The sequence below is a fragment of the Triturus cristatus genome, chromosome 4_2 (genome assembly GCF_964204655.1).
Source record: "Triturus cristatus chromosome 4_2, aTriCri1.1, whole genome shotgun sequence".
Classification (NCBI taxonomy): domain Eukaryota; kingdom Metazoa; phylum Chordata; class Amphibia; order Caudata; family Salamandridae; genus Triturus; species Triturus cristatus.
This window is the reverse complement of record NC_140586.1, coordinates 140,113,609-140,257,787: the sequence shown is the minus strand read 5'-3', so window position 1 is coordinate 140,257,787 and position 144,179 is coordinate 140,113,609.

The following is a 144,179-nucleotide window of genomic DNA, read 5'->3' as shown; positions in this document are numbered from 1 at the left end:
ACTTTTTAAAGCCTTAATTTGATCAAAATTGCAATTTTTACAGCCTTTTTCGCCTACTCAGAAGCTTCTATTTCGACCAATTTCAGGCATTAAAATGACTCTAAACACACTTATTTTAGTTCCAAAAGTGATAATTCACATGCAGTAGTCATTTACAGTCAAAAAATAAAACATTAAAAAATTACCATTTCTGACCATCTGGAGAAAGTTCGACAGGTCACGGGACATCGTTTTTCATCAGAAAATTGATTTTTTGGACTGTAGAAAAATTGATTCAAAATGTCATTTGGATTGGGCCTCGTGTTGAATAACTACTTTTTAAAGCCTCAATGTGACCAAAATTGCCATTTTTACAGCCTTTTTCTTCTACTCAGAAGCTTCTATTTCGACCAATTTCAGGCATTAAAATGACTCTAAACACACTTATTTTAGTTCCAAAAGTGATAATTCACATGCAGTAGTCATTTACAGTCAAAAAAATAAAACATTAAAAAATTACCATTTCGGACCATCTGGAGAAAGTTCGACAGGTCACGGGTCATCGTTTTTCATCAGAAAATTGATTTTTTGGACTGTAGAAAAATTGATTCAAAATGTCAATTGGATTGGGCCTCGTGTTGAATAACTACTTTTTAAAGCCCCAATGTGACCAAAATTGCCATTTTTACAGCCTTTTTCTCCTACTCAGAAGCTTCTATTTCGACCAATTTCAGGCATTAAAATGACTCTAAACACACTTATTTTAGTTCCAAAAGTGATAATTCACATGCAGTAGTCATTTACAGTCAAAAAATAAAACATTAAAAAATTACCATTTCTGACCATCTGGAGAAAGTTCGACAGGTCACGGGACATCGTTTTTCATCAGAAAATTGATTTTTTGGACTGTAGAAAAATTGATTCAAAATGTCATTTGGATTGGGCCTCGTGTTGAATAACTACTTTTTAAAGCCTCAATGTGACCAAAATTGCCATTTTTACAGCCTTTTTCTTCTACTCAGAAGCTTCTATTTCGACCAATTTCAGGCATTAAAATGACTCTAAACACACTTATTTGAGTTCCAAAAGTGATAATTCACATGCAGTAGTCATTTACAGTCAAAAAATAAAAGATTAAAAAATTACCATTTCGGACCATCTGGAGAAAGTTCGACAGGTCACGGGTCATCGTTTTTCATCAGAAAATTTATTTTTTAGACTGTAGAAAAATTGATTCAAAATGTCAATTGGATTGGGCCTCGTGTTGAATAACTACTTTTTAAAGCCCCAATGTGACCAAAATTGCCATTTTTACAGCCTTTTTCTCCTACTCAGAAGCTTCTATTTCGACCAATTTCAGGCATTAAAATGACTCTAAACACACTTATTTTAGTTCCAAAAGTGATAATTCACATGCAGTAGTCATTTACAGTCAAAAAATAAAACATTAAAAAATTACCATTTCTGACCATCTGGAGAAAGTTCGACAGGTCACGGGACATCGTTTTTCATCAGAAAATTGATTTTTTGGACTGTAGAAAAATTGATTCAAAATGTCATTTGGATTGGGCCTCGTGTTGAATAACTACTTTTTAAAGCCTCAATGTGACCAAAATTGCCATTTTTACAGCCTTTTTCTTCTACTCAGAAGCTTCTATTTCGACCAATTTCAGGCATTAAAATGACTCTAAACACACTTATTTGAGTTCCAAAAGTGATAATTCACATGCAGTAGTGATTTACAGTAAAAAAATAAGACATTCAAAAATTACCATTTCTGACCATCTGGAGAAAGTTCGACAGGTCACGGGTCATCGTTTTTCATCAGAAAATAGTTTTTTTGGACTGTAGAAAAATTGATTCAAAATGTCATTTGGATTGGGCCTCGTGTTGAATAACTACTTTTTAAATCCTCAATGTGACCAAAATTGCCATTTTTACAGTCTTTTTCTCCTACTCAGAAGCTTCTATTTCGACCAATTTCAGGCATAAAAATGACTCTAAACACAATTAGTTTTAGTTCCAAAAGTGATAATTCACATGCAGTAGTGATTTACAGTCAAAAAATAAGACATTCAAAAATTACCATTTCTGACCATCTGGAGAAAGTTCGACAGGTCACGGGTCATCGTTTTTCATCAGAAAATAGTTTTTTTGGACTGTAGAAAAATTGATTCAAAATGTCATTTGGATTGGGCCTCGTGTTGAATAACTACTTTTAAATCCTCCATGTGACCAAAATTGCCATTTTTACAGCCTTTTTCTCCTACTCAGAAGCTTCTATTTCGACCAATTTCAGGCATTAAAATGACTCTAAACACACTTATTTTAGTTCCAAAAGTGATAATTCACATGCAATAGTCATTTACAGTAAAAAAATTAAACATCAAAAAATTACCATTTCTGACCATCTGGAGAAAGTTCGACAGGTCACGGGTCATCGTTTTTCATCAGAAAATTGATTTTTTGGACTGTAGAAAAATTTATTCAAAATGTCATTTTGACTGTGCCTCATGTTGAATAACTACTTTTTAAAGCCTCAATATGACCAAAATTGCCATTTTTACAGCCTCTTTCTCCTACTCAGAAGCTTCTATTTCAACGAATTTCAGGCATTAAAATGACTCTAAACACACTTATTTTAGTTCCAAAAGTGATAATTCACATGCAGTAGTCATTTACAGTGAAAAAATAAAACATTAAAAAATTACCATTTCTGACCATCTGGAGAAAGTTCGACAGGTCACGGGTCATCGTTTTTCATCAGAAAATTGATTTCTTGGACTGTAGAAAAACTGATTCAAAATGTCATTTTGATTGTGCCTCATGTTGAATAACTACCTTTTAAAGCCTCAATGTGACCAAAATTGCCATTTTTACAGCCTTTTTCTCTTACTCAGAAGCTTCTATTTCGACCAATTTCAGGCATTAAAATGACTCTAAACACACTTATTTTAGTTCCAAAAGTGACAATTCACATGCAGTAGTCATTTACAGTCAAAAATTAAACATTAAAAAATTACCATTTCTAACCATGTGGAGAAAGTTCAACAGGTCACGGGTCATCGTTTTTCATCAGAAAATTGATTTTTTGGACTGTGGAAAAATTGATTCAAAATATCATTTCGATTGGGCCTCATGTTTAATAACTACTTTTTAAAGCCTTAATTTGATCAAAATTGCAATTTTTACAGCCTTTTTCGCCTACTCAGAAGCTTCTATTTCGACCAATTTCAGGCATTAAAATGACTCTAAACACACTTATTTTAGTTCCAAAAGTGATAATTCACATGCAGTAGTCATTTACAGTCAAAAAATAAAACATTAAAAAATTACCATTTCTGACCATCTGGAGAAAGTTCGACAGGTCACGGGACATCGTTTTTCATCAGAAAATTGATTTTTTGGACTGTAGAAAAATTGATTCAAAATGTCATTTGGATTGGGCCTCGTGTTGAATAACTACTTTTTAAAGCCTCAATGTGACCAAAATTGCCATTTTTACAGCCTTTTTCTTCTACTCAGAAGCTTCTATTTCGACCAATTTCAGGCATTAAAATGACTCTAAACACACTTATTTTAGTTCCAAAAGTGATAATTCACATGCAGTAGTCATTTACAGTCAAAAAAATAAAACATTAAAAAATTACCATTTCGGACCATCTGGAGAAAGTTCGACAGGTCACGGGTCATCGTTTTTCATCAGAAAATTGATTTTTTGGACTGTAGAAAAATTGATTCAAAATGTCAATTGGATTGGGCCTCGTGTTGAATAACTACTTTTTAAAGCCCCAATGTGACCAAAATTGCCATTTTTACAGCCTTTTTCTCCTACTCAGAAGCTTCTATTTCGACCAATTTCAGGCATTAAAATGACTCTAAACACACTTATTTTAGTTCCAAAAGTGATAATTCACATGCAGTAGTCATTTACAGTCAAAAAATAAAACATTAAAAAATTACCATTTCTGACCATCTGGAGAAAGTTCGACAGGTCACGGGACATCGTTTTTCATCAGAAAATTGATTTTTTGGACTGTAGAAAAATTGATTCAAAATGTCATTTGGATTGGGCCTCGTGTTGAATAACTACTTTTTAAAGCCTCAATGTGACCAAAATTGCCATTTTTACAGCCTTTTTCTTCTACTCAGAAGCTTCTATTTCGACCAATTTCAGGCATTAAAATGACTCTAAACACACTTATTTGAGTTCCAAAAGTGATAATTCACATGCAGTAGTCATTTACAGTCAAAAAATAAAAGATTAAAAAATTACCATTTCGGACCATCTGGAGAAAGTTCGACAGGTCACGGGTCATCGTTTTTCATCAGAAAATTTATTTTTTAGACTGTAGAAAAATTGATTCAAAATGTCAATTGGATTGGGCCTCGTGTTGAATAACTACTTTTTAAAGCCCCAATGTGACCAAAATTGCCATTTTTACAGCCTTTTTCTCCTACTCAGAAGCTTCTATTTCGACCAATTTCAGGCATTAAAATGACTCTAAACACACTTATTTTAGTTCCAAAAGTGATAATTCACATGCAGTAGTCATTTACAGTAAAAAAATAAGACATTCAAAAATTACCATTTCTGACCATCTGGAGAAAGTTCGACAGGTCACGGATCGTTGTTTTTCATCAGAAAATTGATTTTTTGGACCGTAGAAAAATTTATTCAAAATGTCATTTTGACTGTGCCTCATGTTGAATAACTACTTTTTAAAGCCTCAATGTGACCAAAATTGCCATTTTTACAGCCTTTTTCTCCTACTCAGAAGCTTCTATTTCGACCAATTTCAGGCATTAAAATGACTCTAAACACACTTATTTTAGTTCCAAAAGTGATAATTCACATGCAGTAGTCATTTACAGTAAAAAAATAAGACATTCAAAAATTACCATTTCTGACCATCTGGAGAAAGTTCGACAGGTCACGGGTCATCGTTTTTCATCAGAAAATAGTTTTTTTGGACTGTAGAAAAATTGATTCAAAATGTCATTTGGATTGGGCCTCGTGTTGAATAACTACTTTTAAATCCTCCATGTGACCAAAATTGCCATTTTTACAGCCTTTTTCTCCTACTCAGAAGCTTCTATTTCGACCAATTTCAGGCATTAAAATGACTCTAAACACACTTATTTTAGTTCCAAAAGTGATAATTCACATGCAATAGTCATTTACAGTAAAAAAACTTAAACATCAAAAAATTACCATTTCTGACCATCTGGAGAAAGTTCGACAGGTCACGGGTCATCGTTTTTCATCAGAAAATTGATTTTTTGGACTGTAGAAAAATTTATTCAAAATGTCATTTTGACTGTGCCTCATGTTGAATAACTACTTTTTAAAGCCTCAATATGACCAAAATTGCCATTTTTACAGCCTCTTTCTCCTACTCAGAAGCTTCTATTTCAACGAATTTCAGGCATTAAAATGACTCTAAACACACTTATTTTAGTTCCAAAAGTGATAATTCACATGCAGTAGTCATTTACAGTGAAAAAATAAAACATTAAAAAATTACCATTTCTGACCATCTGGAGAAAGTTCGACAGGTCACGGGTCATCGTTTTTCATCAGAAAATTGATTTCTTGGACTGTAGAAAAACTGATTCAAAATGTCATTTTGATTGTGCCTCATGTTGAATAACTACCTTTTAAAGCCTCAATGTGACCAAAATTGCCATTTTTACAGCCTTTTTCTCTTACTCAGAAGCTTCTATTTCGACCAATTTCAGGCATTAAAATGACTCTAAACACACTTATTTTAGTTCCAAAAGTGACAATTCACATGCAGTAGTCATTTACAGTCAAAAATTAAACATTAAAAAATTACCATTTCTAACCATGTGGAGAAAGTTCAACAGGTCACGGGTCATCGTTTTTCATCAGAAAATTGATTTTTTGGACTGTGGAAAAATTGATTCAAAATATCATTTCGATTGGGCCTCATGTTTAATAACTACTTTTTAAAGCCTTAATTTGATCAAAATTGCAATTTTTACAGCCTTTTTCGCCTACTCAGAAGCTTCTATTTCGACCAATTTCAGGCATTAAAATGACTCTAAACACACTTATTTTAGTTCCAAAAGTGATAATTCACATGCAGTAGTCATTTACAGTCAAAAAATAAAACATTAAAAAATTACCATTTCTGACCATCTGGAGAAAGTTCGACAGGTCACGGGACATCGTTTTTCATCAGAAAATTGATTTTTTGGACTGTAGAAAAATTGATTCAAAATGTCATTTGGATTGGGCCTCGTGTTGAATAACTACTTTTTAAAGCCTCAATGTGACCAAAATTGCCATTTTTACAGCCTTTTTCTTCTACTCAGAAGCTTCTATTTCGACCAATTTCAGGCATTAAAATGACTCTAAACACACTTATTTTAGTTCCAAAAGTGATAATTCACATGCAGTAGTCATTTACAGTCAAAAAAATAAAACATTAAAAAATTACCATTTCGGACCATCTGGAGAAAGTTCGACAGGTCACGGGTCATCGTTTTTCATCAGAAAATTGATTTTTTGGACTGTAGAAAAATTGATTCAAAATGTCAATTGGATTGGGCCTCGTGTTGAATAACTACTTTTTAAAGCCCCAATGTGACCAAAATTGCCATTTTTACAGCCTTTTTCTCCTACTCAGAAGCTTCTATTTCGACCAATTTCAGGCATTAAAATGACTCTAAACACACTTATTTTAGTTCCAAAAGTGATAATTCACATGCAGTAGTCATTTACAGTCAAAAAATAAAACATTAAAAAATTACCATTTCTGACCATCTGGAGAAAGTTCGACAGGTCACGGGACATCGTTTTTCATCAGAAAATTGATTTTTTGGACTGTAGAAAAATTGATTCAAAATGTCATTTGGATTGGGCCTCGTGTTGAATAACTACTTTTTAAAGCCTCAATGTGACCAAAATTGCCATTTTTACAGCCTTTTTCTTCTACTCAGAAGCTTCTATTTCGACCAATTTCAGGCATTAAAATGACTCTAAACACACTTATTTGAGTTCCAAAAGTGATAATTCACATGCAGTAGTCATTTACAGTCAAAAAATAAAAGATTAAAAAATTACCATTTCGGACCATCTGGAGAAAGTTCGACAGGTCACGGGTCATCGTTTTTCATCAGAAAATTTATTTTTTAGACTGTAGAAAAATTGATTCAAAATGTCAATTGGATTGGGCCTCGTGTTGAATAACTACTTTTTAAAGCCCCAATGTGACCAAAATTGCCATTTTTACAGCCTTTTTCTCCTACTCAGAAGCTTCTATTTCGACCAATTTCAGGCATTAAAATGACTCTAAACACACTTATTTTAGTTCCAAAAGTGATAATTCACATGCAGTAGTCATTTACAGTCAAAAAATAAAACATTAAAAAATTACCATTTCTGACCATCTGGAGAAAGTTCGACAGGTCACGGGACATCGTTTTTCATCAGAAAATTGATTTTTTGGACTGTAGAAAAATTGATTCAAAATGTCATTTGGATTGGGCCTCGTGTTGAATAACTACTTTTTAAAGCCTCAATGTGACCAAAATTGCCATTTTTACAGCCTTTTTCTTCTACTCAGAAGCTTCTATTTCGACCAATTTCAGGCATTAAAATGACTCTAAACACACTTATTTGAGTTCCAAAAGTGATAATTCACATGCAGTAGTGATATACAGTAAAAAAATAAGACATTCAAAAATTACCATTTCTGACCATCTGGAGAAAGTTCGACAGGTCACGGGTCATCGTTTTTCATCAGAAAATAGTTTTTTTGGACTGTAGAAAAATTGATTCAAAATGTCATTTGGATTGGGCCTCGTGTTGAATAACTACTTTTTAAATCCTCAATGTGACCAAAATTGCCATTTTTACAGTCTTTTTCTCCTACTCAGAAGCTTCTATTTCGACCAATTTCAGGCATAAAAATGACTCTAAACACAATTAGTTTTAGTTCCAAAAGTGATAATTCACATGCAGTAGTGATTTACAGTCAAAAAATAAGACATTCAAAAATTACCATTTCTGACCATCTGGAGAAAGTTCGACAGGTCACGGGTCATCGTTTTTCATCAGAAAATAGTTTTTTTGGACTGTAGAAAAATTGATTCAAAATGTCATTTGGATTGGGCCTCGTGTTGAATAACTACTTTTAAATCCTCCATGTGACCAAAATTGCCATTTTTACAGCCTTTTTCTCCTACTCAGAAGCTTCTATTTCGACCAATTTCAGGCATTAAAATGACTCTAAACACACTTATTTTAGTTCCAAAAGTGATAATTCACATGCAATAGTCATTTACAGTAAAAAAATTAAACATCAAAAAATTACCATTTCTGACCATCTGGAGAAAGTTCGACAGGTCACGGGTCATCGTTTTTCATCAGAAAATTGATTTTTTGGACTGTAGAAAAATTTATTCAAAATGTCATTTTGACTGTGCCTCATGTTGAATAACTACTTTTTAAAGCCTCAATATGACCAAAATTGCCATTTTTACAGCCTCTTTCTCCTACTCAGAAGCTTCTATTTCAACGAATTTCAGGCATTAAAATGACTCTAAACACACTTATTTTAGTTCCAAAAGTGATAATTCACATGCAGTAGTCATTTACAGTGAAAAAATAAAACATTAAAAAATTACCATTTCTGACCATCTGGAGAAAGTTCGACAGGTCACGGGTCATCGTTTTTCATCAGAAAATTGATTTCTTGGACTGTAGAAAAACTGATTCAAAATGTCATTTTGATTGTGCCTCATGTTGAATAACTACCTTTTAAAGCCTCAATGTGACCAAAATTGCCATTTTTACAGCCTTTTTCTCTTACTCAGAAGCTTCTATTTCGACCAATTTCAGGCATTAAAATGACTCTAAACACACTTATTTTAGTTCCAAAAGTGACAATTCACATGCAGTAGTCATTTACAGTCAAAAATTAAACATTAAAAAATTACCATTTCTAACCATGTGGAGAAAGTTCAACAGGTCACGGGTCATCGTTTTTCATCAGAAAATTGATTTTTTGGACTGTGGAAAAATTGATTCAAAATATCATTTCGATTGGGCCTCATGTTTAATAACTACTTTTTAAAGCCTTAATTTGATCAAAATTGCAATTTTTACAGCCTTTTTCGCCTACTCAGAAGCTTCTATTTCGACCAATTTCAGGCATTAAAATGACTCTAAACACACTTATTTTAGTTCCAAAAGTGATAATTCACATGCAGTAGTCATTTACAGTCAAAAAATAAAACATTAAAAAATTACCATTTCTGACCATCTGGAGAAAGTTCGACAGGTCACGGGACATCGTTTTTCATCAGAAAATTGATTTTTTGGACTGTAGAAAAATTGATTCAAAATGTCATTTGGATTGGGCCTCGTGTTGAATAACTACTTTTTAAAGCCTCAATGTGACCAAAATTGCCATTTTTACAGCCTTTTTCTTCTACTCAGAAGCTTCTATTTCGACCAATTTCAGGCATTAAAATGACTCTAAACACACTTATTTTAGTTCCAAAAGTGATAATTCACATGCAGTAGTCATTTACAGTCAAAAAAATAAAACATTAAAAAATTACCATTTCGGACCATCTGGAGAAAGTTCGACAGGTCACGGGTCATCGTTTTTCATCAGAAAATTGATTTTTTGGACTGTAGAAAAATTGATTCAAAATGTCAATTGGATTGGGCCTCGTGTTGAATAACTACTTTTTAAAGCCCCAATGTGACCAAAATTGCCATTTTTACAGCCTTTTTCTCCTACTCAGAAGCTTCTATTTCGACCAATTTCAGGCATTAAAATGACTCTAAACACACTTATTTTAGTTCCAAAAGTGATAATTCACATGCAGTAGTCATTTACAGTCAAAAAATAAAACATTAAAAAATTACCATTTCTGACCATCTGGAGAAAGTTCGACAGGTCACGGGACATCGTTTTTCATCAGAAAATTGATTTTTTGGACTGTAGAAAAATTGATTCAAAATGTCATTTGGATTGGGCCTCGTGTTGAATAACTACTTTTTAAAGCCTCAATGTGACCAAAATTGCCATTTTTACAGCCTTTTTCTTCTACTCAGAAGCTTCTATTTCGACCAATTTCAGGCATTAAAATGACTCTAAACACACTTATTTGAGTTCCAAAAGTGATAATTCACATGCAGTAGTCATTTACAGTCAAAAAATAAAAGATTAAAAAATTACCATTTCGGACCATCTGGAGAAAGTTCGACAGGTCACGGGTCATCGTTTTTCATCAGAAAATTTATTTTTTAGACTGTAGAAAAATTGATTCAAAATGTCAATTGGATTGGGCCTCGTGTTGAATAATTACTTTTTAAAGCCCCAATGTGACCAAAATTGCCATTTTTACAGCCTTTTTCTCCTACTCAGAAGCTTCTATTTCGACCAATTTCAGGCATTAAAATGACTCTAAACACACTTATTTTAGTTCCAAAAGTGATAATTCACATGCAGTAGTCATTTACAGTAAAAAAATAAGACATTCAAAAATTACCATTTCTGACCATCTGGAGAAAGTTCGACAGGTCACGGATCGTTGTTTTTCATCAGAAAATTGATTTTTTGGACCGTAGAAAAATTTATTCAAAATGTCATTTTGACTGTGCCTCATGTTGAATAACTACTTTTTAAAGCCTCAATGTGACCAAAATTGCCATTTTTACAGCCTTTTTCTCCTACTCAGAAGCTTCTATTTCGACCAATTTCAGGCATTAAAATGACTCTAAACACACTTATTTTAGTTCCAAAAGTGATAATTCACATGCAGTAGTCATTTACAGTAAAAAAATAAGACATTCAAAAATTACCATTTCTGACCATCTGGAGAAAGTTCGACAGGTCACGGGTCATCGTTTTTCATCAGAAAATAGTTTTTTTGGACTGTAGAAAAATTGATTCAAAATGTCGTTTGGATTGGGCCTCGTGTTGAATAACTACTTTTTAAATCCTCAATGTGACCAAAATTGCCATTTTTACAGCCTTTTTCTCCTACTCAGAAGCTTCTATTTTGACCAATTTCAGGCAATAAAATGACTCTAAACACACTTATTTTAGTTCCAAAAGTGATAATTCACATGCAATAGTCATTTACAGTAAAAAAATTAAACATAAAAAAATTACCATTTCTGACCATCTGGAGAAAGTTCGACAGGTCACGGATCATCATTTTTCATCAGAAAATTGATTTTTTGGACTGTAGAAAAATTGATTCAAAATGTCATTTTGGGGGAGGAGCCAAGATGGCGACCGGGACGGCAGCGTAGATTCCCGGCTCCGTGAACCTCCGCATCCCGCACGGATATCCTGCATTAGATCCTTATTCTGCGCTATGAGATCGTGTTTGTAAACGAAAGTGGCAACCGATCGTGTGACTCCGAGGTTTCTGGCTGCCGTACCGCCGGAGAAATCAGCGGTTGAACTTTGCGGCCCGTGCGGCCCCGAACCGGGACCTCGAGTGGACGCCTTGGCCGGGTGGCAGTTTAACAACAGCGGCCTGTGGTGATTGGGTGGAGTCGGTCCGCCGGAGTGGTGCTGCCCTCGGCCTGCATTTTGCTGTAGTCGCTCCCCCTGCTGAGCGTTGCGGACCGAGGACACGCCCGAGGGTGCAATTCTCGGATCCTGTGGTGTTTGCCCCTGCCTTTGACGGTGAGCTGCCCGGACGCCGTCCCTAGCTCGCCCTGATCCTTGCGGGCTGCTCCCGGCTTTACGCGGGAGCTGGTCCGTGGCGGAGACGACTGTTGCCCGTGACCGCGCAACGGCTGAATTTGTGCCTGCCCCAGGATCCCTGTCTTCAGCGACGTGGACCTCGAGGCGCTTGTCCCGGGGTCCTGGCCCCAATACGAGTCGGGCCTTCCCAGCGGCCATTTTGTTGCTATGCAGCCTACCATCCTGTCCACTGGGTCGCAGCAGGATTGGGGGTGTGTGACTTTTGGGAGTGTGGCAGAGCGATCGGAGAGAGCTGCTCTGGGGTACGGTGACCTCCTGGAGGCCCTTGGTGCCCTTCATTTCTCCTTGGCTCATGGCGCCGGGGTCCTGGGGAGGAAGCTAAATGGGGTGGCATCAGCGTTGGGACAGTGGCGGCATGCTGGTCCACAGGTACACAGTGGCTTCCCACACTGCACACAGGAGGAAGATGTTGTGGCCCCCCCTGCGATTAGTGCACAGCAGGACACTCCGGACAGTATGCTACCGTGTGGTCGGCTAACTGTGGGCTTGATCTGTTCCGGAGGTATTGGACCTGAGTGGAAGATGGTGGTCTTGTCCCGTGCACGATCTCCGTAGACCCAGGGACAATTCCAGCAACGTGTGTCTCCTTTGGCTGATTCAGCCTGTCTGGACCTTGTGTGCAGTGCAGATCTTGGGGCGGCACTGGAAAAGACGCCCCTCCATGATGCGGTCTGTGCTGGTACTCAGAGACTTCCACCCCACCTGTGTGCGTCGCTTCCCGGTTGTTTTTGGACACTCCTGTACCTTGGAATATCGGACATGGTGCTGGGTCGAGGGGCAGGCATGGGCAGAATCGTAAAGAGTGGTCAAGGCTGAGGCTGATCCTTCAGGGGTAGTCACCTAGTAGACGGGCGGACTCATGGTTGCGTGCTCTCATGGTTATTCGCATAGTTGGTGCATAATGTTCCCCATTCCCCCCCCTATTTTGATATGATCGACTTGGTGCTGCTTATTGTTTGCTGTGGGGAGACTTCACCGTGCGGGAGGGAGACGCCGGGGGTATGTTTTGAAGGCCCTCCTCCAGTTTATTATACTCTCTCCGCCCCCCCGTCTGGTGGGGTTCTTTCTTACTCCTTTTTCCCTGTTTCTTCTATATTTCGGGTCTAGTTCCAGGGCGACAGGCACACTGCTGGGGGGTGGGGCCATACTCATTCGCAGAGGTGCAGGGTGGGGGGTTGGGGGAGGGGACTCTTTAGTCTTTATTTCTTTTTCCATGGCCTCCTTTTTCTTCTCTGTTCTTCTTGTTTTCCTTTTTCTGGGATCAGCGCGGTACAGTTCCCTTATTGTGAATCGTTGCCTCTTCATGTGTGCCACAGTTTCCGGGGTGTTCGCTGGGCGTTAGATATTGGGGTCTGCAGGCGCAACTGTTTTTGATATTCTTCCCCATCCGGACTTTCCCGTGTCTGCGCCATTGATTCAATATATTGCTGCTTATTGCTTACGTCTCTTATCCTTGCCCCTTATCGCTGTTGGGAAATTGTTTGGCACCTGATCCTACTGTTTTGTCTTATCATAAAATGAAAAACCCTTTTTCTCCTGGTGTCCTACCGGTGCGGCTCATTGGCCGGACTATATTGGATTGAAGATTTTGCTCTCCGAGGTGCCGCCTGTGTTTACGTTTGCTTTTATTGTTCTGATTACTTAGCGGCCGGCCCCGGGGGGTTGTAGGCCCATACGTGTAAATGATTGAAACGTCAATAAAGGTTTTTCAAAAAAAAAAAAATAAATAAAAAAAAAAAATGTCATTTTGACTGTGCCTCATGTTGAATAACTACTTTTTAAAGCCTCAATGTGATCAAAATTGCCATTTTTACAGTCTTTATCGCCTACTCAGAAGCTTATATTTCGACCAATTTCAGGCATTAAAATGACTCTAAACACACTTATTTTAGTTCCAAAAGTGATAATTCACATGCAGTAGTCATTTACAGTCAAAAAATAAAACATTAAAAAATTACCATTTCTGACCATCTGGAGAAAGTTCGACAGGTCACGGGACATCGTTTTTCATCAGAAAATTGATTTTTTGGACTGTAGAAAAATTGATTCAAAATGTCATTTGGATTGGGCCTCGTGTTGAATAACTACTTTTTAAAGCCTCAATGTGACCAAAATTGCCATTTTTACAGCCTTTTTCTTCTACTCAGAAGCTTCTATTTCGACCAATTTCAGGCATTAAAATGACTCTAAACACACTTATTTTAGTTCCAAAAGTGATAATTCACATGCAGTAGTCATTTACAGTCAAAAAATAAAACATTAAAAAATTACCATTTCGGACCATCTGGAGAAAGTTCGACAGGTCACGGGTCATCGTTTTTCATCAGAAAATTAATTTTTTGGACTGTAGAAAAATTGATTCAAAATGTCAATTGGATTGGGCCTCGTGTTGAATAACTACTTTTTAAAGCCCCAATGTGACCAAAATTGCCATTTTTACAGCCTTTTTCTCCTACTCAGAAGCTTCTATTTCGACCAATTTCAGGCATTAAAATGACTCTAAACACACTTATTTTAGTTCCAAAAGTGATAATTCACATGCAATAGTCATTTACAGTAAAAAAATTAAACATCAAAAAATTACTATTTCTGACCATCTGGAGAAAGTTCGACAGGTCACGGATCATCGTTTTTCATCAGAAAATTGATTTTTTGGACCGTAGAAAAATTTATTCAAAATGTCAATTGGATTGGGCCTCGTGTTGAATAACTACTTTTTAAATCCTCAATGTGACCAAAATTGCCATTTTTACAGCCTTTTTCTCCTGCTCAGAAGCTTCTATTTCGACCAATTTCAGGCATTAAAATGACTCTAAACACACTTATTTTTGTTCCAAAAGTGATAATTCACATGCAATAGTCATTTACAGTAAAAAAATTAAACACAAAAAAATTACCATTTCTGACCATCTGGAGAAAGTTCGACAGGTCACGGATCATCATTTTTCATCAGAAAATTGATTTTTTGGACTGTAGAAAAATTGATTCAAAATGTCATTTTGACTGTGCCTCATGTTGAATAACTACTTTTTAAAGCCTCAATGTGATCAAAATTGCCATTTTTACAGCCTTTTTCGCATACTCAGAAGCTTCTATTTCGACCAATTTCAGGCATTAAAATGACTCTAAACACACTTATTTTAGTTCCAAAAGTGATAATTCGCATGCAGTAGTCATTTACAGTCAAAAAATAAAACATTAAAAAATTACCATTTCGGACCATCTGGAGAAAGTTCGACAGGTCACGGGACATCGTTTTTCATCAGAAAATTGATTTTTTGGACTGTAGAAAAATGTATTCAAAATGTCATTTGGATTGGGCCTCGTGTTGAATAACTACTTTTTAAAGCCTCAATGTGACCAAAATTGCCATTTTTACAGCCTTTTTCTTCTACTCAGAAGCTTCTATTTCGACCAATTTCAGGCATTAAAATGACTCTAAACACACTTATTTTAGTTCCAAAAGTGATAATTCACATGCAGTAGTCATTTACAGTCAAAAAATAAAACATTAAAAAATTACCATTTCGGACCATCTGGAGAAAGTTCGACAGGTCACGGGTCATCGTTTTTCATCAGAAAATTGATTTTTTGGACTGTAGAAAAATTGATTCAAAATGTCAATTGGATTGGGCCTCGTGTTAAATAACTACTTTTTAAAGCCCCAATGTGACCAAAATTGCCATTTTTACAGCCTTTTTCTCCTACTCAGAAGCTTCTATTTCGACCAATTTCAGGCATTAAAATGACTCTAAACACACTTATTTTAGTTCCAAAAGTGATAATTCACATGCAATCGTCATTTACAGTAAAAAAATTAAACATAAAAAAATTACCATTTCTGACCATCTGGAGAAAGTTCGACAGGTCACGGATCATCATTTTTCATCAGAAAATTGATTTTTTGGACTGTAGAAAAATTGATTCAAAATGTCATTTTGACTGTGCCTCATGTTGAATAACTACTTTTTAAAGCCTCAATGTGACCAAAATTGCCATTTTTACAGCCTTTTTCTTCTACTCAGAAGCTTCTATTTCGACCAATTTCAGGCATTAAAATGACTCTAAACACACGTATTTTAGTTCCAAAAGTGATAATTCACATGCAGTAGTCATTTACAGTAAAAAAATTAAACATAAAAAAATTACCATTTCTGACCATCTGGAGAAAGTTCGACAGGTCACGGCTCATCGTTTTTCATCAGAAAATTGATTTTTTGGACCGTAGAAAAATTTATTCAAAATGTCATTTTGACTGTGCCTCATGTTGAATAACTACTTTTTAAAGCCTCAATGTGACCAAAATTGCCATTTTTATAGCCTTTTTCTCCTACTCAGAAGCTTCTATTTCGACCAATTTCAGGCATTAAAATGACTCTAAACACACTTATTTTAGTTCCAAAAGTGATAATTCACATGCAATAGTCATTTACAGTAAAAAAACTTAAACATCAAAAAATTACCATTTCTGACCATCTGGAGAAAGTTCGACAGGTCACGGGTCATCGTTTTTCATCAGAAAATTGATTTTTTGGACTGTAGAAAAATTGATTCAAAATGTCAATTGGATTGGGCCTCGTGTTGAATAACTACTTTTTAAAACCCTAATGTGACCAAAATTGCCATTTTTACAGCCTTTTTCTCCTACTCAGAAGCTTCTATTTTGACCAATTTCAGGCATTAAAATGACTCTAAACACAATTATTTTAGTTCCAAAAGTGATAATTCACATGCAGTAGTGATTTACAGTAAAAAAATAAGACATTCAAAAATTACCATTTCTGACCATCTGGAGAAAGTTCGACAGGTCACGGGTCATCGTTTTTCATCAGAAAATAGTTTTTTTGGACTGTAGAAAAATTGATTCAAAATGTCATTTGGATTGGGCCTCGTGTTGAATAACTACTTTTTAAATCCTCAATGTGACCAAAATTGCCATTTTTACAGCCTTTTTCTCCTACTCAGAAGCTTCTATTTCGACCAATTTCAGGCATAAAAATGACTCTAAACACAATTAGTTTTAGTTCCAAAAGTGATAATTCACATGCAGTAGTCATTTACAGTAAAAAAAAAAAAAACATTAAAAAATTACCATTTCTAACCATCTGGAGAAAGTTCAACAGGTCACGGGTCATCGTTATTCATCAGAAAATTGATTTTTTGGACTGTAGAAAAATTGATTCAAAATATCATTTTGATTGGGCCTTGTGTTGAATAACTACTTTTTAAAGCCTCAATGTGATCAAAATTGCCATTTTTACAGCCTTTTTCGCCTACTCAGAAGCTTCTATTTCGACCAATTTCAGGCATTAAAATGACTCTAAACACACTTATTTTAGTTCCAAAAGTGATAATTCACATGCAGTAGTCATTTACAGTCAAAAAATAAAACATTAAAAAATTACCATTTCTGACCATCTGGAGAAAGTTCGACAGGTCACGGGACATCGTTTTTCATCAGAAAATTGATTTTTTGGACTGTAGAAAAATTGATTCAAAATGTCATTTGGATTGGGCCTCGTGTTGAATAACTACTTTTTAAAGCCTCAATGTGACCAAAATTGCCATTTTTACAGCCTTTTTCTTCTACTCAGAAGCTTCTATTTCGACCAATTTCAGGCATTAAAATGTTTCTAAACACACTTATTTTAGTTCCAAAAGTGATAATTCACATGCAGTAGTCATTTACAGTCAAAAAATAAAACATTAAAAAATTACCATTTCGGACCATCTGGAGAAAGTTCGACAGGTCACGGGTCATCGTTTTTCATCAGAAAATTGATTTTTTGGACTGTAGAAAAATTGATTCAAAATGTCAATTGGATTGGGCCTCGTGTTGAATAACTACTTTTTAAAGCCCCAATGTGACCAAAATTGCCATTTTTACAGCCTTTTTCTCCTACTCAGAAGCTTCTATTTCTACCAATTTCAGGCATTAAAATGACTCTAAACACAATTATTTTAGTTCCAAAAGTGATAATTCACATGCAGTAGTCATTTACAGTCAAAAAAATAAAACATTAAAAAATTACCATTTCGGACCATCTGGAGAAAGTTCGACAGGTCACGGGTCATCGTTTTTCATCAGAAAATTGATTTTTTGGACTGTAGAAAAATTGATTCAAAATGTCAATTGGATTGGGCCTCGTGTTGATTAACTACTTTTTAAAGCCCCAATGTGACCAAAATTGCCATTTTTACAGCCTTTTTCTCCTACTCAGAAGCTTCTATTTCGACCAATTTCAGGCATTAAAATGACTCTAAACACAATTATTTTAGTTCCAAAAGTGATAATTCACATGCAGTAGTCATTTACAGTCAAAAAATAAAACATTAAAAAATTACCATTTCTGACCATCTGGAGAAAGTTCGACAGGTCACGGGACATCGTTTTTCATCAGAAAATTGATTTTTTGGACTGTAGAAAAATTGATTCAAAATGTCATTTGGATTGGGCCTCGTGTTGAATAACTACTTTTTAAAGCCTCAATGTGACCAAAATTGCCATTTTTACAGCCTTTTTCTTCTACTCAGAAGCTCCTATTTCGACCAATTTCAGGCATTAAAATGACTCTAAACACACTTATTTGAGTTCCAAAAGTGATAATTCACATGCAGTAGTCATTTACAGTCAAAAAATAAAACATTAAAAAATTACCATTTCGGACCATCTGGAGAAAGTTCGACAGGTCACGGGTCATCGTTTTTCATCAGAAAATTGATTTTTTGGACTGTAGAAAAATTGATTCAAAATGTCAATTGGATTGGGCCTCGTGTTGAATAACTACTTTTTAAAGCCCCAATGTGACCAAAATTGCCATTTTTACAGCCTTTTTCTCCTACTCAGAAGCTTCTATTTCGACCAATTTCAGGCATTAAAATGACTCTAAACACACTTATTTTAGTTCCAAAAGTGATAATTCACATGCAATAGTCATTTACAGTAAAAAAATTAAACATCAAAAAATTACCATCTCTGACCATCTGGAGAAAGTTCGACAGGTCACGGATCATCGTTTTTCATCAGAAAATTGATTTTTCGGACCGTAGAAAAATTTATTCAAAATGTCATTTTGACTGTGCCTCATGTTGAATAACTACTTTTTAAAGCCTCAATGTGACCAAAATTGCCATTTTTACAGCCTTTTTCTCCTACTCAGAAGCTTCTATTTCAACCAATTTCAGGCATTAAAATGACTCTAAACACACTTATTTTAGTTCCAAAAGTGATAATTCACATGCAGTAGTCATTTACAGTCAAAAAATAAGACATTCAAAAATTACCATTTCTGACCATCTGGAGAAAGTTTGACAGGTCACGGGTCATCGTTTTTCATCAGAAAATAGTTTTTTTGGACTGTAGAAAAATTGATTCAAAATGTCGTTTGGATTGGGCCTCGTGTTGAATAACTACTTTTTAAATCCTCAATGTGACCAAAATTGCCATTTTTACAGCCTTTTTCTCCTACTCAGAAGCTTCTATTTCGACCAATTTCAGGCAATAAAATGACTCTAAACACACTTATTTTAGTTCCAAAAGTGATAATTCACATGCAATAGTCATTTACAGTAAAAAAAATTAAACATCAAAAAATTACAATTTCTGACCATCTGGAGAAAGTTCGACTGGTCACGGGTCATCGTTTTTCATCAGAAAATTGATTTTTTGGACTGTAGAAAAATTGATTCAAAATGTCAATTGGATTGGGCCTCGTGTTGAATAACTACTTTTTAAATCCTCAATGTGACCAAAATTGCCATTTTTACAGCCTTTTTCTCTTACTCAGAAGCTTCTATTTCGACCAATTTCAGGCATTAAAATGACTCTAAACACACTTATTTGAGTTCCAAAAGTGATAATTCACATGCAATAGTCATTTACAGTAAAAAAATTAAACATAAAAAAATTACCATTTCTGACCATCTGGAGAAAGTTCGACAGGTCACGGATCATCATTTTTCATCAGAAAATTGATTTTTTGGACTGTAGAAAAATTGATTCAAAATGTCATTTGGATTGGGCCTCGTGTTGAATAACTACTTTTTAAAGCCTCAATGTGACCAAAATTGCCATTTTTACAGCCTTTTTCTTCTACTCAGAAGCTTCTATTTCGACCAATTTCAGGCATTAAAATGACTCTAAACACACTTATTTTAGTTCCAAAAGTGATAATTCACATGCAGTAGTCATTTACAGTCAAAAAATAAAACATTAAAAAATTACCATTTCGGACCATCTGGAGAAAGTTCGACAGGTCACGGGACATTGTTTTTCATCAGAAAATTGATTTTTTGGACTGTAGAAAAATTGATTCAAAATGTCATTTGGATTGGGCCTCGTGTTGAATAACTACTTTTTAAAGCCTCAATGTGACCAAAATTGCCATTTTTACAGCCTTTTTCTTCTACTCAGAAGCTTCTATTTCGACCAATTTCAGGCATTAAAATGACTCTAAACACACTTATTTTAGTTCCAAAAGTGATAATTCACATGCAGTAGTCATTTACAGTCAAAAAATAAAACATTAAAAAATTACCATTTCGGACCATCTGGAGAAAGTTCGACAGGTCACGGGACATCGTTTTTCATCAGAAAATTGATTTTTTGGACTGTAGAAAAATTGATTCAAAATGTCATTTGGATTGGGCCTCGTGTTGAATAACTACTTTTTAAAGCCTCAATGTGACCAAAATTGCCATTTTTACAGCCTTTTTCTTCTACTCAGAAGCTTCTATTTCGACCAATTTCAGGCATTAAAATGACTCTAAACACACTTATTTTAGTTCCAAAAGTGATAATTCACATGCAGTAGTCATTTACAGTCAAAAAATAAAACATTAAAAAATTACCATTTCGGACCATCTGGAGAAAGTTCGACAGGTCACGGGTCATCGTTTTTCATCAGAAAATTGATTTTTTGGACTGTAGAAAAATTGATTCAAAATGTCAATTGGATTGGGCCTCGTGTTGAATAACTACTTTTTAAAGCCCCAATGTGACCAAAATTGCCATTTTTACAGCCTTTTTCTCCTACTCAGAAGCTTCTATTTCTACCAATTTCAGGCATTAAAATGACTCTAAACACAATTATTTTAGTTCCAAAAGTGATAATTCACATGCAGTAGTCATTTACAGTCAAAAAAATAAAACATTAAAAAATTACCATTTCGGACCATCTGGAGAAAGTTCGACAGGTCACGGGTCATCGTTTTTCATCAGAAAATTGATTTTTTGGACTGTAGAAAAATTGATTCAAAATGTCAATTGGATTGGGCCTCGTGTTGATTAACTACTTTTTAAAGCCCCAATGTGACCAAAATTGCCATTTTTACAGCCTTTTTCTCCTACTCAGAAGCTTCTATTTCGACCAATTTCAGGCATTAAAATGACTCTAAACACAATTATTTTAGTTCCAAAAGTGATAATTCACATGCAGTAGTCATTTACAGTCAAAAAATAAAACATTAAAAAATTACCATTTCTGACCATCTGGAGAAAGTTCGACAGGTCACGGGACATCGTTTTTCATCAGAAAATTGATTTTTTGGACTGTAGAAAAATTGATTCAAAATGTCATTTGGATTGGGCCTCGTGTTGAATAACTACTTTTTAAAGCCTCAATGTGACCAAAATTGCCATTTTTACAGCCTTTTTCTTCTACTCAGAAGCTCCTATTTCGACCAATTTCAGGCATTAAAATGACTCTAAACACACTTATTTTAGTTCCAAAAGTGATAATTCACATGCAGTAGTCATTTACAGTCAAAAAATAAGACATTCAAAAATTACCATTTCTGACCATCTGGAGAAAGTTTGACAGGTCACGGGTCATCGTTTTTCATCAGAAAATAGTTTTTTTGGACTGTAGAAAAATTGATTCAAAATGTCGTTTGGATTGGGCCTCGTGTTGAATAACTACTTTTTAAATCCTCAATGTGACCAAAATTGCCATTTTTACAGCCTTTTTCTCCTACTCAGAAGCTTCTATTTCGACCAATTTCAGGCAATAAAATGACTCTAAACACACTTATTTTAGTTCCAAAAGTGATAATTCACATGCAATAGTCATTTACAGTAAAAAAAATTAAACATCAAAAAATTACAATTTCTGACCATCTGGAGAAAGTTCGACTGGTCACGGGTCATCGTTTTTCATCAGAAAATTGATTTTTTGGACTGTAGAAAAATTGATTCAAAATGTCAATTGGATTGGGCCTCGTGTTGAATAACTACTTTTTAAATCCTCAATGTGACCAAAATTGCCATTTTTACAGCCTTTTTCTCTTACTCAGAAGCTTCTATTTCGACCAATTTCAGGCATTAAAATGACTCTAAACACACTTATTTTAGTTCCAAAAGTGATAATTCACATGCAATAGTCATTTACAGTAAAAAAATTAAACATAAAAAAATTACCATTTCTGACCATCTGGAGAAAGTTCGACAGGTCACGGATCATCATTTTTCATCAGAAAATTGATTTTTTGGACTGTAGAAAAATTGATTCAAAATGTCATTTTGACTGTGCCTCATGTTGAATAACTACTTTTTAAAGCCTCAATGTGATCAAAATTGCCATTTTTACAGCCTTTTTCGCCTACTCAGAAGCTTCTATTTCGACCAATTTCAGGCATTAAAATGACTCTAAACACACTTATTTTAGTTCCAAAAGTGATAATTCACATGCAGTAGTCATTTACAGTCAAAAAATAAAACATTAAAAAATTACCATTTCTGACCATCTGGAGAAAGTTCGACAGGTCACGGGACATCGTTTTTCATCAGAAAATTGATTTTTTGGACTGTAGAAAAATTGATTCAAAATGTCATTTGGATTGGGCCTCGTGTTGAATAACTACTTTTTAAAGCCTCAATGTGACCAAAATTGCCATTTTTACAGCCTTTTTCTTCTACTCAGAAGCTTCTATTTCGACCAATTTCAGGCATTAAAATGACTCTAAACACACTTATTTTAGTTCCAAAAGTGATAATTCACATGCAGTAGTCATTTACAGTCAAAAAATAAAACATTAAAAAATTACCATTTCGGACCATCTGGAGAAAGTTCGACAGGTCACGGGTCATCGTTTTTCATCAGAAAATTGATTTTTTGGACTGTAGAAAAATTGATTCAAAATGTCAATTGGATTGGGCCTCGTGTTGAATAACTACTTTTTAAAGCCCCAATTTGACCAAAATTGCCATTTTTACAGCCTTTTTCTCCTACTCAGAAGCTTCTATTTCTACCAATTTCAGGCATTAAAATGACTCTAAACACAATTATTTTAGTTCCAAAAGTGATAATTCACATGCAGTAGTCATTTACAGTCAAAAAAATAAAACATTAAAAAATTACCATTTCGGACCATCTGGAGAAAGTTCGACAGGTCACGGGTCATCGTTTTTCATCAGAAAATTGATTTTTTGGACTGTAGAAAAATTGATTCAAAATGTCAATTGGATTGGGCCTCGTGTTGATTAACTACTTTTTAAAGCCCCAATGTGACCAAAATTGCCATTTTTACAGCCTTTTTCTCCTACTCAGAAGCTTCTATTTCGACCAATTTCAGGCATTAAAATGACTCTAAACACAATTATTTTAGTTCCAAAAGTGATAATTCACATGCAGTAGTCATTTACAGTCAAAAAATAAAACATTAAAAAATTACCATTTCTGACCATCTGGAGAAAGTTCGACAGGTCACGGGACATCGTTTTTCATCAGAAAATTGATTTTTTGGACTGTAGAAAAATTGATTCAAAATGTCATTTGGATTGGGCCTCGTGTTGAATAACTACTTTTTAAAGCCTCAATGTGACCAAAATTGCCATTTTTACAGCCTTTTTCTTCTACTCAGAAGCTCCTATTTCGACCAATTTCAGGCATTAAAATGACTCTAAACACACTTATTTGAGTTCCAAAAGTGATAATTCACATGCAGTAGTCATTTACAGTCAAAAAATAAAACATTAAAAAATTACCATTTCGGACCATCTGGAGAAAGTTCGACAGGTCACGGGTCATCGTTTTTCATCAGAAAATTGATTTTTTGGACTGTAGAAAAATTGATTCAAAATGTCAATTGGATTGGGCCTCGTGTTGAATAACTACTTTTTAAAGCCCCAATGTGACCAAAATTGCCATTTTTACAGCCTTTTTCTCCTACTCAGAAGCTTCTATTTCGACCAATTTCAGGCATTAAAATGACTCTAAACACACTTATTTTAGTTCCAAAAGTGATAATTCACATGCAATAGTCATTTACAGTAAAAAAATTAAACATCAAAAAATTACCATCTCTGACCATCTGGAGAAAGTTCGACAGGTCACGGATCATCGTTTTTCATCAGAAAATTGATTTTTCGGACCGTAGAAAAATTTATTCAAAATGTCATTTTGACTGTGCCTCATGTTGAATAACTACTTTTTAAAGCCTCAATGTGACCAAAATTGCCATTTTTACAGCCTTTTTCTCCTACTCAGAAGCTTCTATTTCGACCAATTTCAGGCATTAAAATGACTCTAAACACACTTATTTTAGTTCCAAAAGTGATAATTCACATGCAGTAGTCATTTACAGTCAAAAAATAAGACATTCAAAAATTACCATTTCTGACCATCTGGAGAAAGTTTGACAGGTCACGGGTCATCGTTTTTCATCAGAAAATAGTTTTTTTGGACTGTAGAAAAATTGATTCAAAATGTCGTTTGGATTGGGCCTCGTGTTGAATAACTACTTTTTAAATCCTCAATGTGACCAAAATTGCCATTTTTACAGCCTTTTTCTCCTACTCAGAAGCTTCTATTTCGACCAATTTCAGGCAATAAAATGACTCTAAACACACTTATTTTAGTTCCAAAAGTGATAATTCACATGCAATACTCATATACAGTAAAAAAAATTAAACATCAAAAAATTACAATTTCTGACCATCTGGAGAAAGTTCGACTGGTCACGGGTCATCGTTTTTCATCAGAAAATTGATTTTTTGGACTGTAGAAAAATTGATTCAAAATGTCAATTGGATTGGGCCTCGTGTTGAATAACTACTTTTTAAATCCTCAATGTGACCAAAATTGCCATTTTTACAGCCTTTTTCTCTTACTCAGAAGCTTCTATTTCGACCAATTTCAGGCATTAAAATGACTCTAAACACACTTATTTTAGTTCCAAAAGTGATAATTCACATGCAATAGTCATTTACAGTAAAAAAATTAAACATAAAAAAATTACCATTTCTGACCATCTGGAGAAAGTTCGACAGGTCACGGATCATCATTTTTCATCAGAAAATTGATTTTTTGGACTGTAGAAAAATTGATTCAAAATGTCATTTTGACTGTGCCTCATGTTGAATAACTACTTTTTAAAGCCTCAATGTGATCAAAATTGCCATTTTTACAGCCTTTTTCGCCTACTCAGAAGCTTCTATTTCGACCAATTTCAGGCATTAAAATGACTCTAAACACACTTATTTTAGTTCCAAAAGTGATAATTCACATGCAGTAGTCATTTACAGTCAAAAAATAAAACATTAAAAAATTACCATTTCTGACCATCTGGAGAAAGTTCGACAGGTCACGGGACATCGTTTTTCATCAGAAAATTGATTTTTTGGACTGTAGAAAAATTGATTCAAAATGTCATTTGGATTGGGCCTCGTGTTGAATAACTACTTTTTAAAGCCTCAATGTGACCAAAATTGCCATTTTTACAGACTTTTTCTTCTACTCAGAAGCTTCTATTTCGACCAATTTCAGGCATTAAAATGACTCTAAACACACTTATTTTAGTTCCAAAAGTGATAATTCACATGCAGTAGTCATTTACAGTCAAAAAATAAAACATTAAAAAATTACCATTTCGGACCATCTGGAGAAAGTTCGACAGGTCACGGGTCATCGTTTTTCATCAGAAAATTGATTTTTTGGACTGTAGAAAAATTGATTCAAAATGTCAATTGGATTGGGCCTCGTGTTGAATAACTACTTTTTAAAGCCCCAATTTGACCAAAATTGCCATTTTTACAGCCTTTTTCTCCTACTCAGAAGCTTCTATTTCTACCAATTTCAGGCATTAAAATGACTCTAAACACAATTATTTTAGTTCCAAAAGTGATAATTCACATGCAGTAGTCATTTACAGTCAAAAAAATAAAACATTAAAAAATTACCATTTCGGACCATCTGGAGAAAGTTCGACAGGTCACGGGTCATCGTTTTTCATCAGAAAATTGATTTTTTGGACTGTAGAAAAATTGATTCAAAATGTCAATTGGATTGGGCCTCGTGTTAAATAACTACTTTTTAAAGCCCCAATGTGACCAAAATTGCCATTTTTACAGCCTTTTTCTCCTACTCAGAAGCTTCTATTTCGACCAATTTCAGGCATTAAAATGACTCTAAACACAATTATTTTAGTTCCAAAAGTGATAATTCACATGCAGTAGTCATTTACAGAAAAAAAATAAGACATTCAAAAATTACCATTTCTGACCATCTGGAGAAAGTTCGACAGGTCTCGTTTTTCATCAGAAAATTAATTTTTTGGACTGTAGAAAAATTGATTCAAAATGTCAATTGGATTGGGCCTCGTGTTGAATAACTACTTTTTAAAGCCCCAATGTGACCAAAATTGCCATTTTTACAGCCTTTTTCTCCTACTCAGAAGCTTCTATTTCGACCAATTTCAGGCATTAAAATGACTCTAAACACACTTATTTTAGTTCCAAAAGTGATAATTCACATGCAATAGTCATTTACAGTAAAAAAATTAAACATCAAAAAATTACTATTTCTGACCATCTGGAGAAAGTTCGACAGGTCACGGATCATCGTTTTTCATCAGAAAATTGATTTTTTGGACCGTAGAAAAATTTATTCAAAATGTCAATTGGATTGGGCCTCGTGTTGAATAACTACTTTTTAAATCCTCAATGTGACCAAAATTGCCATTTTTACAGCCTTTTTCTCCTGCTCAGAAGCTTCTATTTCGACCAATTTCAGGCATTAAAATGACTCTAAACACACTTATTTTAGTTCCAAAAGTGATAATTCACATGCAATAGTCATTTACAGTAAAAAAATTAAACATAAAAAAATTACCATTTCTGACCATCTGGAGAAAGTTCGACAGGTCACGGATCATCATTTTTCATCAGAAAATTGATTTTTTGGACTGTAGAAAAATTGATTCAAAATGTCATTTTGACTGTGCCTCATGTTGAATAACTACTTTTTAAAGCCTCAATGTGATCAAAATTGCCATTTTTACAGCCTTTTTCGCCTACTCAGAAGCTTCTATTTCGACCAATTTCAGGCATTAAAATGACTCTAAACACACTTATTTTAGTTCCAAAAGTGATAATTCGCATGCAGTAGTCATTTACAGTCAAAAAATAAAACATTAAAAAATTACCATTTCTGACCATCTGGAGAAAGTTCGACAGGTCACGGGACATTGTTTTTCATCAGAAAATTGATTTTTTGGACTGTAGAAAAATTGATTCAAAATGTCATTTGGATTGGGCCTCGTGTTGAATAACTACTTTTTAAAGCCTCAATGTGACCAAAATTGCCATTTTTACAGCCTTTTTCTTCTACTCAGAAGCTTCTATTTCGACCAATTTCAGGCATTAAAATGACTCTAAACACACTTATTTTAGTTCCAAAAGTGATAATTCACATGCAGTAGTCATTTAGAGTCAAAAAATAAAACATTAAAAAATCACCATTTCGGACCATCTGGAGAAAGTTCGACAGGTCACGGGTCATCGTTTTTCATCAGAAAATTGATTTTTTGGACTGTAGAAAAATTGATTCAAAATGTCAATTGGATTGGGCCTCGTGTTAAATAACTACTTTTTAAAGCCCCAATGTGACCAAAATTGCCATTTTTACAGCCTTTTTCTTCTACTCAGAAGCTTCTATTTCGACCAATTTCAGGCATTAAAATGACTCTAAACACACTTATTTTAGTTCCAAAAGTGATAATTCACATGCAGTAGTCATTTACAGTCAAAAAATAAAACATTAAAAAATTACCATTTCGGACCATCTGGAGAAAGTTCGACAGGTCACGGGTCATCGTTTTTCATCAGAAAATTGATTTTTTGGACTGTAGAAAAATTGATTCAAAATGTCAATTGGATTGGGCCTCGTGTTAAATAACTACTTTTTAAAGCCCCAATGTGACCAAAATTGCCATTTTTACAGCCTTTTTCTCCTACTCAGAAGCTTCTATTTCGACCAATTTCAGGCATTAAAATGACTCTAAACACAATTATTTTAGTTCCAAAAGTGATAATTCACATGCAGTAGTCATTTACAGAAAAAAAATAAGACATTCAAAAAATTACTATTTCTGACCATCTGGAGAAAGTTCGACAGGTCACGGATCATCGTTTTTCATCAGAAAATTGATTTTTTGGACCGTAGAAAAATTTATTCAAAATGTCAATTGGATTGGGCCTCGTGTTGAATAACTACTTTTTAAATCCTCAATGTGACCAAAATTGCCATTTTTACAGCCTTTTTCTCCTGCTCAGAAGCTTCTATTTCGACCAATTTCAGGCATTAAAATGACTCTAAACACACTTATTTGAGTTCCAAAAGTGATAATTCGCATGCAGTAGTCATTTACAGTCAAAAAATAAAACATTAAAAAATTACCATTTCTGACCATCTGGAGAAAGTTCGACAGGTCACGGGACATTGTTTTTCATCAGAAAATTGATTTTTTGGACTGTAGAAAAATTGATTCAAAATGTCATTTGGATTGGGCCTCGTGTTGAATAACTACTTTTTAAAGCCTCAATGTGACCAAAATTGCCATTTTTACAGCCTTTTTCTTCTACTCAGAAGCTTCTATTTCGACCAATTTCAGGCATTAAAATGACTCTAAACACACTTATTTTAGTTCCAAAAGTGATAATTCACATGCAGTAGTCATTTACAGTCAAAAAATAAAACATTAAAAAATTACCATTTCGGACCATCTGGAGAAAGTTCGACAGGTCACGGGTCATCGTTTTTCATCAGAAAATTGATTTTTTGGACTGTAGAAAAATTGATTCAAAATGTCAATTGGATTGGGCCTCGTGTTAAATAACTACTTTTTAAAGCCCCAATGTGACCAAAATTGCCATTTTTACAGCCTTTTTCTCCTACTCAGAAGCTTCTATTTCGACCAATTTCAGGCATTAAAATGACTCTAAACACAATTATTTTAGTTCCAAAAGTGATAATTCACATGCAGTAGTCATTTACAGAAAAAAAATAAGACATTCAAAAATTACCATTTCTGACCATCTGGAGAAAGTTCGACAGGTCACGGGTCATCGTTTTTCATTAGAAAATTGATTTTTTGGACCGTAGAAAAATTTATTCAAAATGTCATTTTGACTGTGCCTCATGTTGAATAACTACTTTTTAAAGCCTCAATGTGACCAAAATTGCCATTTTTACAGCCTTTTTCTCCTACTCAGAAGCTTCTATTTCGACCAATTTCAGGCATTAAAATGACTCTAAACACAATTATTTTAGTTCCAAAAGTGATAATTCACATGCAGTAGTCATTTACAGAAAAAAAATAAGACATTCAAAAATTACCATTTCTGACCATCTGGAGAAAGTTCGACAGGTCACGGGTCATCGTTTTTCATCAGAAAATTAATTTTTTGGACTGTAGAAAAATTGATTCAAAATGTCAATTGGATTGGGCCTCGTGTTGAATAACTACTTTTTAAAGCCCCAATGTGACCAAAATTGCCATTTTTACAGCCTTTTTCTCCTACTCAGAAGCTTCTATTTCGACCAATTTCAGGCATTAAAATGACTCTAAACACACTTATTTTAGTTCCAAAAGTGATAATTCACATGCAATAGTCATTTACAGTAAAAAAATTAAACATCAAAAAATTACTATTTCTGACCATCTGGAGAAAGTTCGACAGGTCACGGATCATCGTTTTTCATCAGAAAATTGATTTTTTGGACCGTAGAAAAATTTATTCAAAATGTCAATTGGATTGGGCCTCGTGTTGAATAACTACTTTTTAAATCCTCAATGTGACCAAAATTGCCATTTTTACAGCCTTTTTCTCCTGCTCAGAAGCTTCTATTTCGACCAATTTCAGGCATTAAAATGACTCTAAACACACTTATTTGAGTTCCAAAAGTGATAATTCGCATGCAGTAGTCATTTACAGTCAAAAAATAAAACATTAAAAAATTACCATTTCTGACCATCTGGAGAAAGTTCGACAGGTCACGGGACATTGTTTTTCATCAGAAAATTGATTTTTTGGACTGTAGAAAAATTGATTCAAAATGTCATTTGGATTGGGCCTCGTGTTGAATAACTACTTTTTAAAGCCTCAATGTGACCAAAATTGCCATTTTTACAGCCTTTTTCTTCTACTCAGAAGCTTCTATTTCGACCAATTTCAGGCATTAAAATGACTCTAAACACACTTATTTTAGTTCCAAAAGTGATAATTCACATGCAGTAGTCATTTACAGTCAAAAAATAAAACATTAAAAAATTACCATTTCGGACCATCTGGAGAAAGTTCGACAGGTCACGGGTCATCGTTTTTCATCAGAAAATTGATTTTTTGGACTGTAGAAAAATTGATTCAAAATGTCAATTGGATTGGGCCTCGTGTTAAATAACTACTTTTTAAAGCCCCAATGTGACCAAAATTGCCATTTTTACAGCCTTTTTCTCCTACTCAGAAGCTTCTATTTCAACCAATTTCAGGCATTAAAATGACTCTAAACACAATTATTTTAGTTCCAAAAGTGATAATTCACATGCAGTAGTCATTTACAGAAAAAAAATAAGACATTCAAAAATTACCATTTCTGACCATCTGGAGAAAGTTCGACAGGTCACGGGTCATCGTTTTTCATCAGAAAATTGATTTTTTGGACCGTAGAAAAATTTATTCAAAATGTCATTTTGACTGTGCCTCATGTTGAATAACTACTTTTTAAAGCCTCAATGTGACCAAAATTGCCATTTTTACAGCCTTTTTCTCCTACTCAGAAGCTTCTATTTCGACCAATTTCAGGCATTAAAATGACTCTAAACACACTTATTTTAGTTCCAAAAGTGATAATTCACATGCAGTAGTCATTTACAGTCAAAGAATAAGACATTCAAAAATTACCATTTCTGACCATCTGGAGAAAGTTCGACAGGTCACGGGTCATCGTTTTTCATCAGAAAATAGTTTTTTTGGACTGTAGAAAAATTTATTCAAAATGTCGTTTGGATTGGGCCTCGTGTTGAATAACTACTTTTTAAATCCTCAATGTGACCAAAATTGCCATTTTTACAGCCTTTTTCTCCTACTCAGAAGCTTCTATTTCGACCAATTTCAGGCAATAAAATGACTCTAAACACACTTATTTTAGTTCCAAAAGTGATAATTCACATGCAATAGTCATTTACAGTAAAAAAAATTAAACATCAGAAAATTACAATTTCTGACCATCTGGAGAAATTTCGACTGGTCACGGGTCATCGTTTTTCATCAGAAAATTGATTTTTTGGAGTGTAGAAAAATTGATTCAAAATGTCAATTGGATTGGTCCTCGTGTTGAATAACTACTTTTTAAATCCTCAATGTGACCAAAATTGCCATTTTTACAGCCTTTTTCTCCTACTCAGAAGCTTCTATTTCGACCAATTTCAGACATTAAAATGACTCTAAACACACTTATTTTAGTTCCAAAAGTGATAATTCACATGCAATCGTCATTTACAGTAAAAAAATTAAACATAAAAAAATTACCATTTCTGACCATCTGGAGAAAGTTCGACAGGTCACGGATCATCATTTTTCATCAGAAAATTGATTTTTTGGACTGTAGAAAAATTGATTCAAAATGTCATTTTGACTGTGCCTCATGTTGAATAACTACTTTTTAAAGCCTCAATGTGATCAAAATTGCCATTTTTACAGCCTTTTTCGCCTACTCAGAAGCTTCTATTTCGACCAATTTCAGGCATTAAAATTACTCTAAACACACTTATTTTAGTTCCAAAAGTGATAATTCACATGCAGTAATCATTTACAGTCAAAAAATAAAACATTAAAAAATTACCATTTCTGACCATCTGGAGAAAGTTCGACAGGTCACGGGACATCGTTTTTCATCAGAAAATTGATTTTTTGGACTGTAGAAAAATTGATTCAAAATGTCATTTGGATTGGGCCTCGTGTTGAATAACTACTTTTTAAAGCCTCAATGTGACCAAAATTGCCATTTTTACAGCCTTTTTCTTCTACTCAGAAGCTTCTATTTCGACCAATTTCAGGCATTAAAATGACTCTAAACACACTTATTTTAGTTCCAAAAGTGATAATTCACATGCAGTAGTCATTTACAGTAAAAAAATTAAACATAAAAAAATTACCATTTCTGACCATCTGGAGAAAGTTCGACAGGTCACGGCTCATCGTTTTTCATCAGAAAATTGATTTTTTGGACCGTAGAAAAATTTATTCAAAATGTCATTTTGACTGTGCCTCATGTTGAATAACTACTTTTTAAAGCCTCAATGTGACCAAAATATGCCATTTTTACAGCCTTTTTCTCCTACTCAGAAGCTTCTATTTCGACCAATTTCAGGCATTAAAATGACTCTAAACACACTTATTTTAGTTCCAAAAGTGATAATTCACATGCAATAGTCATTTACAGTAAAAAAATTAAACATCAAAAAATTACCATTTCTGACCATCTGGAGAAAGTTCGACAGGTCACGGGTCATCGTTTTTCATCAGAAAATTGATTTTTTGGACTGTAGAAAAATTTATACAAAATGTCATTTTGACTGTGCCTCATGTTGAATAACTACTTTTTAAAGCCTCAATATGACCAAAATTGCCATTTTTACAGCCTTTTTCTCCTACTCAGAAGCTTCTATTTCGACGAATTTCAGGCATTAAAATGAGTCTAAACACACTTATTTTAGTTCCAAAAGTGATAATTCACATGCAGTAGTCATTTACAGTCAAAAAATAAAACATTAAAAAATTACCATTTCTGACCATCTGGAGAAAGTTCGACAGGTCACGGGTCATCGTTTTTCATCAGAAAATTGATTTTTTGGACTGTAGAAAAATTGATTCAAAATGTCATTTGGATTGGGCCTCGTGTTGAAAAACTACTTTTTAAAGCCTCAATGTGATCAAAATTGCCATTTTTACAGCCTTTTTCTCCAACTCAGAAGCTTCTATTTCGACCAATTTCAGGCAATAAAATGACTCTAAACACACTTATTTTACTTCCAAAAGTGATAACTCACATGCAGTAGTCATTTACAGTAAAAAAATAAAACATTAAAAAATTACCATTTCTGACCATCTGGAGAAAGTTCGACAGGTCACGGGTCATCGTTTTTCGTCAGAAAATTGATTTTTTGGACTGTAGAAAAACTGATTCAAAATGTCATTTTGATTGTGCCTCATGTTGAATAACTACCTTTTAAAGCCTCAATGTGACCACAATTGCCATTTTTACAGCCTTTTTCTCTTACTCAGAAGCTTCTATTTTGACCAATTTCAGGCATTAAAATGACTCTAAACACACTTATTTTAGTTCTAAAAGTGACAATTCACATGCAGTAGTCATTTACAGTCAAAAAATAAAACATTAAAAAATTACCATTTCTAACCATCTGGAGAAAGTTCATCAGACAAAGAGCATAAAAAGTAAGATACAGGCACAATATGATCATGGGGTGCGTCTGGCGACTAGAAATAGGTATTCCCTAAAATGGGATAAAATAGAACCTGATGCTTTTTTGCACAGCTTAATTATTAAAACTCAGGATGAATGGGATATGCCTTACACAGGGGAGTGCCGCTATAGATATCTATTCTGCATTCTTAAAGATATCAGAAGAAGCTCACAGTTTACTTAGAAGGGAAAATAACTGTGAGAGATTAAAAGCTAAGAGTTGATTTGATGGTGATTGTTCTAGAGCGCATGCCCACCTTAAGAGGACCCTATATATAGCACCCAAATGTAAAGAGAGTATAAGAAAGGCGAGGAATGCTTATCACCTAGCACGGAAAAAGCGTAAAAGCCAGCTAAAGAAAGAAAGAAGCCTGGGAAGAACTACATCAGGCCAGTTTAAGGAGGGACAATACTAGCTTTTGGAAGTCTGTTAACGCCCCTTTCTATCAAGCTAAAGAGCAAGATGCTATAGAGGTGGCAATCACAGGTGAAAGGTGGGTGGAATTCTTTGGGGACTTTTATAAATCTACGGGAGCTGACTTGGATAACAATTAAAAATCAAAAAATTACCATTTCTGACAGTCTGGAGAAAGTTCAACGGGTCATCGTTTTTCACCAGAAAAGTGATTTTTTGGACTGTAGAAAAATCGATTCAAAATGTCATTTGGATTGTGCCTCGTGTTGAATAACTAATTTTTAAGGCTCCAATGTGACCAAAATTGCCATTTTTACAGCCTTTTTCTCCTACTCAGAAGCTTCTATTTTGACCAATTTCAGGCATTAAAACGACTCTAAACACACTTATTTAAGTTCCAAAAGTGATAATTCACATGCAGTAGTCATTTACAGTCAAAAAATTAAACATTAAAAAATTACCATTTCTGACCATCTGGAGAAAGTTCGACAGGTCACGGGTCATCGTTTTTCATCAGAAAATTGATTTTTTGGACTGTAGAAAAATTGATTCAAAATGTCAATTGGATTGGGCCTCGTGTTGAATAACTACTTTTTAAAACCCTAATGTGACCAAAATTGCCATTTTTACAGCCTTTTTCTCCTACTCAGAAGCTTCTATTTTGACCAATTTCAGGCATTAAAATGACTCTAAACACAATTATTTTAGTTCCAAAAGTGATAATTCACATGCAGTAGTGATTTACAGTAAAAAAATAAGACATTCAAAAATTACCATTTCTGACCATCTGGAGAAAGTTCGACAGGTCACGGGTCATCGTTTTTCATCAAAAATAGTTTTTTTGGACTGTAGAAAAATTGATTCAAAATGTCATTTGGATTGGGCCTCGTGTTGAATAACTACTTTTTAAATCCTCAATGTGACCAAAATTGCCATTTTTACAGCCTTTTTCTCCTACTCAGAAGCTTCTATTTTTTCGACCAATTTCAGGCATTAAAATGACTCTAAACACACTTATTTAAGTTCCAAAAGTGATAATTCACATGCAGTAGTCATTTACAGTCAAAAAATTAAACATTAAAAAATTACCATTTCTGACCATCTGGAGAAAGTTCGACAGGTCACGGGTCATCGTTTTTCATCAGAAAATTGATTTTTTGGACTGTAGAAAAATTGATTCAAAATGTCAATTGGATTGGGCCTCGTGTTGAATAACTACTTTTTAAAACCCTAATGTGACCAAAATTGCCATTTTTACAGCCTTTTTCTCCTACTCAGAAGCTTCTATTTTGACCAATTTCAGGCATTAAAATGACTCTAAACACAATTATTTTAGTTCCAAAAGTGATAATTCACATGCAGTAGTGATTTACAGTCAAAAAATAAGACATTCAAAAATTACCATTTCTGACCATCTGGAGAAAGTTCGACAGGTCACGGGTCATCGTTTTTCATCAAAAATAGTTTTTTTGGACTGTAGAAAAATTGATTCAAAATGTCATTTGGATTGGGCCTCGTGTTGAATAACTACTTTTTAAATCCTCAATGTGACCAAAATTGCCATTTTTACAGCCTTTTTCTCCTACTCAGAAGCTTCTATTTCGACCAATTTCAGGCATTAAAATGACTCTAAACACACTTATTTAAGTTCCAAAAGTGATAATTCACATGCAGTAGTCATTTACAGTCAAAAAATTAAACATTAAAAAATTACCATTTCTGACCATCTGGAGAAAGTTCGACAGGTCACGGGTCATCGTTTTTCATCAGAAAATTGATTTTTTGGACTGTAGAAAAATTGATTCAAAATGTCAATTGGATTGGGCCTCGTGTTGAATAACTACTTTTTAAAACCCTAATGTGACCAAAATTGCCATTTTTACAGCCTTTTTCTCCTACTCAGAAGCTTCTATTTCGACCAATTTCAGGCATAAAAATGACTCTAAACACAATTATTTTAGTTCCAAAAGTGATAATTCACATGCAGTAGTGATTTACAGTCAAAAAATAAGACATTCAAAAATTACCATTTCTGACCATCTGGAGAAAGTTCGACAGGTCACGGGTCATCGTTTTTCATCAGAAAATAGTTTTTTTGGACTGTAGAAAAATTGATTCAAAATGTCATTTGGATTGGGCCTCGTGTTGAATAACTACTTTTTAAATCCTCCATGTGACCAAAATTGCCATTTTTACAGCCTTTTTCTCCTACTCAGAAGCTTCTATTTCGACCAATTTCAGGCATTAAAATGACTCTAAACACACTTATTTTAGTTCCAAAAGTGATAATTCACATGCAATAGTCATTTACAGTAAAAAAATTTAAACATCAAAAAATTACCATTTCTGACCATCTGGAGAAAGTTCGACAGGTCACGGGTCATCGTTTTTCATCAGAAAATTGATTTTTTGGACTGTAGAAAAATTTATTCAAAATGTCATTTTGACTGTGCCTCATGTTGAATAACTACTTTTTAAAGCCTCAATATGACCAAAATTACCATTTTTACAGCCTCTTTCTCCTACTCAGAAGCTTCTATTTCGACGAATTTCAGGCATTAAAATGACTCTAAACACACTTATTTTAGTTCCAAAAGTGATGATTCACATGCAGTAGTCATTTACAGTAAAAAAATCAAACATTAAAAAATTACCATTTCTGACCATCTGGAGAAAGTTCGACAGGTCACGGGTCATCGTTTTTCATCAGAAAATTGATTTCTTGGACTGTAGAAAAACTGATTCAAAATGTCATTTTGATTGTGCCTCATGTTGAATAACTAATTTTTAAGGCTCCAATGTGACCAAAATTGCCATTTTTACAGCCTTTTTCTCCTACTCAGAAGCTTCTATTTTGACCAATTTCAGGCATTAAAATTACTCTAAACACACTTATTTTAGTGCTAAAAGTGATAATTCACATGCAGTAGTCATTTACAGTCAAAAAATAAGACATTCAAAAATTACCATTTCTGACCATCTGGAGTAAGTTCGACAGGTCACAGGTCATCGTTTTTCATCAGAAAATTGTTTTTTTGGACTATAGAAAAATGGATTCAAAATGTAATTTGGATTGGGCCTCGTGTTGAATAACTACTTTTTAAAGCCTCAATGTGACCAAAATTGCCATTTTTACAGCCTTTTTCTCCTACTCAGAAGCTTCTATTTCGACCAATTTCAGGCATTAAAATGACTCTAAACACACTTATTTAAGTTCCAAAAGTGATAATTCACATGCAGTAGTCATTTACAGTCAAAAAATTAAACATTAAAAAATTACCATTTCTGACCATCTGGAGAAAGTTCGACAGGTCACGGGGTCATCGTTTTTCATCAGAAAATTGATGTTTTGGACTGTAGAAAAATTGATTCAAAATGTCAATTGGATTGGGCCTCGTGTTGAATAACTACTTTTTAAAACCCTAATGTGACCAAAATTGCCATTTTTACAGCCTTTTTCTCCTACTCAGAAGCTTCTATTTTGACCAATTTCAGGCATTAAAATGACTCTAAACACAATTATTTTAGTTCCAAAAGTGATAATTCACATGCAGTAGTGATTTACAGTAAAAAAATAAGACATTCAAAAATTACCATTTCTGACCATCTGGAGAAAGTTCGACAGGTCACGGGTCATCGTTTTTCATCAGAAAATAGTTTTTTTGGACTGTAGAAAAATTGATTCAAAATGTCATTTGGATTGGGCCTCGTGTTGAATAACTACTTTTAAATCCTCCATGTGACCAAAATTGCCATTTTTACAGCCTTTTTCTCCTACTCAGAAGCTTCTATTTCGACCAATTTCAGGCATTAAAATGACTCTAAACACACTTATTTTAGTTCCAAAAGTGATAATTCACATGCAATAGTCATTTACAGTAAAAAAATTAAACATCAAAAAATTACCATTTCTGACCATCTGGAGAAAGTTTGACAGGTCACGGGTCATCGTTTTTCATCAGAAAATTGATTTTTTGGACTGTAGAAAAATTTATTCAAAATGTCATTTTGACTGTGCCTCATGTTGAATAACTACTTTTTAAAGCCTCAATATGACCAAAATTGCCATTTTTACAGCCTCTTTCTCCTACTCAGAAGCTTCTATTTCAACGAATTTCAGGCATTAAAATGACTCTAAACACACTTATTTTAGTTCCAAAAGTGATAATTCACATGCAGTAGTCATTTACAGTGAAAAAATAAAACATTAAAAAATTACCATTTCTGACCATCTGGAGAAAGTTCGACAGGTCACGGGTCATCGTTTTTCATCAGAAAATTGATTTCTTGGACTGTAGAAAAACTGATTCAAAATGTCATTTTGATTGTGCCTCATGTTGAATAACTACCTTTTAAAGCCTCAATGTGACCAAAATTGCCATTTTTACAGCCTTTTTCTCTTACTCAGAAGCTTCTATTTCGACCAATTTCAGGCATTAAAATGACTCTAAACACACTTATTTTAGTTCCAAAAGTGACAATTCACATGCAGTAGTCATTTACAGTGAAAAAATAAAACATTAAAAAATTACCATTTCTGACCATCTGGAGAAAGTTCGACAGGTCACGGGTCATCGTTTTTCATCAGAAAATTGATTTCTTGGACTGTAGAAAAACTGATTCAAAATGTCATTTTGATTGTGCCTCATGTTGAATAACTAATTTTTAAGGCTCCAATGTGACCAAAATTGCCATTTTTACAGCCTTTTTCTCCTACTCAGAAGCTTCTATTTTGACCAATTTCAGGCATTAAAATTACTCTAAACACACTTATTTTAGTGCTAAAAGTGATAATTCACATGCAGTAGTCATTTACAGTCAAAAAATAAGACATTCAAAAATTACCATTTCTGACCATCTGGAGTAAGTTCGACAGGTCACAGGTCATCGTTTTTCATCAGAAAATTGTTTTTTTGGACTATAGAAAAATGGATTCAAAATGTAATTTTGATTGGGCCTCGTGTTGAATAACTACTTTTTAAAGCCTCAATGTGACCAAAATTGCCATTTTTACAGCCTTTTTCTCCTACTCAGAAGCTTCTATTTCGACCAATTTCAGGCATTAAAATGACTCTAAACACACTTATTTAAGTTCCAAAAGTGATAATTCACATGCAGTAGTCATTTACAGTCAAAAAATTAAACATTAAAAAATTACCATTTCTGACCATCTGGAGAAAGTTCGACAGGTCACGGGGTCATCGTTTTTCATCAGAAAATTGATGTTTTGGACTGTAGAAAAATTGATTCAAAATGTCAATTGGATTGGGCCTCGTGTTGAATAACTACTTTTTAAAACCCTAATGTGACCAAAATTGCCATTTTTACAGCCTTTTTCTCCTACTCAGAAGCTTCTATTTTGACCAATTTCAGGCATTAAAATGACTCTAAACACAATTATTTTAGTTCCAAAAGTGATAATTCACATGCAGTAGTGATTTACAGTAAAAAAATAAGACATTCAAAAATTACCATTTCTGACCATCTGGAGAAAGTTCGACAGGTCACGGGTCATCGTTTTTCATCAGAAAATAGTTTTTTTGGACTGTAGAAAAATTGATTCAAAATGTCATTTGGATTGGGCCTCGTGTTGAATAACTACTTTTAAATCCTCCATGTGACCAAAATTGCCATTTTTACAGCCTTTTTCTCCTACTCAGAAGCTTCTATTTCGACCAATTTCAGGCATTAAAATGACTCTAAACACACTTATTTTAGTTCCAAAAGTGATAATTCACATGCAATAGTCATTTACAGTAAAAAAATTAAACATCAAAAAATTACCATTTCTGACCATCTGGAGAAAGTTTGACAGGTCACGGGTCATCGTTTTTCATCAGAAAATTGATTTTTTGGACTGTAGAAAAATTTATTCAAAATGTCATTTTGACTGTGCCTCATGTTGAATAACTACTTTTTAATGCCTCAATATGACCAAAATTGCCATTTTTACAGCCTCTTTCTCCTACTCAGAAGCTTCTATTTCAACGAATTTCAGGCATTAAAATGACTCTAAACACACTTATTTTAGTTCCAAAAGTGATAATTCACATGCAGTAGTCATTTACAGTGAAAAAATAAAACATTAAAAAATTACCATTTCTGACCATCTGGAGAAAGTTCGACAGGTCACGGGTCATCGTTTTTCATCAGAAAATTGATTTCTTGGACTGTAGAAAAACTGATTCAAAATGTCATTTTGATTGTGCCTCATGTTGAATAACTACCTTTTAAAGCCTCAATGTGACCAAAATTGCCATTTTTACAGCCTTTTTCTCTTACTCAGAAGCTTCTATTTCGACCAATTTCAGGCATTAAAATGACTCTAAACACACTTATTTTAGTTCCAAAAGTGACAATTCACATGCAGTAGTCATTTACAGTCAAAAATTAAACATTAAAAAATTACCATTTCTAACCATGTGGAGAAAGTTCAACAGGTCACGGGTCATCGTTTTTCATCAGAAAATTGATTTTTTGGACTGTGGAAAAATTGATTCAAAATATCATTTCGATTGGGCCTCATGTTTAATAACTACTTTTTAAAGCCTTCATTTGATCAAAATTGCAATTTTTACAGCCTTTTTCGCCTACTCAGAAGCTTCTATTTCGACCAATTTCAGGCATTAAAATGACTCTAAACACACTTATTTTAGTTCCAAAAGTGATAATTCACATGCAGTAGTCATTTACAGTCAAAAAATAAAACATTAAAAAATTACCATTTCTGACCATCTGGAGAAAGTTCGACAGGTCACGGGACATCGTTTTTCATCAGAAAATTGATTTTTTGGACTGTAGAAAAATTGATTCAAAATGTCATTTGGATTGGGCCTCGTGTTGAATAACTACTTTTTAAAGCCTCAATGTGACCAAAATTGCCATTTTTACAGCCTTTTTCTTCTACTCAGAAGCTTCTATTTCGACCAATTTCAGGCATTAAAATGACTCTAAACACACTTATTTTAGTTCCAAAAGTGATAATTCACATGCAGTAGTCATTTACAGTCAAAAAAATAAAACATTAAAAAATTACCATTTCGGACCATCTGGAGAAAGTTCGACAGGTCACGGGTCATCGTTTTTCATCAGAAAATTGATTTTTTGGACTGTAGAAAAATTGATTCAAAATGTCAATTGGATTGGGCCTCGTGTTGAATAACTACTTTTTAAAGCCCCAATGTGACCAAAATTGCCATTTTTACAGCCTTTTTTCCTACTCAGAAGCTTCTATTTCGACCAATTTCAGGCATTAAAATGACTCTAAACACACTTATTTTAGTTCCAAAAGTGATAATTCACATGCAGTAGTCATTTACAGTCAAAAAATAAAACATTAAAAAATTACCATTTCTGACCATCCTGGAGAAAGTTCGACAGGTCACGGGACATCGTTTTTCATCAGAAAATTGATTTTTTGGACTGTAGAAAAATTGATTCAAAATGTCATTTGGATTGGGCCTCGTGTTGAATAACTACTTTTTAAAGCCTCAATGTGACCAAAATTGCCATTTTTACAGCCTTTTTCTTCTACTCAGAAGCTTCTATTTCGACCAATTTCAGGCATTAAAATGACTCTAAACACACTTATTTTAGTTCCAAAAGTGATAATTCACATGCAATAGTCATTTACAGTAAAAAAATTAAACATCAAAAAATTACTATTTCTGACCATCTGGAGAAAGTTCGACAGGTCACGGATCATCGATTTTCATCAGAAAATTGATTTTTTGGACCGTAGAAAAATTTATTCAAAATGTCAATTGGATTGGGCCTCGTGTTGAATAACTACTTTTTAAATCCTCAATGTGACCAAAATTGCCATTTTTACAGCCTTTTTCTCCTGCTCAGAAGCTTCTATTTCGACCAATTTCAGGCATTAAAATGACTCTAAACACACTTATTTTAGTTCCAAAAGTGATAATTCACATGCAATAGTCATTTACAGTAAAAAAATTAAACATAAAAAAATTACCATTTCTGACCATCTGGAGAAAGTTCGACAGGTCACGGATCATCATTTTTCATCAGAAAATTGATTTTTTGGACTGTAGAAAAATTGATTCAAAATGTCATTTTGACTGTGCCTCATGTTGAATAACTACTTTTTAAAGCCTCAATGTGATCAAAATTGCCATTTTTACAGCCTTTTTCGCCTACTCAGAAGCTTCTATTTCGACCAATTTCAGGCATTAAAATGACTCTAAACACACTTATTTTAGTTCCAAAAGTGATAATTCGCATGCAGTAGTCATTTACAGTCAAAAAATAAAACATTAAAAAATTACCATTTCTGACCATCTGGAGAAAGTTCGACAGGTCACGGGACATTGTTTTTCATCAGAAAATTGATTTTTTGGACTGTAGAAAAATTGATTCAAAATGTCATTTGGATTGGGCCTCGTGTTGAATAACTACTTTTTAAAGCCTCAATGTGACCAAAATTGCCATTTTTACAGCCTTTTTCTTCTACTCAGAAGCTTCTATTTCGACCAATTTCAGGCATTAAAATGACTCTAAACACACTTATTTTAGTTCCAAAAGTGATAATTCACATGCAGTAGTCATTTACAGTCAAAAAATAAAACATTAAAAAATCACCATTTCGGACCATCTGGAGAAAGTTCGACAGGTCACGGGTCATCGTTTTTCATCAGAAAATTGATTTTTTGGGACTGTAGAAAAATTGATTCAAAATGTCAATTGGATTGGGCCTCGTGTTAAATAACTACTTTTTAAAGCCCCAATGTGACCAAAATTGCCATTTTTACAGCCTTTTTCTTCTACTCAGAAGCTTCTATTTCGACCAATTTCAGGCATTAAAATGACTCTAAACACACTTATTTTAGTTCCAAAAGTGATAATTCACATGCAGTAGTCATTTACAGTCAAAAAATAAAACATTAAAAAATTACCATTTCGGACCATCTGGAGAAAGTTCGACAGGTCACGGGTCATCGTTTTTCATCAGAAAATTGATTTTTTGGACTGTAGAAAAATTGATTCAAAATGTCAATTGGATTGGGCCTCGTGTTAAATAACTACTTTTTAAAGCCCCAATGTGACCAAAATTGCCATTTTTACAGCCTTTTTCTCCTACTCAGAAGCTTCTATTTCGACCAATTTCAGGCATTAAAATGACTCTAAACACAATTATTTTAGTTCCAAAAGTGATAATTCACATGCAGTAGTCATTTACAGAAAAAAAATAAGACATTCAAAAATTACCATTTCTGACCATCTGGAGAAAGTTCGACAGGTCACGGGTCATCGTTTTTCATCAGAAAATTAATTTTTTGGACTGTAGAAAAATTGATTCAAAATGTCAATTGGATTGGGCCTCGTGTTGAATAACTACTTTTTAAAGCCCCAATGTGACCAAAATTGCCATTTTTACAGCCTTTTTCTCCTACTCAGAAGCTTCTATTTCGACCAATTTCAGGCATTAAAATGACTCTAAACACACTTATTTTAGTTCCAAAAGTGATAATTCACATGCAATAGTCATTTACAGTAAAAAAATTAAACATCAAAAAATTACTATTTCTGACCATCTGGAGAAAGTTCGACAGGTCACGGATCATCGTTTTTCATCAGAAAATTGATTTTTTGGACCGTAGAAAAATTTATTCAAAATGTCAATTGGATTGGGCCTCGTGTTGAATAACTACTTTTTAAATCCTCAATGTGACCAAAATTGCCATTTTTACAGCCTTTTTCTCCTGCTCAGAAGCTTCTATTTCGACCAATTTCAGGCATTAAAATGACTCTAAACACACTTATTTGAGTTCCAAAAGTGATAATTCGCATGCAGTAGTCATTTACAGTCAAAAAATAAAACATTAAAAAATTACCATTTCTGACCATCTGGAGAAAGTTCGACAGGTCACGGGACATTGTTTTTCATCAGAAAATTGATTTTTTGGACTGTAGAAAAATTGATTCAAAATGTCATTTGGATTGGGCCTCGTGTTGAATAACTACTTTTTAAAGCCTCAATGTGACCAAAATTGCCATTTTTACAGCCTTTTTCTTCTACTCAGAAGCTTCTATTTCGACCAATTTCAGGCATTAAAATGACTCTAAACACACTTATTTTAGTTCCAAAAGTGATAATTCACATGCAGTAGTCATTTACAGTCAAAAAATAAAACATTAAAAAATTACCATTTCGGACCATCTGGAGAAAGTTCGACAGGTCACGGGTCATCGTTTTTCATCAGAAAATTGATTTTTTGGACTGTAGAAAAATTGATTCAAAATGTCAATTGGATTGGGCCTCGTGTTAAATAACTACTTTTTAAAGCCCCAATGTGACCAAAATTGCCATTTTTACAGCCTTTTTCTCCTACTCAGAAGCTTCTATTTCGACCAATTTCAGGCATTAAAATGACTCTAAACACAATTATTTTAGTTCCAAAAGTGATAATTCACATGCAGTAGTCATTTACAGAAAAAAAATAAGACATTCAAAATTACCATTTCTGACCATCTGGAGAAAGTTCGACAGGTCACGGGTCATCGTTTTTCATCAGAAAATTGATTTTTTGGACCGTAGAAAAATTTATTCAAAATGTCATTTTGACTGTGCCTCATGTTGAATAACTACTTTTTAAAGCCTCAATGTGACCAAAATTGCCATTTTTACAGCCTTTTTCTCCTACTCAGAAGCTTCTATTTCGACCAATTTCAGGCATTAAAATGACTCTAAACACAATTATTTTAGTTCCAAAAGTGATAATTCACATGCAGTAGTCATTTACAGAAAAAAAATAAGACATTCAAAAATTACCATTTCTGACCATCTGGAGAAAGTTCGACAGGTCACGGGTCATCGTTTTTCATCAGAAAATTAATTTTTTGGACTGTAGAAAAATTGATTCAAAATGTCAATTGGATTGGGCCTCGTGTTGAATAACTACTTTTTAAAGCCCCAATGTGACCAAAATTGCCATTTTTACAGCCTTTTTCTCCTACTCAGAAGCTTCTATTTCGACCAATTTCAGGCATTAAAATGACTCTAAACACACTTATTTTAGTTCCAAAAGTGATAATTCACATGCAATAGTCATTTACAGTAAAAAAATTAAACATCAAAAAATTACTATTTCTGACCATCTGGAGAAAGTTCGACAGGTCACGGATCATCGTTTTTCATCAGAAAATTGATTTTTTGGACCGTAGAAAAATTTATTCAAAATGTCAATTGGATTGGGCCTCGTGTTGAATAACTACTTTTTAAATCCTCAATGTGACCAAAATTGCCATTTTTACAGCCTTTTTCTCCTGCTCAGAAGCTTCTATTTCGACCAATTTCAGGCATTAAAATGACTCTAAACACACTTATTTGAGTTCCAAAAGTGATAATTCGCATGCAGTAGTCATTTACAGTCAAAAAATAAAACATTAAAAAATTACCATTTCTGACCATCTGGAGAAAGTTCGACAGGTCACGGGACATTGTTTTTCATCAGAAAATTGATTTTTTGGACTGTAGAAAAATTGATTCAAAATGTCATTTGGATTGGGCCTCGTGTTGAATAACTACTTTTTAAAGCCTCAATGTGACCAAAATTGCCATTTTTACAGCCTTTTTCTTCTACTCAGAAGCTTCTATTTCGACCAATTTCAGGCATTAAAATGACTCTAAACACACTTATTTTAGTTCCAAAAGTGATAATTCACATGCAGTAGTCATTTACAGTCAAAAAATAAAACATTAAAAAATTACCATTTCGGACCATCTGGAGAAAGTTCGACAGGTCACGGGTCATCGTTTTTCATCAGAAAATTGATTTTTTGGACTGTAGAAAAATTGATTCAAAATGTCAATTGGATTGGGCCTCGTGTTAAATAACTACTTTTTAAAGCCCCAATGTGACCAAAATTGCCATTTTTACAGCCTTTTTCTCCTACTCAGAAGCTTCTATTTCAACCAATTTCAGGCATTAAAATGACTCTAAACACAATTATTTTAGTTCCAAAAGTGATAATTCACATGCAGTAGTCATTTACAGAAAAAAAATAAGACATTCAAAAATTACCATTTCTGACCATCTGGAGAAAGTTCGACAGGTCACGGGTCATCGTTTTTCATCAGAAAATTGATTTTTTGGACCGTAGAAAAATTTATTCAAAATGTCATTTTGACTGTGCCTCATGTTGAATAACTACTTTTTAAAGCCTCAATGTGACCAAAATTGCCATTTTTACAGCCTTTTTCTCCTACTCAGAAGCTTCTATTTCGACCAATTTCAGGCATTAAAATGACTCTAAACACACTTATTTTAGTTCCAAAAGTGATAATTCACATGCAGTAGTCATTTACAGTCAAAGAATAAGACATTCAAAAATTACCATTTCTGACCATCTGGAGAAAGTTCGACAGGTCACGGGTCATCGTTTTTCATCAGAAAATAGTTTTTTTGGACTGTAGAAAAATTTATTCAAAATGTCGTTTGGATTGGGCCTCGTGTTGAATAACTACTTTTTAAATCCTCAATGTGACCAAAATTGCCATTTTTACAGCCTTTTTCTCCTACTCAGAAGCTTCTATTTCGACCAATTTCAGGCAATAAAATGACTCTAAACACACTTATTTTAGTTCCAAAAGTGATAATTCACATGCAATAGTCATTTACAGTAAAAAAAATTAAACATCAGAAAATTACAATTTCTGACCATCTGGAGAAATTTCGACTGGTCACGGGTCATCGTTTTTCATCAGAAAATTGATTTTTTGGAGTGTAGAAAAATTGATTCAAAATGTCAATTGGATTGGGCCTCGTGTTGAATAACTACTTTTTAAATCCTCAATGTGACCAAAATTGCCATTTTTACAGCCTTTTTCTCCTACTCAGAAGCTTCTATTTCGACCAATTTCAGGCATTAAAATGACTCTAAACACACTTATTTTAGTTCCAAAAGTGATAATTCACATGCAATCGTCATTTACAGTAAAAAAATTAAACATAAAAAAATTACCATTTCTGACCATCTGGAGAAAGTTCGACAGGTCACGGATCATCATTTTTCATCAGAAAATTGATTTTTTGGACTGTAGAAAAATTGATTCAAAATGTCATTTTGACTGTGCCTCATGTTGAATAACTACTTTTTAAAGCCTCAATGTGATCAAAATTGCCATTTTTACAGCCTTTTTCGCCTACTCAGAAGCTTCTATTTCGACCAATTTCAGGCATTAAAATTACTCTAAACACACTTATTTTAGTTCCAAAAGTGATAATTCACATGCAGTAATCATTTACAGTCAAAAAATAAAACATTACAAAATTACCATTTCTGACCATCTGGAGAAAGTTCGACAGGTCACGGGACATCGTTTTTCATCAGAAAATTGATTTTTTGGACTGTAGAAAAATTGATTCAAAATGTCATTTGGATTGGGCCTCGTGTTGAATAACTACTTTTTAAAGCCTCAATGTGACCAAAATTGCCATTTTTACAGCCTTTTTCTTCTACTCAGAAGCTTCTATTTCGACCAATTTCAGGCATTAAAATGACTCTAAACACACTTATTTTAGTTCCAAAAGTGATAATTCACATGCAGTAGTCATTTACAGTAAAAAAATTAAACATAAAAAAATTACCATTTCTGACCATCTGGAGAAAGTTCGACAGGTCACGGCTCATCGTTTTTCATCAGAAAATTGATTTTTTGGACCGTAGAAAAATTTATTCAAAATGTCATTTTGACTGTGCCTCATGTTGAATAACTACTTTTTAAAGCCTCAATGTGACCAAAATATGCCATTTTTACAGCCTTTTTCTCCTACTCAGAAGCTTCTATTTCGACCAATTTCAGGCATTAAAATGACTCTAAACACACTTATTTTAGTTCCAAAAGTGATAATTCACATGCAATAGTCATTTACAGTAAAAAAATTAAACATCAAAAAATTACCATTTCTGACCATCTGGAGAAAGTTCGACAGGTCACGGGTCATCGTTTTTCATCAGAAAATTGATTTTTTGGACTGTAGAAAAATTTATACAAAATGTCATTTTGACTGTGCCTCATGTTGAATAACTACTTTTTAAAGCCTCAATATGACCAAAATTGCCATTTTTACAGCCTTTTTCTCCTACTCAGAAGCTTCTATTTCGACGAATTTCAGGCATTAAAATGAGTCTAAACACACTTATTTTAGTTCCAAAAGTGATAATTCACATGCAGTAGTCATTTACAGTCAAAAAATAAAACATTAAAAAATTACCATTTCTGACCATCTGGAGAAAGTTCGACAGGTCACGGGTCATCGTTTTTCATCAGAAAATTGATTTTTTGGACTGTAGAAAAATTGATTCAAAATGTCATTTGGATTGGGCCTCGTGTTGAAAAACTACTTTTTAAAGCCTCAATGTGATCAAAATTGCCATTTTTACAGCCTTTTTCTCCAACTCAGAAGCTTCTATTTCGACCAATTTCAGGCAATAAAATGACTCTAAACACACTTATTTTACTTCCAAAAGTGATAACTCACATGCAGTAGTCATTTACAGTAAAAAAATAAAACATTAAAAAATTACCATTTCTGACCATCTGGAGAAAGTTCGACAGGTCACGGGTCATCGTTTTTCGTCAGAAAATTGATTTTTTGGACTGTAGAAAAACTGATTCAAAATGTCATTTTGATTGTGCCTCATGTTGAATAACTACCTTTTAAAGCCTCAATGTGACCACAATTGCCATTTTTACAGCCTTTTTCTCTTACTCAGAAGCTTCTATTTTGACCAATTTCAGGCATTAAAATGACTCTAAACACACTTATTTTAGTTCTAAAAGTGACAATTCACATGCAGTAGTCATTTACAGTCAAAAAATAAAACATTAAAAAATTACCATTTCTAACCATCTGGAGAAAGTTCATCAGACAAAGAGCATAAAAAGTAAGATACAGGCACAATATGATCATGGGGTGCGTCTGGCGACTAGAAATAGGTATTCCCTAAAATGGGATAAAATAGAACCTGATGCTTTTTTGCACAGCTTAATTATTAAAACTCAGGATGAATGGGATATGCCTTACACAGGGGAGTGCCGCTATAGATATCTATTCTGCATTCTTAAAGATATCAGAAGAAGCTCACAGTTTACTTAGAAGGGAAAATAACTGTGAGAGATTAAAAGCTAAGAGTTGATTTGATGGTGATTGTTCTAGAGCGCATGCCCACCTTAAGAGGACCCTATATATAGCACCCAAATGTAAAGAGAGTATAAGAAAGGCGAGGAATGCTTATCACCTAGCACGGAAAAAGCGTAAAAGCCAGCTAAAGAAAGAAAGAAGCCTGGGAAGAACTACATCAGGCCAGTTTAAGGAGGGACAATACTAGCTTTTGGAAGTCTGTTAACGCCCCTTTCTATCAAGCTAAAGAGCAAGATGCTATAGAGGTGGCAATCACAGGTGAAAGGTGGGTGGAATTCTTTGGGGACTTTTATAAATCTACGGGAGCTGACTTGGATAACAATTAAAAATCAAAAAATTACCATTTCTGACAGTCTGGAGAAAGTTCAACGGGTCATCGTTTTTCACCAGAAAAGTGATTTTTTGGACTGTAGAAAAATCGATTCAAAATGTCATTTGGATTGTGCCTCGTGTTGAATAACTAATTTTTAAGGCTCCAATGTGACCAAAATTGCCATTTTTACAGCCTTTTTCTCCTACTCAGAAGCTTCTATTTTGACCAATTTCAGGCATTAAAACGACTCTAAACACACTTATTTAAGTTCCAAAAGTGATAATTCACATGCAGTAGTCATTTACAGTCAAAAAATTAAACATTAAAAAATTACCATTTCTGACCATCTGGAGAAAGTTCGACAGGTCACGGGTCATCGTTTTTCATCAGAAAATTGATTTTTTGGACTGTAGAAAAATTGATTCAAAATGTCAATTGGATTGGGCCTCGTGTTGAATAACTACTTTTTAAAACCCTAATGTGACCAAAATTGCCATTTTTACAGCCTTTTTCTCCTACTCAGAAGCTTCTATTTTGACCAATTTCAGGCATTAAAATGACTCTAAACACAATTATTTTAGTTCCAAAAGTGATAATTCACATGCAGTAGTGATTTACAGTAAAAAAATAAGACATTCAAAAATTACCATTTCTGACCATCTGGAGAAAGTTCGACAGGTCACGGGTCATCGTTTTTCATCAAAAATAGTTTTTTTGGACTGTAGAAAAATTGATTCAAAATGTCATTTGGATTGGGCCTCGTGTTGAATAACTACTTTTTAAATCCTCAATGTGACCAAAATTGCCATTTTTACAGCCTTTTTCTCCTACTCAGAAGCTTCTATTTTTTCGACCAATTTCAGGCATTAAAATGACTCTAAACACACTTATTTAAGTTCCAAAAGTGATAATTCACATGCAGTAGTCATTTACAGTCAAAAAATTAAACATTAAAAAATTACCATTTCTGACCATCTGGAGAAAGTTCGACAGGTCACGGGTCATCGTTTTTCATCAGAAAATTGATTTTTTGGACTGTAGAAAAATTGATTCAAAATGTCAATTGGATTGGGCCTCGTGTTGAATAACTACTTTTTAAAACCCTAATGTGACCAAAATTGCCATTTTTACAGCCTTTTTCTCCTACTCAGAAGCTTCTATTTTGACCAATTTCAGGCATTAAAATGACTCTAAACACAATTATTTTAGTTCCAAAAGTGATAATTCACATGCAGTAGTGATTTACAGTCAAAAAATAAGACATTCAAAAATTACCATTTCTGACCATCTGGAGAAAGTTCGACAGGTCACGGGTCATCGTTTTTCATCAAAAATAGTTTTTTTGGACTGTAGAAAAATTGATTCAAAATGTCATTTGGATTGGGCCTCGTGTTGAATAACTACTTTTTAAATCCTCAATGTGACCAAAATTGCCATTTTTACAGCCTTTTTCTCCTACTCAGAAGCTTCTATTTCGACCAATTTCAGGCATTAAAATGACTCTAAACACACTTATTTAAGTTCCAAAAGTGATAATTCACATGCAGTAGTCATTTACAGTCAAAAAATTAAACATTAAAAAATTACCATTTCTGACCATCTGGAGAAAGTTCGACAGGTCACGGGTCATCGTTTTTCATCAGAAAATTGATTTTTTGGACTGTAGAAAAATTGATTCAAAATGTCAATTGGATTGGGCCTCGTGTTGAATAACTACTTTTTAAAACCCTAATGTGACCAAAATTGCCATTTTTACAGCCTTTTTCTCCTACTCAGAAGCTTCTATTTCGACCAATTTCAGGCATAAAAATGACTCTAAACACAATTATTTTAGTTCCAAAAGTGATAATTCACATGCAGTAGTGATTTACAGTCAAAAAATAAGACATTCAAAAATTACCATTTCTGACCATCTGGAGAAAGTTCGACAGGTCACGGGTCATCGTTTTTCATCAGAAAATAGTTTTTTTGGACTGTAGAAAAATTGATTCAAAATGTCATTTGGATTGGGCCTCGTGTTGAATAACTACTTTTTAAATCCTCCATGTGACCAAAATTGCCATTTTTACAGCCTTTTTCTCCTACTCAGAAGCTTCTATTTCGACCAATTTCAGGCATTAAAATGACTCTAAACACACTTATTTTAGTTCCAAAAGTGATAATTCACATGCAATAGTCATTTACAGTAAAAAAATTTAAACATCAAAAAATTACCATTTCTGACCATCTGGAGAAAGTTCGACAGGTCACGGGTCATCGTTTTTCATCAGAAAATTGATTTTTTGGACTGTAGAAAAATTTATTCAAAATGTCATTTTGACTGTGCCTCATGTTGAATAACTACTTTTTAAAGCCTCAATATGACCAAAATTACCATTTTTACAGCCTCTTTCTCCTACTCAGAAGCTTCTATTTCGACGAATTTCAGGCATTAAAATGACTCTAAACACACTTATTTTAGTTCCAAAAGTGATGATTCACATGCAGTAGTCATTTACAGTAAAAAAATCAAACATTAAAAAATTACCATTTCTGACCATCTGGAGAAAGTTCGACAGGTCACGGGTCATCGTTTTTCATCAGAAAATTGATTTCTTGGACTGTAGAAAAACTGATTCAAAATGTCATTTTGATTGTGCCTCATGTTGAATAACTAATTTTTAAGGCTCCAATGTGACCAAAATTGCCATTTTTACAGCCTTTTTCTCCTACTCAGAAGCTTCTATTTTGACCAATTTCAGGCATTAAAATTACTCTAAACACACTTATTTTAGTGCTAAAAGTGATAATTCACATGCAGTAGTCATTTACAGTCAAAAAATAAGACATTCAAAAATTACCATTTCTGACCATCTGGAGTAAGTTCGACAGGTCACAGGTCATCGTTTTTCATCAGAAAATTGTTTTTTTGGACTATAGAAAAATGGATTCAAAATGTAATTTGGATTGGGCCTCGTGTTGAATAACTACTTTTTAAAGCCTCAATGTGACCAAAATTGCCATTTTTACAGCCTTTTTCTCCTACTCAGAAGCTTCTATTTCGACCAATTTCAGGCATTAAAATGACTCTAAACACACTTATTTAAGTTCCAAAAGTGATAATTCACATGCAGTAGTCATTTACAGTCAAAAAATTAAACATTAAAAAATTACCATTTCTGACCATCTGGAGAAAGTTCGACAGGTCACGGGGTCATCGTTTTTCATCAGAAAATTGATGTTTTGGACTGTAGAAAAATTGATTCAAAATGTCAATTGGATTGGGCCTCGTGTTGAATAACTACTTTTTAAAACCCTAATGTGACCAAAATTGCCATTTTTACAGCCTTTTTCTCCTACTCAGAAGCTTCTATTTTGACCAATTTCAGGCATTAAAATGACTCTAAACACAATTATTTTAGTTCCAAAAGTGATAATTCACATGCAGTAGTGATTTACAGTAAAAAAATAAGACATTCAAAAATTACCATTTCTGACCATCTGGAGAAAGTTCGACAGGTCACGGGTCATCGTTTTTCATCAGAAAATAGTTTTTTTGGACTGTAGAAAAATTGATTCAAAATGTCATTTGGATTGGGCCTCGTGTTGAATAACTACTTTTAAATCCTCCATGTGACCAAAATTGCCATTTTTACAGCCTTTTTCTCCTACTCAGAAGCTTCTATTTCGACCAATTTCAGGCATTAAAATGACTCTAAACACACTTATTTTAGTTCCAAAAGTGATAATTCACATGCAATAGTCATTTACAGTAAAAAAATTAAACATCAAAAAATTACCATTTCTGACCATCTGGAGAAAGTTTGACAGGTCACGGGTCATCGTTTTTCATCAGAAAATTGATTTTTTGGACTGTAGAAAAATTTATTCAAAATGTCATTTTGACTGTGCCTCATGTTGAATAACTACTTTTTAAAGCCTCAATATGACCAAAATTGCCATTTTTACAGCCTCTTTCTCCTACTCAGAAGCTTCTATTTCAACGAATTTCAGGCATTAAAATGACTCTAAACACACTTATTTTAGTTCCAAAAGTGATAATTCACATGCAGTAGTCATTTACAGTGAAAAAATAAAACATTAAAAAATTACCATTTCTGACCATCTGGAGAAAGTTCGACAGGTCACGGGTCATCGTTTTTCATCAGAAAATTGATTTCTTGGACTGTAGAAAAACTGATTCAAAATGTCATTTTGATTGTGCCTCATGTTGAATAACTACCTTTTAAAGCCTCAATGTGACCAAAATTGCCATTTTTACAGCCTTTTTCTCTTACTCAGAAGCTTCTATTTCGACCAATTTCAGGCATTAAAATGACTCTAAACACACTTATTTTAGTTCCAAAAGTGACAATTCACATGCAGTAGTCATTTACAGTGAAAAAATAAAACATTAAAAAATTACCATTTCTGACCATCTGGAGAAAGTTCGACAGGTCACGGGTCATCGTTTTTCATCAGAAAATTGATTTCTTGGACTGTAGAAAAACTGATTCAAAATGTCATTTTGATTGTGCCTCATGTTGAATAACTAATTTTTAAGGCTCCAATGTGACCAAAATTGCCATTTTTACAGCCTTTTTCTCCTACTCAGAAGCTTCTATTTTGACCAATTTCAGGCATTAAAATTACTCTAAACACACTTATTTTAGTGCTAAAAGTGATAATTCACATGCAGTAGTCATTTACAGTCAAAAAATAAGACATTCAAAAATTACCATTTCTGACCATCTGGAGTAAGTTCGACAGGTCACAGGTCATCGTTTTTCATCAGAAAATTGTTTTTTTGGACTATAGAAAAATGGATTCAAAATGTAATTTTGATTGGGCCTCGTGTTGAATAACTACTTTTTAAAGCCTCAATGTGACCAAAATTGCCATTTTTACAGCCTTTTTCTCCTACTCAGAAGCTTCTATTTCGACCAATTTCAGGCATTAAAATGACTCTAAACACACTTATTTAAGTTCCAAAAGTGATAATTCACATGCAGTAGTCATTTACAGTCAAAAAATTAAACATTAAAAAATTACCATTTCTGACCATCTGGAGAAAGTTCGACAGGTCACGGGGTCATCGTTTTTCATCAGAAAATTGATGTTTTGGACTGTAGAAAAATTGATTCAAAATGTCAATTGGATTGGGCCTCGTGTTGAATAACTACTTTTTAAAACCCTAATGTGAACAAAATTGCCATTTTTACAGCCTTTTTCTCCTACTCAGAAGCTTCTATTTTGACCAATTTCAGGCATTAAAATGACTCTAAACACACTTATTTTAGTTCCAAAAGTGATAATTCACATGCAATAGTCATTTACAGTAAAAAAATTAAACATCAAAAAATTACCATTTCTGACCATCTGGAGAAAGTTTGACAGGTCACGGGTCATCGTTTTTCATCAGAAAATTGATTTTTTGGACTGTAGAAAAATTTATTCAAAATGTCATTTTGACTGTGCCTCATGTTGAATAACTACTTTTTAAAGCCTCAATATGACCAAAATTGCCATTTTTACAGCCTCTTTCTCCTACTCAGAAGCTTCTATTTCAACGAATTTCAGGCATTAAAATGACTCTAAACACACTTATTTTAGTTCCAAAAGTGATAATTCACATGCAGTAGTCATTTACAGTGAAAAAATAAGACATTCAAAAATTACCATTTCTGACCATCTGGAGAAAGTTCGACAGGTCACGGGTCATCGTTTTTCATCAGAAAATTGATTTTTTGGACTGTAGAAAAATTTATTCAAAATGTCATTTTGACTGTGCCTCATGTTGAATAACTACTTTTTAAAGCCTCAATATGACCAAAATTGCCATTTTTACAGCCTCTTTCTCCTACTCAGAAGCTTCTATTTCAACGAATTTCAGGCATTAAAATGACTCTAAACACACTTATTTTAGTTCCAAAAGTGATAATTCACATGCAGTAGTCATTTACAGTGAAAAAATAAAACATTAAAAAATTACCATTTCTGACCATCTGGAGAAAGTTCGACAGGTCACACGGGTCATCGTTTTTCATCAGAAAATTGATTTCTTGGACTGTAGAAAAACTGATTCAAAATGTCATTTTGATTGTGCCTCATGTTGAATAACTACCTTTTAAAGCCTCAATGTGACCAAAATTGCCATTTTTACAGCCTTTTTCTCTTACTCAGAAGCTTCTATTTCGACCAATTTCAGGCATTAAAATGACTCTAAACACACTTATTTTAGTTCCAAAAGTGACAATTCACATGCAGTAGTCATTTACAGTCAAAAATTAAACATTAAAAAATTACCATTTCTAACCATGTGGAGAAAGTTCAACAGGTCACGGGTCATCGTTTTTCATCAGAAAATTGATTTTTTGGACTGTGGAAAAATTGATTCAAAATATCATTTCGATTGGGCCTCATGTTTAATAACTACTTTTTAAAGCCTTAATTTGATCAAAATTGCAATTTTTACAGCCTTTTTCGCCTACTCAGAAGCTTCTATTTCGACCAATTTCAGGCATTAAAATGACTCTAAACACACTTATTTTAGTTCCAAAAGTGATAATTCACATGCAGTAGTCATTTACAGTCAAAAAATAAAACATTAAAAAATTACCATTTCTGACCATCTGGAGAAAGTTCGACAGGTCACGGGACATCGTTTTTCATCAGAAAATTGATTTTTTGGACTGTAGAAAAATTGATTCAAAATGTCATTTGGATTGGGCCTCGTGTTGAATAACTACTTTTTAAAGCCTCAATGTGACCAAAATTGCCATTTTTACAGCCTTTTTCTTCTACTCAGAAGCTTCTATTTCGACCAATTTCAGGCATTAAAATGACTCTAAACACACTTATTTTAGTTCCAAAAGTGATAATTCACATGCAGTAGTCATTTACAGTCAAAAAAATAAAACATTAAAAAATTACCATTTCGGACCATCTGGAGAAAGTTCGACAGGTCACGGGTCATCGTTTTTCATCAGAAAATTGATTTTTTGGACTGTAGAAAAATTGATTCAAAATGTCAATTGGATTGGGCCTCGTGTTGAATAACTACTTTTTAAAGCCCCAATGTGACCAAAATTGCCATTTTTACAGCCTTTTTCTCCTACTCAGAAGCTTCTATTTCGACCAATTTCAGGCATTAAAATGACTCAAAACACACTTATTTTAGTTCCAAAAGTGATAATTCACATGCAGTAGTCATTTACAGTCAAAAAATAAAACATTAAAAAATTACCATTTCTGACCATCTGGAGAAAGTTCGACAGGTCACGGGACATCGTTTTTCATCAGAAAATTGATTTTTTGGACTGTAGAAAAATAGATTCAAAATGTCATTTGGATTGGGCCTCGTGTTGAATAACTACTTTTTAAAGCCTCAATGTGACCAAAATTGCCATTTTTACAGCCTTTTTCTTCTACTCAGAAGCTTCTATTTCGACCAATTTCAGGCATTAAAATGACTCTAAACACACTTATTTGAGTTCCAAAAGTGATAATTCACATGCAGTAGTCATTTACAGTCAAAAAATAAAAGATTAAAAAATTACCATTTCGGACCATCTGGAGAAAGTTCGACAGGTCACGGGTCATCGTTTTTCATCAGAAAATTTATTTTTTAGACTGTAGAAAAATTGATTCAAAATGTCAATTGAATTGGGCCTCGTGTTGAATAACTACTTTTTAAAGCCCCAATGTGACCAAAATTGCCATTTTTACAGCCTTTTTCGCCTACTCAGAAGCTTCTATTTCGACCAATTTCAGGCATTAAAATGACTCTAAACACACTTATTTTAGTTCCAAAAGTGATAATTCACATGCAGTAGTCATTTACAGTCAAAAAATAAAACATTAAAAAATTACCATTTCTGACCATCTGGAGAAAGTTCGACAGGTCACGGGACATCGTTTTTCATCAGAAAATTGATTTTTTGGACTGTAGAAAAATTGATTCAAAATGTCATTTGGATTGGGCCTCGTGTTGAATAACTACTTTTTAAAGCCTCAATGTGACCAAAATTGCCATTTTTACAGCCTTTTTCTTCTACTCAGAAGCTTCTATTTCGACCAATTTCAGGCATTAAAATGACTCTAAACACACTTATTTTAGTTCCAAAAGTGATAATTCACATGCAGTAGTCATTTACAGTCAAAAAATAAAACATTAAAAAATTACCATTTCGGACCATCTGGAGAAAGTTCGACAGGTCACGGGTCATCGTTTTTCATCAGAAAATTAATTTTTTGGACTGTAGAAAAATTGATTCAAAATGTCAATTGGATTGGGCCTCGTGTTGAATAACTACTTTTTAAAGCCCCAATGTGACCAAAATTGCCATTTTTACAGCCTTTTTCTCCTACTCAGAAGCTTCTATTTCGACCAATTTCAGGCATTAAAATGACTCTAAACACACTTATTTTAGTTCCAAAAGTGATAATTCACATGCAATAGTCATTTACAGTAAAAAAATTGAACATCAAAAAATTACTATTTCTGACCATCTGGAGAAAGTTCGACAGGTCACGGATCATCGTTTTTCATCAGAAAATTGATTTTTTGGACCGTAGAAAAATTTATTCAAAATGTCAATTGGATTGGGCCTCGTGTTGAATAACTACTTTTTAAATCCTCAATGTGACCAAAATTGCCATTTTTACAGCCTTTTTCTCCTGCTCAGAAGCTTCTATTTCGACCAATTTCAGGCATTAAAATGACTCTAAACACACTTATTTTTGTTCCAAAAGTGATAATTCACATGCAATAGTCATTTACAGTAAAAAAATTAAACACAAAAAAATTACCATTTCTGACCATCTGGAGAAAGTTCGACAGGTCACGGATCATCATTTTTCATCAGAAAATGGATTTTTTGGACTGTAGAAAAATTGATTCAAAATGTCATTTTGACTGTGCCTCATGTTGAATAACTACTTTTTAAAGCCTCAATGTGATCAAAATTGCCATTTTTACAGCCTTTTTCGCATACTCAGAAGCTTCTATTTCGACCAATTTCAGGCATTAAAATGACTCTAAACACACTTATTTTAGTTCCAAAAGTGATAATTCGCATGCAGTAGTCATTTACAGTCAAAAAATAAAACATTAAAAAATTACCATTTCGGACCATCTGGACAAAGTTCGACAGGTCACGGGACATCGTTTTTCATCAGAAAATTGATTTTTTGGACTGTAGAAAAATGTATTCAAAATGTCATTTGGATTGGGCCTCCTGTTGAATAACTACTTTTTAAAGCCTCAATGTGACCAAAATTGCCATTTTTACAGCCTTTTTCTTCTACTCAGAAGCTTCTATTTCGACCAATTTCAGGCATTAAAATGACTCTAAACACACTTATTTTAGTTCCAAAAGTGATAATTCACATGCAGTAGTCATTTACAGTCAAAAAATAAAACATTAAAAAATTACCATTTCGGACCATCTGGAGAAAGTTCGACAGGTCACGGGTCATCGTTTTTCATCAGAAAATTGATTTTTTGGACTGTAGAAAAATTGATTCAAAATGTCAATTGGATTGGGCCTCGTGTTAAATAACTACTTTTTAAAGCCCCAATGTGACCAAAATTGCCATTTTTACAGCCTTTTTCTCCTACTCAGAAGCTTCTATTTCGACCAATTTCAGGCATTAAAATGACTCTAAACACACTTATTTTAGTTCCAAAAGTGATAATTCACATGCAATCGTCATTTACAGTAAAAAAATTAAACATAAAAAAATTACCATTTCTGACCATCTGGAGAAAGTTCGACAGGTCACGGATCATCATTTTTCATCAGAAAATTGATTTTTTGGACTGTAGAAAAATTGATTCAAAATGTCATTTTGACTGTGCCTCATGTTGAATAACTACTTTTTAAAGCCTCAATGTGACCAAAATTGCCATTTTTACAGCCTTTTTCTTCTACTCAGAAGCTTCTATTTCGACCAATTTCAGGCATTAAAATGACTCTAAACACACTTATTTTAGTTCCAAAAGTGATAATTCACATGCAGTAGTCATTTACAGTAAAAAAATTAAACATAAAAAAATTACCATTTCTGACCATCTGGAGAAAGTTCGACAGGTCACGGCTCATCGTTTTTCATCAGAAAATTGATTTTTTGGACCGTAGAAAAATTTATTCGAAATGTCATTTTGACTGTGCCTCATGTTGAATAACTACTTTTTAAAGCCTCAATGTGACCAAAATTGCCATTTTTACAGCCTTTTTCTCCTACTCAGAAGCTTCTATTTCGACCAATTTCAGGCATTAAAATGACTCTAAACACACTTATTTTAGTTCCAAAAGTGATAATTCACATGCAATAGTCATTTACAGTAAAAAAACTTAAACATCAAAAAATTACCATTTCTGACCATCTGGAGAAAGTTCGACAGGTCACGGGTCATCGTTTTTCATCAGAAAATTGATTTTTTGGACTGTAGAAAAATTGATTCAAAATGTCAATTGGATTGGGCCTCGTGTTGAATAACTACTTTTTAAAACCCTAATGTGACCAAAATTGCCATTTTTACAGCCTTTTTCTCCTACTCAGAAGCTTCTATTTTGACCAATTTCAGGCATTAAAATGACTCTAAACACAATTATTTTAGTTCCAAAAGTGATAATTCACATGCAGTAGTGATTTACAGTAAAAAAATAAGACATTCAAAAATTACCATTTCTGACCATCTGGAGAAAGTTCGACAGGTCACGGGTCATCGTTTTTCATCAGAAAATAGTTTTTTTGGACTGTAGAAAAATTGATTCAAAATGTCATTTGGATTGGGCCTCGTGTTGAATAACTACTTTTTAAATCCTCAATGTGACCAAAATTGCCATTTTTACAGCCTTTTTCTCCTACTCAGAAGCTTCTATTTCGACCAATTTCAGGCATAAAAATGACTCTAAACACAATTAGTTTTAGTTCCAAAAGTGATAATTCACATGCAGTAGTGATTTACAGTCAAAAAATAAGACATTCAAAAATTACCATTTCTGACCATCTGGAGAAAGTTCGACAGGTCACGGATCATCGTTTTTCATCAGAAAATAGTTTTTTTGGACTGTAGAAAAATTGATTCAAAATGTCATTTGGATTGGGCCTCGTGTTGAATAACTACTTTTAAATCCTCCATGTGACCAAAATTGCCATTTTTACAGCCTTTTTCTCCTACTCAGAAGCTTCTATTTCAACGAATTTCAGGCATTAAAATGACTCTAAACACACTTATTTTAGTTCCAAAAGTGATAATTCACATGCAGTAGTCATTTACAGTGAAAAAATAAGACATTCAAAAATTACCATTTCTGACCATCTGGAGAAAGTTCGACAGGTCACGGGTCATCGTTTTTCATCAGAAAATTGATTTTTTGGACTGTAGAAAAATTTATTCAAAATGTCATTTTGACTGTGCCTCATGTTGAATAACTACTTTTTAAAGCCTCAATATGACCAAAATTGCCATTTTTACAGCCTCTTTCTCCTACTCAGAAGCTTCTATTTCAACGAATTTCAGGCATTAAAATGACTCTAAACACACTTATTTTAGTTCCAAAAGTGATAATTCACATGCAGTAGTCATTTACAGTGAAAAAATAAAACATTAAAAAATTACCATTTCTGACCATCTGGAGAAAGTTCGACAGGTCACACGGGTCATCGTTTTTCATCAGAAAATTGATTTCTTGGACTGTAGAAAAATTGATTCAAAATGTCAATTGGATTGGGCCTCGTGTTGAATAACTACTTTTTAAAGCCCCAATGTGACCAAAATTGCCATTTTTACAGCCTTTTTCTCCTACTCAGAAGCTTCTATTTCGACCAATTTCAGGCATTAAAATGACTCTAAACACACTTATTTTAGTTCCAAAAGTGATAATTCACATGCAATCGTCATTTACAGTAAAAAAATTAAACATAAAAAAATTACCATTTCTGACCATCTGGAGAAAGTTCGACAGGTCACGGATCATCATTTTTCATCAGAAAATTGATTTTTTGGACTGTAGAAAAATTGATTCAAAATGTCATTTTGACTGTGCCTCATGTTGAATAACTACTTTTTAAAGCCTCAATGTGACCAAAATTGCCATTTTTACAGCCTTTTTCTTCTACTCAGAAGCTTCTATTTCGACCAATTTCAGGCATTAAAATGACTCTAAACACACTTATTTTAGTTCCAAAAGTGATAATTCACATGCAGTAGTCATTTACAGTAAAAAAATTAAACATAAAAAAATTACCATTTCTGACCATCTGGAGAAAGTTCGACAGGTCACGGCTCATCGTTTTTCATCAGAAAATTGATTTTTTGGACCGTAGAAAAATTTATTCGAAATGTCATTTTGACTGTGCCTCATGTTGAATAACTACTTTTTAAAGCCTCAATGTGACCAAAATTGCCATTTTTACAGCCTTTTTCTCCTACTCAGAAGCTTCTATTTCGACCAATTTCAGGCATTAAAATGACTCTAAACACACTTATTTTAGTTCCAAAAGTGATAATTCACATGCAATAGTCATTTACAGTAAAAAAACTTAAACATCAAAAAATTACCATTTCTGACCATCTGGAGAAAGTTCGACAGGTCACGGGTCATCGTTTTTCATCAGAAAATTGATTTTTTGGACTGTAGAAAAATTGATTCAAAATGTCAATTGGATTGGGCCTCGTGTTGAATAACTACTTTTTAAAACCCTAATGTGACCAAAATTGCCATTTTTACAGCCTTTTTCTCCTACTCAGAAGCTTCTATTTTGACCAATTTCAGGCATTAAAATGACTCTAAACACAATTATTTTAGTTCCAAAAGTGATAATTCACATGCAGTAGTGATTTACAGTAAAAAAATAAGACATTCAAAAATTACCATTTCTGACCATCTGGAGAAAGTTCGACAGGTCACGGGTCATCGTTTTTCATCAGAAAATAGTTTTTTTGGACTGTAGAAAAATTGATTCAAAATGTCATTTGGATTGGGCCTCGTGTTGAATAACTACTTTTTAAATCCTCAATGTGACCAAAATTGCCATTTTTACAGCCTTTTTCTCCTACTCAGAAGCTTCTATTTCGACCAATTTCAGGCATAAAAATGACTCTAAACACAATTAGTTTTAGTTCCAAAAGTGATAATTCACATGCAGTAGTGATTTACAGTCAAAAAATAAGACATTCAAAAATTACCATTTCTGACCATCTGGAGAAAGTTCGACAGGTCACGGATCATCGTTTTTCATCAGAAAATAGTTTTTTTGGACTGTAGAAAAATTGATTCAAAATGTCATTTGGATTGGGCCTCGTGTTGAATAACTACTTTTAAATCCTCCATGTGACCAAAATTGCCATTTTTACAGCCTTTTTCTCCTACTCAGAAGCTTCTATTTCAACGAATTTCAGGTATTAATATGACTCTAAACACACTTATTTTAGTTCCAAAAGTGATAATTCACATGCAGTAGTCATTTACAGTGAAAAAATAAGACATTCAAAAATTACCATTTCTGACCATCTGGAGAAAGTTCGACAGGTCACGGGTCATCGTTTTTCATCAGAAAATTGATTTTTTGGACTGTAGAAAAATTTATTCAAAATGTCATTTTGACTGTGCCTCATGTTGAATAACTACTTTTTAAAGCCTCAATATGACCAAAATTGCCATTTTTACAGCCTCTTTCTCCTACTCAGAAGCTTCTATTTCAACGAATTTCAGGCATTAAAATGACTCTAAACACACTTATTTTAGTTCCAAAAGTGATAATTCACATGCAGTAGTCATTTACAGTGAAAAAATAAAACATTAAAAAATTACCATTTCTGACCATCTGGAGAAAGTTCGACAGGTCACACGGGTCATCGTTTTTCATCAGAAAATTGATTTCTTGGACTGTAGAAAAACTGATTCAAAATGTCATTTTGATTGTGCCTCATGTTGAATAACTACCTTTTAAAGCCTCAATGTGACCAAAATTGCCATTTTTACAGCCTTTTTCTCTTACTCAGAAGCTTCTATTTCGACCAATTTCAGGCATTAAAATGACTCTAAACACACTTATTTTAGTTCCAAAAGTGACAATTCACATGCAGTAGTCATTTACAGTCAAAAATTAAACATTAAAAAATTACCATTTCTAACCATGTGGAGAAAGTTCAACAGGTCACGGGTCATCGTTTTTCATCAGAAAATTGATTTTTTGGACTGTGGAAAAATTGATTCAAAATATCATTTCGATTGGGCCTCATGTTTAATAACTACTTTTTAAAGCCTTAATTTGATCAAAATTGCAATTTTTACAGCCTTTTTCGCCTACTCAGAAGCTTCTATTTCGACCAATTTCAGGCATTAAAATGACTCTAAACACACTTATTTTAGTTCCAAAAGTGATAATTCACATGCAGTAGTCATTTACAGTCAAAAAATAAAACATTAAAAAATTACCATTTCTGACCATCTGGAGAAAGTTCGACAGGTCACGGGACATCGTTTTTCATCAGAAAATTGATTTTTTGGACTGTAGAAAAATTGATTCAAAATGTCATTTGGATTGGGCCTCGTGTTGAATAACTACTTTTTAAAGCCTCAATGTGACCAAAATTGCCATTTTTACAGCCTTTTTCTTCTACTCAGAAGCTTCTATTTCGACCAATTTCAGGCATTAAAATGACTCTAAACACACTTATTTTAGTTCCAAAAGTGATAATTCACATGCAGTAGTCATTTACAGTCAAAAAAATAAAACTTTAAAAAATTACCATTTCGGACCATCTGGAGAAAGTTCGACAGGTCACGGGTCATCGTTTTTCATCAGAAAATTGATTTTTTGGACTGTAGAAAAATTGATTCAAAATGTCAATTGGATTGGGCCTCGTGTTGAATAACTACTTTTTAAAGCCCCAATGTGACCAAAATTGCCATTTTTACAGCCTTTTTCTCCTACTCAGAAGCTTCTATTTCGACCAATTTCAGGCATTAAAATGACTCTAAACACACTTATTTTAGTTCCAAAAGTGATAATTCACATGCAGTAGTCATTTACAGTCAAAAAATAAAACATTAAAAAATTACCATTTCTGACCATCTGGAGAAAGTTCGACAGGTCACGGGACATCGTTTTTCATCAGAAAATTGATTTTTTGGACTGTAGAAACATTGATTCAAAATGTCATTTGGATTGGGCCTCGTGTTGAATAACTACTTTTTAAAGCCTCAATGTGACCAAATTGCCATTTTTACAGCCTTTTTCTTCTACTCAGAAGCTTCTATTTCGACCAATTTCAGGCATTAAAATGACTCTAAACACACTTATTTGAGTTCCAAAAGTGATAATTCACATGCAGTAGTCATTTACAGTCAAAAAATAAAAGATTAAAAAATTACCATTTCGGACCATCTGGAGAAAGTTCGACAGGTCACGGGTCATCGTTTTTCATCAGAAAATTTATTTTTTAGACTGTAGAAAAATTGATTCAAAATGTCAATTGGATTGGGCCTCGTGTTGAATAACTACTTTTTAAAGCCCCAATGTGACCAAAATTGCCATTTTTACAGCCTTTTTCTCCTACTCAGAAGCTTCTATTTCGACCAATTTTAGGCATTAAAATGACTCTAAACAGACTTATTTTAGTTCCAAAAGTGATAATTCACATGCAATAGTCATTTACAGTAAAAAAATTAAACATCAAAAAATTACCATTTCTGACCATCTGGAGAAAGTTCGACAGGTCACGGATCATTGTTTTTCATCAGAAAATTGATTTTTTGGACCGTAGAAAAATTTATTCAAAATGTCATTTTGACTGTGCCTCATGTTGAATAACTACTTTTTAAAGCCTCAATGTGACCAAAATTGCCATTTTTACAGCCTTTTTCTCCTACTCAGAAGCTTCTATTTCGACCAATTTCAGGCATTAAAATGACTCTAAACACACTTATTTTAGTTCCAAAAGTGATAATTCACATGCAGTAGTCATTTACAGTAAAAAAATAAGACATTCAAAAATTACCATTTCTGACCATCTGGAGAAAGTTCGACAGGTCACGGGTCATCGTTTTTCATCAGAAAATAGTTTTTTTGGACTGTAGAAAAATTGATTCAAAATGTCGTTTGGATTGGGCCTCGTGTTGAATAACTACTTTTTAAATCCTCAATGTGACCAAAATTGCCATTTTTACAGCCTTTTTCTCCTACTCAGAAGATTCTATTTTGACCAATTTCAGGCAATAAAATGACTCTAAACACACTTATTTTAGTTCCAAAAGTGATAATTCACATGCAATAGTCATTTACAGTAAAAAAATTAAACATAAAAAAATTACCATTTCTGACCATCTGGAGAAAGTTCAACAGGTCACGGATCATCATTTTTCATCAGAAAATTGATTTTTTGGACTGTAGAAAAATTGATTCAAAATGTCATTTTGACTGTGCCTCATGTTGAATAACTACTTTTTAAAGCCTCAATGTGATCAAAATTGCCATTTTTACAGCCTTTTTCGCCTACTCAGAAGCTTCTATTTCGACCAATTTCAGGCATTAAAATGACTCTAAACACACTTATTTTAGTTCCAAAAGTGATAATTCACATGCAGTAGTCATTTACAGTCAAAAAATAAAACATTAAAAAATTACCATTTCTGACCATCTGGAGAAAGTTCGACAGGTCACGGGACATCGTTTTTCATCAGAAAATTGATTTTTTGGACTGTAGAAAAATTGATTCAAAATGTCATTTGGATTGGGCCTCGTGTTGAATAACTACTTTTTAAAGCCTCAATGTGACCAAAATTGCCATTTTTACAGCCTTTTTCTTCTACTCAGAAGCTTCTATTTCGACCAATTTCAGGCATTAAAATGACTCTAAACACACTTATTTTAGTTCCAAAAGTGATAATTCACATGCAGTAGTCATTTACAGTCAAAAAATAAAACATTAAAAAATTACCATTTCGGACCATCTGGAGAAAGTTCGACAGGTCACGGGTCATCGTTTTTCATCAGAAAATTAATTTTTTGGACTGTAGAAAAATTGATTCAAAATGTCAATTGGATTGGGCCTCGTGTTGAATAACTACTTTTTAAAGCCCCAATGTGACCAAAATTGCCATTTTTACAGCCTTTTTCTCCTACTCAGAAGCTTCTATTTCGACCAATTTCAGGCATTAAAATGACTCTAAACACACTTATTTTAGTTCCAAAAGTGATAATTCACATGCAATAGTCATTTACAGTAAAAAAATTAAACATCAAAAAATTACTATTTCTGACCATCTGGAGAAAGTTCGACAGGTCACGGATCATCGTTTTTCATCAGAAAATTGATTTTTTGGACCGTAGAAAAATTTATTCAAAATGTCAATTGGATTGGGCCTCGTGTTGAATAACTACTTTTTAAATCCTCAATGTGACCAAAATTGCCATTTTTACAGCCTTTTTCTCCTGCTCAGAAGCTTCTATTTCGACCAATTTCAGGCATTAAAATGACTCTAAACACACTTATTTTAGTTCCAAAAGTGATAATTCGCATGCAGTAGTCATTTACAGTCAAAAAATAAAACATTAAAAAATTACCATTTCTGACAATCTGGAGAAAGTTCGACAGGTCACGGGACATCGTTTTTCATCAGAAAATTGATTTTTTGGACTGTAGAAAAATGGATTCAAAATGTCATTTGGATTGGGCCTCGTGTTGAATAACTACTTTTTAAAGCCTCAATGTGACCAAAATTGCCATTTTTACAGCCTTTTTCTTCTACTCAGAAGCTTCTATTTCGACCAATTTCAGGCATTAAAATGACTCTAAACACACTTATTTTAGTTCCAAAAGTGATAATTCACATGCAGTAGTCATTTACAGTCAAAAAATAAAACATTAAAAAATTACCATTTCGGACCATCTGGAGAAAGTTCGACAGGTCACGGGTCATCGTTTTTCATCAGAAAATTGATTTTTTGGACTGTAGAAAAATTGATTCAAAATGTCAATTGGATTGGGCCTCGTGTTAAATAACTACTTTTTAAAGCCCCAATGTGACCAAAATTGCCATTTTTACAGCCTTTTTCTCCTACTCAGAAGCTTCTATTTCGACCAATTTCAGGCATTAAAATGACTCTAAACACAATTATTTTAGTTCCAAAAGTGATAATTCACATGCAGTAGTCATTTACAGAAAAAAATAAGACATTCAAAAATTACCATTTCTGACCATCTGGAGAAAGTTCGACAGGTCACGGGTCATCGTTTTTCATCAGAAAATTGATTTTTTGGACCGTAGAAAAATTTATTCAAAATGTCATTTTGACTGTGCCTCATGTTGAATAACTACTTTTTAAAGCCTCAATGTGACCAAAATTGCCATTTTTACAGCCTTTTTCTCCTACTCAGAAGCTTCTATTTCGACCAATTTCAGGCATTAAAATGACTCTAAACACACTTATTTTAGTTCCAAAAGTCATAATTCACATGCAGTAGTCATTTACAGTCAAAGAATAAGACATTCAAAAATTACCATTTCTGACCATCTGGAGAAAGTTCGACAGGTCACGGGTCATTGTTTTTCATCAGAAAATAGTTTTTTTGGACTGTAGAAAAATTGATTCAAAATGTCGTTTGGATTGGGCCTCGTGTTGAATAACTACTTTTTAAATCCTCAATGTGACCAAAATTGCCATTTTTACAGCCTTTTTCTCCTACTCAGAAGCTTCTATTTCGACCAATTTCAGGCAATAAAATGACTCTAAACACACTTATTTTAGTTCCAAAAGTGATAATTCACATGCAATAGTCATTTATAGTAAAAAAAATTAAACATCAGAAAATTACAATTTCTGACCATCTGGAGAAATTTCGACTGGTCACGGGTCATCGTTTTTCATCAGAAAATTGATTTTTTGGAGTGTAGAAAAATTGATTCAAAATGTCAATTGGATTGGGCCTCGTGTTGAATAACTACTTTTTAAATCCTCAATGTGACCAAAATTGCCATTTTTACAGCCTTTTTCTCCTACTCAGAAGCTTCTATTTCGACCAATTTCAGGCATTAAAATGACTCTAAACACACTTATTTTAGTTCCAAAAGTGATAATTCACATGCAATCGTCATTTACAGTAAAAAAATTAAACATAAAAAAATTACCATTTCTGACCATCTGGAGAAAGTTCGACAGGTCACGGATCATCATTTTTCATCAGAAAATTGATTTTTTGGACTGTAGGAAAATTGATTCAAAATGTCATTTTGACTGTGCCTCATGTTGAATAACTACTTTTTAAAGCCTCAATGTGATCAAAATTGCCATTTTTACAGCCTTTTTCGCCTACTCAGAAGCTTCTATTTCGACCAATTTCAGGCATTAAAATTACTCTAAACACACTTATTTTAGTTCCAAAAGTGATAATTCACATGCAGTAGTCATTTACAGTCAAAAAATAAAACATTAAAAAATTACCATTTCTGACCATCTGGAGAAAGTTCGACAGGTCACGGGACATCATTTTTCATCAGAAAATTGATTTTTTGGACTGTAGAAAAATTGATTCAAAATGTCAATTGGATTGGGCCTCGTGTTAAATAACTACTTTTTAAAGCCCCAATGTGACCAAAATTGCCATTTTTACAGCCTATTTCTCCTACTCAGAAGCTTCTATTTCGACCAATTTCAGGCATTAAAATGACTCTAAACACAATTATTTTAGTTCCAAAAGTGATAATTCACATGCAGTAGTCATTTACAGAAAAAAAATAAGACATTCAAAAATTACCATTTCTGACCATCTGGAGAAAGTTCGACAGGTCACGGGTCATCGTTTTTCATCAGAAAATTGATTTTTTGGACCGTAGAAAAATTTATTCAAAATGTCATTTTGACTGTGCCTCATGTTGAATAACTACTTTTTAAAGCCCCAATGTGACCAAAATTGCCATTTTTACAGCCTTTTTCTCCTACTCAGAAGCTTCTATTTCGACCAATTTCAGGCATTAAAATGACTCTAAACACACTTATTTTAGTTCCAAAAGTCATAATTCACATGCAGTAGTCATTTACAGTCAAAGAATAAGACATTCAAAAATTACCATTTCTGACCATCTGGAGAAAGTTCGACAGGTCGCGGGTCATTGTTTTTTATCAGAAAATAGTTTTTTTGGACTGTAGAAAAATTGATTCAAAATGTCGTTTGGATTGGGCCTCGTGTTGAATAACTACTTTTTAAATCCTCAATGTGACCAAAATTGCCATTTTTACAGCCTTTTTCTCCTACTCAGAAGCTTCTATTTCGACCAATTTCAGGCAATAAAATGACTCTAAACACACTTATTTTAGTTCCAAAAGTGATAATTCACATGCAATAGTCATTTACCGTAAAAAAAATTAAACATCAGAAAATTACAATTTCTGACCATCTGGAGAAATTTCGACTGGTCACGGGTCATCGTTTTTCATCAGAAAATTGATTTTTTGGAGTGTAGAAAAATTGATTCAAAATGTCAATTGGATTGGGCCTCGTGTTGAATAACTACTTTTTAAATCCTCAATGTGACCAAAATTGCCATTTTACAGCCTTTTTCTCCTACTCAGAAGCTTCTATTTCGACCAATTTCAGGCATTAAAATGACACTAAACACACTTATTTTAGTTCCAAAAGTGATAATTCACATGCAATCGTCATTTACAGTAAAAAAATTAAACATAAAAAAATTACCATTTCTGACCATCTGGAGAAAGTTCGACAGGTCACGGATCATCATTTTTCATCAGAAAATTGATTTTTTGGACTGTAGAAAAATTGATTCAAAATGTCATTTTGACTGTGCCTCATGTTGAATAACTACTTTTTAAAGCCTCAATGTGATCAAAATTGCCATTTTTACAGCCTTTTTCGCCTACTCAGAAGCTTCTATTTCGACCAATTTCAGGCATTAAAATGACTCTAAACACACTTATTTTAGTTCCAAAAGTGATAATTCACATGCAGTAGTCATTTACAGTCAAAAAATAAAACATTAAAAAATTACCATTTCTGACCATCTGGAGAAAGTTCGACAGGTCACGGGACATCGTTTTTCATCAGAAAATTGATTTTTTGGACTGTAGAAAAATTGATTCAAAATGTCATTTGGATTGGGCCTCGTGTTGAATAACTACTTTTTAAAGCCTCAATGTGACCAAAATTGCCATTTTTACAGCCTTTTTCTTCTACTCAGAAGCTTCTATTTCGACCAATTTCAGGCATTAAAATGACTCTAAACACACTTATTTTAGTTCCAAAAGTGATAATTCACATGCAGTAGTCATTTACAGTCAAAAAATAAAACATTAAAAAATTACCATTTCGGACCATCTGGAGAAAGTTCGACAGGTCACGGGTCATCGTTTTTCATCAGAAAATTAATTTTTTGGACTGTAGAAAAATTGATTCAAAATGTCAATTGGATTGGGCCTCGTGTTGAATAACTACTTTTTAAAGCCCCAATGTGACCAAAATTGCCATTTTTACAGCCTTTTTCTCCTACTCAGAAGCTTCTATTTCGACCAATTTCAGGCATTAAAATGACTCTAAACACACTTATTTTAGTTCCAAAAGTGATAATTCACATGCAATAGTCATTTACAGTAAAAAAATTAAACATCAAAAAATTACTATTTCTGACCATCTGGAGAAAGTTCGACAGGTCACGGATCATCGTTTTTCATCAGAAAATTGATTTTTTGGACCGTAGAAAAATTTATTCAAAATGTCAATTGGATTGGGCCTCGTGTTGAATAACTACTTTTTAAATCCTCAATGTGACCAAAATTGCCATTTTTACAGCCTTTTTCTCCTGCTCAGAAGCTTCTATTTCGACCAATTTCAGGCATTAAAATGACTCTAAACACACTTATTTTAGTTCCAAAAGTGATAATTCACATGCAATAGTCATTTACAGTCAAAAAATAAAACATAAAAAAATTACCATTTCTGACCATCTGGAGAAAGTTCGACAGGTCACGGGACATCGTTTTTCATCAGAAAATTGATTTTTTGGACTGTAGAAAAATGTATTCAAAATGTCATTTGGATTGGGCCTCGTGTTGAATAACTACTTTTTAAAGCCTCAATGTGACCAAAATTGCCATTTTTACAGCCTTTTTCTTCTACTCAGAAGCTTCTATTTCGACCAATTTCAGGCATTAAAATGACTCTAAACACACTTATTTTAGTTCCAAAAGTGATAATTCACATGCAGTAGTCATTTACAGTCAAAAAATAAAACATTAAAAAATTACCATTTCGGACCATCTGGAGAAAGTTCGACAGGTCACGGGTCATCGTTTTTCATCAGAAAATTGATTTTTTGGACTGTAGAAAAATTGATTCAAAATGTCAATTGGATTGGGCCTCGTGTTAAATAACTACTTTTTAAAGCCCCAATGTGACCAAAATTGCCATTTTTACAGCCTTTTTCTCCTACTCAGAAGCTTCTATTTCGACCAATTTCAGGCATTAAAATGACTCTAAACACAATTATTTTAGTTCCAAAAGTGATAATTCACATGCAGTAGTCATTTACAGAAAAAAAATAAGACATTCAAAAATTACCATTTCTGACCATCTGGAGAAAGTTCGACAGGTCACGGGTCATCGTTTTTCATCAGAAAATTGATTTTTTGGACCGTAGAAAAATTTATTCAAAATGTCATTTTGACTGTGCCTCATGTTGAATAACTACTTTTTAAAGCCCCAATGTGACCAAAATTGCCATTTTTACAGCCTTTTTCTCCTACTCAGAAGCTTCTATTTCGACCAATTTCAGGCATTAAAATGACTCTAAACACACTTATTTTAGTTCCAAAAGTCATAATTCACATGCAGTAGTCATTTACAGTCAAAGAATAAGACATTCAAAAATTACCATTTCTGACCATCTGGAGAAAGTTCGACAGGTCGCGGGTCATTGTTTTTCATCAGAAAATAGTTTTTTTGGACTGTAGAAAAATTGATTCAAAATGTCGTTTGGATTGGGCCTCGTGTTGAATAACTACTTTTTAAATCCTCAATGTGACCAAAATTGCCATTTTTACAGCCTTTTTCTCCTACTCAGAAGCTTCTATTTCGACCAATTTCAGGCAATAAAATGACTCTAAACACACTTATTTTAGTTCCAAAAGTGATAATTCACATGCAATAGTCATTTACAGTAAAAAAAATTAAACATCAGAAAATTACAATTTCTGACCATCTGAAGAAATTTCGACTGGTCACGGGTCATCGTTTTTCATCAGAAAATTGATTTTTTGGAGTGTAGAAAAATTGATTCAAAATGTCAATTGGATTGGGCCTCGTGTTGAATAACTACTTTTTAAATCCTCAATGTGACCAAAATTGCCATTTTTACAGCCTTTTTCTCCTACTCAGAAGCTTCTATTTCGACCAATTTCAGGCATTAAAATGACTCTAAACACACTTATTTTAGTTCCAAAAGTGATAATTCACATGCAATCGTCATTTACAGTAAAAAAATTAAACATAAAAAAATTACCATTTCTGACCATCTGGAGAAAGTTCGACAGGTCACGGATCATCATTTTTCATCAGAAAATTGATTTTTTGGACTGTAGAAAAATTGATTCAAAATGTCATTTTGACTGTGCCTCATGTTGAATAACTACTTTTTAAAGCCTCAATGTGATCAAAATTGCCATTTTTACAGCCTTTTTCGCCTACTCAGAAGCTTCTATTTCGACCAATTTCAGGCATTAAAATTACTCTAAACACACTTATTTTAGTTCCAAAAGTGATAATTCACATGCAGTAGTCATTTACAGTCAAAAAATAAAACATTAAAAAATTACCATTTCTGACCATCTGGAGAAAGTTCGACAGGTCACGGGACATCATTTTTCATCAGAAAATTGATTTTTTGGACTGTAGAAAAATTGATTCAAAATGTCATTTGGATTGGGCCTCGTGTTGAATAACTACTTTTTAAAGCCTCAATGTGACCAAAATTGCCATTTTTACAGCCTTTTTCTTCTACTCAGAAGCTTCTATTTCGACCAATTTCAGGCATTAAAATGACTCTAAACACACTTATTTTAGTTCCAAAAGTGATAATTCACATGCAGTAGTCATTTACAGTAAAAAAATTAAACATAAAAAAATTACCATTTCTGACCATCTGGAGAAAGTTCGACAGGTCACGGCTCATCGTTTTTCATCAGAAAATTGATTTTTTGGACCGTAGAAAAATTTATTCAAAATGTCATTTTGACTGTGCCTCATGTTGAATAACTACTTTTTAAAGCCTCAATGTGACCAAAATTGCCATTTTTACAGCCTTTTTCTCCTACTCAGAAGCTTCTATTTCGACCAATTTCAGGCATTAAAATGACTCTAAACACACTTATTTTAGTTCCAAAAGTGATAATTCACATGCAATAGTCATTTACAGTAAAAAAATTAAACATCAAAAAATTACCATTTCTGACCATCTGGAGAAAGTTCGACAGGTCACGGGTCATCGTTTTTCATCAGAAAATTGATTTTTTGGACTGTAGAAAAATTTATGCAAAATGTCATTTTGACTGTGCCTCATGTTGAATAACTACTTTTTAAAGCCTCAATATGACCAAAATTGCCATTTTTACAGCCTTTTTCTCCTACTCAGAAGCTTCTATTTCGACGAATTTCAGGCATTAAAATGAGTCTAAACACACTTATTTTAGTTCCAAAAGTGATAATTCACATGCAGTAGTCATTTACAGTCAAAAAATAAAACATTAAAAAATTACCATTTCTGACCATCTGGAGAAAGTTCGACAGGTCACGGGTCATCGTTTTTCATCAGAAAATTGATTTTTTGGACTGTAGAAAAATTGATTCAAAATGTCATTTGGATTGGGCCTCGTGTTGAATAACTACTTTTTAAAGCCTCAATGTGATCAAAATTGCCATTTTTACAGCCTTTTTCTCCAACTCAGAAGCTTCTATTTCGACCAATTTCAGGCAATAAAATGACTCTAAACACACTTATTTTACTTCCAAAAGTGATAACTCACATGCAGTAGTCATTTATAGTAAAAAAATAAAACATTAAAAAATTACCATTTCTGACCATCTGGAGAAAGTTCGACAGGTCACGGGTCATCGTTTTTCGTCAGAAAATTGATTTTTTGGACTGTAGAAAAACTGATTCAAAATGTCATTTTGATTGTGCCTCATGTTGAATAACTACCTTTTAAAGCCTCAATGTGACCACAATTGCCATTTTTACAGCCTTTTTCTCTTACTCAGAAGCTTCTATTTTGACCAATTTCAGGCATTAAAATGACTCTAAACACACTTATTTTAGTTCTAAAAGTGACAATTCACATGCAGTAGTCATTTACAGTCAAAAAATAAAACATTAAAAAATTACCATTTCTAACCATCTGGAGAAAGTTCATCAGACAAAGAGCATAAAAAGTAAGATACAGGCACAATATGATCATGGGGTGCATCTGGCGACTAGAAATAGGTATTCCCTAAAATGGGATAAAATAGAACCTGATGCTTTTTTGCACTGCTTAATTATTAAAACTCAGGATGAATGGGATATGCCTTACACAGGGGAGTGCCGCTATAGATATCTATTCTGCATTCTTAAAGATATCAGAAGAAGCTCACAGTTTACTTAGAAGGGAAAATAACTGTGAGAGATTAAAAGCTAAGAGTTGATTTGATGGTGATTGTTCTAGAGCGCATGCCCACCTTAAGAGGACCCTATATATAGCACCCAAATGTAAAGAGAGTATAAGAAAGGCGAGGAATGCTTATCACCTAGCACGGAAAAAGCGTAAAAGCCAGCTAAAGAAAGAAGCCTGGGAAGAACTACATCAGGCCAGTTTAAGGAGGGACAATACTAGCTTTTGGAAGGCTGTTAACGCCCCTTTCTATCAAGCTAAAGAGCAAGATGCTATAGAGGTGGCAATCACAGGTGAAAGGTGGGTGGAATTCTTTGGGGACTTTTATAAATCTACGGGAGCTGACTTGGATAACAATTAAACATCAAAAAATTACCATTTCTGACCGTCTGGAGAAAGTTCGACGGGTCATCGTTTTTCACCAGAAAAGTGATTTTTTGGACTGTAGAAAAATCGATTCAAAATGTCATTTGGATTGTGCCTCGTGTTGAATAACTAATTTTTAAGGCTCCAATGTGACCAAAATTGCCATTTTTACAGCCTTTTTCTCCTACTCAGAAGCTTCTATTTTGACCAATTTCAGGCATTAAAATTACTCTAAACACACTTATTTTAGTGCTAAAAGTGATAATTCACATGCAGTAGTCATTTACAGTCAAAAAATAAGACATTCAAAAATTACCATTTCTGACCATCTGGAAAAAGTTCGACAGGTCACAGGTCATCGTTTTTCATCATAAAATTGTTTTTTTGGACTATAGAAAAATGGATTCAAAATGTAATTTGGATTGGGCCTCGTGTTGAATAACTACTTTTTAAAGCCTCAATGTGACCAAAATTGCCATTTTTACAGCCTTTTTCTCCTACTCAGAAGCTTCTATTTCGACCAATTTCAGGCATTAAAACGACTCTAAACACACTTATTTAAGTTCCAAAAGTGATAATTCACATGCAGTAGTCATTTACAGTCAAAAAACTTAAACATTAAAAAATTACCATTTCTGACCATCTGGAGAAAGTTCGACAGGTCACGGGTCATCGTTTTTCATCAGAAAATTGATTTTTTGGACTGTAGAAAAATTGATTCAAAATGTCAATTGGATTGGGCCTCGTGTTGAATAACTACTTTTTAAAACCCTAATGTGACCAAAATTGCCATTTTTACAGCCTTTTTCTCCTACTCAGAAGCTTCTATTTTGACCAATTTCAGGCATTAAAATGACTCTAAACACAATTATTTTAGTTCCAAAAGTGATAATTCACATGCAGTAGTGATTTACAGTAAAAAAATAAGACATTCAAAAATTACCATTTCTGACCATCTAGAGAAAGTTCGACAGGTCACGGGTCATCGTTTTTCATCAGAAAATAGTTTTTTTGGACTGTAGAAAAATTGATTCAAAATGTCATTTGGATTGGGCCTCGTGTTGAATAACTACTTTTTAAATCCTCAATGTGACCAAAATTGCCATTTTTACAGCCTTTTTCTCCTACTCAGAAGCTTCTATTTCGACCAATTTCAGGCATTAAAATGACTCTAAACACACTTATTTAAGTTCCAAAAGTGATAATTCACATGCAGTAGTCATTTACAGTCAAAAAATTAAACATTAAAAAATTACCATTTCTGACCATCTGGAGAAAGTTCGACAGGTCACGGGTCATCGTTTTTCATCAGAAAATTGATTTTTTGGACTGTAGAAAAATTGATTCAAAATGTCAATTGGATTGGGCCTCGTGTTGAATAACTACTTTTTAAAACCCTAATGTGACCAAAATTGCCATTTTTACAGCCTTTTTCTCCTACTCAGAAGCTTCTATTTCGACCAATTTCAGGCATAAAAATGACTCTAAACACAATTATTTTAGTTCCAAAAGTGATAATTCACATGCAGTAGTGATTTACAGTCAAAAAATAAGACAATCAAAAATTACCATTTCTGACCATCTGGAGAAAGTTCGACAGGTCACGGGTCATCGTTTTTCATCAGAAAATAGTTTTTTTGGACTGTAGAAAAATTTATTCAAAATGTCATTTTGACTCTGCCTCATGTTGAATAACTACTTTTTAAAGCCTCAATGTGACCAAAATTGCCATTTTTACAGCCTTTTTCTCCTACTCAGAAGCTTCTATTTCGACCAATTTCAGGCATTAAAATGACTCTAAACACACTTATTTTAGTTCCAAAAGTCATAATTCACATGCAGTAGTCATTTACAGTCAAAGAATAAGACATTCAAAAATTACCATTTCTGACCATCTGGAGAAAGTTCGACAGGTCACGGGTCATTGTTTTTCATCAGAAAATAGTTTTTTTGGACTGTAGAAAAATTGATTCAAAATGTCGTTTGGATTGGGCCTCGTGTTGAATAACTACTTTTTAAATCCTCAATGTGACCAAAATTGCCATTTTTACAGCCTTTTTCTCCTACTCAGAAGCTTCTATTTCGACCAATTTCAGGCAATAAAATGACTCTAAACACACTTATTTTAGTTCCAAAAGTGATAATTCACATGCAATAGTCATTTATAGTAAAAAAAATTAAACATCAGAAAATTACAATTTCTGACCATCTGGAGAAATTTCGACTGGTCACGGGTCATCGTTTTTCATCAGAAAATTGATTTTTTGGAGTGTAGAAAAATTGATTCAAAATGTCAATTGGATTGGGCCTCGTGTTGAATAACTACTTTTTAAATCCTCAATGTGACCAAAATTGCCATTTTTACAGCCTTTTTCTCCTACTCAGAAGCTTCTATTTCGACCAATTTCAGGCATTAAAATGACTCTAAACACACTTATTTTAGTTCCAAAAGTGATAATTCACATGCAATCGTCATTTACAGTAAAAAAATTAAACATAAAAAAATTACCATTTCTGACCATCTGGAGAAAGTTCGACAGGTCACGGATCATCATTTTTCATCAGAAAATTGATTTTTTGGACTGTAGAAAAATTGATTCAAAATGTCATTTTGACTGTGCCTCATGTTGAATAACTACTTTTTAAAGCCTCAATGTGATCAAAATTGCCATTTTTACAGCCTTTTTCGCCTACTCAGAAGCTTCTATTTCGACCAATTTCAGGCATTAAAATTACTCTAAACACACTTATTTTAGTTCCAAAAGTGATAATTCACATGCAGTAGTCATTTACAGTCAAAAAATAAAACATTAAAAAATTACCATTTCTGACCATCTGGAGAAAGTTCGACAGGTCACGGGACATCATTTTTCATCAGAAAATTGATTTTTTGGACTGTAGAAAAATTGATTCAAAATGTCATTTGGATTGGGCCTCGTGTTGAATAACTACTTTTTAAAGCCTCAATGTGACCAAAATTGCCATTTTTACAGCCTTTTTCTTCTACTCAGAAGCTTCTATTTCGACCAATTTCAGGCATTAAAATGACTCTAAACACACTTATTTTAGTTCCAAAAGTGATAATTCACATGCAGTAGTCATTTACAGTAAAAAAATTAAACATAAAAAAATTACCATTTCTGACCATCTGGAGAAAGTTCGACAGGTCACGGCTCATCGTTTTTCATCAGAAAATTGATTTTTTGGACCGTAGAAAAATTTATTCAAAATGTCATTTTGACTGTGCCTCATGTTGAATAACTACTTTTTAAAGCCTCAATGTGACCAAAATTGCCATTTTTACAGCCTTTTTCACCTACTCAGAAGCTTCTATTTCGACCAATTTCAGGCATTAAAATGACTCTAAACACACTTATTTTAGTTCCAAAAGTGATAATTAACATGCAATAGTCATTTACAGTAAAAAAATTAAACATCAAAAAATTACCATTTCTGACCATCTGGAGAAAGTTCGACAGGTCACGGGTCATCGTTTTTCATCAGAAAATTGATTTTTTGGACTGTAGAAAAATTTATGCAAAATGTCATTTTTACTGTGCCTCATGTTGAATAACTACTTTTTAAAGCCTCAATATGACCAAAATTGCCATTTTTACAGCCTTTTTCTTCTACTCAGAAGCTTCTATTTCGACCAATTTCAGGCATTAAAATGACTCTAAACACACTTATTTTAGTTCCAAAAGTGATAATTCACATGCAGTAGTCATTTACAGTCAAAAAAATAAAACTTTAAAAAATTACCATTTCGGACCATCTGGAGAAAGTTCGACAGGTCACGGGTCATCGTTTTTCATCAGAAAATTGATTTTTTGGACTGTAGAAAAATTGATTCAAAATGTCAATTGGATTGGGCCTCGTGTTGAATAACTACTTTTTAAAGCCCCAATGTGACCAAAATTGCCATTTTTACAGCCTTTTTCTCCTACTCAGAAGCTTCTATTTCGACCAATTTCAGGCATTAAAATGACTCTAAACACACTTATTTTAGTTCCAAAAGTGATAATTCACATGCAGTAGTCATTTACAGTAAAAAAATTAAACATCAAAAAATTACCATTTCTGACCATCTGGAGAAAGTTCGACAAGTCACGGATCATTGTTTTTCATCAGAAAATTGATTTTTTGGACCGTAGAAAAATGTATTCAAAATGTCATTTTGACTGTGCCTCATGTTGAATAACTACTTTTTAAAGCCTCAATGTGACCAAAATTGCCATTTTTACAGCCTTTTTCTCCTACTCAGAAGCTTCTATTTCGACCAATTTCAGGCATTAAAATGACTCTAAACACACTTATTTTAGTTCCAAAAGTGATAATTCACATGCAGTAGTCATTTACAGTAAAAAAATAAGACATTCAAAAATTACCATTTCTGACCATCTGGAGAAAGTTCGACAGGTCACGGGTCATCGTTTTTCATCAGAAAATAGTTTTTTTGGACTGTAGAAAAATTGATTCAAAATGTCGTTTGGATTGGGCCTCGTGTTGAATAACTACTTTTTAAATCATCAATGTGACCAAAATTGCCATTTTTACAGCCTTTTTCTCCTACTCAGAAGCTTCTATTTTGACCAATTTCAGGCATTAAAATGACTCTAAACACACTTATTTTAGTTCCAAAAGTGATAATTCACATGCAATAGTCATTTACAGTAAAAAAATTAAACATAAAAAAATTACCATTTCTGACCATCTGGAGAAAGTTCGACAGGTCACGGATCATCATTTTTCATCAGAAAATTGATTTTTTGGACTGTAGAAAAATTGATTCAAAATGTCATTTTGACTGTGCCTCATGTTGAATAACTACTTTTTAAAGCCTCAATGTGATCAAAATTGCTATTTTTACAGCCTTTTTCGCCTACTCAGAAGCTTCTATTTCGACCAATTTCAGGCATTAAAATGACTCTAAACACACTTATTTTAGTTCCAAAAGTGATAATTCACATGCAGTAGTCATTTACAGTCAAAAAATAAAACATTAAAAAATTACCATTTCTGACCATCTGGAGAAAGTTCGACAGGTCACGGGACATCGTTTTTCATCAGAAAATTGATTTTTTGGACTGTAGAAAAATTGATTCAAAATGTCATTTGGATTGGGCCTCGTGTTGAATAACTACTTTTTAAAGCCTCAATGTGACCAAAATTGCCATTTTTACAGCCTTTTTCTTCTACTCAGAAGCTTCTATTTCGACCAATTTCAGGCATTAAAATGACTCTAAACACACTTATTTTAGTTCCAAAAGTGATAATTCACATGCAGTAGTCATTTACAGTCAAAAAATAAAACATTAAAAAATTACCATTTCGGACCATCTGGAGAAAGTTCGACAGGTCACGGGTCATCGTTTTTCATCAGAAAATTAATTTTTTGGACTGTAGAAAAATTGATTCAAAATGTCAATTGGATTGGGCCTCGTGTTGAATAACTACTTTTTAAAGCCCCAATTTGACCAAAATTGCCATTTTTACAGCCTTTTCTCCTACTCAGAAGCTTCTATTTCGACCAATTTCAGGCATTAAAATGACTCTAAACACACTTATTTTAGTTCCAAAAGTGATAATTCACATGCCAATAGTCATTTACAGTAAAAAAATTAAACATCAAAAAATTACTATTTCTGACCATCTGGAGAAAGTTCGACAGGTCACGGATCATCGTTTTTCATCAGAAAATTGATTTTTTGGACCGTAGAAAAATTTATTCAAAATGTCAATTGGATTGGGCCTCGTGTTGAATAACTACTTTTTAAATCCTCAATGTGACCAAAATTGCCATTTTTACAGCCTTTTTCTCCTGCTCAGAAGCTTCTATTTCGACCAATTTCAGGCATTAAAATGACTCTAAACACACTTATTTTAGTTCCAAAAGTGATAATTCACATGCAATAGTCATTTACAGTCAAAAAATAAAACATAAAAAAATTACCATTTCTGACCATCTGGAGAAAGTTCGACAGGTCACGGGACATCGTTTTTCATCAGAAAATTGATTTTTTGGACTGTAAAAAAATGTATTCAAAATGTCATTTGGATTGGGCCTCGTGTTGAATAACTACTTTTTAAAGCCTCAATGTGACCAAAATTGCCATTTTTACAGCCTTTTTCTTCTACTCAGAAGCTTCTATTTCGACCAATTTCAGGCATTAAAATGACTCTAAACACACTTATTTTAGTTCCAAAAGTGATAATTCACATGCAGTAGTCATTTACAGTCAAAAAATAAAACATTAAAAAATTACCATTTCGGACCATCTGGAGAAAGTTCGACAGGTCACGGGTCATTGTTTTTCATCAGAAAATTGATTTTTTGGACTGTAGAAAAATTGATTCAAAATGTCAATTGGATTGGGCCTCGTGTTAAATAACTACTTTTTAAAGCCCCAATGTGACCAAAATTGCCATTTTTACAGCCTTTTTCTCCTACTCAGAAGCTTCTATTTCGACCAATTTCAGGCATTAAAATGACTCTAAACACAATTATTTTAGTTCCAAAAGTGATAATTCACATGCAGTAGTCATTTACAGAAAAAAAATAAGACATTCAAAAATTACCATTTCTGACCATCTGGAGAAAGTTCGACAGGTCACGGGTCATCGTTTTTCATCAGAAAATTGATTTTTTGGACCGTAGAAAAATTTATTCAAAATGTCATTTTGACTGTGCCTCATGTTGAATAACTACTTTTTAAAGCCTCAATGTGACCAAAATTGCCATTTTTACAGCCTTTTTCTCCTACTCAGAAGCTTCTATTTCGACCAATTTCAGGCATTAAAATGACTCTAAACACACTTATTTTAGTTCCAAAAGTCATAATTCACATGCAGTAGTCATTTACAGTCAAAGAATAAGACATTCAAAAATTACCATTTCTGACCATCTGGAGAAAGTTCGACAGGTCGCGGGTCATTGTTTTTCATCAGAAAATAGTTTTTTTGGACTGTAGAAAAATTGATTCAAAATGTCGTTTGGATTGGGCCTCGTGTTGAATAACTACTTTTTAAATCCTCAATGTGACCAAAATTGCCATTTTTACAGCCTTTTTCTCCTACTCAGAAGCTTCTATTTCGACCAATTTCAGGCAATAAAATGACTCTAAACACACTTATTTTAGTTCCAAAAGTGATAATTCACATGCAATAGTCATTTACAGTAAAAAAAATTAAACATCAGAAAATTACAATTTCTGACCATCTGGAGAAATTTCGACTGGTCACGGGTCATCGTTTTTCATCAGAAAATTGATTTTTTGGAGTGTAGAAAAATTGATTCAAAATGTCAATTGGATTGGGCCTCGTGTTGAATAACTACTTTTTAAATCCTCAATGTGACCAAAATTGCCATTTTTACAGCCTTTTTCTCCTACTCAGAGGCTTCTATTTCGACCAATTTCAGGCATTAAAATGACTCTAAACACACTTATTTTAGTTCCAAAAGTAATAATTCACATGCAATCGTCATTTACAGTAAAAAAATTAAACATAAAAAAATTACCATTTCTGACCATCTGGAGAAAGTTCGACAGGTCACGGATCATCATTTTTCATCAGAAAATTGATTTTTTGGACTGTAGAAAAATTGATTCAAAATGTCATTTTGACTGTGCCTCATGTTGAATAACTACTTTTTAAAGCCTCAATGTGATCAAAATTGCCATTTTTACAGCCTTTTTCGCCTACTCAGAAGCTTCTATTTCGACCAATTTCAGGCATTAAAATTACTCTAAACACACTTATTTTAGTTCCAAAAGTGATAATTCACATGCAGTAGTCATTTACAGTCAAAAAATAAAACATTAAAAAATTACCATTTCTGACCATCTGGAGAAAGTTCGACAGGTCACGGGACATCATTTTTCATCAGAAAATTGATTTTTTGGACTGTAGAAAAATTGATTCAAAATGTCATTTGGATTTGGCCTCGTGTTGAATAACTACTTTTTAAAGCCTCAATGTGACCAAAATTGCCATTTTTACAGCCTTTTTCTTCTACTCAGAAGCTTCTATTTCGACCAATTTCAGGCATTAAAATGACTCTAAACACACTTATTTTAGTTCCAAAAGTGATAATTCACATGCAGTAGTCATTTACAGTAAAAAAATTAAACATAAAAAAATTACCATTTCTGACCATCTGGAGAAAGTTTGACAGGTCACGGCTCATCGTTTTTCATCAGAAAATTGATTTTTTGGACCGTAGAAAAATTTATTCAAAATGTCATTTTGACTGTGCCTCATGTTGAATAACTACTTTTTAAAGCCTCAATGTGACCAAAATTGCCATTTTTACAGCCTTTTTCTCCTACTCAGAAGCTTCTATTTCGACCAATTTCAGGCATTAAAATGACTCTAAACACACTTATTTTAGTTCCAAAAGTGATAATTCACATGCAATAGTCATTTACAGTAAAAAAATTAAACATCAAAAAATTACCATTTCTGACCATCTGGAGAAAGTTCGACAGGTCACGGGTCATCGTTTTTCATCAGAAAATTGATTTTTTGGACTGTAGAAAAATTTATGCAAAATGTCATTTTGACTGTGCCTCATGTTGAATAACTACTTTTTAAAGCCTCAATATGACCAAAATTGCCATTTTTACAGCCTTTTTCTCCAACTCAGAAGCTTCTATTTCGACCAATTTCAGGCAATAAAATGACTCTAAACACACTTATTTTACTTCCAAAAGTGATAACTCACATGCAGTAGTCATTTATAGTAAAAAAATAAAACATTAAAAAATTACCATTTCTGACCATCTGGAGAAAGTTCGACAGGTCACGGGTCATCGTTTTTCGTCAGAAAATTGATTTTTTGGACTGTAGAAAAACTGATTCAAAATGTCATTTTGATTGTGCCTCATGTTGAATAACTACCTTTTAAAGCCTCAATGTGACCACAATTGCCATTTTTACAGCCTTTTTCTCTTACTCAGAAGCTTCTATTTTGACCAATTTCAGGCATTAAAATGACTCTAAACACACTTATTTTAGTTCTAAAAGTGACAATTCACATGCAGTAGTCATTTACAGTCAAAAAATAAAACATTAAAAAATTACCATTTCTAACCATCTGGAGAAAGTTCATCAGACAAAGAGCATAAAAAGTAAGATACAGGCACAATATGATCATGGGGTGCGTCTGGCGACTAGAAATAGGTATTCCCTAAAATGGGATAAAATAGAACCTGATGCTTTTTTGCACTGCTTAATTATTAAAACTCAGGATGAATGGGATATGCCTTACACAGGGGAGTGCCGCTATAGATATCTATTCTGCATTCTTAAAGATATCAGAAGAAGCTCACAGTTTACTTAGAAGGGAAAATAACTGTGAGAGATTAAAAGCTAAGAGTTGATTTGATGGTGATTGTTCTAGAGCGCATGCCCACCTTAAGAGGACCCTATATATAGCACCCAAATGTAAAGAGAGTATAAGAAAGGCGAGGAATGCTTATCACCTAGCACGGAAAAAGCGTAAAAGCCAGCTAAAGAAAGAAGCCTGGGAAGAACTACATCAGGCCAGTTTAAGGAGGGACAATACTAGCTTTTGGAAGGCTGTTAACGCCCCTTTCTATCAAGCTAAAGAGCAAGATGCTATAGAGGTGGCAATCACAGGTGAAAGGTGGGTGGAATTCTTTGGGGACTTTTATAAATCTACGGGAGCTGACTTGGATAACAATTAAACATCAAAAAATTACCATTTCTGACCGTCTGGAGAAAGTTCGACGGGTCATCGTTTTTCACCAGAAAAGTGATTTTTTGGACTGTAGAAAAATCGATTCAAAATGTCATTTGGATTGTGCCTCGTGTTGAATAACTAATTTTTAAGGCTCCAATGTGACCAAAATTGCCATTTTTACAGCCTTTTTCTCCTACTCAGAAGCTTCTATTTTGACCAATTTCAGGCATTAAAATTACTCTAAACACACTTATTTTAGTGCTAAAAGTGATAATTCACATGCAGTAGTCATTTACAGTAAAAAAATAAGACATTCAAAAATTACCATTTCTGACCATCTGGAGAAAGTTCGACAGGTCACAGGTCATCGTTTTTCATCATAAAATTGTTTTTTTGGACTATAGAAAAATGGATTCAAAATGTAATTTGGATTGGGCCTCGTGTTGAATAACTACTTTTTAAAGCCTCAATGTGACCAAAATTGCCATTTTTACAGCCTTTTTCTCCTACTCAGAAGCTTCTATTTCGACCAATTTCAGGCATTAAAACGACTCTAAACACACTTATTTAAGTTCCAAAAGTGATAATTCACATGCAGTAGTCATTTACAGTCAAAAAACTTAAACATTAAAAAATTACCATTTCTGACCATCTGGAGAAAGTTCGACAGGTCACGGGTCATCGTTTTTCATCAGAAAATTGATTTTTTGGACTGTAGAAAAATTGATTCAAAATGTCAATTGGATTGGGCCTCGTGTTGAATAACTACTTTTTAAAACCCTAATGTGACCAAAATTGCCATTTTTACAGCCTTTTTCTCCTACTCAGAAGCTTCTATTTCGACCAATTTCAGGCATAAAAATGACTCTAAACACAATTATTTTAGTTCCAAAAGTGATAATTCACATGCAGTAGTGATTTACAGTCAAAAAATAAGACAATCAAAAATTACCATTTCTGACCATCTGGAGAAAGTTCGACAGGTCACGGGTCATCGTTTTTCATCAGAAAATAGTTTTTTTGGACTGTAGAAAAATTGATTCAAAATGTCATTTGGATTGGGCCTCGTGTTGAATAACTACTTTTTAAATCCTCCATGTGACCAAAATTGCCATTTTTACAGCCTTTTTCTCCTACTCAGAAGCTTCTATTTCGACCAATTTCAGGCATTAAAATGACTCTAAACACACTTATTTTAGTTCCAAAAGTGATAATTCACATGCAATAGTCATTTACAGTAAAAAAATTAAACATCAAAAAATTACCATTTCTGACCATCTGGAGAAAGTTCGACAGGTCACGGGTCATCGTTTTTCATCAGAAAATTGATTTTTTGGACTGTAGAAAAATTTATTCAAAATGTCATTTTGACTGTGCCTCATGTTGAATAACTACTTTTTAAAGCCTCAATATGACCAAAATTGCCATTTTTACAGCCTCTTTCTCCTACTCAGAAGCTTCTATTTCGATGAATTTCAGGCATTAAAATGACTCTAAACACACTTATTTTAGTTCCAAAAGTGATAATTCACATGCAGTAGTCATTTACAGTAAAAAAATAAAACATTAAAAAATTACCATTTCTGACCATCTGGAGAAAGTTCGACAGGTCACGGGTCATCGTTTTTCATCAGAAAATTGATTTCTTGGACTGTAGAAAAACTGATTCAAAATGTCATTTTGATTGTGCCTCATGTTGAATAACTAATTTTTAAGGCTCCAATGTGACCAAAATTGCCATTTTTACAGCCTTTTTCTCCTACTCAGAAGCTTCTATTTCGACGAATTTCAGGCATTAAAATGACTCTAAACACACTTATTTTAGTTCCAAAAGTGATAATTCACATGCAGTAGTCATTTACAGTAAAAAAATAAAACATTAAAAAATTACCATTTCTGACCATCTGGAGAAAGTTCGACAGGTCACGGGTCATCGTTTTTCATCAGAAAATTGATTTCTTGGACTGTAGAAAAACTGATTCAAAATGTCATTTTGATTGTGCCTCATGTTGAATAACTAATTTTTAAGGCTCCAATGTGACCAAAATTGCCATTTTTACAGCCTTTTTCTCCTACTCAGAAGCTTCTATTTTGACCAATTTCAGGCATTAAAATTACTCTAAACACACTTATTTTAGTGCTAAAAGTGATAATTCACATGCAGTAGTCATTTACAGTAAAAAAATAAGACATTCAAAAATTACCATTTCTGACCATCTGGAGAAAGTTCGACAGGTCACAGGTCATCGTTTTTCATCAGAAAATTCTTTTTTTGGACTATAGAAAAATGGATTCAAAATGTAATTTGGATTGGGCCTCGTGTTGAATAACTACTTTTTAAAGCCTCAATGTGACCAAAATTGCCATTTTACAGCCTTTTTCTCCTACTCAGAAGCTTCTATTTCGACCAATTTCAGGCATTAAAATGACTCTAAACACACTTATTTAAGTTCCAAAAGTGATAATTCACATGCAGTAGTCATTTACAGTCAAAAAATTAAACATTAAAAAATTACCATTTCTGATCTGGAGAAAGTTCGACAGGTCACGGGTCATCGTTTTTCATCAGAAAATTGATTTTTTGGGACTGTAGAAAAATTGATTCAAAAATGTCCAATTGGATTGGGCCTCGTGTTGAATAACTACTTTTTAAAGCCCCAATGTGACCAAAATTGCCATTTTTTACAGCCTTTTTCTCCTACTCAGAAGCTTCTATTTTGACCAATTTCAGGCATTAAAATGACTCTAAACACACTTATTTTAGTTCCAAAAGTGATAATTCACATGCAGTAGTCATTTACAGTCAAAAAATAAAACATTAAAAAATTACCATTTCTGAGCATCTGGAGAAAGTTCGACATCAGAAAATTGATTTCTTGGACTGTAGAAAAACTGATTCAAAATGTCATTTTGATTGTGCCTCATGTTGAATAACTAATTTTTAAGGCTCCAATGTGACCAAAATTGCCATTTTTACAGCCTTTTTCTCCTACTCAGAAGCTTCTATTTTGACCAATTTCAGGCATTAAAATTACTCTAAACACACTTATTTTAGTGCTAAAAGTGATAATTCACATGCAGTAGTCATTTACAGTAAAAAAATAAGACATTCAAAAATTACCATTTCTGACCATCTGGAGAAAGTTCGACAGGTCACAGGTCATCGTTTTTCATCAGAAAATTGTTTTTTGGACTATAGAAAAATGTATTCAAAATGTAATTTGGATTGGGCCTCGTGTTGAATAACTACTTTTTAAAGCCTCAATGTGACCAAAATTGCCATTTTTACAGCCTTTTTCTCCTACTCAGAAGCTTCTATTTCGACCAATTTCAGGCATTAAAATGACTCTAAACACACTTATTTAAGTTCCAAAAGTGATAATTCACATGCAGTAGTCATTTACAGTCAAAAAATTAAACATTAAAAAATTACCATTTCTGACCATCTGGAGAAAGTTCGACAGGTCACGGGTCATCGTTTTTCATCAGAAAATTGATTTTTTGGACTGTAGAAAAATTGATTCAAAATGTCAATTGGATTGGGCCTCGTGTTGAATAACTACTTTTTAAAACCCTAATGTGACCAAAATTGCCATTTTTACAGCCTTTTTCTCCTACTCAGAAGCTTCTATTTTGACCAATTTCAGGCATTAAAATGACTCTAAACACAATTATTTTAGTTCCAAAAGTGATAATTCACATGCAGTAGTGATTTACAGTCAAAAAATAAGACATTCAAAAATTACCATTTCTGACCATCTGGAGAAAGTTCGACAGGTCACGGGTCATCGTTTTTCATCAGAAAATAGTTTTTTTGGACTGTAGAAAAATTGATTCAAATGTCATTTGGATTGGGCCTCGTGTTGAATAACTACTTTTTAAATCCTCAATGTGACCAAAATTGCCATTTTTACAGCCTTTTTCTCCTACTCAGAAGCTTCTATTTCGACCAATTTCAGGCATAAAAATGACTCTAAACACAATTATTTTAGTTCCAAAAGTGATAATTCACATGCAGTAGTGATTTACAGTCAAAAAATAAGACATTCAAAAATTACCATTTCTGACCATCTGGAGAAAGTTCGACAGGTCACGGGTCATCGTTTTTCATCAGAAAATAGTTTTTTTGGACTGTAGAAAAATTGATTCAAAATGTCATTTGGATTGGGCCTCGTGTTGAATAACTACTTTTTAAATCCTCAATATGACCAAAATTGCCATTTTTACAGCCTCTTTCTCCTACTCAGAAGCTTCTATTTCAACGAATTTCAGGCATTAAAATGACTCTAAACACACTTATTTTAGTTCCAAAAGTGATAATTCACATGCAATAGTCATTTACAGTAAAAAATTAAACATCAAAAAATTACCATTTCTGACCATCTGGAGAAAGTTCGACAGGTCACGGGTCATCGTTTTTCTTCAGAAAATTGATTTTTTGGACTGTAGAAAAATTTATTCAAAATGTCATTTTGACTGTGCCTCATGTTGAATAACTACTTTTTAAAGCCTCAATATGACCAAAATTGCCATTTTTACAGCCTCTTTCTCCTACTCAGAAGCTTCTATTTCAACGAATTTCAGGCATTAAAATGACTCTAAACACACTTATTTTAGTTCCAAAAGTGATAATTCACATGCAGTAGTCATTTACAGTAAAAAAAAAAACATTAAAAAATTACCATTTCTGACCATCTGGAGAAAGTACGACAGGTCACGGGTCATCGTTTTTCATCAGAAAATTGATTTCTTGGACTGTAGAAAAACTGATTCAAAAATGTCATTTTGATTGTGCCTCATGTTGAATAACTACCTTTTAAAGCCTCAATGTGACCAAAATTGCCATTTTTACAGCCTTTTTCTCTTACTCAGAAGCTTCTATTTCGACCAATTTCAGGCATTAAAATGACTCTAAACACACTTATTTTAGTTCCAAAAGTGACAATTCACATGCAGTAGTCATTTACAGTCAAAAATTAAACATTAAAAAATTACCATTTCTAACCATGTGGAGAAAGTTCAACAGGTCACGGGTCATCGTTTTTCATCAGAAAATTGATTTTTTGGACTGTGGAAAAATTGATTCAAAATATCATTTCGATTGGGCCTCATGTTTAATAAGTACTTTTTAAAGCCTTAATTTGATCAAATTGCCATTTTTACAGCCTTTTTCGCCTACTCAGAAGCTTCTATTTCGACCAATTTCAGGCATTAAAATGACTCTAAACACACTTATTTTAGTTCCAAAAGTGATAATTCACATGCAGTAGTCATTTACAGTCAAAAAATAAAACATTAAAAAATTACCATTTCTGACCATCTGGAGAAAGTTCGACAGGTCACGGGACATCGTTTTTCATCAGAAAATTGATTTTTTGGACTGTAGAAAAATTGATTCAAAATGTCATTTGGATTGGGCCTCGTGTTGAATAACTACTTTTTAAAGCCTCAATGTGACCAAAATTGCCATTTTTACAGCCTTTTTCTTCTACTCAGAAGCTTCTATTTCGACCAATTTCAGGCATTAAAATGACTCTAAACACACTTATTTTAGTTCCAAAAGTGATAATTCACATGCAGTAGTCATTTACAGTCAAAAAAATAAAACATTAAAAAATTACCATTTCGGACCATCTGGAGAAAGTTCGACAGGTCACGGGTCATCATTTTTCATCAGAAAATTGATTTTTTGGACTGTAGAAAAATTGATTCAAAATGTCAATTGGATTGGGCCTCGTGTTGAATAACTACTTTTTAAAGCCCCAATGTGACCAAAATTGCCATTTTTACAGCCTTTTTCTCCTACTCAGAAGCTTCTATTTCGACCAATTTCAGGCATTAAAATGACTCTAAACACACTTATTTTAGTTCCAAAAGTGATAATTCACATGCAGTAGTCATTTACAGTCAAAAAATAAAACATTAAAAAATTACCATTTCTGACCATCTGGAGAAAGTTCGACAGGTCACGGGACATCGTTTTTCATCAGAAAATTGATTTTTTGGACTGTAGAAAAATTGATTCAAAATGTCATTTGGATTGGGCCTCGTGTTGAATAACTACTTTTTAAAGCCTCAATGTGACCAAAATTGCCATTTTTACAGCCTTTTTCTTCTACTCAGAAGCTTCTATTTCGACCAATTTCAGGCATTAAAATGACTCTAAACACACTTATTTGAGTTCCAAAAGTGATAATTCACATGCAGTAGTCATTTACAGTCAAAAAATAAAAGATTAAAAAATTACCATTTCGGACCATCTGGAGAAAGTTCGACAGGTCACGGGTCATCGTTTTTCATCAGAAAATTGATTTTTTAGACTGTAGAAAAATTGATTCAAAATGTCAATTGGATTGGGCCTCGTGTTGAATAACTACTTTTTAAAGCCCCAATGTGACCAAAATTGCCATTTTTACAGCCTTTTTCTCCTACTCAGAAGCTTCTATTTCGACCAATTTTAGGCATTAAAATGACTCTAAACAGACTTATTTTAGTTCCAAAAGTGATAATTCACATGCAATAGTCATTTACAGTAAAAAAATTAAACATCAAAAAATTACCATTTCTGACCATCTGGAGAAAGTTCGACAGGTCACGGATCATTGTTTTTCATCAGAAAATTGATTTTTTGGACCGTAGAAAAATTTATTCAAAATGTCATTTTGACTGTGCCTCATGTTGAATAACTACTTTTTAAAGCCTCAATGTGACCAAAATTGCCATTTTTACAGCCTTTTTCTCCTACTCAGAAGCTTCTATTTCAACCAATTTCAGGCATTAAAATGACTCTAAACACACTTATTTTAGTTCCAAAAGTGATAATTCACATGCAGTAGTCATTTACAGTCAAAAAATAAGACATTCAAAAATTACCATTTCTGACCATCTTAGGAAAGTTCGACAGGTCACGGGTCATCGTTTTTCATCAGAAAATAGTTTTTTTGGACTGTAGAAAAATTGATTCAAAATGTCGTTTGGATTGGGCCTCGTGTTGAATAACTACTTTTTAAATCCTCAATGTGACCAAAATTGCCATTTTTACAGCCTTTTTCTCCTACTCAGAAGCTTCTATTTTGACCAATTTCAGGCAATAAAATGACTCTAAACACACTTATTTTAGTTCCAAAAGTGATAATTCACATGCAATAGTCATTTACAGTAAAAAAATTAAACATAAAAAAATTACCATTTCTGACCATCTGGAGAAAGTTCGACAGGTCACGGATCATCATTTTTCATCAGAAAATTGATTTTTTGGACTGTAGAAAAATTGATTCAAAATGTCATTTTGACTGTGCCTCATGTTGAATAACTACTTTTTAAAGCCTCAATGTGATCAAAATTGCCATTTTTACAGCCTTTTTCGCCTACTCAGAAGCTTCTATTTCGACCAATTTCAGGCATTAAAATGACTCTAAACACACTTATTTTAGTTCCAAAAGTGATAATTCACATGCAGTAGTCATTTACAGTCAAAAAATAAAACATTAAAAAATTACCATTTCTGACCATCTGGAGAAAGTTCGACAGGTCACGGGACATCGTTTTTCATCAGAAAATTGATTTTTTGGACTGTTGAAAAATTGATTCAAAATGTCATTTGGATTGGGCCTCGTGTTGAATAACTACTTTTTAAAGCCTCAATGTGACCAAAATTGCCATTTTTACAGCCTTTTTCTTCTACTCAGAAGCTTCTATTTCGACCAATTTCAGGCATTAAAATGACTCTAAACACACTTATTTTAGTTCCAAAAGTGATAATTCACATGCAGTAGTCATTTACAGTCAAAAAATAAAACATTAAAAAATTACCATTTCGGACCATCTGGAGAAAGTTCGACAGGTCACGGGTCATCGTTTTTCATCAGAAAATTAATTTTTTGGACTGTAGAAAAATTGATTCAAAATGTCAATTGGATTGGGCCTCGTGTTGAATAACTACTTTTTAAAGCCCCAATTTGACCAAAATTGCCATTTTTACAGCCTTTTTCTCCTACTCAGAAGCTTCTATTTCGACCAATTTCAGGCATTAAAATGACTCTAAACACACTTATTTTAGTTCCAAAAGTGATAATTCACATGCAATAGTCATTTACAGTAAAAAAATTAAACATCAAAAAATTACTATTTCTGACCATCTGGAGAAAGTTCGACAGGTGACGGATCATCGTTTTTCATCAGAAAATTGATTTTTTGGACCGTAGAAAAATTTATTCAAAATGTCAATTGGATTGGGCCTCGTGTTGAATAACTACTTTTTAAATCCTCAATGTGACCAAAATTGCCATTTTTACAGCCTTTTTCTCCTGCTCAGAAGCTTCTATTTCGACCAATTTCAGGCATTAAAATGACTCTAAACACACTTATTTTAGTTCCAAAAGTGATAATTCACATGCAATAGTCATTTACAGTCAAAAAATAAAACATAAAAAAATTACCATTTCTGACCATCTGGAGAAAGTTCGACAGGTCACGGGACATCGTTTTTCATCAGAAAATTGATTTTTTGGACTGTAGAAAAATGTATTCAAAATGTCATTTGGATTGGGCCTCGTGTTGAATAACTACTTTTTAAAGCCTCAATGTGACCAAAATTGCCATTTTTACAGCCTTTTTCTTCTACTCAGAAGCTTCTATTTCGACCAATTTCAGGCATTAAAATGACTCTAAACACACTTATTTTAGTTCCAAAAGTGATAATTCACATGCAGTAGTCATTTACAGTCAAAAAATTAAACATTAAAAAATTACCATTTCGGACCATCTGGAGAAAGTTCGACAGGTCACGGGTCATCGTTTTTCATCAGAAAATTGATTTTTTAGACTGTAGAAAAATTGATTCAAAATGTCAATTGGATTGGGCCTCGTGTTGAATAACTACTTTTTAAAGCCCCAATGTGACCAAAATTGCCATTTTTACAGCCTTTTTCTCCTACTCAGAAGCTTCTATTTCGACCAATTTTAGGCATTAAAATGACTCAAAACAGACTTATTTTAGTTCCAAAAGTGATAATTCACATGCAATAGTCATTTACAGTAAAAAAATTAAACATCAAAAAATTACCATTTCTGACCATCTGGAGAAAGTTCGACAGGTCACGGATCATTGTTTTTCATCAGAAAATTGATTTTTTGGACCGTAGAAAAATTTATTCAAAATGTCATTTTGACTGTGCCTCATGTTGAATAACTACTTTTTAAAGCCTCAATGTGACCAAAATTGCCATTTTTACAGCCTTTTTCTCCTACTCAGAAGCTTCTATTTCAACCAATTTCAGGCATTAAAATGACTCTAAACACACTTATTTTAGTTCCAAAAGTGATAATTCACATGCAGTAGTCATTTACAGTCAAAAAATAAGACATTCAAAAATTACCATTTCTGACCATCTGGAGAAAGTTCGACAGGTCACGGGTCATCGTTTTTCATCAGAAAATAGTTTTTTTGGACTGTAGAAAAATTGATTCAAAATGTCGTTTGGATTGGGCCTCGTGTTGAATAACTACTTTTTAAATCCTCAATGTGACCAAAATTGCCATTTTTACAGCCTTTTTCTCCTACTCAGAAGCTTCTATTTTGACCAATTTCAGGCAATAAAATGACTCTAAACACACTTATTTTAGTTCCAAAAGTGATAATTCACATGCAATAGTCATTTACAGTAAAAAAATTAAACATAAAAAAATTACCATTTCTGACCATCTGGAGAAAGTTCGACAGGTCACGGATCATCATTTTTCATCAGAAAATTGATTTTTTGGACTGTAGAAAAATTGATTCAAAATGTCATTTTGACTGTGCCTCATGTTGAATAACTACTTTTTAAAGCCTCAATGTGATCAAAATTGCCATTTTTACAGCCTTTTTCGCCTACTCAGAAGCTTCTATTTCGACCAATTTCAGGCATTAAAATGACTCTAAACACACTTATTTTAGTTCCAAAAGTGATAATTCACATGCAGTAGTCATTTACAGTCAAAAAATAAAACATTAAAAAATTACCATTTCTGACCATCTGGAGAAAGTTCGACAGGTCACGGGACATCGTTTTTCATCAGAAAATTGATTTTTTGGACTGTAGAAAAATTGATTCAAAATGTCATTTGGATTGGGCCTCGTGTTGAATAACTACTTTTTAAAGCCTCAATGTGACCAAAATTGCCATTTTTACAGCCTTTTTCTTCTACTCAGAAGCTTCTATTTCGACCAATTTCAGGCATTAAAATGACTCTAAACACACTTATTTTAGTTCCAAAAGTGATAATTCACATGCAGTAGTCATTTACAGTCAAAAAATAAAACATTAAAAAATTACCATTTCGGACCATCTGGAGAAAGTTCGACAGGTCACGGGTCATCGTTTTTCATCAGAAAATTAATTTTTTGGACTGTAGAAAAATTGATTCAAAATGTCAATTGGATTGGGCCTCGTGTTGAATAACTACTTTTTAAAGCCCCAATTTGACCAAAATTGCCATTTTTACAGCCTTTTTCTCCTACTCAGAAGCTTCTATTTCGACCAATTTCAGGCATTAAAATGACTCTAAACACACTTATTTTAGTTCCAAAAGTGATAATTCACATGCAATAGTCATTTACAGTAAAAAAATTAAACATCAAAAAATTACTATTTCTGACCATCTGGAGAAAGTTCGACAGGTCACGGATCATCGTTTTTCATCAGAAAATTGATTTTTTGGACCGTAGAAAAATTTATTCAAAATGTCAATTGGATTGGGCCTCGTGTTGAATAACTACTTTTTAAATCCTCAATGTGACCAAAATTGCCATTTTTACAGCCTTTTTCTCCTGCTCAGAAGCTTCTATTTCGACCAATTTCAGGCATTAAAATGACTCTAAACACACTTATTTTAGTTCCAAAAGTGATAATTCACATGCAATAGTCATTTACAGTCAAAAAATAAAACATAAAAAAATTACCATTTCTGACCATCTGGAGAAAGTTCGACAGGTCACGGGACATCGTTTTTCATCAGAAAATTGATTTTTTGGACTGTAGAAAAATGTATTCAAAATGTCATTTGGATTGGGCCTCGTGTTGAATAACTACTTTTTAAAGCCTCAATGTGACCAAAATTGCCATTTTTACAGCCTTTTTCTTCTACTCAGAAGCTTCTATTTCGACCAATTTCAGGCATTAAAATGACTCTAAACACACTTATTTTAGTTCCAAAAGTGATAATTCACATGCAGTAGTCATTTACAGTCAAAAAATAAAACATTAAAAAATTACCATTTCGGACCATCTGGAGAAAGTTCGACAGGTCACGGGTCATTGTTTTTCATCAGAAAATTGATTTTTTGGACTGTAGAAAAATTGATTCAAAATGTCAATTGGATTGGGCCTCGTGTTAAATAACTACTTTTTAAATCCCCAATGTGACCAAAATTGCCATTTTTACAGCCTTTTTCTCCTACTCAGAAGCTTCTATTTCGACCAATTTCAGGCATTAAAATGACTCTAAACACAATTATTTTAGTTCCAAAAGTGATAATTCACATGCAGTAGTCATTTACAGAAAAAAAATAAGACATTCAAAAATTACCATTTCTGACCATCTGGAGAAAGTTCGACAGGTCACGGGTCATCGTTTTTCATCAGAAAATTGATTTTTTGGACCGTAGAAAAATTTATTCAAAATGTCATTTTGACTGTGCCTCATGTTGAATAACTACTTTTTAAAGCCTCAATGTGACCAAAATTGCCATTTTTACAGCCTTTTTCTCCTACTCAGAAGCTTCTATTTCGACCAATTTCAGGCATTAAAATGACTCTAAACACACTTATTTTAGTTCCAAAAGTCATAATTCACATGCAGTAGTCATTTACAGTCAAAGAATAAGACATTCAAAAATTACCATTTCTGACCATCTGGAGAAAGTTCGACAGGTCGCGGGTCATTGTTTTTCATCAGAAAATAGTTTTTTTGGACTGTAGAAAAATTGATTCAAAATGTCAATTGGATTGGGCCTCGTGTTGAATAACTACTTTTTAAATCCTCAATGTGACCAAAATTGCCATTTTTACAGCCTTTTTCTCCTACTCAGAAGCTTCTATTTCGACCAATTTCAGGCATTAAAATGACTCTAAACACACTTATTTTAGTTCCAAAAGTGATAATTCACATGCAATCGTCATTTACAGTAAAAAAATTAAACATAAAAAAATTACCATTTCTGACCATCTGGAGAAAGTTCGACAGGTCACGGCTCATCGTTTTTCATCAGAAAATTGATTTTTTGGACCGTAGAAAAATTTATTCGAAATGTCATTTTGACTGTGCCTCATGTTGAATAACTACTTTTTAAAGCCTCAATGTGACCAAAATTGCCATTTTTACAGCCTTTTTCTCCTACTCAGAAGCTTCTATTTCGACCAATTTCAGGCATTAAAATGACTCTAAACACACTTATTTTAGTTCCAAAAGTGATAATTCACATGCAGTAGTCATTTACAGTCAAAAAATAAAACATTAAAAAATTACCATTTCTGACCATCTGGAGAAAGTTCGACAGGTCACGGATCATCATTTTTCATCAGAAAATTGATTTTTTGGACTGTAGAAAAATTGATTCAAAATGTCATTTTGACTGTGCCTCATGTTGAATAACTACTTTTTAAAGCCTCAATGTGATCAAAATTGCCATTTTTACAGCCTTTTTCGCCTACTCAGAAGCTTCTATTTCGACCAATTTCAGGCATTAAAATTACTCTAAACACACTTATTTTAGTTCCAAAAGTGATAATTCACATGCAGTAGTCATTTACAGTCAAAAAATAAAACATTAAAAAATTACCATTTCTGACCATCTGGAGAAAGTTCGACAGGTCACGGGACATCATTTTTCATCAGAAAATTGATTTTTTGGACTGTAGAAAAATTGATTCAAAATGTCATTTGGATTGGGCCTCGTGTTGAATAACTACTTTTTAAAGCCTCAATGTGACCAAAATTGCCATTTTTACAGCCTTTTTCTTCTACTCAGAAGCTTCTATTTCGACCAATTTCAGGCATTAAAATGACTCTAAACACACTTATTTTAGTTCCAAAAGTGATAATTCACATGCAGTAGTCATTTACAGTAAAAAAATTAAACATAAAAAAATTACCATTTCTGACCATCTGGAGAAAGTTCGACAGGTCACGGCTCATCGTTTTTCATCAGAAAATTGATTTTTTGGACCGTAGAAAAATTTATTCAAAATGTCATTTTGACTGTGCCTCATGTTGAATAACTACTTTTTAAAGCCTCAATGTGACCAAAATTGCCATTTTTACAGCCTTTTTCTCCTACTCAGAAGCTTCTATTTCGACCAATTTCAGGCATTAAAATGACTCTAAACACACTTATTTTAGTTCCAAAAGTGATAATTCACATGCAATAGTCATTTACAGTAAAAAAATTAAACATCAAAAAATTACCATTTCTGACCATCTGGAGAAAGTTCGACAGGTCACGGGTCATCGTTTTTCATCAGAAAATTGATTTTTTGGACTGTAGAAAAATGTATGCAAAATGTCATTTTGACTGTGCCTCATGTTGAATAACTACTTTTTAAAGCCTCAATATGACCAAAATTGCCATTTTTACAGCCTTTTTCTCCTACTCAGAAGCTTCTATTTCGACGAATTTCAGGCATTAAAATGAGTCTAAACACACTTATTTTAGTTCCAAAAGTGATAATTCACATGCAGTAGTCATTTACAGTCAAAAAATAAAACATTAAAAAATTACCATTTCTGACCATCTGGAGAAAGTTCGACAGGTCACGGGTCATCGTTTTTCATCAGAAAATTGATTTTTTGGACTGTAGAAAAATTGATTCAAAATGTCATTTGGATTGGGCCTCGTGTTGAATAACTACTTTTTAAAGCCTCAATGTGATCAAAATTGCCATTTTTACAGCCTTTTTCTCCAACTCAGAAGCTTCTATTTCGACCAATTTCAGGCAATAAAATGACTCTAAACACACTTATTTTACTTCCAAAAGTGATAACTCACATGCAGTAGTCATTTATAGTAAAAAAATAAAACATTAAAAAATTACCATTTCTGACCATCTGGAGAAAGTTCGACAGGTCACGGGTCATCGTTTTTCGTCAGAAAATTGATTTTTTGGACTGTAGAAAAACTGATTCAAAATGTCATTTTGATTGTGCCTCATGTTGAATAACTACCTTTTAAAGCCTCAATGTGACCACAATTGCCATTTTTACAGCCTTTTTCTCTTACTCAGAAGCTTCTATTTTGACCAATTTCAGGCATTAAAATGACTCTAAACACACTTATTTTAGTTCTAAAAGTGACAATTCACATGCAGTAGTCATTTACAGTCAAAAAATAAAACATTAAAAAATTACCATTTCTAACCATCTGGAGAAAGTTCATCAGACAAAGAGCATAAAAAGTAAGATACAGGCACAATATGATCATGGGGTGCGTCTGGCGACTAGAAATAGGTATTCCCTAAAATGGGATAAAATAGAACCTGATGCTTTTTTGCACTGCTTAATTATTAAAACTCAGGATGAATGGGATATGCCTTACACAGGGGAGTGCCGCTATAGATATCTATTCTGCATTCTTAAAGATATCAGAAGAAGCTCACAGTTTACTTAGAAGGGAAAATAACTGTGAGAGATTAAAAGCTAAGAGTTGATTTGATGGTGATTGTTCTAGAGCGCATGCCCACCTTAAGAGGACCCTATATATAGCACCCAAATGTAAAGAGAGTATAAGAAAGGCGAGGAATGCTTATCACCTAGCACGGAAAAAGCGTAAAAGCCAGCTAAAGAAAGAAGCCTGGGAAGAACTACATCAGGCCAGTTTAAGGAGGGACAATACTAGCTTTTGGAAGGCTGTTAACGCCCCTTTCTATCAAGCTAAAGAGCAAGATGCTATAGAGGTGGCAATCACAGGTGAAAGGTGGGTGGAATTCTTTGGGGACTTTTATAAATCTACGGGAGCTGACTTGGATAACAATTAAACATCAAAAAATTACCATTTCTGACCGTCTGGAGAAAGTTCGACGGGTCATCGTTTTTCACCAGAAAAGTGATTTTTTGGACTGTAGAAAAATCGATTCAAAATGTCATTTGGATTGTGCCTCGTGTTGAATAACTAATTTTTAAGGCTCCAATGTGACCAAAATTGCCATTTTTACAGCCTTTTTCTCCTACTCAGAAGCTTCTATTTTGACCAATTTCAGGCATTAAAATTACTCTAAACACACTTATTTTAGTGCTAAAAGTGATAATTCACATGCAGTAGTCATTTACAGTCAAAAAATAAGACATTCAAAAATTACCATTTCTGACCATCTGGAGAAAGTTCGACAGGTCACAGGTCATCGTTTTTCATCATAAAATTGTTTTTTTGGACTATAGAAAAATGGATTCAAAATGTAATTTGGATTGGGCCTCGTGTTGAATAACTACTTTTTAAAGCCTCAATGTGACCAAAATTGCCATTTTTACAGCCTTTTTCTCCTACTCAGAAGCTTCTATTTCGACCAATTTCAGGCATTAAAACGACTCTAAACACACTTATTTAAGTTCCAAAAGTGATAATTCACATGCAGTAGTCATTTACAGTCAAAAAACTTAAACATTAAAAAATTACCATTTCTGACCATCTGGAGAAAGTTCGACAGGTCACGGGTCATCGTTTTTCATCAGAAAATTGATTTTTTGGACTGTAGAAAAATTGATTCAAAATGTCAATTGGATTGGGCCTCGTGTTGAATAACTACTTTTTAAAACCCTAATGTGACCAAAATTGCCATTTTTACAGCCTTTTTCTCCTACTCAGAAGCTTCTATTTTGACCAATTTCAGGCATTAAAATGACTCTAAACACAATTATTTTAGTTCCAAAAGTTATAATTCACATGCAGTAGTGATTTACAGTAAAAAAATAAGACATTCAAAAATTACCATTTCTGACCATCTAGAGAAAGTTCGACAGGTCACGGGTCATCGTTTTTCATCAGAAAATAGTTTTTTTGGACTGTAGAAAAATTGATTCAAAATGTCATTTGGATTGGGCCTCGTGTTGAATAACTACTTTTTAAATCCTCAATGTGACCAAAATTGCCATTTTTACAGCCTTTTTCTCCTACTCAGAAGCTTCTATTTCGACCAATTTCAGGCATTAAAATGACTCTAAACACACTTATTTAAGTTCCAAAAGTGATAATTCACATGCAGTAGTCATTTACAGTCAAAAAATTAAACATTAAAAAATTACCATTTCTGACCATCTGGAGAAAGTTCGACAGGTCACGGGTCATCGTTTTTCATCAGAAAATTGATTTTTTGGACTGTAGAAAAATTGATTCAAAATGTCAATTGGATTGGGCCTCGTGTTGAATAACTACTTTTTAAAACCCTAATGTGACCAAAATTGCCATTTTTACAGCCTTTTTCTCCTACTCAGAAGCTTCTATTTCGACCAATTTCAGGCATAAAAATGACTCTAAACACAATTATTTTAGTTCCAAAAGTGATAATTCACATGCAGTAGTGATTTACAGTCAAAAAATAAGACAATCAAAAATTACCATTTCTGACCATCTGGAGAAAGTTCGACAGGTCACGGGTCATCGTTTTTCATCAGAAAATAGTTTTTTTGGACTGTAGAAAAATTGATTCAAAATGTCATTTGGATTGGGCCTCGTGTTGAATAACTACTTTTTAAATCCTCCATGTGACCAAAATTGCCATTTTTACAGCCTTTTTCTCCTACTCAGAAGCTTCTATTTCGACCAATTTCAGGCATTAAAATGACTCTAAACACACTTATTTTAGTTCCAAAAGTGATAATTCACATGCAATAGTCATTTACAGTAAAAAAATTAAACATCAAAAAATTACCATTTCTGACCATCTGGAGAAAGTTCGACAGGTCACGGGTCATCGTTTTTCATCAGAAAATTGATTTTTTGGACTGTAGAAAAATTTATTCAAAATGTCATTTTGACTGTGCCTCATGTTGAATAACTACTTTTTAAAGCCTCAATATGACCAAAATTGCCATTTTTACAGCCTCTTTCTCCTACTCAGAAGCTTCTATTTCGACGAATTTCAGGCATTAAAATGACTCTAAACACACTTATTTTAGTTCCAAAAGTGATAATTCACATGCAGTAGTCATTTACAGTAAAAAAATAAAACATTAAAAAATTACCATTTCTGACCATCTGGAGAAAGTTCGACAGGTCACGGGTCATCGTTTTTCATCAGAAAATTGATTTCTTGGACTGTAGAAAAACTGATTCAAAATGTCATTTTGATTGTGCCTCATGTTGAATAACTAATTTTTAAGGCTCCAATGTGACCAAAATTGCCATTTTTACAGCCTTTTTCTCCTACTCAGAAGCTTCTATTTCGACGAATTTCAGGCATTAAAATGACTCTAAACACACTTATTTTAGTTCCAAAAGTGATAATTCACATGCAGTAGTCATTTACAGTAAAAAAATAAAACATTAAAAAATTACCATTTCTGACCATCTGGAGAAAGTTCGACAGGTCACGGGTCATCGTTTTTCATCAGAAAATTGATTTTTTGGACTGTAGAAAAATTTATTCAAAATGTCATTTTGACTGTGCCTCATGTTGAATAACTACTTTTTAAAGCCTCAATATGACCAAAATTGCCATTTTTACAGCCTCTTTCTCCTACTCAGAAGCTTCTATTTCGACGAATTTCAGGCATTAAAATGACTCTAAACACACTTATTTTAGTTCCAAAAGTGATAATTCACATGCAGTAGTCATTTACAGTAAAAAAATAAAACATTAAAAAATTACCATTTCTGACCATCTGGAGAAAGTTCGACAGGTCACGGGTCATCGTTTTTCATCAGAAAATTGATTTCTTGGACTGTAGAAAAACTGATTCAAAATGTCATTTTGATTGTGCCTCATGTTGAATAACTAATTTTTAAGGCTCCAATGTGACCAAAATTGCCATTTTTACAGCCTTTTTCTCCTACTCAGAAGCTTCTATTTTGACCAATTTCAGGCATTAAAATTACTCTAAACACACTTATTTTAGTGCTAAAAGTGATAATTCACATGCAGTAGTCATTTACAGTAAAAAAATAAGACATTCAAAAATTACCATTTCTGACCATCTGGAGAAAGTTCGACAGGTCACAGGTCATCGTTTTTCATCAGAAAATTGTTTTTTTGGACTATAGAAAAATGGATTCAAAATGTAATTTGGATTGGGCCTCGTGTTGAATAACTACTTTTTAAAGCCTCAATGTGACCAAAATTGCCATTTTTACAGCCTTTTTCTCCTACTCAGAAGCTTCTATTTCGACCAATTTCAGGCATTAAAATGACTCTAAACACACTTATTTAAGTTCCAAAAGTGATAATTCACATGCAGTAGTCATTTACAGTCAAAAAATTAAACATTAAAAAATTACCATTTCTGACCATCTGGAGAAAGTTCGACAGGTCACGGGTCATCGTTTTTCATCAGAAAATTGATTTTTTGGACTGTAGAAAAATTGATTCAAAAATGTCAATTGGATTGGGCCTCGTGTTGAATAACTACTTTTTAAAGCCCCAATGTGACCAAAATTGCCATTTTTACAGCCTTTTTCTCCTACTCAGAAGCTTCTATTTTGACCAATTTCAGGCATTAAAATGACTCTAAACACACTTATTTTAGTTCCAAAAGTGATAATTCACATGCAGTAGTCATTTACAGTCAAAAAATAAAACATTAAAAAATTACCATTTCTGAGCATCTGGAGAAAGTTCGACATCAGAAAATTGATTTCTTGGACTGTAGAAAAACTGATTCAAAATGTCATTTTGATTGTGCCTCATGTTGAATAACTAATTTTTAAGGCTCCAATGTGACCAAAATTGCCATTTTTACAGCCTTTTTCTCCTACTCAGAAGCTTCTATTTTGACCAATTTCAGGCATTAAAATTACTCTAAACACACTTATTTTAGTGCTAAAAGTGATAATTCACATGCAGTAGTCATTTACAGTAAAAAAATAAGACATTCAAAAATTACCATTTCTGACCATCTGGAGAAAGTTCGACAGGTCACAGGTCATCGTTTTTCATCAGAAAATTGTTTTTTTGGACTATAGAAAAATGGATTCAAAATGTAATTTGTTTGGGCCTCGTGTTGAATAACTACTTTTTAAAGCCTCAATGTGACCAAAATTGCCATTTTTACAGCCTTTTTCTCCTACTCAGAAGCTTCTATTTCGACCAATTTCAGGCATTAAAATGACTCTAAACACACTTATTTAAGTTCCAAAAGTGATAATTCACATGCAGTAGTCATTTACAGTCAAAAAATTAAACATTAAAAAATTACCATTTCTGACCATCTGGAGAAGGTTCGACAGGTCACGGGTCATCGTTTTTCATCAGAAAATTGATTTTTTGGACTGTAGAAAAATTGATTCAAAATGTCAATTGGATTGGGCCTCGTGTTGAATAACTACTTTTTAAAACCCTAATGTGACCAAAATTGCCATTTTTACAGCCTTTTTCTCCTACTCAGAAGCTTCTATTTTGACCAATTTCAGGCATTAAAATGACTCTAAACACAATTATTTTAGTTCCAAAAGTGATAATTCACATGCAGTAGTGATTTACAGTCAAAAAATAAGACATTCAAAAATTACCATTTCTGACCATCTGGAGAAAGTTCGACAGGTCACGGGTCATCGTTTTTCATCAGAAAATAGTTTTTTTGGACTGTAGAAAAATTGATTCAAAATGTCATTTGGATTGGGCCTCGTGTTGAATAACTACTTTTTAAATCCTCAATGTGACCAAAATTGCCATTTTTACAGCCTTTTTCTCCTACTCAGAAGCTTCTATTTCGACCAATTTCAGGCATAAAAATGACTCTAAACACAATTATTTTAGTTCCAAAAGTGATAATTCACATGCAGTAGTGATTTACAGTCAAAAAATAAGACATTCAAAAATTACCATTTCTGACCATCTGGAGAAAGTTCGACAGGTCACGGGTCATCGTTTTTCATCAGAAAATAGTTTTTTTGGACTGTAGAAAAATTGATTCAAAATGTCATTTGGATTGGGCCTCGTGTTGAATAACTACTTTTTAAATCCTCCATGTGACAAAATTGCCATTTTTACAGCCTTTTTCTCCTACTCAGAAGCTTCTATTTCGACCAATTTCAGGCATTAAAATGACTCTAAACACACTTATTTTAGTTCCAAAAGTGATAATTCACATGCAATAGTCATTTACAGTAAAAAAATTAAACATCAAAAAATTACCATTTCTGACCATCTGGAGAAAGTTCGACAGGTCACGGGTCATCGTTTTTCATCAGAAAATTGATTTTTTGGACTGTAGAAAAATTTATTCAAAATGTCATTTTGACTGTGCCTCATGTTGAATAACTACTTTTTAAAGCCTCAATATGACCAAAATTGCCATTTTTACAGCCTCTTTCTCCTACTCAGAAGCTTCTATTTCGACGAATTTCAGGCATTAAAATGACTCTAAACACACTTATTTTAGTTCCAAAAGTGATAATTCACATGCAGTAGTCATTTACAGTAAAAAAATAAAACATTAAAAAATTACCATTTCTGACCATCTGGAGAAAGTTCGACAGGTCACGGGTCATCGTTTTTCATCAGAAAATTGATTTCTTGGACTGTAGAAAAACTGATTCAAAATGTCATTTTGATTGTGCCTCATGTTGAATAACTAATTTTTAAGGCTCCAATGTGACCAAAATTGCCATTTTTACAGCCTTTTTCTCCTACTCAGAAGCTTCTATTTTGACCAATTTCAGGCATTAAAATTACTCTAAACACACTTATTTTAGTGCTAAAAGTGATAATTCACATGCAGTAGTCATTTACAGTAAAAAAATAAGACATTCAAAAATTACCATTTCTGACCATCTGGAGAAAGTTCGACAGGTCACAGGTCATCGTTTTTCATCAGAAAATTGTTTTTTTGGACTATAGAAAAATGGATTCAAAATGTAATTTGGATTGGGCCTCGTGTTGAATAACTACTTTTTAAAGCCTCAATGTGACCAAAATTGCCATTTTTACAGCCTTTTTCTCCTACTCAGAAGCTTCTATTTCGACCAATTTCAGGCATTAAAATGACTCTAAACACACTTATTTAAGTTCCAAAAGTGATAATTCACATGCAGTAGTCATTTACAGTCAAAAAATTAAACATTAAAAAATTACCATTTCTGACCATCTGGAGAAAGTTCGACAGGTCACGGGTCATCGTTTTTCATCAGAAAATTGATTTTTTGGACTGTAGAAAAATTGATTCAAAAATGTCAATTGGATTGGGCCTCGTGTTGAATAACTACTTTTTAAAGCCCCAATGTGACCAAAATTGCCATTTTTACAGCCTTTTTCTCCTACTCAGAAGCTTCTATTTTGACCAATTTCAGGCATTAAAATGACTCTAAACACACTTATTTTAGTTCCAAAAGTGATAATTCACATGCAGTAGTCATTTACAGTCAAAAAATAAAACATTAAAAAATTACCATTTCTGAGCATCTGGAGAAAGTTCGACATCAGAAAATTGATTTCTTGGACTGTAGAAAAACTGATTCAAAATGTCATTTTGATTGTGCCTCATGTTGAATAACTAATTTTTAAGGCTCCAATGTGACCAAAATTGCCATTTTTACAGCCTTTTTCTCCTACTCAGAAGCTTCTATTTTGACCAATTTCAGGCATTAAAATTACTCTAAACACACTTATTTTAGTGCTAAAAGTGATAATTCACATGCAGTAGTCATTTACAGTAAAAAAATAAGACATTCAAAAATTACCATTTCTGACCATCTGGAGAAAGTTCGACAGGTCACAGGTCATCGTTTTTCATCAGAAAATTGTTTTTTTGGACTATAGAAAAATGGATTCAAAATGTAATTTGTTTGGGCCTCGTGTTGAATAACTACTTTTTAAAGCCTCAATGTGACCAAAATTGCCATTTTTACAGCCTTTTTCTCCTACTCAGAAGCTTCTATTTCGACCAATTTCAGGCATTAAAATGACTCTAAACACACTTATTTAAGTTCCAAAAGTGATAATTCACATGCAGTAGTCATTTACAGTCAAAAAATTAAACATTAAAAAATTACCATTTCTGACCATCTGGAGAAAGTTCGACAGGTCACGGGTCATCGTTTTTCATCAGAAAATTGATTTTTTGGACTGTAGAAAAATTGATTCAAAATGTCAATTGGATTGGGCCTCGTGTTGAATAACTACTTTTTAAAACCCTAATGTGACCAAAATTGCCATTTTTACAGCCTTTTTCTCCTACTCAGAAGCTTCTATTTTGACCAATTTCAGGCATTAAAATGACTCTAAACACAATTATTTTAGTTCCAAAAGTGATAATTCACATGCAGTAGTGATTTACAGTCAAAAAATAAGACATTCAAAAATTACCATTTCTGACCATCTGGAGAAAGTTCGACAGGTCACGGGTCATCGTTTTTCATCAGAAAATAGTTTTTTTGGACTGTAGAAAAATTGATTCAAAATGTCATTTGGATTGGGCCTCGTGTTGAATAACTACTTTTTAAATCCTCAATGTGACCAAAATTGCCATTTTTACAGCCTTTTTCTCCTACTCAGAAGCTTCTATTTCGACCAATTTCAGGCATAAAAATGACTCTAAACACAATTATTTTAGTTCCAAAAGTGATAATTCACATGCAGTAGTGATTTACAGTCAAAAAATAAGACATTCAAAAATTACCATTTCTGACCATCTGGAGAAAGTTCGACAGGTCACGGGTCATCGTTTTTCATCAGAAAATAGTTTTTTTGGACTGTAGAAAAATTGATTCAAAATGTCATTTGGATTGGGCCTCGTGTTGAATAACTACTTTTTAAATCCTCCATGTGACCAAAATTGCCATTTTTACAGCCTTTTTCTCCTACTCAGAAGCTTCTATTTCGACCAATTTCAGGCATTAAAATGACTCTAAACACACTTATTTTAGTTCCAAAAGTGATAATTCACATGCAATAGTCATTTACAGTAAAAAAATTAAACATCAAAAAATTACCATTTCTGACCATCTGGAGAAAGTTCGACAGGTCACGGGTCATCGTTTTTCATCAGAAAATTGATTTTTTGGACTGTAGAAAAATTTATTCAAAATGTCATTTTGACTGTGCCTCATGTTGAATAACTACTTTTTAAAGCCTCAATATGACCAAAATTGCCATTTTTACAGCCTCTTTCTCCTACTCAGAAGCTTCTATTTCAACGAATTTCAGGCATTAAAATGACTCTAAACACACTTATTTTAGTTCCAAAAGTGATAATTCACATGCAGTAGTCATTTACAGTAAAAAAAAAAAACATTAAAAAATTACCATTTCTGACCATCTGGAGAAAGTACGACAGGTCACGGGTCATCGTTTTTCATCAGAAAATTGATTTCTTGGACTGTAGAAAAACTGATTCAAAATGTCATTTTGATTGTGCCTCATGTTGAATAACTACCTTTTAAAGCCTCAATGTGACCAAAATTGCCATTTTTACAGCCTTTTTCTCTTACTCAGAAGCTTCTATTTCGACCAATTTCAGGCATTAAAATGACTCTAAACACACTTATTTTAGTTCCAAAAGTGACAATTCACATGCAGTAGTCATTTACAGTCAAAAATTAAACATTAAAAAATTACCATTTCTAACCATGTGGAGAAAGTTCAACAGGTCACGGGTCATCGTTTTTCATCAGAAAATTGATTTTTTGGACTGTGGAAAAATTGATTCAAAATATCATTTCGATTGGGCCTCATGTTTAATAACTACTTTTTAAAGCCTTAATTTGATCAAAATTGCCATTTTTACAGCCTTTTTCGCCTACTCAGAAGCTTCTATTTCGACCAATTTCAGGCATTAAAATGACTCTAAACACACTTATTTTAGTTCCAAAAGTGATAATTCACATGCAGTAGTCATTTACAGTCAAAAAATAAAACATTAAAAAATTACCATTTCTGACCATCTGGAGAAAGTTCGACAGGTCACGGGACATCGTTTTTCATCAGAAAATTGATTTTTTGGACTGTAGAAAAATTGATTCAAAATGTCATTTGGATTGGGCCTCGTGTTGAATAACTACTTTTTAAAGCCTCAATGTGACCAAAATTGCCATTTTTACAGCCTTTTTCTTCTACTCAGAAGCTTCTATTTCGACCAATTTCAGGCATTAAAATGACTCTAAACACACTTATTTTAGTTCCAAAAGTGATAATTCACATGCAGTAGTCATTTACAGTCAAAAAAATAAAACATTAAAAAATTACCATTTCGGACCATCTGGAGAAAGTTCGACAGGTCACGGGTCATCATTTTTCATCAGAAAATTGATTTTTTGGACTGTAGAAAAATTGATTCAAAATGTCAATTGGATTGGGCCTCGTGTTGAATAACTACTTTTTAAAGCCCCAATGTGACCAAAATTGCCATTTTTACAGCCTTTTTCTCCTACTCAGAAGCTTCTATTTCGACCAATTTCAGGCATTAAAATGACTCTAAACACACTTATTTTAGTTCCAAAAGTGATAATTCACATGCAGTAGTCATTTACAGTCAAAAAATAAAACATTAAAAAATTACCATTTCTGACCATCTGGAGAAAGTTCGACAGGTCACGGGACATCGTTTTTCATTAGAAAATTGATTTTTTGGACTGTAGAAAAATTGATTCAAAATGTCATTTGGATTGGGCCTCGTGTTGAATAACTACTTTTTAAAGCCTCAATGTGACCAAAATTGCCATTTTTACAGCCTTTTTCTTCTACTCAGAAGCTTCTATTTCGACCAATTTCAGGCATTAAAATGACTCTAAACAGACTTATTTTAGTTCCAAAAGTGATAATTCACATGCAATAGTCATTTACAGTAAAAAAATTAAACATCAAAAAATTACAATTTCTGACCATCTGGAGAAAGTTCGACTGGTCACGGGTCATCGTTTTTCATCAGAAAATTGATTTTTTGGACTGTAGAAAAATTGATTCAAAATGTCAATTGGATTGTGCCTCGTGTTGAATAACTACTTTTTAAATCCTCAATGTGACCAAAATTGCCATTTTTACAGCCTTTTTCTCCTACTCAGAAGCTTCTATTTCGACCAATTTCAGGCATTAAAATGACTCTAAACACACTTATTTGAGTTCCAAAAGTGATAATTCACATGCAGTAGTCATTTACAGTCAAAAAATAAAAGATTAAAAAATTACCATTTCGGACCATCTGGAGAAAGTTCGACAGGTCACGGGTCATCGTTTTTCATCAGAAAATTGATTTTTTAGACTGTAGAAAAATTGATTCAAAATGTCAATTGGATTGGGCCTCGTGTTGAATAACTACTTTTTAAAGCCCCAATGTGACCAAAATTGCCATTTTCACAGCCTTTTTCTCCTACTCAGAAGCTTCTATTTCGACCAATTTTAGGCATTAAAATGACTCTAAACAGACTTATTTTAGTTCCAAAAGTGATAATTCACATGCAATAGTCATTTACAGTAAAAAAATTAAACATCAAAAAATTACCATTTCTGACCATCTGGAGAAAGTTCGACAGGTCACGGATCATTGTTTTTCATCAGAAAATTGATTTTTTGGACCGTAGAAAAATTTATTCAAAATGTCATTTTGACTGTGCCTCATGTTGAATAACTACTTTTTAAAGCCTCAATGTGACTAAAATTGCCATTTTTACAGCCTTTTTCTCCTACTCAGAAGCTTCTATTTCAACCAATTTCAGGCATTAAAATGACTCTAAACACACTTATTTTAGTTCCAAAAGTGATAATTCACATGCAGTAGTCATTTACAGTCAAAAAATAAGACATTCAAAAATTACCATTTCTGACCATCTGGAGAAAGTTCGACAGGTCACGGGTCATCGTTTTTCATCAGAAAATAGTTTTTTTGGACTGTAGAAAAATTGATTCAAAATGTCGTTTGGATTGGGCCTCGTGTTGAATAACTACTTTTTAAATCCTCAATGTGACCAAAATTGCCATTTTTACAGCCTTTTTCTCCTACTCAGAAGCTTCTATTTTGACCAATTTCAGGCAATAAAATGACTCTAAACACACTTATTTTAGTTCCAAAAGTGATAATTCACATGCAATAGTCATTTACAGTAAAAAAATATGAAACATCAAAAAATTACAATTTCTGACCATCTGGAGAAAGTTCGACTGGTCACGGGTCATCGTTTTTCATCAGAAAATTGATTTTTTGGACTGTAGAAAAATTGATTCAAAGTGTCAATTGGATTGTGCCTCGTGTTGAATAACTACTTTTTAAATCCTCAATGTGACCAAAATTGCCATTTTTACAGCCTTTTTCTCCTACTCAGAAGCTTCTATTTCGACCAATTTCAGGCATTAAAATGACTCTAAACACACTTATTTTAGTTCCAAAAGTGATAATTCACATGCAATAGTCATTTACAGTAAAAAAATTAAACATAAAAAAATTACCATTTCTGACCATCTGGAGAAAGTTCGACAGGTCACGGGACATCGTTTTTCATCAGAAAATTGATTTTTTGGACTGTAGAAAAATTGATTCAAAATGTCATTTGGATTGGGCCTCGTGTTGAATAACTACTTTTTAAAGCCTCAATGTGACCAAAATTGCCATTTTTACAGCCTTTTTCTTCTACTCAGAAGCTTCTATTTCGACCAATTTCAGGCATTAAAATGACTCTAAACATCCTTATTTGAGTTCCAAAAGTGATAATTCACATGCAGTAGTCATTTACAGTCAAAAAATAAAACATTAAAAAATTACCATTTCGGACCATCTGGAGAAAGTTCGACAGGTCACGGGTCATCGTTTTTCATCAGAAAATTGATTTTTTGGACTGTAGAAAAATTGATTCAAAATGTCAATTGGATTGGGCCTCGTGTTGAATAACTACTTTCTAAAGCCCCAATGTGACCAAAATTGCCATTTTTACAGCCTTTTTCTCCTACTCAGAAGCTTCTATTTCGACCAATTTCAGGCATTAAAATGACTCTAAACACACTTATTTTAGTTCCAAAAGTGATAATTCACATGCAGTAGTCATTTACAGTAAAAAACATAAGACATTCAAAAATTACCATTTCTGACCATCTGGAGAAAGTTCGACAGGTCACGGGTCATCGTTTTTCATCAGAAAATAGTTTTTTTGGACTGTAGAAAAATTGATTCAAAATGTCATTTGGATTGGGCCTCGTGTTGAATAACTACTTTTTAAATCCTCAATGTGACCAAAATTGCCATTTTTACAGCCTTTTTCTCCTACTCAGAAGCTTCTATTTCGACCAATTTCAGGCAATAAAATGACTCTAAACACACTTATTTTAGTTCCAAAAGTGATAATTCACATGCAATAGTCATTTACAGTAAAAAAAATTAAACATCAAAAAATTACAATTTCTGACCATCTGGAGAAAGTTCGACTGGTCACGGGTCATCGTTTTTCATCAGAAAATTGATTTTTTGGACTGTAGAAAAATTGATTCAAAATGTCAATTGGATTGGGCCTCGTGTTGAATAACTACTTTTTAAATCCTCAATGTGACCAAAATTGCCATTTTTACAGCCTTTTTCTCCTGCTCAGAAGTTTCTATTTCGACCAATTTCAGGCATTAAAATGACTCTAAACACACTTATTTCAGTTCCAAAAGTAATAATTCACATGCAGTAGTCATTTACAGTCAAAAAATAAAACATTAAAAAATTACCATTTCTGACCATCTGGAGAAAGTTCGACAGGTCACGGGACATCGTTTTTCATCAGAAAATTGATTTTTTGGACTGTAGAAAAATTGATTCAAAATGTCATTTGGATTGGGCCTCGTGTTGAATAACTACTTTTTAAAGCCTCAATGTGACCAAAATTGCCATTTTTACAGCCTTTTTCTTCTACTCAGAAGCTTCTATTTCGACCAATTTCAGGCATTAAAATGACTCTAAACACACTTATTTTAGTTCCAAAAGTGATAATTCACATGCAGTAGTCATTTACAGTCAAAAAACTAAAACATTAAAAAATTACCATTTCGGACCATCTGGAGAAAGTTCGACAGGTCACGGGTCATCGTTTTTCATCAGAAAATTGATTTTTTGACTGTAGAAAAATTGATTCAAAATGTCAATTGGATTGGGCCTCGTGTTAAATAACTACTTTTTAAAGCCCCAATGTGACCAAAATTGCCATTTTTACAGCCTTTTTCTCCTACTCAGAAGCTTCTATTTCGACCAATTTCAGGCATTAAAATGACTCTAAACACAATTATTTTAGTTCCAAAAGTGATAATTCACATGCAGTAGTCATTTACAGAAATAAAATAAGACATTCAAAAATTACCATTTCTGACCATCTGGAGAAAGTTCGACAGGTCACGGATCATCGTTTTTCATCAGAAAATTGATTTTTTGGACCGTAGAAAAATTTATTCAAAATGTCATTTTGACTGTGCCTCATGTTGAATAACTACTTTTTAAAGCCTCAATGTGACCAAAATTGCCATTTTTACAGCCTTTTTCTCCTACTCAGAAGCTTCTATTTCGACCAATTTCAGGCATTAAAATGACTCTAAACACACTTATTTTAGTTCCAAAAGTCATAATTCACATGCAGTAGTCATTTACAGTCAAAGAATAAGACATTCAAAAATTACCATTTCTGACCATCTGGAGAAAGTTCGACAGGTCGCGGGTCATTGTTTTTCATCAGAAAATAGTTTTTTTGGACTGTAGAAAAATTGATTCAAAATGTCGTTTGGATTGGGCCTCGTGTTGAATAACTACTTTTTAAATCCTCAATGTGACCAAAATTGCCATTTTTACAGCCTTTTTCTCCTACTCAGAAGCTTCTATTTCGACCAATTTCAGGCAATAAAATGACTCTAAACACACTTATTTTAGTTCCAAAAGTGATAATTCACATGCAATAGTCATTTACAGTAAAAAAAATTAAACATCAGAAAATTACAATTTCTGACCATCTGGAGAAATTTCGACTGGTCACGGGTCATCGTTTTTCATCAGAAAATTGATTTTTTGGAGTGTAGAAAAATTGATTCAAAATGTCAATTGGATTGGGCCTCGTGTTGAATAACTACTTTTTAAATCCTCAATGTGACCAAAATTGCCATTTTTACAGCCTTTTTCTCCTACTCAGAAGCTTCTATTTCGACCAATTTCAGGCATTAAAATGACTCTAAACACACTTATTTTAGTTCCAAAAGTGATAATTCACATGCAATCGTCATTTACAGTAAAAAAATTAAACATAAAAAAATTACCATTTCTGACCATCTGGAGAAAGTTCGACAGGTCACGGATCATCATTTTTCATCAGAAAATTGATTTTTTGGACTGTAGAAAAATTGATTCAAAATGTCATTTTGACTGTGCCTCATGTTGAATAACTACTTTTTAAAGCCTCAATGTGATCAAAATTGCCATTTTTACAGCCTTTTTCGCCTACTCAGAAGCTTCTATTTCGACCAATTTCAGGCATTAAAATTACTCTAAACACACTTATTTTAGTTCCAAAAGTGATAATTCACATGCAGTAGTCATTTACAGTCAAAAAATAAAACATTAAAAAATTACCATTTCTGACCATCTGGAGAAAGTTCGACAGGTCACGGGACATCATTTTTCATCAGAAAATTGATTTTTTGGACTGTAGAAAAATTGATTCAAAATGTCATTTGGATTGGGCCTCGTGTTGAATACTACTTTTTAAAGCCTCAATGTGACCAAAATTGCCATTTTTACAGCCTTTTTCTTCTACTCAGAAGCTTCTATTTCGACCAATTTCAGGCATTAAAATGACTCTAAACACACTTATTTTAGTTCCAAAAGTGATAATTCACATGCAGTAGTCATTTACAGTAAAAAAATTAAACATAAAAAAATTACCATTTCTGACCATCTGGAGAAAGTTCGACAGGTCACGGCTCATCGTTTTTCATCAGAAAATTGATTTTTTGGACCGTAGAAAAATTTATTCAAAATGTCATTTTGACTGTGCCTCATGTTGAATAACTACTTTTTAAAGCCTCAATGTGACCAAAATTGCCATTTTTACAGCCTTTTTCTCCTACTCAGAAGCTTCTATTTCGACCAATTTCAGGCATTAAAATGACTCTAAACACACTTATTTTAGTTCCAAAAGTGATAATTCACATGCAATAGTCATTTACAGTAAAAAAATTAAACATCAAAAAATTACCATTTCTGACCATCTGGAGAAAGTTCGACAGGTCACGGGTCATCGTTTTTCATCAGAAAATTGATTTTTTGGACTGTAGAAAAATTTATGCAAAATGTCATTTTGACTGTGCCTCATGTTGAATAACTACTTTTTAAAGCCTCAATATGACCAAAATTGCCATTTTTACAGCCTTTTTCTCCTACTCAGAAGCTTCTATTTCGACGAATTTCAGGCATTAAAATGAGTCTAAACACACTTATTTTAGTTCCAAAAGTGATAATTCACATGCAGTAGTCATTTACAGTCAAAAAATAAAACATTAAAAAATTACCATTTCTGACCATCTGGAGAAAGTTCGACAGGTCACGGGTCATCGTTTTTCATCAGAAAATTGATTTTTTGGACTGTAGAAAAATTGATTCAAAATGTCATTTGGATTGGGCCTCGTGTTGAATAACTACTTTTTAAAGCCTCAATGTGATCAAAATTGCCATTTTTACAGCCTTTTTCTCCAACTCAGAAGCTTCTATTTCGACCAATTTCAGGCAATAAAATGACTCTAAACACACTTATTTTACTTCCAAAAGTGATAACTCACATGCAGTAGTCATTTACAGTCAAAAAATAAAACATTAAAAAATTACCATTTCTAACCATCTGGAGAAAGTTCATCAGACAAAGAGCATAAAAAGTAAGATACAGGCACAATATGATCATGGGGTGCGTCTGGCGACTAGAAATAGGTATTCCCTAAAATGGGATAAAATAGAACCTGATGCTTTTTTGCACTGCTTAATTATTAAAACTCAGGATGAATGGGATATGCCTTACACAGGGGAGTGCCGCTATAGATATCTATTCTGCATTCTTAAAGATATCAGAAGAAGCTCACAGTTTACTTAGAAGGGAAAATAACTGTGAGAGATTAAAAGCTAAGAGTTGATTTGATGGTGATTGTTCTAGAGCGCATGCCCACCTTAAGAGGACCCTATATATAGCACCCAAATGTAAAGAGAGTATAAGAAAGGCGAGGAATGCTTATCACCTAGCACGGAAAAAGCGTAAAAGCCAGCTAAAGAAAGAAGCCTGGGAAGAACTACATCAGGCCAGTTTAAGGAGGGACAATACTAGCTTTTGGAAGGCTGTTAACGCCCCTTTCTATCAAGCTAAAGAGCAAGATGCTATAGAGGTGGCAATCACAGGTGAAAGGTGGGTGGAATTCTTTGGGGACTTTTATAAATCTACGGGAGCTGACTTGGATAACAATTAAACATCAAAAAATTACCATTTCTGACCGTCTGGAGAAAGTTCGACGGGTCATCGTTTTTCACCAGAAAAGTGATTTTTTGGACTGTAGAAAAATCGATTCAAAATGTCATTTGGATTGTGCCTCGTGTTGAATAACTAATTTTTAAGGCTCCAATGTGACCAAAATTGCCATTTTTACAGCCTTTTTCTCCTACTCAGAAGCTTCTATTTTGACCAATTTCAGGCATTAAAATTACTCTAAACACACTTATTTTAGTGCTAAAAGTGATAATTCACATGCAGTAGTCATTTACAGTCAAAAAATAAGACATTCAAAAATTACCATTTCTGACCATCTGGAGAAAGTTCGACAGGTCACAGGTCATCGTTTTTCATCATAAAATTGTTTTTTTGGACTATAGAAAAATGGATTCAAAATGTAATTTGGATTGGGCCTCGTGTTGAATAACTACTTTTTAAAGCCTCAATGTGACCAAAATTGCCATTTTTACAGCCTTTTTCTCCTACTCAGAAGCTTCTATTTTGACCAATTTCAGGCATTAAAATGACTCTAAACACAATTATTTTAGTTCCAAAAGTGATAATTCACATGCAGTAGTGATTTACAGTAAAAAAATAAGACATTCAAAAATTACCATTTCTGACCATCTAGAGAAAGTTCGACAGGTCACGGGTCATCGTTTTTCATCAGAAAATAGTTTTTTTGGACTGTAGAAAAATTGATTCAAAATGTCATTTGGATTGGGCCTCGTGTTGAATAACTACTTTTTAAATCCTCAATGTGACCAAAATTGCCATTTTTACAGCCTTTTTCTCCTACTCAGAAGCTTCTATTTCGACCAATTTCAGGCATTAAAATGACTCTAAACACACTTATTTAAGTTCCAAAAGTGATAATTCACATGCAGTAGTCATTTACAGTCAAAAAATTAAACATTAAAAAATTACCATTTCTGACCATCTGGAGAAAGTTCGACAGGTCACGGGTCATCGTTTTTCATCAGAAAATTGATTTTTTGGACTGTAGAAAAATTGATTCAAAATGTCAATTGGATTGGGCCTCGTGTTGAATAACTACTTTTTAAAACCCTAATGTGACCAAAATTGCCATTTTTACAGCCTTTTTCTCCTACTCAGAAGCTTCTATTTCGACCAATTTCAGGCATAAAAATGACTCTAAACACAATTATTTTAGTTCCAAAAGTGATAATTCACATGCAGTAGTGATTTACAGTCAAAAAATAAGACAATCAAAAATTACCATTTCTGACCATCTGGAGAAAGTTCGACAGGTCACGGGTCATCGTTTTTCATCAGAAAATAGTTTTTTTGGACTGTAGAAAAATTGATTCAAAATGTCATTTGGATTGGGCCTCGTGTTGAATAACTACTTTTTAAATCCTCCATGTGACCAAAATTGCCATTTTTACAGCCTTTTTCTCCTACTCAGAAGCTTCTATTTCGACCAATTTCAGGCATTAAAATGACTCTAAACACACTTATTTTAGTTCCAAAAGTGATAATTCACATGCAATAGTCATTTACAGTAAAAAAATTAAACATCAAAAAATTACCATTTCTGACCATCTGGAGAAAGTTCGACAGGTCACGGGTCATCGTTTTTCATCAGAAAATTGATTTTTTGGACTGTAGAAAAATTTATTCAAAATGTCATTTTGACTGTGCCTCATGTTGAATAACTACTTTTTAAAGCCTCAATATGACCAAAATTGCCATTTTTACAGCCTCTTTCTCCTACTCAGAAGCTTCTATTTCGACGAATTTCAGGCATTAAAATGACTCTAAACACACTTATTTTAGTTCCAAAAGTGATAATTCACATGCAGTAGTCATTTACAGTAAAAAAATAAAACATTAAAAAATTACCATTTCTGACCATCTGGAGAAAGTTCGACAGGTCACGGGTCATCGTTTTTCATCAGAAAATTGATTTCTTGGACTGTAGAAAAACTGATTCAAAATGTCATTTTGATTGTGCCTCATGTTGAATAACTAATTTTTAAGGCTCCAATGTGACCAAAATTGCCATTTTTACAGCCTTTTTCTCCTACTCAGAAGCTTCTATTTCGACGAATTTCAGGCATTAAAATGACTCTAAACACACTTATTTTAGTTCCAAAAGTGATAATTCACATGCAGTAGTCATTTACAGTAAAAAAATAAAACATTAAAAAATTACCATTTCTGACCATCTGGAGAAAGTTCGACAGGTCACGGGTCATCGTTTTTCATCAGAAAATTGATTTTTTGGACTGTAGAAAAATTTATTCAAAATGTCATTTTGACTGTGCCTCATGTTGAATAACTACTTTTTAAAGCCTCAATATGACCAAAATTGCCATTTTTACAGCCTCTTTCTCCTACTCAGAAGCTTCTATTTCGACGAATTTCAGGCATTAAAATGACTCTAAACACACTTATTTTAGTTCCAAAAGTGATAATTCACATGCAGTAGTCATTTACAGTAAAAAAATAAAACATTAAAAAATTACCATTTCTGACCATCTGGAGAAAGTTCGACAGGTCACGGGTCATCGTTTTTCATCAGAAAATTGATTTTTTGGACTGTAGAAAAATTGATTCAAAATGTCAATTGGATTGGGCCTCGTGTTGAATAACTACTTTTTAAAACCCTAATGTGACCAAAATTGCCATTTTTACAGCCTTTTTCTCCTACTCAGAAGCTTCTATTTTGACCAATTTCAGGCATTAAAATGACTCTAAACACAATTATTTTAGTTCCAAAAGTGATAATTCACATGCAGTAGTGATTTACAGTCAAAAAATAAGACATTCAAAAATTACCATTTCTGACCATCTGGAGAAAGTTCGACAGGTCACGGGTCATCGTTTTTCATCAGAAAATAGTTTTTTTGGACTGTAGAAAAATTGATTCAAAATGTCATTTGGATTGGGCCTCGTGTTGAATAACTACTTTTTAAATCCTCAATGTGACCAAAATTGCCATTTTTACAGCCTTTTTCTCCTACTCAGAAGCTTCTATTTCGACCAATTTCAGGCATAAAAATGACTCTAAACACAATTATTTTAGTTCCAAAAGTGATAATTCACATGCAGTAGTGATTTACAGTCAAAAAATAAGACATTCAAAAATTACCATTTCTGACCATCTGGAGAAAGTTCGACAGGTCACGGGTCATCGTTTTTCATCAGAAAATAGTTTTTTTGGACTGTAGAAAAATTGATTCAAAATGTCATTTGGATTGGGCCTCGTGTTGAATAACTACTTTTTAAATCCTCCATGTGACCAAAATTGCCATTTTTACAGCCTTTTTCTCCTACTCAGAAGCTTCTATTTCGACCAATTTCAGGCATTAAAATGACTCTAAACACACTTATTTTAGTTCCAAAAGTGATAATTCACATGCAATAGTCATTTACAGTAAAAAAATTAAACATAAAAAAATTACCATTTCTGACCATCTGGAGAAAGTTCGACAGGTCACGGGTCATCGTTTTTCATCAGAAAATTGATTTTTTGGACTGTAGAAAAATTTATTCAAAATGTCATTTTGACTGTGCCTCATGTTGAATAACTACTTTTTAAAGCCTCAATATGACCAAAATTGCCATTTTTACAGCCTCTTTCTCCTACTCAGAAGCTTCTATTTCAACGAATTTCAGGCATTAAAATGACTCTAAACACACTTATTTTAGTTCCAAAAGTGATAATTCACATGCAGTAGTCATTTACAGTAAAAAAAAAAAACATTAAAAAATTACCATTTCTGACCATCTGGAGAAAGTACGACAGGTCACGGGTCATCGTTTTTCATCAGAAAATTGATTTCTTGGACTGTAGAAAAACTGATTCAAAATGTCATTTTGATTGTGCCTCATGTTGAATAACTACCTTTTAAAGCCTCAATGTGACCAAAATTGCCATTTTTACAGCCTTTTTCTCTTACTCAGAAGCTTCTATTTCGACCAATTTCAGGCATTAAAATGACTCTAAACACACTTATTTTAGTTCCAAAAGTGACAATTCACATGCAGTAGTCATTTACAGTCAAAAATTAAACATTAAAAAATTACCATTTCTAACCATGTGGAGAAAGTTCAACAGGTCACGGGTCATCATTTTTCATCAGAAAATTGATTTTTTGGACTGTGGAAAAATTGATTCAAAATATCATTTCGATTGGGCCTCATGTTTAATAACTACTTTTTAAAGCCTTAATTTGATCAAAATTGCCATTTTTACAGCCTTTTTCGCCTACTCAGAAGCTTCTATTTCGACCAATTTCAGGCATTAAAATGACTCTAAACACACTTATTTTAGTTCCAAAAGTGACAATTCACATGCAGTAGTCATTTACAGTCAAAAAATAAAACATTAAAAAATTACCATTTCTGACCATCTGGAGAAAGTTCGACAGGTCACGGGACATCGTTTTTCATCAGAAAATTGATTTTTTGGACTGTAGAAAAATTGATTCAAAATGTCATTTGGATTGGGCCTCGTGTTGAATAACTACTTTTTAAAGCCTCAATGTGACCAAAATTGCCATTTTTACAGCCTTTTTCTTCTACTCAGAAGCTTCTATTTCGACCAATTTCAGGCATTAAAATGACTCTAAACACACTTATTTTAGTTCCAAAAGTGATAATTCACATGCAGTAGTCATTTACAGTCAAAAAAATAAAACATTAAAAAATTACCATTTCGGACCATCTGGAGAAAGTTCGACAGGTCACGGGTCATCATTTTTCATCAGAAAATTGATTTTTTGGACTGTAGAAAAATTGATTCAAAATGTCAATTGGATTGGGCCTCGTGTTGAATAACTACTTTTTAAAGCCCCAATGTGACCAAAATTGCCATTTTTACAGCCTTTTTCTCCTACTCAGAAGCTTCTATTTCGACCAATTTCAGGCATTAAAATGACTCTAAACACACTTATTTTAGTTCCAAAAGTGATAATTCACATGCAGTAGTCATTTACAGTCAAAAAATAAAACATTAAAAAATTACCATTTCTGACCATCTGGAGAAAGTTCGACAGGTCACGGGACATCGTTTTTCATCAGAAAATTGATTTTTTGGACTGTAGAAAAATTGATTCAAAATGTCATTTGGATTGGGCCTCGTGTTGAATAACTACTTTTTAAAGCCTCAATGTGACCAAAATTGCCATTTTTACAGCCTTTTTCTTCTACTCAGAAGCTTCTATTTCGACCAATTTCAGGCATTAAAATGACTCTAAACACACTTATTTGAGTTCCAAAAGTGATAATTCACATGCAGTAGTCATTTACAGTCAAAAAATAAAAGATTAAAAAATTACCATTTCGGACCATCTGGAGAAAGTTCGACAGGTCACGGGTCATCGTTTTTCATCAGAAAATTGATTTTTTAGACTGTAGAAAAATTGATTCAAAATGTCAATTGGATTGGGCCTCGTGTTGAATAACTACTTTTTAAAGCCCCAATGTGACCAAAATTGCCATTTTTACAGCCTTTTTCTCCTACTCAGAAGCTTCTATTTCGACCAATTTTAGGCATTAAAATGACTCTAAACAGACTTATTTTAGTTCCAAAAGTGATAATTCACATGCAATAGTCATTTACAGTAAAAAAATTAAACATCAAAAAATTACCATTTCTGACCATCTGGAGAAAGTTCGACAGGTCACGGATCATTGTTTTTCATCAGAAAATTGATTTTTTGGACCGTAGAAAAATTTATTCAAAATGTCATTTTGACTGTGCCTCATGTTGAATAACTACTTTTTAAAGCCTCAATGTGACCAAAATTGCCATTTTTACAGCCTTTTTCTCCTACTCAGAAGCTTCTATTTCAACCAATTTCAGGCATTAAAATGACTCTAAACACACTTATTTTAGTTCCAAAAGTGATAATTCACATGCAGTAGTCATTTACAGTCAAAAAATAAGACATTCAAAAATTACCATTTCTGACCATCTGGAGAAAGTTCGACAGGTCACGGGTCATCGTTTTTCATCAGAAAATAGTTTTTTTGGACTGTAGAAAAATTGATTCAAAATGTCGTTTGGATTGGGCCTCGTGTTGAATAACTACTTTTTAAATCCTCAATGTGACCAAAATTGCCATTTTTACAGCCTTTTTCTCCTACTCAGAAGCTTCTATTTTGACCAATTTCAGGCAATAAAATGACTCTAAACACACTTATTTTAGTTCCAAAAGTGATAATTCACATGCAATAGTCATTTACAGTAAAAAAATATGAAACATCAAAAAATTACAATTTCTGACCATCTGGAGAAAGTTCGACTGGTCACGGGTCATCGTTTTTCATCAGAAAATTGATTTTTTGGACTGTAGAAAAATTGATTCAAAATGTCAATTGGATTGTGCCTCGTGTTGAATAACTACTTTTTAAATCCTCAATGTGACCAAAATTGCCATTTTTACAGCCTTTTTCTCCTACTCAGAAGCTTCTATTTCGACCAATTTCAGGCATTAAAATGACTCTAAACCCACTTATTTGAGTTCCAAAAGTGATAATTCACATGCAGTAGTCATTTACAGTCAAAAAATAAAAGATTAAAAAATTACCATTTCGGACTATCTGGAGAAAGTTCGACAGGTCACGGGTCATCGTTTTTCATCAGAAAATTGATTTTTTAGACTGTAGAAAAATTGATTCAAAATGTCAATTGGATTGGGCCTCGTGTTGAATAACTACTTTTTAAAGCCCCAATGTGACCAAAATTGCCATTTTTACAGCCTTTTTCTCCTACTCAGAAGCTTCTATTTCGACCAATTTTAGGCATTAAAATGACTCTAAACAGACTTATTTTAGTTCCAAAAGTGATAATTCACATGCAATAGTCATTTACAGTAAAAAAATTAAACATCAAAAAATTACCATTTCTGACCATCTGGAGAAAGTTCGACAGGTCACGGATCATTGTTTTTCATCAGAAAATTGATTTTTTGGACCGTAGAAAAATTTATTCAAAATGTCATTTTGACTGTGCCTCATGTTGAATAACTACTTTTTAAAGCCTCAATGTGACTAAAATTGCCATTTTTACAGCCTTTTTCTCCTACTCAGAAGCTTCTATTTCAACCAATTTCAGGCATTAAAATGACTCTAAACACACTTATTTTAGTTCCAAAAGTGATAATTCACATGCAGTAGTCATTTACAGTAAAAAAATAAAACATTAAAAAATTACCATTTCTGACCATCTGGAGAAAGTTCGACAGGTCACGGGTCATCGTTTTTCATCAGAAAATTGATTTCTTGGACTGTAGAAAAACTGATTCAAAATGTCATTTTGATTGTGCCTCATGTTGAATAACTAATTTTTAAGGCTCCAATGTGACCAAAATTGCCATTTTTACAGCCTTTTTCTCCTACTCAGAAGCTTCTATTTTGACCAATTTCAGGCATTAAAATTACTCTAAACACACTTATTTTAGTGCTAAAAGTGATAATTCACATGCAGTAGTCATTTACAGTAAAAAAATAAGACATTCAAAAATTACCATTTCTGACCATCTGGAGAAAGTTCGACAGGTCACAGGTCATCGTTTTTCATCAGAAAATTGTTTTTTTGGACTATAGAAAAATGGATTCAAAATGTAATTTGGATTGGGCCTCGTGTTGAATAACTACTTTTTAAAGCCTCAATGTGACCAAAATTGCCATTTTTACAGCCTTTTTCTCCTACTCAGAAGCTTCTATTTCGACCAATTTCAGGCATTAAAATGACTCTAAACACACTTATTTAAGTTCCAAAAGTGATAATTCACATGCAGTAGTCATTTACAGTCAAAAAATTAAACATTAAAAAATTACCATTTCTGACCATCTGGAGAAAGTTCGACAGGTCACGGGTCATCGTTTTTCATCAGAAAATTGATTTTTTGGACTGTAGAAAAATTGATTCAAAATGTCAATTGGATTGGGCCTCGTGTTGAATAACTACTTTTTAAAACCCTAATGTGACCAAAATTGCCATTTTTACAGCCTTTTTCTCCTACTCAGAAGCTTCTATTTCGACCAATTTCAGGCATTAAAATGACTCTAAACACAATTATTTTAGTTCCAAAAGTGATAATTCACATGCAGTAGTGATTTACAGTCAAAAAATAAGACATTCAAAAATTACCATTTCTGACCATCTGGAGAAAGTTCGACAGGTCACGGGTCATCGTTTTTCATCAGAAAATAGTTTTTTTGGACTGTAGAAAAATTGATTCAAAATGTCATTTGGATTGGGCCTCGTGTTGAATAACTACTTTTTAAATCCTCCATGTGACCAAAATTGCCATTTTTACAGCCTTTTTCTCCTACTCAGAAGCTTCTATTTCGACCAATTTCAGGCATTAAAATGACTCTAAACACACTTATTTTAGTTCCAAAAGTGATAATTCACATGCAATAGTCATTTACAGTAAAAAAATTAAACATCAAAAAATTACCATTTCTGACCATCTGGAGAAAGTTCGACAGGTCACGGGTCATCGTTTTTCATCAGAAAATTGATTTTTTGGACTGTAGAAAAATTTATTCAAAATGTCATTTTGACTGTGCCTCATGTTGAATAACTACTTTTTAAAGCCTCAATATGACCAAAATTGCCATTTTTACAGCCTCTTTCTCCTACTCAGAAGCTTCTATTTCAACGAATTTCAGGCATTAAAATGACTCTAAACACACTTATTTTAGTTCCAAAAGTGATAATTCACATGCAGTAGTCATTTACAGTAAAAAAATAAAACATTAAAAAATTACCATTTCTGACCATCTGGAGAAAGTTCGACAGGTCACGGGTCATCGTTTTTCATCAGGAAATTGATTTCTTGGACTGTAGAAAAACTGATTCAAAATGTCATTTTGATTGTGCCTCATGTTGAATAACTACCTTTTAAAGCCTCAATGTGACCAAAATTGCCATTTTTACAGCCTTTTTCTCTTACTCAGAAGCTTCTATTTCGACCAATTTCAGGCATTAAAATGACTCTAAACACACTTATTTTAGTTCCAAAAGTGACAATTCACATGCAGTAGTCATTTACAGTCAAAAATTAGACATTAAAAAATTACCATTTCTAACCATGTGGAGAAAGTTCAACAGGTCACGGGTCATCGTTTTTCATCAGAAAATTGATTTTTTGGACTGTGGAAAAATTGATTCAAAATATCATTTCGATTGGGCCTCATGTTTAATAACTACTTTTTAAAGCCTTAATTTGATCAAAATTGCCATTTTTACAGCCTTTTTCGCCTACTCAGAAGCTTCTATTTCGACCAATTTCAGGCATTAAAATGACTCTAAACACACTTATTTTAGTTCCAAAAGTGATAATTCACATGCAGTAGTCATTTACAGTCAAAAAATAAAACATTAAAAAATTACCATTTCTGACCATCTGGAGAAAGTTCGACAGGTCACGGGACATCGTTTTTCATCAGAAAATTGATTTTTTGGACTGTAGAAAAATTGATTCAAAATGTCAATTGGATTGGGCCTCGTGTTGAATAACTACTTTTTAAAGCCCCAATGTGACCAAAATTGCCATTTTTACAGCCTTTTTCTCCTACTCAGAAGCTTCTATTTCGACCAATTTCAGGCATTAAAATGACTCTAAACACACTTATTTTAGTTCCAAAAGTGATAATTCACATGCAGTAGTCATTTACAGTCAAAAAATAAAACATTAAAAAATTACCATTTCTGACCATCTGGAGAAAGTTCGACAGGTCACGGGACATCGTTTTTCATCAGAAAATTGATTTTTTGGACTGTAGAAAAATTGATTCAAAATGTCATTTGGATTGGGCCTCGTGTTGAATAACTACTTTTTAAAGCCTCAATGTGACCAAAATTGCCATTTTTACAGCCTTTTTCTTCTACTCAGAAGCTTCTATTTCGACCAATTTCAGGCATTAAAATGACTCTAAACACACTTATTTGAGTTCCAAAAGTGATAATTCACATGCAGTAGTTATTTACAGTCAAAAAATAAAAGATTAAAAAATTACCATTTCGGACCATCTGGAGAAAGTTCGACAGGTCACGGGTCATCGTTTTTCATCAGAAAATTGATTTTTTAGACTGTAGAAAAATTGATTCAAAATGTCAATTGGATTGGGCCTCGTGTTGAATAACTACTTTTTAAAGCCCCAATGTGACCAAAATTGCCATTTTTACAGCCTTTTTCTCCTACTCAGAAGCTTCTATTTCGACCAATTTTAGGCATTAAAATGACTCTAAACAGACTTATTTTAGTTCCAAAAGTGATAATTCACATGCAATAGTCATTTACAGTAAAAAAATTAAACATCAAAAAATTACCATTTCTGACCATCTGGAGAAAGTTCGACAGGTCACGGATCATTGTTTTTCATCAGAAAATTGATTTTTTGGACCGTAGAAAAATTTATTCAAAATGTCATTTTGACTGTGCCTCATGTTGAATAACTACTTTTTAAAGCCTCAATGTGACCAAAATTGCCATTTTTACAGCCTTTTTCTCCTACTCAGAAGCTTCTATTTCAACCAATTTCAGGCATTAAAATGACTCTAAACACACTTATTTTAGTTCCAAAAGTGATAATTCACATGCAGTAGTCATTTACAGTCAAAAAATAAGACATTCAAAAATTACCATTTCTGACCATCTGGAGAAAGTTCGACAGGTCACGGGTCATCGTTTTTCATCAGAAAATAGTTTTTTTGGACTGTAGAAAAATTGATTCAAAATGTCATTTGGATTGGGCCTCGTGTTGAATAACTACTTTTTAAATCCTCCATGTGACCAAAATTGCCATTTTTACAGCCTTTTTCTCCTACTCAGAAGCTTCTATTTCGACCAATTTCAGGCATTAAAATGACTCTAAACACACTTATTTTAGTTCCAAAAGTGATAATTCACATGCAATAGTCATTTACAGTAAAAAAATTAAACATCAAAAAATTACCATTTCTGACCATCTGGAGAAAGTTCGACAGGTCATGGGTCATCGTTTTTCATCAGAAAATTGATTTTTTGGACTGTAGAAAAATTTATTCAAAATGTCATTTTGACTGTGCCTCATGTTGAATAACTACTTTTTAAATCCTCAATGTGACCAAAATTGCCATTTTTACAGCCTTTTTCTCCTACTCAGAAGCTTCTATTTCGACCAATTTCAGGCATTAAAATGACTCTAAACACACTTATTTGAGTTCCAAAAGTGATAATTCACATGCAGTAGTCATTTACAGTCAAAAAATAAAAGATTAAAAAATTACCATTTCAGACCATCTGGAGAAAGTTCGACAGGTCACGGGTCATCGTTTTTCATCAGAAAATTGATTTTTTAGACTGTAGAAAAATTGATTCAAAATGTCAATTGGATTGGGCCTCGTGTTGAATAACTACTTTTTAAAGCCCCAATGTGACCAAAATTGCCATTTTCACAGCCTTTTTCTCCTACTCAGAAGCTTCTATTTCGACCAATTTTAGGCATTAAAATGACTCTAAACAGACTTATTTTAGTTCCAAAAGTGATAATTCACATGCAATAGTCATTTACAGTAAAAAAATTAAACATCAAAAAATTACCATTTCTGACCATCTGGAGAAAGTTCGACAGGTCACGGATCATTGTTTTTCATCAGAAAATTGATTTTTTGGACCGTAGAAAAATTTATTCAAAATGTCATTTTGACTGTGCCTCATGTTGAATAACTACTTTTTAAAGCCTCAATGTGACTAAAATTGCCATTTTTACAGCCTTTTTCTCCTACTCAGAAGCTTCTATTTCAACCAATTTCAGGCATTAAAATGACTCTAAACACACTTATTTTAGTTCCAAAAGTGATAATTCACATGCAGTAGTCATTTACAGTCAAAAAATAAGACATTCAAAAATTACCATTTCTGACCATCTGGAGAAAGTTCGACAGGTCACGGGTCATCGTTTTTCATCAGAAAATAGTTTTTTTGGACTGTAGAAAAATTGATTCAAAATGTCGTTTGGATTGGGCCTCGTGTTGAATAACTACTTTTTAAATCCTCAATGTGACCAAAATTGCCATTTTTACAGCCTTTTTCTCCTACTCAGAAGCTTCTATTTTGACCAATTTCAGGCAATAAAATGACTCTAAACACACTTATTTTAGTTCCAAAAGTGATAATTCACATGCAATAGTCATTTACAGTAAAAAAATATGAAACATCAAAAAATTACAATTTCTGACCATCTGGAGAAAGTTCGACTGGTCACGGGTCATCGTTTTTCATCAGAAAATTGATTTTTTGGACTGTAGAAAAATTGATTCAAAGTGTCAATTGGATTGTGCCTCGTGTTGAATAACTACTTTTTAAATCCTCAATGTGACCAAAATTGCCATTTTTACAGCCTTTTTCTCCTACTCAGAAGCTTCTATTTCGACCAATTTCAGGCATTAAAATGACTCTAAACACACTTATTTTAGTTCCAAAAGTGATAATTCACATGCAATAGTCATTTACAGTAAAAAAATTAAACATAAAAAAATTACCATTTCTGACCATCTGGAGAAAGTTCGACAGGTCACGGGACATCTTTTTTCATCAGAAAATTGATTTTTTGGACTGTAGAAAAATTGATTCAAAATGTCATTTGGATTGGGCCTCGTGTTGAATAACTACTTTTTAAAGCCTCAATGTGACCAAAATTGCCATTTTTACAGCCTTTTTCTTCTACTCAGAAGCTTCTATTTCGACCAATTTCAGGCATTAAAATGACTCTAAACATCCTTATTTGAGTTCCAAAAGTGATAATTCACATGCAGTAGTCATTTACAGTCAAAAAATAAAACATTAAAAAATTACCATTTCGGACCATCTGGAGAAAGTTCGACAGGTCACGGGTCATCGTTTTTCATCAGAAAATTGATTTTTTGGACTGTAGAAAAATTGATTCAAAATGTCAATTGGATTGGGCCTCGTGTTGAATAACTACTTTCTAAAGCCCCAATGTGACCAAAATTGCCATTTTTACAGCCTTTTTCTCCTACTCAGAAGCTTCTATTTCGACCAATTTCAGGCATTAAAATGACTCTAAACACACTTATTTTAGTTCCAAAAGTGATAATTCACATGCAGTAGTCATTTACAGTAAAAAAATAAGACATTCAAAAATTACCATTTCTGACCATCTGGAGAAAGTTCGACAGGTCACGGGTCATCGTTTTTCATCAGAAAATAGTTTTTTTGGACTGTAGAAAAATTGATTCAAAATGTCATTTGGATTGGGCCTCGTGTTGAATAACTACTTTTTAAATCCTCAATGTGACCAAAATTGCCATTTTTACAGCCTTTTTCTCCTACTCAGAAGCTTCTATTTCGACCAATTTCAGGCAATAAAATGACTCTAAACACACTTATTTTAGTTCCAAAAGTGATAATTCACATGCAATAGTCATTTACAGTAAAAAAAATTAAACATCAAAAAATTACAATTTCTGACCATCTGGAGAAAGTTCGACTGGTCACGGGTCATCGTTTTTCATCAGAAAATTGATTTTTTGGACTGTAGAAAAATTGATTCAAAATGTCAATTGGATTGGGCCTCGTGTTGAATAACTACTTTTTAAATCCTCAATGTGACCAAAATTGCCATTTTTACAGCCTTTTTCTCCTGCTCAGAAGTTTCTATTTCGACCAATTTCAGGCATTAAAATGACTCTAAACACACTTATTTCAGTTCCAAAAGTAATAATTCACATGCAGTAGTCATTTACAGTCAAAAAATAAAACATTAAAAAATTACCATTTCTGACCATCTGGAGAAAGTTCGACAGGTCACGGGACATCGTTTTTCATCAGAAAATTGATTTTTTGGACTGTAGAAAAATTGATTCAAAATGTCATTTGGATTGGGCCTCGTGTTGAATAACTACTTTTTAAAGCCTCAATGTGACCAAAATTGCCATTTTTACAGCCTTTTTCTTCTACTCAGAAGCTTCTATTTCGACCAATTTCAGGCATTAAAATGACTCTAAACACACTTATTTTAGTTCCAAAAGTGATAATTCACATGCAGTAGTCATTTACAGTCAAAAAACTAAAACATTAAAAAATTACCATTTCGGACCATCTGGAGAAAGTTCGACAGGTCACGGGTCATCGTTTTTCATCAGAAAATTGATTTTTTGACTGTAGAAAAATTGATTCAAAATGTCAATTGGATTGGGCCTCGTGTTAAATAACTACTTTTTAAAGCCCCAATGTGACCAAAATTGCCATTTTTACAGCCTTTTTCTCCTACTCAGAAGCTTCTATTTCGACCAATTTCAGGCATTAAAATGACTCTAAACACACTTATTTTAGTTCCAAAAGTGATAATTCACATGCAGTAGTCATTTACAGTCCAAAAATAAAACATTAAAAAATTACCATTTCTGACCATCTGGAGAAAGTTTGACAGGTCACGGGTCATCGTTTTTCATCAGAAAATTGATTTTTTGGACTGTAGAAAAATTCATTCAAAATGTCATTTGGATTGTGCCTCATGTTGAATAAGTACTTTTTAAAGCCTCAATGTGACCAAAATTGCCATTTTTACAGCCTTTTTCTCCTACTCAGAAGCTTCTATTTCGACCAATTTCAGGCATTAAAATGACTCTAAACACACTTATTTTAGTTCCAAAAGTGATAATTCACATGCAATAGTCATTTACAGTAAAAAACATTAAACATCAAAAAATTACCATTTCTGACCATCTGGAGAAAGTTCGACAGGTCACGGGTCATCGTTTTTCATCAGAAAATTGATTTTTTGGACTGTAGAAAAATTGATTCAAAATGTCAATTGGATTGGGCCTCGTGTTGAATAACTACTTTTTAAAGCCCCAATGTGACCAAAATTGCCATTTTTACAGCCTTTTTCTCCTACTCAGAAGCTTCTATTTCGACCAATTTCAGGCATTAAAATGACTCTAAACACACTTATTTTAGTTCCAGAAGTGATAATTCACATGCAGTAGTCATTTACAGTAAAAAAATAAGACATTCAAAAATTACCATTTCTGACCATCTGGAGAAAGTTCGACAGGTCACGGGTCATCGTTTTTCATCAGAAAATAGTTTTTTTGGACTGTAGAAAAATTAATTCAAAATGTCATTTGGATTGGGCCTCGTGTTGAATAACTACTTTTTAAATCCTCAATGTGACCAAAATTGCCATTTTTACAGCCTTTTTCTCCTACTCAGAAGCTTCTATTTCGACCAATTTCAGGCAATAAAATGACTCTAAACACACTTATTTTAGTTCCAAAAGTGATAATTCACATGCAATAGTCATTTACAGTCAAAAAAATTAAACATCAAAAAATTACAATTTCTGACCATCTGGAGAAAGTTCGACTGGTCACGGGTCATCGTTTTTCATCAGAAAATTGATTTTTTGGACTGTAGAAAAATTGATTCAAAATGTCAATTGGATTGGGCCTCGTGTTGAATAACTACTTTTTAAATCCTCAATGTGACCAAAATTGCCATTTTTACAGCCTTTTTCTCCTGCTCAGAAGCTTCTATTTCGACCAATTTCAGGCATTAAAATGACTCTAAACACACTTATTTTAGTTCCAAAAGTGATAATTCACATGCAGTAGTCATTTACAGTCAAAAAATAAAACATTAAAAAATTACCATTTCTGACCATCTGGAGAAAGTTCGACAGGTCACGAGACATCGTTTTTCATCAGAAAATTGATTTTTTGGACTGTAGAAAAATTGATTCAAAATGTCATTTGGATTGGGCCTTGTGTTGAATAACTACTTTTTAAAGCCTCAATGTGACCAAAATTGCCATTTTTACAGCCTTTTTCTTCTACTCAGAAGCTTCTATTTCGACCAATTTCAGGCATTAAAATGACTCTAAACACACTTATTTTAGTTCCAAAAGTGATAATTCACATGCAGTAGTCATTTACAGTCAAAAAACTAAAACATTAAAAAATTACCATTTCGGACCATCTGGAGAAAGTTCGACAGGTCACGGGTCATCGTTTTTCATCAGAAAATTGATTTTTTGGACTGTAGAAAAATTGATTCAAAATGTCAATTGGATTGGGCCTCGTGTTAAATAACTACTTTTTAAAGCCCCAATGTGACCAAAATTGCCATTTTTACAGCCTTTTTCTCCTACTCAGAAGCTTCTATTTCGACCAATTTCAGGCATTAAAATGACTCTAAACACAATTATTTTAGTTCCAAAAGTGATAATTCACATGCAGTAGTCATTTACAGAAATAAAATAAGACATTCAAAAATTACCATTTCTGACCATCTGGAGAAAGTTCGACAGGTCACGGATCATCGTTTTTCATCAGAAAATTGATTTTTTGGACCGTAGAAAAATTTATTCAAAATGTCATTTTGACTGTGCCTCATGTTGAATAACTACTTTTTAAAGCCTCAATGTGACCAAAATTGCCATTTTTACAGCCTTTTTCTCTTACTCAGAAGCTTCTATTTCGACCAATTTCAGGCATTAAAATGACTCTAAACACACTTATTTTAGTTCCAAAAGTGACAATTCACATGCAGTAGTCATTTACAGTAAAAAAATAAAACATTAAAAAATTACCATTTCTAACCATCTGGAGAAAGTTCATCAGACAAAGAGCATAAAAAGTAAGATACAGGCACAATATGATCATGGGGTGCGTCTGGCGACTAGAAATAGGTATTCCCTAAAATGGGATAGAATAGAACCTGATGCTTTTTTGCACAGCTTAATTATTAAAACTCAGGATGAATGGGATATGCCTTACACAGGGGAGTGCCGCTATAGATATCTATTCTGCATTCTTAAAGATATCAGAAGAAGCTCACAGTTTACTTAGAAGGGAAAATAACTGTGAGAGATTAAAAGCTAAGAGTTGATTTGATGGTGATTGTTCTAGAGTGCATGCCCACCTTAAGAGGACCCTATATATAGCACCCAAATGTAAAGAGAGTATAAGAAAGGCGAGGAATGCTTATCACCTAGCACGGAAAAAGCGTAAAAGCCAGCTAAAGAAAGAAGCCTGGGAAGAACTACATCAGGCCAGTTTAAGGAGGGACAATACTAGCTTTTGGAAGGCTGTTAACGCCCCTTTCTATCAAGCTAAAGAGCAAGATGCTATAGAGGTGGCAATCACAGGTGAAAGGTGGGTGGAATTCTTTGGGGACTTTTATAAATCTACGGGAGCTGACTTGGATAACAATTAAACATTAAAAAATTACCATTTCTGACCGTCTGGAGAAAGTTCGACGGGTCATCGTTTTTCACCAGAAAAGTGATTTTTTGGACTGTAGAAAAATCGATTCAAAATGTCATTTGGATTGTGCCTCGTGTTGAATGACTAATTTTTAAGGCTCCAATGTGACCAAAATTGCCATTTTTACAGCCTTTTTCTCCTACTCAGAAGCTTCTATTTCGACCAATTTCAGGCATTAAAATGACTCTAAACACACTTATTTTAGTTCCAAAAGTGATAATTCACATGCAGTAGTCATTTACAGTCAAAAAAATAAAACATTAAAAAATTACCATTTCGGACCATCTGGAGAAAGTTCGACAGGTCACGGGTCATCGTTTTTCATCAGAAAATTGATTTTTTGGACTGTAGAAAAATTGATTCAAAATGTCAATTGGATTGGGCCTCGTGTTGAATAACTACTTTTTAAAGCCCCAATGTGACCAAAATTGCCATTTTTACAGCCTTTTTCTCCTACTCAGAAGCTTCTATTTCGACCAATTTCAGGCATTAAAATGACTCTAAACACACTTATTTTAGTTCCAAAAGTGATAATTCACATGCAGTAGTCATTTACAGTCAAAAAATAAAACATTAAAAAATTACCATTTCTGACCATCTGGAGAAAGTTCGACAGGTCACGGGACATCGTTTTTCATCCGAAAATTGATTTTTTGGACTGTAGAAAAATTGATTCAAAATGTCATTTGGATTGGGCCTCGTGTTGAATAACTACTTTTTAAAGCCTCAATGTGACCAAAATTGCCATTTTTACAGCCTTTTTCTTCTACTCAGAAGCTTCTATTTCGACCAATTTCAGGCATTAAAATGACTCTAAACACACTTATTTGAGTTCCAAAAGTGATAATTCACATGCAGTAGTCATTTACAGTCAAAAAATAAAAGATTAAAAAATTACCATTTCGGACCATCTGGAGAAAGTTCGACAGGTCACGGGTCATCGTTTTTCATCAGAAAATTGATTTTTTAGACTGTAGAAAAATTGATTCAAAATGTCAATTGGATTGGGCCTCGTGTTGAATAACTACTTTTTAAAGCCCCAATGTGACCAAAATTGCCATTTTTACAGCCTTTTTCTCCTACTCAGAAGCTTCTATTTCGACCAATTTTAGGCATTAAAATGACTCTAAACAGACTTATTTTAGTTCCAAAAGTGATAATTCACATGCAATAGTCATTTACAGTAAAAAAATTAAACATCAAAAAATTACCATTTCTGACCATCTGGAGAAAGTTCGACAGGTCACGGATCATTGTTTTTCATCAGAAAATTGATTTTTTGGACCGTAGAAAAATTTATTCAAAATGTCATTTTGACTGTGCCTCATGTTGAATAACTACTTTTTAAAGCCTCAATGTGACCAAAATTGCCATTTTTACAGCCTTTTTCTCCTACTCAGAAGCTTCTATTTCAACCAATTTCAGGCATTAAAATGACTCTAAACACACTTATTTTAGTTCCAAAAGTGATAATTCACATGCAGTAGTCATTTACAGTCAAAAAATAAGACATTCAAAAATTACCATTTCTGACCATCTGGAGAAAGTTCGACAGGTCACGGGTCATCGTTTTTCATCAGAAAATAGTTTTTTTTGGACTGTAGAAAAATTGATTCAAAATGTCATTTGGATTGGGCCTCGTGTTGAATAACTACTTTTTAAATCCTCCATGTGACCAAAATTGCCATTTTTACAGCCTTTTTCTCCTACTCAGAAGCTTCTATTTCGACCAATTTCAGGCATTAAAATGACTCTAAACACACTTATTTTAGTTCCAAAAGTGATAATTCACATGCAATAGTCATTTACAGTAAAAAAATTAAACATCAAAAAATTACCATTTCTGACCATCTGGAGAAAGTTCGACAGGTCACGGGTCATCGTTTTTCATCAGAAAATTGATTTTTTGGACTGTAGAAAAATTTATTCAAAATGTCATTTTGACTGTGCCTCATGTTGAATAACTACTTTTTAAATCCTCAATGTGACCAAAATTGCCATTTTTACAGCCTTTTTCTCCTACTCAGAAGCTTCTATTTCGACCAATTTCAGGCATTAAAATGACTCTAAACACACTTATTTGAGTTCCAAAAGTGATAATTCACATGCAGTAGTCATTTACAGTCAAAAAATAAAAGATTAAAAAATTACCATTTCAGACCATCTGGAGAAAGTTCGACAGGTCACGGGTCATCGTTTTTCATCAGAAAATTGATTTTTTAGACTGTAGAAAAATTGATTCAAAATGTCAATTGGATTGGGCCTCGTGTTGAATAACTACTTTTTAAAGCCCCAATGTGACCAAAATTGCCATTTTCACAGCCTTTTTCTCCTACTCAGAAGCTTCTATTTCGACCAATTTTAGGCATTAAAATGACTCTAAACAGACTTATTTTAGTTCCAAAAGTGATAATTCACATGCAATAGTCATTTACAGTAAAAAAATTAAACATCAAAAAATTACCATTTCTGACCATCTGGAGAAAGTTCGACAGGTCACGGATCATTGTTTTTCATCAGAAAATTGATTTTTTGGACCGTAGAAAAATTTATTCAAAATGTCATTTTGACTGTGCCTCATGTTGAATAACTACTTTTTAAAGCCTCAATGTGACTAAAATTGCCATTTTTACAGCCTTTTTCTCCTACTCAGAAGCTTCTATTTCAACCAATTTCAGGCATTAAAATGACTCTAAACACACTTATTTTAGTTCCAAAAGTGATAATTCACATGCAGTAGTCATTTACAGTCAAAAAATAAGACATTCAAAAATTACCATTTCTGACCATCTGGAGAAAGTTCGACAGGTCACGGGTCATCGTTTTTCATCAGAAAATAGTTTTTTTGGACTGTAGAAAAATTGATTCAAAATGTCGTTTGGATTGGGCCTCGTGTTGAATAACTACTTTTTAAATCCTCAATGTGACCAAAATTGCCATTTTTACAGCCTTTTTCTCCTACTCAGAAGCTTCTATTTTGACCAATTTCAGGCAATAAAATGACTCTAAACACACTTATTTTAGTTCCAAAAGTGATAATTCACATGCAATAGTCATTTACAGTAAAAAAATATGAAACATCAAAAAATTACAATTTCTGACCATCTGGAGAAAGTTCGACTGGTCACGGGTCATCGTTTTTCATCAGAAAATTGATTTTTTGGACTGTAGAAAAATTGATTCAAAGTGTCAATTGGATTGTGCCTCGTGTTGAATAACTACTTTTTAAATCCTCAATGTGACCAAAATTGCCATTTTTACAGCCTTTTTCTCCTACTCAGAAGCTTCTATTTCGACCAATTTCAGGCATTAAAATGACTCTAAACACACTTATTTTAGTTCCAAAAGTGATAATTCACATGCAATAGTCATTTACAGTAAAAAAATTAAACATAAAAAAATTACCATTTCTGACCATCTGGAGAAAGTTCGACAGGTCACGGGACATCGTTTTTCATCAGAAAATTGATTTTTTGGACTGTAGAAAAATTGATTCAAAATGTCATTTGGATTGGGCCTCGTGTTGAATAACTACTTTTTAAAGCCTCAATGTGACCAAAATTGCCATTTTTACAGCCTTTTTCTTCTACTCAGAAGCTTCTATTTCGACCAATTTCAGGCATTAAAATGACTCTAAACATCCTTATTTGAGTTCCAAAAGTGATAATTCACATGCAGTAGTCATTTACAGTCAAAAAATAAAACATTAAAAAATTACCATTTCGGACCATCTGGAGAAAGTTCGACAGGTCACGGGTCATCGTTTTTCATCAGAAAATTGATTTTTTGGACTGTAGAAAAATTGATTCAAAATGTCAATTGGATTGGGCCTCGTGTTGAATAACTACTTTCTAAAGCCCCAATGTGACCAAAATTGCCATTTTTACAGCCTTTTTCTCCTACTCAGAAGCTTCTATTTCGACCAATTTCAGGCATTAAAATGACTCTAAACACACTTATTTTAGTTCCAAAAGTGATAATTCACATGCAGTAGTCATTTACAGTAAAAAAATAAGACATTCAAAAATTACCATTTCTGACCATCTGGAGAAAGTTCGACAGGTCACGGGTCATCGTTTTTCATCAGAAAATAGTTTTTTTGGACTGTAGAAAAATTGATTCAAAATGTCATTTGGATTGGGCCTCGTGTTGAATAACTACTTTTTAAATCCTCAATGTGACCAAAATTGCCATTTTTACAGCCTTTTTCTCCTACTCAGAAGCTTCTATTTCGACCAATTTCAGGCAATAAAATGACTCTAAACACACTTATTTTAGTTCCAAAAGTGATAATTCACATGCAATAGTCATTTACAGTAAAAAAATTAAACATAAAAAAATTACCATTTCTGACCATCTGGAGAAAGTTCGACAGGTCACGGGACATCGTTTTTCATCAGAAAATTGATTTTTTGGACTGTAGAAAAATTGATTCAAAATGTCATTTGGATTGGGCCTCGTGTTGAATAACTACTTTTTAAAGCCTCAATGTGACCAAAATTGCCATTTTTACAGCCTTTTTCTTCTACTCAGAAGCTTCTATTTCGACCAATTTCAGGCATTAAAATGACTCTAAACATCCTTATTTGAGTTCCAAAAGTGATAATTCACATGCAGTAGTCATTTACAGTCAAAAAATAAAACATTAAAAAATTACCATTTCGGACCATCTGGAGAAAGTTCGACAGGTCACGGGTCATCGTTTTTCATCAGAAAATTGATTTTTTGGACTGTAGAAAAATTGATTCAAAATGTCAATTGGATTGGGCCTCGTGTTGAATAACTACTTTCTAAAGCCCCAATGTGACCAAAATTGCCATTTTTACAGCCTTTTTCTCCTACTCAGAAGCTTCTATTTCGACCAATTTCAGGCATTAAAATGACTCTAAACACACTTATTTTAGTTCCAAAAGTGATAATTCACATGCAGTAGTCATTTACAGTAAAAAAATAAGACATTCAAAAATTACCATTTCTGACCATCTGGAGAAAGTTCGACAGGTCACGGGTCATCGTTTTTCATCAGAAAATAGTTTTTTTGGACTGTAGAAAAATTGATTCAAAATGTCATTTGGATTGGGCCTCGTGTTGAATAACTACTTTTTAAATCCTCAATGTGACCAAAATTGCCATTTTTACAGCCTTTTTCTCCTACTCAGAAGCTTCTATTTCGACCAATTTCAGGCAATAAAATGACTCTAAACACACTTATTTTAGTTCCAAAAGTGATAATTCACATGCAATAGTCATTTACAGTAAAAAAAATTAAACATCAAAAAATTACAATTTCTGACCATCTGGAGAAAGTTCGACTGGTCACGGGTCATCGTTTTTCATCAGAAAATTGATTTTTTGGACTGTAGAAAAATTGATTCAAAATGTCAATTGGATTGGGCCTCGTGTTGAATAACTACTTTTTAAATCCTCAATGTGACCAAAATTGCCATTTTTACAGCCTTTTTCTCCTGCTCAGAAGTTTCTATTTCGACCAATTTCAGGCATTAAAATGACTCTAAACACACTTATTTCAGTTCCAAAAGTAATAATTCACATGCAGTAGTCATTTACAGTCAAAAAATAAAACATTAAAAAATTACCATTTCTGACCATCTGGAGAAAGTTCGACAGGTCACGGGACATCGTTTTTCCTCAGAAAATTGATTTTTTGGACTGTAGAAAAATTGATTCAAAATGTCATTTGGATTGGGCCTCGTGTTGAATAACTACTTTTTAAAGCCTCAATGTGACCAAAATTGCCATTTTTACAGCCTTTTTCTTCTACTCAGAAGCTTCTATTTCGACCAATTTCAGGCATTAAAATGACTCTAAACACACTTATTTTAGTTCCAAAAGTGATAATTCACATGCAGTAGTCATTTACAGTCAAAAAACTAAAACATTAAAAAATTACCATTTCGGACCATCTGGAGAAAGTTCGACAGGTCACGGGTCATCGTTTTTCATCAGAAAATTGATTTTTTGACTGTAGAAAAATTGATTCAAAATGTCAATTGGATTGGGCCTCGTGTTAAATAACTACTTTTTAAAGCCCCAATGTGACCAAAATTGCCATTTTTACAGCCTTTTTCTCCTACTCAGAAGCTTCTATTTCGACCAATTTCAGGCATTAAAATGACTCTAAACACAATTATTTTAGTTCCAAAAGTGATAATTCACATGCAGTAGTCATTTACAGAAATAAAATAAGACATTCAAAAATTACCATTTCTGACCATCTGGAGAAAGTTCGACAGGTCACGGATCATCGTTTTTCATCAGAAAATTGATTTTTTGGACCGTAGAAAAATTTATTCAAAATGTCATTTTGACTGTGCCTCATGTTGAATAACTACTTTTTAAAGCCTCAATGTGACCAAAATTGCCATTTTTACAGCCTTTTTCTCCTACTCAGAAGCTTCTATTTCGACCAATTTCAGGCATTAAAATGACTCTAAACACACTTATTTTAGTTCCAAAAGTGATAATTCACATGCAATAGTCATTTACAGTAAAAAACATTAAACATCAAAAAATTACCATTTCTGACCATCTGGAGAAAGTTCGACAGGTCACGGGTCATCGTTTTTCATCAGAAAATTGATTTTTTGGACTGTAGAAAAATTGATTCAAAATGTCAATTGGATTGGGCCTCGTGTTGAATAACTACTTTTTAAAGCCCCAATGTGACCAAAATTGCCATTTTTACAGCCTTTTTCTCCTACTCAGAAGCTTCTATTTCGACCAATTTCAGGCATTAAAATGACTCTAAACACACTTATTTTAGTTCCAGAAGTGATAATTCACATGCAGTAGTCATTTACAGTAAAAAAATAAGACATTCAAAAATTACCATTTCTGACCATCTGGAGAAAGTTCGACAGGTCACGGGTCATCGTTTTTCATCAGAAAATTGATTTTTTGGACTGTAGAAAAATTGATTCAAAATGTCATTTGGATTGGGCCTCGTGTTGAATAACTACTTTTTAAAGCCTCAATGTGATCAAAATTGCCATTTTTACAGCCTTTTTCTCCTTCTCAGAAGTTTCTATTTCGACCAATTTCAGGCAATAAAATGACTCTAAACACACTTATTTTAGTTCCAAAAGTGATAACTCACATGCAGTAGTCATTTACAGTAAAAAAATAAAACATTAAAAAATTACCATTTCTGACCATCTGGAGAAAGTTCGACAGGTCACGGGTCATCGTTTTTCGTCAGAAAATTGATTTTTTGGACTGTAGAAAAACTGATTCAAAATGTCATTTTGATTGTGCCTCATGTTGAATAACTACCTTTTAAAGCCTCAATGTGACCACAATTGCCATTTTTACAGCCTTTTTCTCTTACTCAGAAGCTTCTATTTCGACCAATTTCAGGCATTAAAATGACTCTAAACACACTTCTTTTAGTTCCAAAAGTGACAATTCACATGCAGTAGTCATTTACAGTAAAAAAATAAAACATTAAAAAATTACCATTTCTAACCATCTGGAGAAAGTTAATCAGACAAAGAGCATAAAAAGTAAGATACAGGCACAATATGATCATGGGGTGCGTCTGGCGACTAGAAATAGGTATTCCCTAAAATGGGATAGAATAGAACCTGATGCTTTTTTGCACAGCTTAATTATTAAAACTCAGGATGAATGGGATATGCCTTACACAGGGGAGTGCCGCTATAGATATCTATTCTGCATTCTTAAAGATATCAGAAGAAGCTCACAGTTTACTTAGAAGGGAAAATAACTGTGAGAGATTAAAAGCTAAGAGTTGATTTGATGGTGATTGTTCTAGAGTGCATGCCCACCTTAAGAGGACCCTATATATAGCACCCAAATGTAAAGAGAGTATAAGAAAGGCGAGGAATGCTTATCACCTAGCACGGAAAAAGCGTAAAAGCCAGCTAAAGAAAGAAGCCTGGGAAGAACTACATCAGGCCAGTTTAAGGAGGGACAATACTAGCTTTTGGAAGGCTGTTAACGCCCCTTTCTATCAAGCTAAGGAGCAAGATGCTATAGAGGTGGCAATCACAGGTGAAAGGTGGGTGGAATTCTTTGGGGACTTTTATAAATCTACGGGAGCTGACTTGGATAACAATTAAACATTAAAAAATTACCATTTCTGACCGTCTGGAGAAAGTTCGACGGGTCATCGTTTTTCACCAGAAAAGTGATTTTTTGGACTGTAGAAAAATCGATTCAAAATGTCATTTGGATTGTGCCTCGTGTTGAATAACTAATTTTTAAGGCTCCAATGTGACCAAAATTGCCATTTTTACAGCCTTTTTCTCCTACTCAGAAGCTTCTATTTCGACCAATTTCAGGCATTAAAATGACTCTAAACACACTTATTTTAGTTCCAAAAGTGATAATTCACATGCAGTAGTCATTTACAGTCAAAAAAATAAAACATTAAAAAATTACCATTTCGGACCATCTGGAGAAAGTTCGACAGGTCACGGGTCATCGTTTTTCATCAGAAAATTGATTTTTTGGACTGTAGAAAAATTGATTCAAAATGTCAATTGGATTGGGCCTCGTGTTGAATAACTACTTTTTAAAGCCCCAATGTGACCAAAATTGCCATTTTTACAGCCTTTTTCTCCTACTCAGAAGCTTCTATTTCGACCAATTTCAGGCATTAAAATGACTCTAAACACACTTATTTTAGTTCCAAAAGTGATAATTCACATGCAGTAGTCATTTACAGTCAAAAAATAAAACATTAAAAAATTACCATTTCTGACCATCTGGAGAAAGTTCGACAGGTCACGGGACATCGTTTTTCATCAGAAAATTGATTTTTTGGACTGTAGAAAAATTGATTCAAAATGTCATTTGGATTGGGCCTCGTGTTGAATAACTACTTTTTAAAGCCTCAATGTGACCAAAATTGCCATTTTTACAGCCTTTTTCTTCTACTCAGAAGCTTCTATTTCGACCAATTTCAGGCATTAAAATGACTCTAAACACACTTATTTGAGTTCCAAAAGTGATAATTCACATGCAGTAGTCATTTACAGTCAAAAAATAAAAGATTAAAAAATTACCATTTCGGACCATCTGGAGAAAGTTCGACAGGTCACGGGTCATCGTTTTTCATCAGAAAATTGATTTTTTAGACTGTAGAAAAATTGATTCAAAATGTCAATTGGATTGGGCCTCGTGTTGAATAACTACTTTTTGAAGCCCCAATGTGACCAAAATTGCCATTTTTACAGCCTTTTTCTCCTACTCAGAAGCTTCTATTTCGACCAATTTTAGGCATTAAAATGACTCTAAACAGACTTATTTTAGTTCCAAAAGTGATAATTCACATGCAATAGTCATTTACAGTAAAAAAATTAAACATCAAAAAATTACCATTTCTGACCATCTGGAGAAAGTTCGACAGGTCACGGATCATTGTTTTTCATCAGAAAATTGATTTTTTGGACCGTAGAAAAATTTATTCAAAATGTCATTTTGACTGTGCCTCATGTTGAATAACTACTTTTTAAAGCCTCAATGTGACCAAAATTGCCATTTTTACAGCCTTTTTCTCCTACTCAGAAGCTTCTATTTCAACCAATTTCAGGCATTAAAATGACTCTAAACACACTTATTTTGGTTCCAAAAGTGATAATTCACATGCAGTAGTCATTTACAGTCAAAAAATAAGACATTCAAAAATTACCATTTCTGACCATCTGGAGAAAGTTCGACAGGTCACGGGTCATCGTTTTTCATCAGAAAATAGTTTTTTTTGGACTGTAGAAAAATTGATTCAAAATGTCATTTGGATTGGGCCTCGTGTTGAATAACTACTTTTTAAATCCTCCATGTGACCAAAATTGCCATTTTTACAGCCTTTTTCTCCTACTCAGAAGCTTCTATTTCGACCAATTTCAGGCATTAAAATGACTCTAAACACACTTATTTTAGTTCCAAAAGTGATAATTCACATGCAATAGTCATTTACAGTAAAAAAATTAAACATCAAAAAATTACCATTTCTGACCATCTGGAGAAAGTTCGACAGGTCACGGGTCATCGTTTTTCATCAGAAAATTGATTTTTTGGACTGTAGAAAAATTTATTCAAAATGTCATTTTGACTGTGCCTCATGTTGAATAACTACTTTTTAAATCCTCAATGTGACCAAAATTGCCATTTTTACAGCCTTTTTCTCCTACTCAGAAGCTTCTATTTCGACCAATTTCAGGCATT